General features: G+C 53.5%; 3 protein-coding genes and 1 pseudogene across 7 annotated transcripts; 3 read left to right on the forward strand and 1 right to left on the reverse strand.

The window, feature by feature from the left end:
- The first annotated feature begins 42,595 nt into the window (after positions 1-42,595).
- Positions 42,596-43,087, forward strand: LOC309819982 (annotated as a pseudogene). Its single transcript has one exon. The product of its transcript is annotated as an uncharacterized misc_RNA (transcript).
- DPP9 (dipeptidyl peptidase 9) lies at positions 42,948-84,031 on the forward strand. Of its 3 annotated transcripts, XM_082650036.1 has the most exons (22): positions 42,948-43,083; positions 44,072-44,124; positions 46,720-46,807; positions 50,448-50,701; positions 56,520-56,632; positions 57,827-58,000; positions 58,084-58,252; positions 59,001-59,114; positions 62,379-62,507; positions 63,779-63,840; positions 65,419-65,519; positions 66,182-66,359; positions 66,589-66,751; positions 70,131-70,210; positions 73,223-73,375; positions 73,781-73,916; positions 75,879-76,024; positions 76,974-77,120; positions 78,005-78,157; positions 78,784-78,926; positions 80,260-80,371; positions 83,041-84,031. In XM_082650036.1, the coding sequence occupies exons 3-22, from the start codon at positions 46,752-46,754 to the stop codon at positions 83,131-83,133; spliced, it is 2,676 nt and encodes an 891-aa protein (XP_082506162.1). In that variant the 5' UTR covers positions 42,948-43,083; positions 44,072-44,124; positions 46,720-46,751; the 3' UTR covers positions 83,134-84,031. The 3 variants fall into 3 exon arrangements, with proteins under 3 accessions (XP_082506162.1, XP_082506164.1, XP_082506163.1); XM_082650038.1 differs by lacking the exons at positions 80,260-80,371; positions 83,041-84,031 and adding an exon at positions 78,280-78,414 and having other exon boundaries at positions 78,784-78,912; XM_082650037.1 differs by lacking the exons at positions 42,948-43,083; positions 44,072-44,124 and adding an exon at positions 45,958-46,012.
- A 4,900-nt stretch (positions 84,032-88,931) lies between these two features.
- On the forward strand, positions 88,932-102,039 carry MYDGF (myeloid derived growth factor). Its single transcript, XM_082651805.1, has 6 exons — positions 88,932-89,166; positions 90,523-90,573; positions 97,353-97,414; positions 98,773-98,854; positions 100,028-100,100; positions 101,485-102,039. The coding sequence occupies exons 1-6, from the start codon at positions 88,987-88,989 to the stop codon at positions 101,562-101,564; spliced, it is 528 nt and encodes a 175-aa protein (XP_082507931.1). The 5' UTR covers positions 88,932-88,986; the 3' UTR covers positions 101,565-102,039.
- A 127-nt stretch (positions 102,040-102,166) lies between these two features.
- TNFAIP8L1 (TNF alpha induced protein 8 like 1) lies at positions 102,167-120,819 on the reverse strand. Of its 2 annotated transcripts, XR_014296507.1 has the most exons (3): positions 120,717-120,819; positions 104,510-105,990; positions 102,167-102,347 (listed from the first exon to the last, which is right to left on the reverse strand). XR_014296507.1 is itself a non-coding variant. In XM_082651049.1 (2 exons), the coding sequence occupies exon 2, from the start codon at positions 105,983-105,985 to the stop codon at positions 105,425-105,427; it is 561 nt and encodes a 186-aa protein (XP_082507175.1). In that variant the 5' UTR covers positions 105,986-105,990; positions 120,717-120,819; the 3' UTR covers positions 102,905-105,424. The 2 variants fall into 2 exon arrangements, 1 of the variants encoding a protein (XP_082507175.1); XM_082651049.1 differs by lacking the exon at positions 102,167-102,347 and having other exon boundaries at positions 102,905-105,990.
- Between the last annotated feature and the right edge of the window lie 15,907 nt (positions 120,820-136,726).

A 136,726-nucleotide genomic window follows, 5' to 3' on the forward strand; every position in this document is an offset into this window, starting at 1 on the left:
GCGTGGCCAAAATAATAATAAAAAAAATAAAAATAACTTTAAAATAAAGCATATTAGCCCAGGAGACAACAGTCTCCTAGCAAGATGGAGGTCACAGTCTTTTATAACCTAATCATGGAGATGACATCCCATTACTTAGTGTGTGTGCACTTACTTATTGTGGTAAAATATGTATAACACAAAATCTGCCATTTTAACCCCTGTAAGTGTACATTTCAGTGGCATTGAGTACGTTCAAAATGCTGGGCAGCCATCACCACTATTTCCAAAACTTTTTCATCACCCCAGACAGAAACTCCATGTCCATTAAAGCAAAAGCTCCCCATTCTCCCTTCCCCTCAGTCCCTGGTAACCCCTAATCTACGTTGTCTCTATGAATTTGACTATTATAGGTACCTCATGTAAGTGGAATCTTACAATATTCTTTTGTGTCTGGTTTATTTTCTAGGCTAATATTTTCAAGGTTCATCCATGTTGTAGTGTGTGTCAGAATTTCCTTCCTTTTAAAAGGCTGAATAATATTCCATTTTATGGATGGCTCACATTTTGTTTATCCATTTATCTGTCAATGAACATTTGGGTTGCTGTCACCTCTTGACTACTGTGAATAATGCCGCTATGAACATGGGTGTAATAATATCTCTTTGAGGCTCCGCTTGCAATTCTTTCGGATAAAGACCCAGAAGTAGGATGACTGAATCATATGGTAATTATATGTTTAGCTTTCTGGAGAACCTACATACTGTTCATACAGTTTTCCACAGTGGCTGTACCATTTTATATTCCCACCAAGAGTTTGCAAGGGGTGCAACTTCTCCACATCCTCAACATCACTTGCTATTTTCTTTTTTCTAAATTCTAACAGGGTGTGACAGTTGGGTGCATTTTGTAACAAGGTCTTGCCAGGTGAGTTTGAGAGGCTTGAAGGACAAAGAGCGATTAAGGACTGAGGGACTCAATCAATCAATGTGTTGGTTATGAAATGAGAGTTACAGGCTTACCCCAAAGCTTTGGGGTCATGGGGCAGGATAGCAAGAGGATTATAGGAGTGAAAAGCAGAGAGGAAAGTGGTTGGAAGAGCTTGGAGTGGTGTGATATTGTGATTTCTAATAGGATAGATATAGATACAGATATAGATATATTTGGACTTTTTCTCTGTTCCTGACACAGAGCTCCTAAAACCCTTGGAATTTCCTAAGTGATAAGAGCAGTAAAGATGAAATGGGTGTTGTTTGTTATCCAATAGCCAATGATTTAATCAGTTTTGCCTACATAATGAAACCTCCATAAAAATCCCTTAAAGTATGGGTTTGGAGAACTTCCAGGTTGATGACCGCATGGAGGTGCTGGCAGGGTGGCGCACTCAGAGAGGGCATAGAATCTCCGTCCCTTTCCCCATACCTTGCCTTTTTTTTTTTTTTTTTTGCGGTCCGCGGACCTCTCACTGTTGTGGCCTCTCCCGTTGCGGAGCACAGGCTCCGGACGCGCAGGCTCAGCGGCCATGGCTCACGGGCCCAGCCGCTCCGTGGCATGTGGGATCTTCCCGGACTGGGGCACGAACCCGTGTCCCCTGCATCCCCAGGCGGACTCTCAACCACGGCGCCACCAGGGAAGACCTGAGTTGTATTCTTCTATAATAAATGTGTAATCTAGTAAACTGTTTTCCTGAGTTCTGTGAGCCATTCCAGCAAATTTTCCAACCCGAGGAAGGTATCAAGGGAGCCTCCCATTTACAGCTGGTCAGTCAGAGGCACAGGTGATGGCCTGGGCTTGTGATTGGCATATGAAGTGGGAGCAGTCTTGTGGGACTGGGTCCTTAACCTATGGGATCTGATGCTATCTCAGGGTTTGTAGTGTCAGAATTGAGTTGAATTCAGGGTACCCAGCTGGTGTCTGAGAACTGTTTTGTGTGTGGGAATAGCCTACACCTTTTGGTGTCAGAATTGAAGTATTAAGAGCAATCATAGAGAGGAAACACAGGAGTGTTTTTTTCCTCCAGTTGGAGTTTCAATGGAGGAACTCTGGTTGCCAGCAACAGAAGCCATACCAATGAGCCTTACAGAAGAATTGGGTTGTTCACAGGATTAGCTGAATATAGGACACGGGGCAGTTCTGGGGATCTGGAGAGCAAGACCCAATGGATGTCCCCTTGAGGGAGCTTCAGTTACCACGGTTGAGCCTGTAGCAAAGGCATTATTCATCTTGACCTCCTCCCACTCAGGTGGAACATTCTGAGAAAGTTCCACCAATTGTCTCAAAGTCATGAAACTGTCCCCTGACTGAGTGGGATGTGTGAATTGACAGCCCATCCAAGACCCAAGACCTAGGGAAGGAGGTGTTCCCCAGCAGTAAATCGGGGTGCTACCAACCCTCAAACCTCACCAGTTCACTATAAACAGTGCCTCAGGAACCCAGGCATTGGGACAAAGAAGAATGAGCTGACCCTCACGTGCAGGAGAAAAGTCTCTGTGGTAAGAGTCACCGAACGCATGCAGCCTGGCAGCAAGTTTGACCATGTACTTCCCCTGCTCTAACCTCTTCCGTGGCTCCCTATTTCCCTCAAGATAAATTCCATGCCTCAGTTTGCTCATCTGCAAAACAGAGCTGCTAATAGCATCAACCCCCTTAGGATGTAGTGAGAATAAAAGAGTTAACAACAGGGAGGGCACGTAAACGGTGTCAGGCATATAGTTACCACTCAAGAAATGACAGTGACCATGATGATAATTATCTTTTGTAAGCCTTCGCCTCTCCCCTCGCATGCCCCCAGAGATTCTGATATGCTTTCCTTCTGCTCAAAAAACTCTCATTATGCCTCAGAAATGGTTTCTGCATATGTAAAATGGAGGCAGTGACAGGATCCCCCTGACAGGTTGTGGCGAGTATCTTTCTTTAAACCCACATGTCACGTGCTTAACCAGCGCTGGGGGCATGATAAGTGCCCAGAAAATTTTAGACAATATTATATATCTTTTACGAAAGTTTTGAGATAATTGTAGATTCATATGCATTTCTAAGAACACGGGAGGATCCGGTGTATCCTCTACCCAATGATGACATCTTGCAAAACTATTGATGCACGTCCGGAATATTGACACTGAACATTTCTGTCACTGCGGGGGTCCCTCCTGTTCACCTTTTAAAGCCACACCCGGTGTCCTCCTACTCCACCCTGTTAACCCCGGGCAACCACTAATCCATCCTCCATTTCTCAAGTTGTTGGTGTTATCAGTAATTTGTTTCTTTTAACTGCTGAGTAGTTCCATATATTGGTTTTTCACTTTTTATTTTGAAATGAATATCAAAGTTTACAAGACTAGGGACTTCGCTGGTGGTGCAGTGGTTAAGAATCCACCTGCCAATGCAGGGGACACGGTTCGAGCCCTGGTCCGGGAAGATCCCACATGCCGTGGAGCAACTAAACCCGAGCGCCACAACTACTGAGCCTGCGCTCTAGAGCCCGTGAGCCACAACTACTGAAGCCCGCACGCCTAGAGCCCGTGCTCCGCAACAAGAGAAGCCACCGCAGTGAGAAACCCACGCACAGCAATGAAGAGTAGCCCGTGCTTGACGCAACCAGAGAAAAGTCCCCGCACAGCAGAGAAGACCCAACGCAGCCAAAGAAAAAAAAGTTTCCAAAACTAGTACCATGACCTCTTGGGTACCCATCACTTCACTTCACATTTTGTTATTCACGTTTTAATATATATATCCTGTCATTGTCACCGAGCCCGTTAAGGGGTTTGGCACCTCTAAGAAAAAGGCTGTCCTCTTACATAATCATACAATGAATTCATGAAATTTAATATTGAGTCAATGTTATTATCCAATATGTAATCCATATTCAGATTTCTCCAACAGTCAGCATGGTGTTCATTAGAGCTCTTTTCTTTTCCGATCTGCGATGTAGTCAGAATCACACATTGCATTTGGTGTTCCTGTCTCAACAAGCTGTTGTTGCCTTCCATGACATTTGAAGAGAGCAGAAAAGTTGTTCTGTAGATGGTTTTGCTTTGAATTTGTCTGATGGTCTCTCTAATTCATTTCATTCATCCAACAAGCATTTATTGAGTGTCTACTGCATGCCAGGTGCTGGCATCATACAGCAAATGGGACTTCCTAGTTGTGTAGTGAAACCATCAAGCAGATGGCCTGTAGCGTTGCTTTGAGATTTCCAGCCCTTCCCGGCCAAACATCCGACTCTGCCGTTCACTCGCTGTGTGCCCTTGCACTGGATACTTTCCCTCTCTGGGCTTCACTTTCCTCACGTGGAAAACATGGCCAATGTTAGTCTTTACCACTGATGGGGGTTCGGAGGATTCAGTGGGACTTCCCATGGCGAGACTGGTAGATACCGAATGCATGATAAACAAAGTTAACTTGTGATTTTCATTATTGTGTGACTCTAGGTCAGGGTCTCCCAACTCCGTACTTGGGGCCGGATCCTTCTCTGTGGTGGGTCCATCCAGTGCACTGTAGGGTGCTGAGCAACGTCCCTGGCTCCCACCCCCTTGATGCCAGGAGCCCCTCCCGTCATTACAACCACAGATGTCTCCAGACATTGCCCAGTGTCCTCTGGGAAGGAAGGACCCCGCTGCCCCACTGGAGTGAGGACCGCTGATCTGTGATAAGTGATTCTGAAGAATGATGATGATTGAAGCAATCCATGATTAAGTGACCAAGCCCTCCACATCTACTCAGCCAAGGGTTGAGCGACGCCGAGGAATATAAAGTCACATTCTAAGAATCTAAGGGGCTCTGGTTTCACAAGGGTAAGGTTTCCCGAGGTGTGGTCAGACACTGCTTGCTGCTCAGCCCGCTGGGCCCCCAGAGCTCCACCCCTGGCTCATCAGCTGTGTCTCCATGGGTCCGGGGCGCGCCTGCCCACCCAGCCTCTGTCGCCAGCCTCAGCCGTGAGAAGAGGGGCTCAGGTTTCAGCTCAGGGCAGCTGCTGGGAGGCCCCGGTCAGGTGAGGGACTTGGGAGCAAGGCCTCGCAGATGAGGACGGAGCCCGATAATCCCCGTGTCTCTCTTGTCCCTTGCAGTGTCCCAGCTCACCTGTGAGAGCCAGCTCAGGGGCCCAAGAAACAGGGAGAGTGTGTGGGTGGGCGAGCATACAGTCAGTCGGTGGCAGTCATCTGGGTTGGGATGTTTGCTCCCCCAGGGGACATTTGGCAATGTCTGGAGACATCTTTAGATGGAGGTGCTGCTGGCATATAATGGGTAGAGGCCAGGGATGCTGCCGAACATCCTGCAATGTGCAGGACCGCCCCCGAAAGCAAGACTGATCCGGCCTCAAATGTCATTAGTACTGAGGGGGAGGAACCCAGATCTGTGTCGATGGAAAGGGGTTCATTTCATCTTTTCAGAAATTGTCTTACTTGTTGTCTTTTTCTTATTATGTGAGTGCATATTACCTGCCGATAAAGGTTAGAGAAAAACAAAAAAGTAAATAAAAGTCACCCACGACTACCCCATGCAGAGGGAATTGCTGCTAGCAGTTTTTAATATCCTCCCCCCTGATATATCTGTGTTCTCATTTGTATATTTACAAAAATGGAATAATTCAGCACAGTATTTCACATAACAGATAGGAAAATCTTTTTGTATCTTGAAATTCCTCCGTTATATTTTCTGATACAGCTGCCCCACCGTTTAAGTAAGAGCCTCATCATTGCACATACTTACTGGTTGCTCACAGTTTAGGGCTAAAGCACGTTTGTGACAGAGCTCTTCGGGACTCATTCTTTGTACAGGTTCACATTTATTTCCTCAAGATAAGTGGTTGGAAGCAGAACTGCCATATTAGCAAACACGCTCATTTTAAAGTTTTTTTTTTTTTTTTTTGTGGTACGCGGGCCTCTCACTGTTGTGGCCTCTCCCGTTGCGGAGCACAGACTCCAGACGCGCAGGCTTAGCAGCCATGGCTCACGGGCCCAGCCGCTCCGCGGCATGTGGGATCCTCCCAGACCGGGGCACGATCCCGTGTCCCCTGCATTGGCAGGCGGACTCTCAACCACTGCGCCACCAGGGAAGCCCTAAAGTATTTTTTAAATGACAACTTATCTATTACCTACAACTACAAGGCAGTTGATAACTGCATTATTCACTACAGTGCAATTTGAAAATGCAGTCTGTAAAAAAGGTTGAAGAAGGATGTGAAGAGGGAAAGTACACTTCTCAGTTAGCCCCACCACTCAGTACCAACTCTCTTGACAGTTTGGAGCACACCCTGCCAGAGCTTTTTCTATGTGGACACAAACCTATGTTCATGAATTGCACTTCTACAAAATGCAAGCTGCTCTGTTCCTAAATGTAAAATTCCTTTTAAAATGAGTAAGACCATCTCCATCCCCCCGGCTTCTCCTGTCCTAATCAGTTCAAAATCACGTAGACCCATCTGATTCTCATTTTTCTCAGGTGGTGTGGCCTGGGGGTTGGAAATTTCCTCACTCATTTGTTTATTCACCACGTATTTATTGAGCATCTGCCATGTGCCCGACATTGTTCTAGATGAGCAATGAACAAGACAGACAAATATCCGTGCCCTCACAGAGTTTATAACAGACAGACAGACAGACAGTAAACGAGGAAGCATTCTAACACAGGGCATTGGAGAAAAATACAGAGTGATATGAGGTGACCAGGGCAGGCTTCTCTATGGAGGGGTTGTGTGGGCTGAGACAGAAAGGTACATTGGCACAACTAAGAGACCCAGAGAGGAAAGAATGTTACTGGAGGTGAGTACAGCATGTGCAAAGGCCCTGAGGTGTGAAGGAACATGACCCGTTCTAGGCACTGCAACCAGGTCGGTGTGGAGCAGAGTGAGTGAGGGGGATCCTCGTTCGGGATGTCGCTGGAAGGGTCCTACTTTTGAATATGGCTGAGACTAAGCTGGGTGTGGGGAGGTGGGAATTGGGTAGGGAGCACAGGAAGTGTCGAGGGGACTCCCAAGACCCTGGCAGGATGGATGGTGGTGAGTCTTGATGAGGACCGGGTCTGTAGGGGACAGATTACGGGGTGGGGTCTGTGAAGGTTAAAATTGCAGGTCTCGGTACAGCCTCCTTTCTCCCCTTCTAGAACTTTGAATATATGTCTATGTCTGTTAAATCCAAAGCCAGTAAAACTTATACCGAGGTAGCAAATGTTTTCTTTAAATAGGGGTGGGGAGGAAGAGAGAGAGAGAGAGAGAGAGAGAGAGAGAGAGGGAAACTGGCGAATGCAGACAATGTCCTCCTGAAACCATGGTGACTAGAATGACTTAGGAGGGGGGCTGCTGAGGATATTAATAATAATTTGCTGTGTGGATTTTTCCAGCATGGGTTATTGTGTAGGCAAGGCAGTGTGTTTGCCTCTGTGTGCATACGTGTGTGTGTGTATGTGTGTGTGCGTATGCATGCATGGGTGTGGCTGTGTGTGTGCACTTTTGCATAGGTGCCTGAATGTGTGTGTGTGAGTGACTTGCAGATGTGTGGCTGTGCATGTGTTGCGCATGGGTGTGACTGTGTGAGGTGCACTTTTACACAGGTGTGCAGACTCCCATGTGTGTTCAAGTGTCCCTTTCCAAGCACTTGTGTGATTGATCAGCTGTGTGTATGTGTGCATCTGTGAAGGCATCTGAACTGGCTTGCACATATGTGTGCATGCAATGCTGTGCGAGCGACTCATGCCCATGGATGCAGGTGTGTCCCCATGTGCATGTGTATGTCACGTGTGTGCAACTCTAGAAGTACGTCTGCACACGCTTAGCTGTGTGCACCCGAGGGGAGCTTAAAGTGAAAATCGGAAAAATGAAGACTCACAGTCTACCTAGCAGTTGGTGCCGATGTCAATTTCCTGATTTTGAGAATGTACTAGAGTTATGTAAGATGATACTACTGGGGAGGAAGCTGGCAGGAGGGTACAAGAGACCGTCTGTGCTATTTTTGCAACTTCCTGTAGAGCCTATAATTATTTAAAAAATAAAAAGTTTTTAAAAATCTGAGGATGAGAAACACGAATTTCATACATTTTCGTGTCTCCTCAAAACAAGGAAGAGAAAAATGGAAAAACAATCTAAGCAGCCGACCAATGATTTCTTTTAAGTGAGCTTTTTATCTGAGAACATGGTTGATGTCCCCAAGTCTCCTGGGTGAGAGATGACGATCCAGGCATGTGTGTTGGGAGCTGGGGAGGGGGAGGTGGGGAGGCTCAGGCTGGACCCAGGCAGGTGCTGTTGGTGTTAGTATGCATGTGGCTGTCTGGTGACCTGGGAGGACCCGGGAGGGGACTGGGAACCTGCAGAGTGAAGGGCAGGATCGGCCGCATCAGCTAATGCAGGGAACTTCACAGGTGAAGAGGAGGAAATTTAATCAAGGTGGAGAGGACAAGTCAGTGATATCAAATCTCTTGGGTTGGCAGGGGAGGGAGGGGCAGAGCAACTAATCCCTGGGTTTCAGGTTGTCTGACCACCTGCTGCTGTGGAGTTCCTCCTGAGACCCCAGGGTCCCAGGTTGAATGGGTGTGGGGGGAGGGAGGGAGGCAGAGACATGGAGATGTGGAGGGAGAATGAGGAAGAGAGGGAGAGAGACAGAGGCCAGGCAGAGCAGAGAGACAGACAGAGAGGCAGAGACATAAAGAGAGACAGAGAGGTGGAGACAGAGAACGAGAAAGAGACAGACACAGACACCTAGAGGTAGAGAGGGAGAGAAAGACGGAAACTAAGCCTTTGCTGCCTCTGTTGAGCCTTTGTCTGCTTGCCTAAAAGGATGGATCAATTAATTGGTCCACTAATGGCATTCTCTCAACAGGCCAGTAATGTATCAGTTATCTATTGCTGCATAACAAACAACCCAAAAACTTAAAGGCTTAAACAACAACAATTTATTATTTCTAAAGATTCTGTGGTCTGGCCAGGTGGTTCTCGCCTGGGCTCATTCACGTAACTGGGTTCAAAGGGCAACTGAGCTGGGCTGGAAAGTCTAATATGGTCACATCCACATGTCTGTATCATGGGGGATCTGGAAGGCTAGGATCTGTCTCCTTCTACATGCTGTACTGCTGGGGCTGGAAGCCTAGAAACTACATTTTTCAGAATCTCTTGAAGCTAAACTTCGGGTGCAATTAAATTCTGTTAAGGGAATATAGTCATGCAGTGTTTGATTCAAAGGCTATGTTTCTGCCCCATCTGTGCTGTGTTTCTTGGCAAGCAGGGTGGTGATGTGATATGAACAGAGGCGTGAAGGTCCAGGTACCATTTTTTGTGGGCATAGAAAGGCAGGGAATGGGGGATCAATTTCTGTTGCTGTTTTCATTGACAGTTGTTGTTGACCAATAACAACGTGTTTGAGATGGGTTTTCTGTTAACTTGCAACCCAAAGAATCCTAACTGATGTGGTCAGGAAGGTGAAGTCTTCATGGATGAATGTTTTATCCAGAAGGAAGCAGAGGATTTAGTTTAAGGAAAATGATTTCCATGAGGTCATGTTCCCAGCTCAGTCAAAGCAAAGAGCAAACATGCTGGAGCCAGATAGAATAGCAGAGCCAGAATAGCCCACAGAAAAATGTTACTTGAACCGTAGCAAGGTAAACTGAGTCCAACAGGGACAGAAGGGCTTGCCCAGGATCACACAGTGATGCCAGATGAAGCTCTTTTCCTGCTGGTGGCTGGGTGGGTGGGTGGGTGGGGGTGGTGTGGAGGAAAGGTGTGGGGAGGGAATGGGAGAAGATTTCTCTGTGTGCAGAATTGCTTCTAGAACAGGAATAAAAAATGAGTCATCAGCAAGATGGTTGAGAGATAGAGCCTTAAAATGTCACTGGTCTGGGAAGGGCCAGCTCTGAGAAAGGATGGAGAGATGTACAGACATCAGGGGAGATGGTGGCATAGATAACAATTTTTTCAAGCCCTCAATTTGGTCTCAATTTCTGGATGAAGAAGTGCACAGTAGCTGATGCTGCCAGGGTCCTGGGGTGCAATATTACCTCTATTGTCCTAGGTATGGGCATACCAACAGTTACGGCATGGCATATTGAATCAGGTACTACAAAATCTCTGCTTGTCTCTGTGGTGGAAACAATGAGATTTCAGAAACCAAGGGTGTACCAGTTAGGGAAGACTAAGTTTATGCTGCAGTAACAAACATCCCCCAAATCTCAGTGGTTCAAAACCCCAAGATGTATTTCTTGCTTGTGCTAGCCCCTCTGCTGGGATTTGGCAGAGGGCTGTATGTGTACTCCTCCAGGATACAGGTTGATGGAGTCACAACCATCTCAAACTTTACTGGTCACTGTAGCTGAAGGAAAGAGACAAAGTGATGAGTAGTGCCCTGGCTATTAAAGTTTCCACCTAGAAAGGGCACATGTCACTTAAGCTCACATTTAATTGGTCCAGGGCAAATCTCATGTCTCCCAGCTGACTTCATGGGCCGCAGGGGAGTGCAATTCTGCCTAGGAGAACACTGGACATTTTAGGAGGACAGCATTAATGGATAACTTGGGAGATGGGGGAGGGGGAATGTTCTCTAGAAATGAGATACTCATACCAGTTTTTTTTTTAAATTAATTAATTAATTTTTGGCTGCATTGGGTCTTTGCTGCTGCATGCGGGCTTTCTCTAGTTGCAGCGAGCAGGGGCTACTCTTCATTGCTGTGCGTGGGCTTCTCATTGCGGTGGCTTCTCTTGCTGCGGAGCATGGGCTCTAGACGTGCAGGCTTTAGTAGTTGCGTCTCGTGGGCTCTAGAGCACAGGCTCAGTAGTTGTGGCACATGGGCTTAGTTGCTCCACGGCATGTGGGATCTTCCCGGACCAGGGCTCGAACCCGTGTCCCCTGCATTGGCGGGCGGATTCTCAACCACTGTGCCACCAGGGAAGACCCACCAATTTTTTTAAAAAGAAAATAATGGCATACTAGCAAAGTCAAACTATGTCTAATGCTAATGGATACTGGCACTATTCTAAGCATTTGATATGACTTAACTAATTTAGTCCTCACAACAACTCCATTTGACAGATAGGGAAACTGAGCCCAGAGAGGTTAGATAGTTTTTCCAAGAACCCAAGCTCTGAAGTAGCAGAGGTAGGGATTTGAACCAGGCAGTGTGACTCTAAAGCTGGTGCTTTTAAACACTACACTATAATGCCTCAAATCCAGAGAAGGTTTTATTATTATTATTATTATTATTTTATGGTACGTGGGCCTCTCACTGCTGCGGCCTCTCCCGTTGCGGAGCACGGGCTCCAGACGCGCAGGCTCAGCGGCCATGGCTCACGGGCCCAGCTGCTTTGCGGCACGTGGGATCCTCCCAGACCGGGGCACGAACCCGTATCCCCTGCATCGGCAGGCGGACCCTCAACCACTGCGCCACCAGGGAAGCCCCCAGAGAAGCTTTTAGGAAAAAAAAAAAAGAGGCCAAGAAATGTCAGTGGCTGCTGGACCACATGGGAGCCCCTAAGGACTCTCAAAGTGACAACCACTCCAATGACAAGGGAATCACACTTGAGAATGTTAGAACAAGCTTTGGGAACACTGAAGCATTTCCGAGCAGTGCAGCCACAGGAAAGCTGTGAAAAGGTGTCTGTGTTCACCTAATATGTGGAAGACATTTGTGTAGAGGCCATGGACCAAGAGAGCTTTGAATATGGGACTGTGGTTAGATGCAGGGGCTCTGGACCATGCAGCCTAGACTCAAAACCTGACTTGTCTGCCTCCTAGCTGTGTGACCTCGGGTCAGCAACTTACCCTTTCTGTGCCTCAGCTTTCTCACCTGTAAAATGGGGGTGATAAAACACATTTCATTGATTCTAAGCCATGCATTTTTTAACATCTGTGAAGGTAGGGCATGCCTTATGATCAGTAGCAGTTCAAGGCTTGACTGGGGTATATATTTTTTTTTTAAATGGCACATGGTTGGGTGGGCATCATTGGAGATGCTCCTCCCTCTCAGGACCACAGGGTGGGATATGTGACCCAGTCTGGCCAATATCCTATCCACTTGGCTGCAGTGATTGGTTCAGGGATGAGCAGATGATCCAGGCTGAGCCAATCAGATCCTTCCCTGGGACTTTCATGCTAGATCTAATGTTAAAGATTCTCTTTGTCCACTGGAGTTGCTAGGAGAGACGAGTGTGTGTCTGGGGAGTGGATGATAGCGTGGAGAGTTCAAAGACAGAGATGTTGGTGTTTGAGCCCCTGGATCTATCCATGTCTGAGGTGAGTTAATCTTGTTCTTCCTAGTTCCACAAACCAGCAAGTTCCCTTTATTATATATTTTTTTCCTCAAGACAGTTTGAGTTGAGTTCCTTTTACTTATAACCAAAGGATTCCTAAAGAGGACAGGTATCCTTTTGCAGACCCCCAGGAAAATGGCTCAAAATGAGGAGACCCTAGCACCCTGGAAAATGAGTTTATCTCTAATATGTCATAGATGTTGATGAGCCTATGCTTCAGAAGAGGGAAGTCAAGCCCTCCAATTTGGTAGGTGTGGTAGCCAATCTCCAATATGATCCCCAGTGACCCCCACCCTTTGGTATTTACACCTTTGGGTGGGCTTCTCCCTCACTATACCAATGTTGGTCTGTGTGACCAATAGATCTCTCTCTCTCTCTATCTCTCTCTCTCTCTGATCAAGCATTCTGGGGAAAGCCAGCTTTCGTGTCATGAGGACACTCAGGCAGCCCCTTGGAGAGGCCCATGTGATGAGGAACTGAGGCATCCTACCAACAGCCATGCAAGGGAACCATTCTCCAACCCCAGTCAACTCTTTAGCTCTCTCTGACAATCTGACTGCAACCTCACGAGAAACTCTTAGCCAGAATCATCCCATGAATCTGTCCTGGACTCACCCTCAGAAACAACAAGATCATAAACATTTTTTGAAGCTTCTACGTTTGGGGGTAATTTTTTTTTTTTTTTTTTTTTTTTTTTTTTTTTTGCGGTATGCGGGCCTCTCACTGTTGTGGCCTCTCCCGTTGCGGAGCACAGGCTCCGGACGCGCAGGCTCAGCGGCCATGGCTCACGGGCCCAGCTGCTCCACGGCATGTGGGATCTTCCCGGACCGGGGCACGAACCTGTGTCCCCTGCATCGGCAGGCGGACTCTCAACCACTGCGCCACCAGGGAAGGCCTAGGGGTAATTTGTTACACAGCCATGGATAACTAATATACTGGGGAAGGAATGGGTTCCACATGGGCTGAATTGCAGGACTGGCAAGTGAGTTTGGGTCTAGCTGGTGCAGGGGAGATGGGAGTCAGGAAGGTCGAGCTGGACTTGTGGGGTACCATCTTTGAATCTCAGGGAAGGCCAGTCAAACCTGCCTGTGCCATCCAAAATGTTCCACCTTGAAATGATGGTGGCTGCACATAGGGTAGTCCTTGAAGGGATGGCCTGCTGCTCAGCTACCCAGCCCAGCTGCTCCAACTGCCCCTAAGAGCCTGGGAAGGACCTGGCTCCCCTCTTCTCATCCACCTCCTTCCAGGGTACCTAAGGGGGTCAAGGAGTCCCCCACATCTCTGCTGTAGACCTTCAGCACAACCCTGAGTCACATTTCTTATCAGTTGCCAGGGGTTCTCCTTCCCCCTCCCAATGCTTCTCCATCCTCCCACCACGGCTGTCGTTCAGGCTGACATCATCACTTGTTTGGATGGTGCCTCCGTCTCCTCTTGGTTCCCTGTGACACTTCCACCTCCCCACTCCCACGCCCCCAGGGAGCTCTTGGAAACATCAGCCTGAGAAAGTCACTCTCCTGTATAAAACCTTCCCGTGAGAACAGAAAATGGTACAATCTCTCAGAAAAACCATTTGGCAGCTTTTAGAAATGTTAAACATATATCTCCCCTAGGAGCCATTCTGCTCCTTGATATTTACCCAAGAGAAATAAAAACATATGTCCATGTGAAGATGTGTCCATACACGTTTATAACAGCTTTATTTTTAATCGCCAGTTGAAAGAAAGCTGTTTAAAAATGACGACAACGTCCCCTGAGGGCAATCTGATGACATCTACCAAAATTACAAATAAGCATGTCCTTGGACTGTATAACGCCACTGCTGAGAATTTACACTCCATCTGGAACCACACATGTGCTACATGACACACGTAGAAGACTTTCTCCCGGCACTGTGTGTTTATAGAAAAAAAGAGTGAAAACCACATAAATGCCCATCAACTGGGAGCTGGTTAAATCAATTATGAGAAATCCACGCAATGAAATATTATACAGTGAGTAAAAGCAACAAGAAAGCTCTTTATTTACAGAGAGAGAAATACCTCAGAATGTTATTATTAAATGAATAAAGCAAAGTGCATAATGGTTTGTTACCAATTGATCATGTGTGTATGTGCATGTGTGTGAAATATGTTTCTGTTTAGAGTCTTTACACTGGCTATTTGCTCTGCTTAAAATGCCTCATTCCCTCACTTCTTTAAGCCTCTGCTCAAATGTTGGCTTCTCAGTGAGGCCTTCTTTGGGCACCTTATCTAAGATTTTTCACACAACCCCATCTTATATTCCCCATCCCTTTCCCCTGATTCATTTTTCTCCTTAGCATTTAACACCATCTAATATGATATAGTTTATGTACTGATACTGTTTCTTAACTATCTCCTCCAGGACAGTGTGAACTCCACCAGGGCAGTGATTTTTTTACTTGCTTTGTGCATGCTGTGTCCCTGTTCCTATAACGGTGCCTGGTACACAGTAGGCACTCAACAAATGTTGGTTAAATGAGTGAGTGGATCTCTCTCTGAGATCTGAAGCTGCCCATAGGCATGTTCTAGATGGACCACCACAAACAAATGGATTTTTTTTTTTTTTTTTTTGCGGTATGCGGGCCTCTCACCGTTGTGGCCTCTCCCATCGCGGAACACAGGCTCCGGACGCGCAGGCCCAGCGGCCATGGCTCACGGGCCCAGCCGCCCCGTGGCATGTGGTGTCATCCCGGACCGGGGCACGAACCCGTGTCTCCTGCATCAGCAGGTGGACTCTCAACCACTGCGCCACCAGGGAAGCCCCTACAAATGGATATTTAAGTGTCCCCAAACTCTTAGAGGCTGCCTTTGAAACACTTCCTATGTATTGGTCCATTTCTTACTGTATCAGTCAGCTATTGCTGCATAACAAATTATCCCAAAGTGTAGACATTTAAAACAATGAACATGTATTATTTCACAGCTTCTGTGGACCAGGAGTCCAGAGCCTCTTAGCTGGGTGGTTCTGGCTCAGTGTCCCTCGTGATGTTACAGTCAGATTCTTGGCCAGAGCTGCGTCATCTGAAGGCTTGACTAAGGCTAGAGGAGCTGCTTCTGAAATTACTCACACAGCTGTTGGCAGGAGACTGGAGTCTAGTCAGATTTTGTTTCCTTTTAGTTTATTTTACTTGGAAATAATTTTAGACTTATAAAATGTTGCAAAAATAATACACAGAAGTCCCATCTACCTTTGACCCATCTTCTTTTATTTATTTATTTATTTAAAATTTTGGCTGCATTGGGTCTTCATTACTGCACGTGGGCTTTCTCTAGTTGCAGCGAGTGGGGGCTACTCTTTGTTGAGGTGCGTGGGCTTCTCATTGCAGTGGCTTCTCTTGTTGCGGTGCATGGGCTTTAGGCGCATGGGCTTCAGTAGTTGTGACACACAGGCTCAGCAGTGTGGCTCACGGGTTCTAGAGCTCAGGCTCAGTAGTTGTGGCGCACGGGCTTAGTTGCTCTGCAGCATGTGGGATCTTCCCGGACCAGGGCTCCAACCTGTGTCCCCTGCATTGGCAGGCAGATTCTTAACCACTGAGCCACCAGGGAAGTCCTGACCCATCTTCTTTTAATTTAACGTTGTTGATAACTGCAGGAAATGAACATTGATGCAACACAATGAACTAATTTAAGATCTTATTCAAGTTTCCCTGATTGTCCTATTGAATACTATTTAACTGAACTATAGATCTTATTCAAATTTCACCATTTTTTCCTCTTAATGGAATGAATATCATTGGATTATTCATCCTATTATAATTATTAACTTAATCTTATTAAATATTAATAGGATGCTGGTCCAGGCTCCCACATGGCATTTCATCTCCTCCAGTCTTGTCTTCCACGACCTTGACAATTTTGAAGAGCACTGGTCACCTTTTTTTTTTTTTTTTTTTTTGCGGTACGTGGGCCTCTCACTGTTGTGGCGGAGCACAGGCTCCAGATGCGCAGGCTCAGCGGCCATGGCTCACGGGCCCAGCCGCTCCGCAGCATGTGGGATCTTCCCGGACCGGGGCACGAACCCGTGTCCCCTGCATTGGCAGGCGGACTCTCAACCACTGCGCCGCCAGTGAAGCCCGGTCATATATTTTGGTAGAATGTTCCTCAGTTTGGGTTTGTCTGATGTTTGCTCATGATAAGATTGAAGTTAGGCATTTGGGAGAAGGATGCCATAGAAATGATGTGTTCTCAGGGCAACTGATAGAGGGAGGTACATGATGTCAATGTGTGTCATCACTGATGATGTTAACCTTGATCACCTGGTTACAGTGGTGCCAGCCAGGAGTCTCCACTGGAAGGTTACCATTTTTCCCTTTGTAATTCACAAGTATCTTGGGGGAGATTCAGTGAGATGATGCACATACCCTGCTTCTCCTCAAACTTTTGCCCACTGACTTTAGCATGTGGATAGATGTGGAAGATCAAACCAACAGGACAATTCCCAATTTTCTAACTTAGGCACAGTTGATGCCCCATCCACATCCCCTCAGCGCACCTCAGACATCACCTATTGTCAGTTCCTGAATCTTGTAAGTTTTGGGTGTTCTCTGGGTGGGCACTGAACTTGGTCAGCACGTGGGGGAGCCATTGCCCCAGGAACGGACCGTCAGGTATTGATGGATAAAGGGAGAGACAATTCCGAGGTATGTCCTATAGGAACACCTTCTGCGTTGCCCCCTCCCTGCTCTGTCTCACTTCCCTCCCCTGTCTCACTTCCCTCCCACCCCTTCTGGGGCTTCCTCTGCTCCTACATGAACTATCAGTCCCTAGACCTTGTCTCCGGGGCTGTGAAAAACTGGTGTTCAAGGCATTCTCATGAACTTCAGCTTGGATGCAAGGATGCTTTTTTTTTTTTTAACAGCTTTATTAAGATATAATTCACACACCATACAATTCACCCCTTTAAAGTGTACAATTCATACTGTTTTGTTTTGTTTTGATTTTTGCGGTACGCGGGCCTCTCACTGTTGTGGCCTCTCCCGTTGCAGAGCACAGGCTCCGGACGCGCAGGCTCAGCGGCCATGGCTCACGGGCCCAGCTGCTCCGCGGCATGTGGGATCTTCCCGGACCGGGGCACGAACCCATGTCCCCTGCATAGGCAGGCGGACTCTCAACCACTGTGCCACCAGGGAAGCCCAATTCGTACTGTTTTTATTCTGTCCGTTTTTAGTATATTCACAGAGTTGTGCAACCATCACCACAATCTAATTCAGAACACTTTCACTCCCCTAGAAGAAAAACCCGTCCTCATCAGCAGACCCTCCCCATTCCCCCTCCACCAGCCCCTGGCAACGACTAATTCACTTGTGGTCCCTGTGGATTTGCCTGTTCAGGATGTTTCATATAAATGGAATCATACACCTTCTGTTTGTGTGTGATTCTGTGTCCTTCTGTGTCTGGCCTTCTGTGTCTGGCTTCCTTCACTGAACGTCATGTTTTCAAGGTTCTTCCACGTGTCACATGCATCAGTGCTTCATTCCTTTTTAAGGCTGAATAATATTCTATTGTACGGGTGCACCACAGTTTGTGTGGATTGCTTGCACTTTTTGGCTATTAGGAATAATGCTGTTATGAACCCTGCTGTATACATTTTCACACAGATGTATGTTGTAATTTGTCTTGGGTATACACAGGAGTGGAATTGCCAGATCATGGGGCAACTTATGGAGGAAGGGGATGCTCCAAGCCCCCAGGCTGGCCAACTGTAACTGCTGTCTCTGATTATCTGTTTCTTATGGAATTATTGGTTTGCCTCTTCCACTGGAAGATCGGCTCCACCAGGACAGATTTCCCTCTGTTTTTTCGCTGCCAAGGTGTCCCTAGGGTCTAGCACAGCGCCTGGAATGTAGCAGGTGCTGGGTAAATAAGTTAAAGATCAAAATGAGTCCCATCCGGAGCTTAGCGCAGGGCCTGGCACACAGTGAACACAGGGTACCTGTAGCTACCGGTTTTACTGCCAAAATAACTTGGGGGCAGGGCAGGGGGGTCCTAGGCCGGTTCTGTCAGTTGTGTGCCTGCCTGAGTCTGTTTTTGGTCTCCTCCCCAATCACCACTCCTGCCTCCTTTCCTGGGAGGATCCCCCAGGCTTTCTCTCTTGTCCTCCCCATCTCCCTTCTGATGGCTCTTCACGGGCCTGGACCACTTTCTCTTTTTATGTCTGGTCGTTTGCATCTTTCTCCTCTCTGTCACTCTCTCTGTTTCCCTCTCTTTTTCCCCCTGTATCTCTCTCCTCCCCCGCCCCCTCCCTCTCTCTGCCCTTTCTCTCCTGGTCCTCTGGGATTCTCCCCCTTGGAGACTCTGTGTGTCTGTCTTTGTCTGTCGGTTTCTTCCCCCTTTTTCTCATTTCCCTCTCTCCCTGCCTGCCGGACTTTTGGTCTGTCTTTATCTCCATCTCTTCCCCTCTGTCTCCTTCTCTCTCTCTGTCTCTGACCTTCTGTGTCTCTGGTTCTCCTTCTCTCTTCCTCTCCACCTCTGTCTCTGCCTTTCTGCTCCATCTGACCCTGTGTGCATCTTTGTCCGCTGTCTCTGCCTCTCTCTGGGGTTCTCCCTCCCACCTCCCTGCCCCCATCCCCTTTAAGTGCACAAGGCAGGGAACAGCAGCCCCGTGGATCTGGGGACACTCCCTCCTTGGTTGCCTGGGTGCTGGGGCCGGGGAGGGGCTGTGGGCTCATTACTCTAATGGTATCTGCAGTGGGCGCACAGCTGGCCCAGGAAATGGGCCACTTAAGCCTATTGGAGCTGATGGCAGCCTGTGGCCACTTCTCCCCTGCTGCTTTCAAGCAGAGCTGGGAGAGGGGAGTGAGCGGGGAGAGGTGGGGAGAGGGAAGGGGAGGGGAGGGAAAGAAAGGGGAAGGAAGTGAGAGGGGGAGGGAGGAGAGGGGAGGGAGGAAAGGTGGGAGGAGGATGCCTCTCCGTTTCAGGCCTGGGATGTCCTGGAAAAATGCACTGGGCTGGCTGGGAGGGGCAGGAGGCTGGACCCCGGGCCCCAGGAGCAGGGCCCCCCTTGTACACACAGTTGCACACCCCAGAGAGCACCACCCAAGGCTTTCTACTCAGGGACACCCCACGGCCCGTCTCCCCAACCCCCATGATCACAGATGTCATTAGCACAAACACGCACCAGGACACAGGCACAGACCCTCACCAATGGACACAGATGAACAGGTCACGCGCACACTCACACACTCACGCTCACACACAGCATTGAGACGCACGGAGAACTGAAAAGGACACGCACTCAAGTAGGTGTCTCGCACACAGCCAGGCACACGCTTACAGGCTGGAGATGCACAGATGGGACAGAGCGACCACATCAAATACACACGGGCCACGAATTCCCCTTCACACACCCTCACGCCATGGTCAGGCGCGATCCGTGCCACAAAGATCCACGGATTCACAAACACACGAGCACACGCAGAAACAGCGACATCGGTAACAAAGGACACACACAACCACAGCCAGCCACGTTGGTCCACCCCAGCCTCTGCTCACGGCCACGTGTCACCAGGCGGAAAAGCAAGCCCAACCTGGCCTGATCCGCCCATTTTTTTTCCTCAGAGAAGCTGGAGATCCGGATTTTTATGTGAAACCACTTAAAAAGAAGATAAAGAGTGTGCAGCCCAAACCAGGAGAACGGATGGTCTAGACCTCAGCCTCCAGTTTGCAAAAGGGCCCCTAGTCGCACCATGAATAGCTGAGCAACCCCTAGGCCGCTCTGAGCCTCTACCTTGTCTTCTGGAAAATTCCATCATAACGGTCCTCCTCTCCAGAGCCTGTTGTGAGGACTGCGGCATGATGCCAAGTCAGCCAGGGGACAGAAGGAGGGCCTCCTGCCCCCTTCATCTCCCCGTGTCTGTCTGCCTCTGCTCCTCTGGTGGATCTTACCCCTTCTCCGTCTTTCCGTCACACGCACACACATATTCACACGAGTGGCCTGGACCCCAGCCAGGAAGAGGCAGGGAGGCCATTGGGCTGAGTTAGGTTCTCACAGGGGCTTTGATTTTGAAGAATCTGAAGAGGAATGTGTGTGTGTGTGTGTGTGTGTGTGTGTGTGTGTGTGTGTGTGTGCGCGCGCGCGCGCACGCACACACGCACATGCATGCACGCACACGCTCGTGCGTGGGTGCCTGGTGTGCCTGCATTTGCCTGTGTACCTTTGCCCACAAGCCAGTGTGAGCCATGAGCTGACACATGGGTGTGTGGCTCTGTGCACCCAGGATGCATGTTAGGGATGGGCGGTGAGAAGGGACCGCTCTGAGACCCACCTCTGCCTAAACTGGGTCTTCATTTCATCTTCTTGAATGGAGGCCCCTCTATCCCTCTTCTTTGGGTGGGGTCCCCATACCAGAGCCCCACCCCCACCCCGGCTCCCATCTCTGGCTGCTACTGGTTCTTGTTCTGTGACTGTGGGCAAGTCACTGCCCCTCTCCGAGCCTCAGTTTCCTCATCTGTAAAGTGGGGAGGAGAACAGTTCCCTAACAGGCAGGTGGATGGGGAACATTAAAAGAATGAAAATTACCAGGAGGGAAAGGGGTGGCAGGATAAATTGGGAGACTGGGATTGACATAGACATACTACTATATATAAAATAGAAAACTAGTAGGGACCTACTCTATAGCACAGGGAACTCTACTCAATACTCTGTAAAGACCTATATGGGAAAAGAATCTAAGAAAGAGGGGATATTTGTATATGTATATAGGGATGTATGTATAGGATTCACTTTTCTGTACAGCAGAAACTAACACAACAGTGTAAATCAACCATACTCCAATAAAAATTTTAAAAAATAAAAATAAATAAAAGAATGAAAAAAGGAACAATGAAAAGAATAAAGAATTTAAAAAGCAAGGGATTTGAATAGCCATGTCTCCAAAGAAGGTATACAGATGGCCAAGGATTACAAGAAAAGATGCTGGACATCAATGAAGGGAATGCAAGTTGAAACCTGCAGCAACTCCACCAGGACGGCTCAAGGTCACAAACAGACAATAACAAGTCTGCGAGGCTGTGGAGAAATTGGAACCCTCGTGTATGTCTGGCTGGCGGGAAGAGAAAATGATGGGAAACAATCTGGAGGTTCTTCCAAAAGTTGACATAGAATCACCATATGACCCAGCAGTTCAACTCCTAGTTATTTACTCAGGAAAAATGAAAACATATGTCCACACAGAAACCCGTACATGTATGTTCATAGCAGCATGATGCATGCAACCCAGTGATACTTGCAGGGGACTCTACGGACCCTACAAACCCTACCAACCTTGCTTGCAGAAGCAACGTGTTTATTAGCAAAAGTTTTCAAGGTATAGAAACACATGGGGAGAGGGTGGTAAAACTACTCAAAAGGTTAACATATTCTCTTATTTGTTTAAAGCATTTAAATTAAGGGACGGGAGTTTGCTCCATCCCCACCAGTAACTTTTCAGAAAGAATGAAGAGTGTCATGGGCATTTTCTGATGGGACTCAGATCTATCTCTCTCCCTGTCTCTCTCTCCCCAGTCTCTTCCCCTCCCACAGATTTGCTTTACAAAGCCTCATTTCGTTGATTTTTATTTTTTTATTTTTTGGCTGCTCCGCGCGGCATGAGGGGTCTTAGTTCCCCAACCAGGGATCGAACCCTCGCTCTCTGCATTGAAAGCGTGGAGTCTTAACCATTGGACCACCAGGGAAGTCCCTCGTTGATTTTTAAATATAACTTATCTCATATATCACGCCAAATCAGGGCACATAGATCTACCACTCTCTTTTTAAAAATAGGATCTATTTTTGCATAAGCAATCCATGCACCGTGGGACAAAATTCCAGAGTGTATGTTGGCAAATCTTTCCCTGTCACCCAAATGCCTCTTCCAGAGGGACCATTGATACTGGTTTATTTTGTCTTCTGCGATTTTAGTTTTATTGGGACAAATATACATAGAAATTATCACTCTTGGCATGTGTATTATTCGATATATAATGTATATTCCTATATATTATGTAATATAGAGATAAAATAATATATACATATAGAATATAAATACATGTGGAATATATGTATATATTATATAAAATATAACAGAATTTTATATAAAATGTATAATTCATCTATACATAGAGAGATGGAGAGGGAGATATAATGAGTGACCAGGGTCCCAGCTCTGTCCGCGTTTGCCCAGTTCCCAGAAAGGAATTTTTTTAGCTTTGGGAAAAACCTATTCTTACTCCTTCCCTCTTTTTTTTTGGAGGGGGGCGGTATAATTCCCTTTGCTTTTTCTCCCAGTTTTATTAGGACATAGAACCTTGTATTAATGTAAGGCATGCAACATATGATTTGACACTTGAATCACCACAACCAATAAGTTTAGCTAACATCCGTCGTCACCTCACATAGTAACAAATAGTTTCCCCGTGATGAGAACTTTTAAGATGTCTCTCATAGCAACTTTCAAATATCTGATACAGTATTGTCAGCCTCTCTACACTCTACACACTAAAAGCCAGCACACTCTACACATTCTGTGCTCTGTTTTTTTGTTTTGTTTTTTTTAACTTAGCAATCCATCTTGGAGATTTTTCCAGATCTACTTAGTGAAAGCATCCTGCTTCCTATTTCACAGCGCCTTCATTTTTTTCAACATCCCAGCGTATAGACCTATCATAATTGACTTAGCCAGTTCCCTATGAGGGGGAATTTTGGTGGCTTTGGAATGTTGCTGTAACTATATCTTGGGTACCACCGCTTCCCACGTGAGTGGGACAACTCCTGCAGGTGTGTTTGTTTTAAAATATAGCATATTAGCTGGAGAAAGGGGGGAATGGGGAATTAGTGTTTCATGGGACCAGAGTTTCAGTCTGGGAAGATGAGGAAGTTCTGGAGGTGGATGGTGGTGGCGGTTGCACGACAGTGTGAATGTACTTAATGCCCCTGGGCCATACACTGAAAAATGGTTACAATGAGAAATAAATTTTATCTTATGTGTATTTGACCAAAATTTTGTAAAAATAATTTTAAAAAATATAGTCTTTATATTTTTAAAAATATTTTTATATATATTTAAAAATATAGCATTGGGGAGTTCCCTGGTGTTCTGCTGGTTAGGATTCAGCCCTTTCACTGCCGTGGCCTGGATTCAATCCCTGGCTGGGGAACTGAGATCCTGCAAGATGCATGGCGTGGCCAAAAGACATTATATATATGGCATTAATAGAAAATTTGAGGCATATTAAGGCCAAGAGATCAGGAGACAACTGCCATTGAAAAGAGTTTGTTACGGTTCCCAAGAGGAGGGGTCACTCCATGCCAATCAGGGCCAAATGGGGATGCACCAGTGTCAGTCAGGAAGCAGAGGGAGGGGGAGAGAGTATGGGCCAGAACCTTTATTGTGGTTTACTAGAGAATGAACAGGCAAGGCAGGGTATGCAGGCTTAGGATGGGCTACTTTGAATAATTTCAATGGACTTTGGCTGTCCCTGGTTGTCTGGTTCCTGGCCCTGGGGTCATTAGGGCAGGGGGATAGTGACCCAGAGTATAAGAGCCCCATAGAGGAGGGGGTTGAGGGTGTGGGCCCTGGACTGGTTGGTTGGTTTTTGAAAAGTACACTCATGGTCAAGTTAACTGTCTCTGGGAATTAGCTAGCCCTGGGAGGGGCCATTTTCCAGGGTCTGTGAGGCCCCAGATGTCAAAGCATCAGAAATAAAAAGGCATGGTTAATACAGTGTCCCTAGAGGGGACATCTGGGTCCTGGGGAGAATGGCTTTCCAATTGGGAAGAATGTTTCCAGGTTTCCTCCCAAACCACTGTTCTTTTAGGCCACTCCAGGTCTCTCTTGTGTGCCAATTAAGTCCCTGTGGGAAGGGGCAGGTAAGGCCTGGGAAACACAGTTCTTTTTAAGAACTTAACTCTTTCTGGGCCAAATTTAAAACCAGCCACTCCGCTCAATATTATGTAACAACCTAAATGGGAAAAGAACTTGAAAAAGAATAGATACAGGTACATGTATCGCTGAATCACTTTGCTGTATACCTGAAACTACCACAACATTTTTAATCAACTACACTCCAAGATAAAATTAAAAGTTTACAAAATAAAATAAAATAAAACCAGCCACTGATATGACTGCCCAAGTTCAGGGGCCATTAGGGGAACCAGGAGCTCTGCTGAGATGAGACCAACAGCCACCATTTTATCATCCAACCTCCTGTGAGTGGAATCATACAATATTTGTCCTCTGTGTCTGGCTTATTTCACTCAGCATCATGTCCTCAAGGTTCATCAGTGTTGTAGCAGGTGTCAGGATTTCCTTCCTTTTTAAGCTGAATAACATTCCATTCTTGTGTATATACTGTGTTTTGTTTATCCATTCATCTGTCAGTGGCCACTTGGGTTGATTCCACCTCTTGGCTCTTGTGAATCATACTGCTATGAATATGGGTGTGCAAATATCTGTTTGAGCCCTTCTTTCCAATTCCTTGGGGGTACATACTCAGGAGTGGGATTACTGCATCATACAGTTTAATCTTTTGAGGAACTGCCATACTGTTGTCTACAGTGGCTTAGCACGAGAGATGTTTGGTGTGAGAAATCTTCCTTTGACAAATAGCTAAATTTGAAAACAAATCTCGGTGGCCCTGTATTGACATGAGAGTATGTTTCTCCTACATTAAGCGAAGAAGCAGATTCCAAAAGAGTGTGTACGGTGATTCTTTTGATGTGCGTTTGAAATACACATACATCCCTCAGGGTCTTGGCCTTTCCCCAGAGACCCACACGATTCACTCATCCCCTCTACTCAGGTCTCCGCACAAATGTATCTTCCCTGAAACCTTCTAAAAAGAACGTCCCCCCTTGCCCCACTTAATTTTTCTTCCTTCACTTACTCCTTCCTGTTGTATTATAGTTGATTCTACTTATTCATAGGGGTTCTGTTTCACAAAGTTGCCACAAACACGGACCTAGCCAATGCTGGACCACTGCTCCTGGGGGAAGTACGAGGTTAGGTTCCTGTGAGCCTCTGGGTCACAAGATTTTCATCAACCAGTCAATACATAGCCTTGTTTTACGTGTGTTTCTGTTTAGGGACACCTCATTGAATATATATTGTTGATTCAATAGCATTGAACTCCCAACCAGTAGCACTATAATTCATGCCTGAATGAAGCTCATCTAACACACGTGTTTTCCCCATAGGCTTAGGACACACTGGGCGGTACTTCAGCACGGCGCTTGGGGCCACTTTAGAGAGCCAAATCACCACCACCACTGCCACCAACACAAAAAAGACAACACAACACTCACATCACCCAGAAAAGGACACTTGTCCACAATCTGAGCTGAAATCGGAAGACGGGCTTTGCCTGGTTCAGCCTCAGCAGGGAAAATATGTGGTGGGTGACATATTTTTTCACCATTCTGCACATGTCCACGAATGACTGTGAAAGTCAGACGTATTCATTTTGGAGTTACAAATAAATGTTAGCAACGAGGTGATTTTGCATATACCAAACCTGAAAATAATGAGGATTGACTATATAAAGAATGTGTATTTAGGGAATTCCCCGGCGGTCCAGTGGTTGGGACTCCATGCTTCCACCGCAGGGGGCACAAGTTTGATCCCTGGTCAGAGAACTGGGATCCTGCATGCCATGTGGCGAGGCCAAAAAAAAAAAGAATGTGTATTTAAATTTCATTATTGTTGTCTGTATTCCCCGGCTAAACTATCACATGGGCAGGGATCTTGATCTCTCTTGTTCAGAGCTGTGTCCCCTAGCTCCAAAAAGAGAGACTGGCACACAGTAGGTGCTCAATAAATATTTACTGGTGGACAAAAAAGAACAGATAGATACATTTAAAAACAGCTATCTTGGGACTTCCCTGGTGGCGCAGTGGTTGAGAGTCCACCTGCCGATGCAGGGGACGTGGGTTCGTGCCCTGGTCCGGGAGGATCCCACATGCCGCGGAGCGGCTGGGCCCATGAGCCATGGCCGCTGAGCCTGCGTGTCCGGAGCCTGTGCTCCACGACGGGAGAGGCTACAACAGTGAGAGGCCCGTGTACCGCAAAACAAACAAACAAACAAACAAAAACAGCTATCTTGTGGTATAATTGACATCGAATGAGCTGCATTTAAAGTGTACAATTTGCTAGGTATCGACATCCATGAAGCCATCACCACCATAAAGATAATGAACACATCTGTCACTCCCAAAACTTTCCTCCTGTCCCTTTGTCATCCCTCCCTCCTACCCCTCCCCATCCCCAGGCAAGCACTGACCTGTTATCTGTCACTATAGATGAGTTAGCACTTTCTGGAGTCTTCTATAAATGGAATCTATAACTGTATGTACTCTTCTGTCTGGCTTATTTCCCTAAGCATAATTGTATGTGATTCATCCATACTGTTGTGTGGATGTATAGTCTGTTCCTTTTTCTTGCTGAGTAGTATTCCATTGTGTGGATGTACCACAGTCTATCCATTCACCTGGAATGACATCTGGCTTTTCCAGGCTTCTTGTGATACGATACAATGAAATTCTGACATAACCACCTGGAGTTAAGGAAGACCCCACAAGTTAAGGGCATAGTCACCAACAAGACTGTCTTCACTTCAGATGCATTCACGGACCAACAAGCTCTGCTGAGCCTTGGTGGTCAGAGTTTTTACTGGAGTTTCATTATATAGGTATGATTGATCCAATCATTGGCTATGAGATTGAACTTAATCTGCAGCCACCCTCCCCCCCCCATCCCTTAAGGTCAGGTTGACATCTTAAGGTTGGTGTTTCCTGCATGACCAATCCCCATCCTGAGTCATCTCATTTGCATAAACTCAGGTGTGGTCACGCCCCACCACGAGCAACCAATACTACTATTGCTCAAGGAAAATCCAAGGATTTAGAAGTTATCTTTCAGGAACCTGGGACAAAGTCCAGATACTTTATAATACAACAGTTGATTACAAGTAAGGCTGCTGTGAACATGCAGGTACAACAAGTCTGCATATGAATATAAATTCCCTTTTCTCTTCGGTAGGAGTAGAAAGAGTGGGTCATGGCATCGTAAAAGCATTTGATTATGGACACTTTCAAACACACACACAGGGAAGAAGACAGAATAGTGAGTTCCCATCCCCGTCTCAATTTTGTAGCCATTCCCAGACATTAGGTAAGCATTCACAAATGTTTTAATGATCTCTCAAAGATATGGACTCTTTATAAAAAGTATAATTCCAATATCATCACCACTCTTTTAAAAACTAGCCATAATCTTTAATAAGCTTAATATCATGGACTAGTAAGTAGCCTGTCAGGACGCATAACGTTTTTGCACAATTGGTTTCTTCAAATAGCCCACATGTGGTGCTGGCGTACATTTTTTTTTTTCATCTAAAAGAATATTCACCAAAAAGTTACCAGTGGGGAAAGGAATTAGGAGTGGCTGCTATTTTCTCCTGTTTGTAGATGGTAATAATGATTGTTAAAATTTATTTTTAAAATGTGCTTACCTCAGTGTCTGTCACCTGTGGACTTTCAGCTTTTACTGTCTGAGCGTTTGCTGTGTCCTCAGCACCGAGTCCTTCAGAACATGTTTTATCTTATTTAATCTGGACAGCTGCCCTCTGCATCAGGCTTGGTTATTCCCTTTTGCAGATGAGGAAACTGAGGCTCAGAGAGGTGGAATGACTTGCCCTTGGGAGCACCCAGCTAGTTAGAGAGGGGGGGGTCAGCCTGGAAGCCCAGGTGTGCCCAACTATAATTTCTAAATCGAATCTATATTTTCTAAAGATTCTACAACAAATATCTACCACTTTGGGGAAAACAGGGTGTATTCATCTCCTGTGGCTTCTGTAACAAATTATCCCAAATTCGGTGTCTTTACAACAATAGAAATTTCTCCTGTCACAGTTCTGGAGACCAGAAGTCCTAAACCAAGGTGTCGGCAGGGTTGGTTCCTTCTGGAGGGTGTCGGGGAGAAACTGTCCCATGCCTTTCTCCTAGCTTCTGGTGCTTGCCCGAAATCCTTGGTGTTCCTTGGTGTGTGGATGTATCTCTCAAATCTCTGTCTCCATCTTACCATCATCTTCTCCTCTGTGTCTCCCTGGAGGTCCCCCTCCTCTTATAAGGACACCATTCATTGGATCTAGGGGCCACCCCAAATCCAACATGACCTCATCTTAACTAATTACATCTGCAAAGACCCTATTCCCAAATAAGGTCACACGTGGAGGTTCCAGGTGGCTGTGAATTTTGGGGGGGACACACTGAAGCCAGTACATAAGGTTAGCTTTTTAGGCACAAAAAGGCAGGAAGGAGGACCCTTCACCTGCTCTCCATAGCCTGGTGCCCCAAGAGCTCTGTGCCTGGGTCCCCTGGCCGGGATGGGGCCGAGTGCAGAGCCAGCAGCGACATGGGGAGTGTGAACCGATCGCCCCAAATCATCAGTGACACAGCCAGGGAAGGAGCCAGTCTTCGAGGCTCCAGGCTTCCAGGCCCCTGCACTGTGGGTTTCTGACACTTCCAGCCCTCAGCCAAGCTCAGGATGGGGACACAAATGTGGCCAAGCAGGGCAGGGACATTGGGGTTCTAGAGACACTTGTCCCATCTCCTCCCTGCTGCCCCCCCGCCACCTGTCGTTGTATGAAGTCGCCAGAAGGACCTTTGATGGTATTTCTCCTACTTTTGATGGAGACATCACCTGCACACGTGAAGCAGACAAATCTTGTGTGTTCAGCACCCTGAGATCATACATGTGTGTAGACAGTGTAACCACCATCCAGCTGCTTGTATGGAACACTCTGGGCTCCCCAGAGGGGGCTCCAAGGAAGTGTTTCAAACGGTAAATCTGGTCCTGTTCTCCCTCACCTAAAATCTTTCCATGAGTCCCATCACCGTGAGGATGACACTCACAATAATCATAACGATGACAGCAGTGTGGTGGGTGCTCAGGGTACACCAGGCACTCAGTCTACACCATAGAGCTTGTCTGCATGGACTGCCTTTCCCTCCCGACATCCTTTAGACGCAGGTACTCTTATTATGCCCATTTTATAGATGGGGAAGATAAGGCATGGAGTGTTGAATTCGTTTGGGCTAAATTTGAAGCCACATGTCTGGCTCCATCCCCACCTCCAGATGGTCATGCGGCTGCTCCTTGTTACACAGGTGTATGCTTGAATGTCACCTCCTGTGACCCCTAGCACCTAGCAGTCCGGGGTTAGGGGCTCAAGCCAGAGATGGGGAGAGACAGAGGTAGGGTAGGAGTAAAAAGACAGAGAGAAAGAGGGACTTCCCTGGTGGTCCAGTGGTTAGGACTCTGCGCTTTCACTGCAGGGGGCGAGGGCTCGATCCCTGGTCCAGGAGGGATCCCTGGTCCAGGGGGTTCGATCCCTGGTCAGGGAACTAAGATCCTTCATGCCGCGCGGTGCACAGCCAAAAACAAACAAACGAAGGCAGAGAGAGAGACAAAAAGAAGCAGAGACGGAGAGAGAGTGCAGAGAAAGAGAGAGAAATAGGCATAAAGGTAAAGCGATCATTGGAGACAAACAGAAGAGCTGATGTTCCTAGCAGGAGCTTCCTATATGTGCATGGCTGGGGACCACTGATGAGATCGACAGGCACCGATGCCAGTGGGGGCAGGGGAGAAAGCGGCAAGACCCCAAACCCAGGCACCTGAGCGTGGAGCATGGTGAGAGGGGGCTGCGACGCACCAGCGTGTGTGCACATGAGCTGAGCGTGAGGGAGAGCCCTGCGTGGATGCAGCTCTTTGGCCTTATGGCCAGGCTAGCATCCTCTCTCCCTCTCTCTCTCCCCCATCCCGGGTCTCCCAGCTTTTTCCCATGACTCTCTGTCTCTTGTCATTGAGTCTCTGTCTCTGTGTCTCCCTGGCAGCCAGTGCTGTGGGTGAAGGGGCGTGTGTTGGTATAGAAGGCAGCTCCTGGGGGCGGGGTCACCATGGCAGCGGCTGACGCCTTGCACGCCATCATTCACGTAGAAGTGGACCCACCCACGGCTGACAGTCACCCTGTGGTCCCAAATGACAGCCTCCACCCCATCTCACCCACCCAGTGTGGACTGCAGAACCACAAGCAGCCTGCTCTGACACTGAGAAGGGGAAATGGATGGGAGCCCCCTTCCCCCCAAACCCCAAAAACCTGGCCAAGGAAGAATCATGGGGCCTCTCAAGCCAGACCCAGCTGAGGACTTCCATCCCCAGGTCCCCAGGGAGGCAGGCTGGGGGTGGGGGGTGCTCAAGAGGAGGAGGAAGGGGGGAAGGGGCTCAGGGAGGAGAGGGGGCTCCGAGTGGGGAAGGGGGCTCACAGAGAGGGAGCAAAGTCAGAGAGTGGCTCAGCGAAGGGGAGGGGGCTCCAAAGGTGAGGGGGTCTCAGAGGTGGGCTCCAAGAGGGGGAAAGCTCCAAGAGGGGTGGGGCACCTGGGATTGAGGACTCCCCAGAGAGGGCCTGCGGCAATCCTGGAAGGCTTCCAGGAGGCCTGGCCTGCTTCCCCCTGGGAGAGTCCTTCCCACCGCCACCCCCCAACCTGGAGGAGTGGACCCTGGACCCCACGAGTAGATGGCCAAAGGGACTGACCAGCTGACCCTGGTTTACCAAGGAAAGCTGGCCACCAGTCAGGTTCTGAGTGGCACAGGGGTGGGGGTGTGTGTGTGTGTGTGTGTGTGTGTGTGTGTGTGTGTGTGTGTGTGTGTGTGTGTGTGTGTGTGTGTGAATCTCTGTCTTCCTAATCAGGTCTGGGGGAAACAGACATGGCGATGGACAGAACTCAGCCCCTTCTGTGCTTTGGGGGGTTTCAGCTGCCCCCACTGGTACAGGTCCCCATGGGCCTGGGAGCCCCAGCCTAGGTGCCCCGACCCTGGATCACGTGGTCCCCTCCCCTCCCCCACTTCTTCCCTCCTCCTTCCTCAGCCCACTGGGCCCCCTGCCGACTTTAATTGGCTTTCGTGGAGCTGAATTCATTGGGACTCTGCACAGCCCTGTGAGGTGGGGCCGGGCTGCAGCTCTCCCGCCTCCCTGCCTGGCTAATTGGGGGGCTTCATTGTCGAGAGGAGGCCCCCCCCAGCGCTCCCCACCGCCGCCTGCTCGCTCCCGCAGACAATGCTGGGAGCCCGCTGTCCTTAAGGGCGGGCTGCTGTAATTTGGTCTAATTCATCCAGGGAGACAGCGATTAGAGCTAATAAATGGCCCCCAACCCTGCTTTGTCTCACCCGCACCCCCCGGCCCCGCTTCCATCCTCCCCCAGCGGCCCAGCTCCTCTCCCCTCCCCCAGCCAGGAGGGGGCCGGAAAACAGAAAGGCCCTCCAAGCCTCAGTTTTGCCATCTAGGAAATGGTTATAGCGTTGGTCCCCAGGAACTGGTGCCCACCTGTCTCCGCCGCAACTTGGAGGCGGGGGCAGCAGCCTGCTCAGATCGGCGACCCTCCCCCATGTCCTGGAGACACCAGTGGGCCCCATTCCTTAATGGAATCTCCACTCCACCCCCCAAATTCAAGGTCATGTTTTGTGAATCTAGCAAAGGGCTCTGGGCCCACCAGACTGGGCACACCTCCCCTCACATAGATTAACCCTGACATAAAGCCACTCTTTTTTTTTGGCTGTGTTGGATCTTCGTTGCTGCGCGCGGGCTTTCTCTAGTTGTGGCGAGCAGGGGCTACTCTTCGTTGTCTTGCGCGGGCTTCTCGTTGCGGTGGATTCTCTTGTTGCCGAGCACAGGCTGTAGACATGCGGGCTTCAGTAGTTGTGGTACGTGGGCTCAGTAGTTGTGGCTCGCGGGCTCTAGAGCGCAGGCTCAGTAGTTGTGGCGCACGGACTTAGTTGCTCCGCGGCATGTGGGATCTTCCCGGACCAGGGCTTGAAGCTGTGACCCATGCATTAGCAGGTGGATTCTTAACCACTGCGCCGCCATGGAAGTCCCATAAAACCACTCTTGATGGTGGCTTGAAGCACCGAGAGGGTCAGTAGCATATCTGATGTCACACAGAAATTAAGGGGCAAGGTTGAGGGAATTCCCTGGTGGTCCAGTGTCCAGTGGTTAGGATTCCACACTCCCACTGCAAGGGGCATGGATTCGATCCCTGGTCGGGAGCTAAGATCCTGCAAGCCATGCAGCACGGCCAAAAAAAAAAAAAAAAAGAAGGCTGGGGCAAGGTTGAGATTTGAACCAAGGCTTCAGGAGTCCAGTGCCTGTGTTCCTAACCACTAAGATATAGTAGCTTAGGGGATGAACTTAGCTTAGAGGATGAATTAATTTAGGGGAAGAACTTTGAATGTAGTCAACTCATGGGCAAGTTGGCCTTACTTCCTCAAACAAAGGAAAGAGACTTCTAGAAGGAAGACAGGAAACATTCATTCATTCATTCACACAATTAATGTATTTCCTGAACACAACAGGCTGTGTACTGTGGACAGAACAGTGGCTAAGACAGGTGGGCATGGCTTGGGGAAAAGCAGAAACAACAAGGAGACATCTGAAGGGACAATCTGGAGATGGCGGTGTTTCCCTGCCTGAGTGGGGACAGGTCAGGGCACAACTGGGGAGGGGGCTGGGCTGAGCAACAGGGGAAAGGGCACCAATGACACCCTGGGGACCGGGGGCCTGCGGTGGGAAACCCTTCCTGCGTGTCATCGCCGTGAGCCATTCAGTGCTTGCAACAACTCCAGGGGCAGGTGCTATGGTCACCCCCATTTTTCAGATGACAACACTGAGGTCGTCACAGGGCCCTCCTTGCCCAGCATCAGAGGCGGAGCCCGGTAAGCATCAGCTGCGCTCGTTGGCACATCCGTCTTTAGCCTCTGCAGCCGTGTCAGGGGTGGGGGTGAGGAGTAGGCCTGGTGCACACAGAGAGGACAGTAAAGGAGCTGGAAAATTCAGCTGAAGATTCACGGTGGGAGTTGTCACATGGTGGTCCAGCCCGGTCGACGGATGGGGTGGCGGATTCTTTCTCACGGTGGGCTCCAGACGGCGTCAGGGATGAGGATCCCTATGTTGGATCTGAGGCACTGACAAGTGTCCGTGTGATGACACTCCCAGTCAACAGCAGGATTCATACCAGTTCCCCCACCCGGAGGGGCCCTGGGGCCAAATAAAAATCACCACGGATGCTCTGTATCAAGGACCTTCTTTGTGCCAACCCCATAGTTAGCCTTTATTTTATTTAATCCTCCCATCACCCTCCACGAGAGAGCGTTATTATTATCACCCCCATTTCACAGATGAAGAAGTTGAGGCTCAGAGAGGGAAAGCCACCTGCCCAGTGTCACACAGTGAGGCTGAGTTTACCAGGATAGCCAAGAGTGAGTGAGACAGAAACGCAGTCCTGGGGAAATTCCAGTGGTGTGTGTGTGTGTGTGTGTGTGTGTCGGGGTGGGGGAGACAGATATGGCGGATGAGAAAAGCTTTCTCACGTCCCTCCATCACCGCACCCCCTCCCCCCCCCCGCCACTTCCCATCTCCCCCCACATTTAGCCTTCAGACAGTGACGGTTTGATTGTGCGGAGCTAAGAATAACCCTCAACGGCAAAGTGCCCTGGAGATGCAGGGAGGTGAGAGGCAGAGATGGGGGGAAGGAAGTAGGCAGGGAGGCAAGTCTCATCCATGCATGCCCCCCACCAGCGCGCCCAGACTCCCTGATCTGTAGCTTCTGTCAACAGCCCAGGGCTGCTTCTTCTCTTATCTACCATTCCTGCAGCCCCATAAAAAAAATAACAAGCCGACTTTGTCATCATCTCTTGATTAGGAGGGCCCTTTCTATATTTATAGGTACTGGGCTAGCTGCGGACAGGTTTCGAGACTTGTGTTCCGGAGTCAGAATGCCAGGGTTAGAATCGTCACTCCCCGGCTGGCTGACAGGTGACTTCAGCTCTTTCAGCCTCAGTTTCCCTATGTATAAAATGGTATTAATGATCACACTTCACAGCGTCGCCAGAGGATGAAATACGTTAGAAGGGCACCCACGAGGTCTCTGATTAATGTTATCTGCAGTTATGGTTGTGGTGATGGTGGTGTGTGAGATAGAATTTAAGGACCCCCAAACACCAGGGATTGTGTGTTGGCGGGGGGACTCCACATGGGCTACGGAGGAAAAGGCCTCATTTCATAAATCGATCAAAATTGCGAAGATAAGGTGAGCAGGTGAGTTCCCAGCTACTGCAAACCTCCCCAGATAATCAGTCAAAGAACTGATTCATTCAAACATGATCATTGTGGTTCCAACACCCAGGGAACAAATAGTTTAAAAGTATTTCTCAACAGCAAAAAAGGAGTGAGCGAGGTTGTTTATGAAATTAATCTCTCTCCCTCTCTCTCTCCCCCTCTCCCTCCCTCCCTTCCTCCCCTCCCCCCCATACACTGCTTTTTGTGTAACTTAAATTGCCAAGACTCAGTTTCCCCATCTGTAAAATGGGCATAATGAGAGTCCCGACCCCCATAACTGTGGGTTCTGATAAGGAAGTGATTAAAACAACTAGTTCAGGACCTGGCACCTTAACTATCATTATTTAACTACTAGTTAACCAGTTCATTAGCTAGGAGTTAACTATCATGATTTTCTTAATTAATTTTTAATTAAAAAGGTGGTCCCAGCTCACAGAGGACATCAACTGTATCAGAAATGACTTATTTATTGTTTTTAAAAGACTCAAAGCAAATATCCTATATTCTTACCATTTTAATGGGTTTTAATTATGACGCGTGGCTCACCAAAATTCAACAGTGCATAAGGGTGTGCCGTGAACAACGAGGCTCTCTCCCACCTTGTGAAAAAGATTCGATGGCCTTTTATTTTATTTTTCGTTATCTTGATGTCCTTGAATTTTATCTATATAGAAGGCCGTCTAGTCTAGTTACTGCCAGAAATTACTTTCCTCGGTGTCTCCTATTCGATTCTAGCAATTTCCAAAGCACGTCTATTTTCACGCGTCTGCCCATGCAAAGGGGAGACCCATCTGTTGTTTGCTCTTTTTAACTGTAAATGTCTCGAGGTTGCTGGGGGAGGGGGGGTGTCTTTCTACATCAGCACATCCCCTCTCCTCCTTCCCTAACTCCACTGAAATCGGGGGCGCCGGGGGCGGGGCGGGGTACCACTCTTTATTTTATTTTATTTATTTATTTGGCCGCGCTGCGCGGCTTGCGGGATGCTAGTTCCGGACCAGGGATCCAACTCATGCCCTGGGCAGTGAAAGCGCGGAGTCCCAAGCACTGGACCGCCTGGGAATTCCCCGGGACGGGGTAGGGTGGTTCCATTCTTTAAATGAGCTGTTGAAGAAAAGAGGTTTTTGCATGAGAGCCGTGATTCCACTGTCCCACAAGCTTTTCTGTATGTTTGGAATGGTTTCCCCAACGGAATCTCAATTTGTATGCAAGTTGAGGAGTAGAAAGTCAGTCTTGCCCAAGCTCGCAGCCCCCAGCCTCCAGGAGCCTCACCCAAAGGTCATGGCCAGCCACCCCTGCTGCCCATTTCCTGGATTCCTTCCAGGGGTATTCCGTGGATACACCCGACTGTGTTCATATACATTTGTATCCTTTCTGGATCGTGATTATTCTGATAAATGGTGGTGTAGGACATACACCTCCCCAAACTGTCCCAGCTCAGAGCACAAAGGGCCTCCTAATTCATTTTATGGCTGTGAGTGGACAATTGGGCTGTTTCTGTTCTTTAGCCCAGAAAGCTCTTGGGCTACACTCTCTTAATATACTCGTGAATGACCCTGGTACGGCCCAGGCTGAATGTTCCGATGGCTGGTTCTGATTCAATGACTTTTATTTTATTTTTAGTTATCTTGATTACCTTGAATTTCAACTATGTAGTACACAATCTAGTCTTGTGCCATGGACTTTGGAGCAAGACCATCTGGCTTCGAATCTCTAGTCTGCTACTTATAAGCTGTGTGACCTTGGGTAAGTTATTTAACCTCTCTGTGTTTCCTTGAGTGTGTTACTAACTTCTCCATGCCTGAGTCTCTTCACCCATTAAAAGGAGGCTGCTGCTGATGATAGCGCCAGTATCACGGGATTGTTGGGAGGACTAAAGGAGTTTAAAATGTGACATTGTCTCGCATTTCCATTATTTTATGCATGCTATTCCCAGACATACAAAGGGATCTGTTGCAGCCAGCATTTGCAAGAAATGTTTCCCAGACTGAAAACATTAAATCCTTACCCCCTTCCCTTCTTTCTTTCCTCTTCCTTTTCTTCCCCCCAACCTTCCTGAAGGCTCCTGGAAAGCTAGACACTTTGGTAGGACAGGCCAGCAACCCTGCCTGCTGAGGCCACCTGCTTCGGGACAAGCGGGTGCTTCTGCAAATACTGGGGCGAGGGAGGGGATATTAGGGGTGTCTGACTCTGAGATGCTGAGGTCTGGGGCTCAGAGTGGCGCTGGAAGGGAAGATGGGGTGGATGGCAGTCAGGGGATAATGTTGGGTGGGTGGCGGAGATACTGTGCGATGCCCGGGGTCTGGGCTCCTGCTGCCACCTAGTGGAATGACAGAATTATCTTCTTTTTTATCCAGGGAACCTGAGTTTGTAGTCTCCCCAGGAAGATGTACCAGACCTCACACAGGCAAACACAGGCTCAGAGAAGGGGAGCGACTTTCTGGGAATCACACAGCGCACTGGATGCCTTGAGTATGTTTGAAGGACACAAGAGATAATTTTAAAGGAAGTTTTTTTTGTTTTGTTTTGCAGGTAAGTGAGCTCTCAGGCCTCGATGGGGCTCATGGGGGAGAGAACATGTTTTCAGAGGTTCTCCCCCTCCACCAGGAAGCCCACCTGTATTACTCCATCCCCACTCCCAGGCGTTTTCTCTCCACTGGCCAGCTCTTCATTTGTTCATAATTTCAACAAATGTTTACCGAGCCCGTAATGACACGTAGAGAACAAAATAGATTCAAACAAACAACAAAAAACCCTGAGCTGGTGGAGCTCACAGCCCAGTGGGGTAGGCAAAGGAGAAACAAGTAAACAAATCTACAAATGGGATTATTTCAGAGACTGATAAGTCATTGAAAGAACAATGAACTGATAGGGACTGAATTTATCGGTGCCAAGGTTGGGGGAGAAGATTAAAGTTAGCAGGGCTCAGGGAAGTCACCTCTGAGGAGGTAACATTCAAACCAAGACTTGGAGGAGAGGGAGTGAGCCCTGGAAATAACTTGGAAAACCAGCAGGCACGGCCTGTGCAAAGGCCCTGGGGCAGGACTGTGCCTGGTGTGTTGGAGGAACAGCCAGGAGGCCTGTGTGTCTGGAGTAGAGTGAGTGAGGGGGAGAGAGGGAGGAGGGGAGGGCAGGGAGGGGATGGGGCAGGTCGTGCAGAGCCTTGTGGGCTTTGGGGAGGACTTGGGCTTTTACCTCGAAGGAGGTGGGAGTCCTGGAGGGCTGTGGGCAGAGGAGGGGAGGGAACCTGAGTCCGGTGCTCACAGGTGCAGTGGCTGCTGCGGGAAACAACAGGCTGTGGGCGGGAAACAACAGGTGACTGCATTTGTCCAGGTGGGCCATGATGGGGAGGATCAGGGAGATGGCCATCAAAGAGGGAAGAAGTGGGACTTCCCTGGTGGCGCAGTGATTGAGAGTCCGCCTACCGATGCAGGGGACACGGGTTCATGCCCCGGTCCGGGAGGATCCCACATGCCACGGAGCGGCTGGGCCTGTGAGCCATGGCGGCTTAGCCTGCGCGTCCAGAGCCTGTGCTCTGAGAGGCCCGTGTACCGCAAAAAAAAAAAAAAAAAAAAAAGAGGGAAGAAGTGATCAGATTCTGGGTATATTTTGAAAGCAGCGCCAATTGGATTTGCTAAGGGATTGGGTGGGGGTGGGAGAGCAGGTTCTGGCTGAGTGCCTGGAAGGAAGGAGCTGTCCTCTACTGGGGCAGGAGATGGAGGGAGAAGCAGTTTCATAGTTCATCTGGGCTACTGTTACAAACCACCATAGACTGGGTGGCTTATACACAGGAGACATTTATTTCTCACAATTCTGGATTGCTGGAAGTCCAAGATCAAGGTGACAGCAGATTCAGTGTCTGGTGAGGGTGTTCTTCCTGGTTCACACATGATGTCTTCTTGCTGTGTCCTCATTGGAGGAAGGGGTGAGGGAGCTCCCTGGGGTCTCTTTTATAAGGGCACTAATCCCATTCACGAGAACTCCACCCTCATGAGCAAATCACCTCCCAAAGGCCCCACCTCCTCAGACATCACATAGGGGGTTAGGTTTAACATATGAACTTTAGGGGGACACAAACATTAAGTCCTTAGCAAGCAGGTTGGGGAAGATAGGAGCTCAGTTAGGGCCATGGTAAGTGTGAGTCCCCCACAAGCCCTCCAAGCGCAGACATCCAGGGGCAGTCGGATCCCGAGTCTGGAGCTCAGGGGAGGCCTCGGTGTCATCGGGGTATAGAAGGGGTTAACGTCCTAGGAGTGGAGGAGGAGAAGGCTGCCAGAGAGGAGGGGAAAGACCTGAGGACCCAGCCCTGGACCAACGAGGGAGAGAGAAGGAAATCAATGGGGCCACTGAGGAGAGGAGGGTACCTGAGTATTTCCCAGGAGGAGGGGGCGGTTGGGTCAGGTGCTGAACTTAACATGAAGTCACCAATACGTTTCCCCTTTTTATGGCTGAATAATATTCCATTGTGTGATGGACCACATTTTGGGTATCCATTCATCCATTGATGGACCCTTGGGTTGTTTCCACGTTTTGGCTATTGTCAATCATGATGCTATGAAAATGTGTGTACAGGTTTTTACAGGGATGTGTTTTCACTTTTCTTGGGTAGATACCTAGGAGTGGGATTGCTGGCTCAGATGATAATTGTTTAACCTTTTGAGGAACTGCCAGACCATTTCCCACAGCAGCTGCCCCATTTTTCACTCCCACCAGCAAAGTCCAAAGGGTCCAGTTTCTCCACATCCTCAGCAACACTTATTATTGTTTTTCTTTTTCCTGTATGTACATATGTATGTATGTATGTATTTCTGGCCAGGGAATTGAACCCGCGCCCTCGCAGTGAAAGCCCAGAGTCCTAACCAGTGGACCGCCACGGAATTCCCTGTTATTGTTTTTCTTGATTACAGCCCTCTTAGTAGGGGTGAATTGGTAAGTCTGGTCAACATTAGCTTCCAGATATCCCTCAGGAAAAAAAAAAAAAGAAGGAATTCGCTGGCAGTCCAGTGGTTAGGACTCCGCAGTTCCACTGCAGGGGACTGCGTTTGATTCCTGGTCAGGGAACTAAGATCCCGCATGCCCCACAGCGCAGCCAAAAAATAAAAAAAATAAAAAATCCATCAGATCAGCCCACTCATCACCAGCTCTGGGTCAGCTTGACTTCTGCCTTACCCACTCCACTTTCCCCAGTTCACATAGTACGTGTCAGTAATACTTGTTGAATGAATGAATGAATAGATGGAATACTATGCAGCCGTCAAAAAGGATGTCACAGAAGAATGTTTAATGACGGGGGGAAGGTGTGGTCGCTAGAATAATGCCCACCACAATGTCCACATCCTACTCCCCAGAACCTGTGAAGATGCTCCCTTCCATAGCACAAGGGACTTTGCAGGTGGGATTAAGTTAAAGATTTTGAGATGGGTAGATTATTTTGCATTATCTGGGTGGGTCTGATGTAACAAAGGGGTCTTTGTAAGAAGGAGACAAGAGAGTCAAAATCAAAGAAAGAAATGTGACAACAGAACCAGAAGTTGGAGTGATGTGGGACCATGAACCCAGAAGTGTGGGCAGCCTCTAGAAGCTGGAAAAGGCAAGGAATGGATTCTCCTGGATCCTCAAGGAACAGCACCTCCAGAAGGAATGCAGCCCTGTGGACACCTTGATTTTAGCCCCATTTGGACCACTTTTTGGACTTCTGACTTCCAGAACTGTCAGATGATACATTTGTGTTGTTTTCAGCCAGTGTTTATGGTAATTTGTCGCAGCAGCAGTAGAAAACTAAAACAGAAGATCTTCAAGATATATTACTGGGTCACAGTGCCCTGCTGAGCCATATTGGGATCTGAGGCAAAAGGAAAACTGTGTGCTTCTTGGTATGTTTTACGTGATTTTTAGTAGTTAATTCCTCCCCCCAAAAGCATATGTTGAGAATATTATCGATATGTTTGCTTCCATTAAACACAGAAAAGTAAAATTATAAAAAAGAGAAAAGTAAAATTATAAGTTCTTAATGTTGTGAGTTCTAATATACCTTTTTTTTTTCTTTCTTTTTCTTTTTTTTTTTTTGCGGTACGCGGGCCTCTCACTGTTGTGGCCTCTCCCATTGTGGAGCTCAGGCTCCGGACGCGCAGGCTCAGCGGCCATGGCTCATGGTCCTAGGCGCTCAGGGGCATGCGGGATCCTCCCGGACCGGGGCATGAACCCGTGTCCCCTGCATCGGCAGGCGGACTCTCAACCACTGTGCCACCAGGGAAGCCCTCTAACATACCTATTTTTAAGTTTCAATATTTTCAACCATGTCCTGGGGGAAAATAACCATTAAAAATGCATAAAAACAGACATATGGGACTTCCCTTGTGTCCCAGTGGTTAAGACCCCCACCTTCCGGCCTTCCCTGGTGATGCAATGGTTAAGAATCCGCCTGCCAATAGAGGGAACAAGGGTTTGATACCTGGTTAGGGAACTAAGATGCTGCCTTCTGTGGGGCGGGACCTGTCCTGTGTCTGTATGTCTGTCCTTCCGCAATGATTCCTGCTCTGTGGTCAGACACCTCCCCGCAAAAAGATCCTACTTTCTTTAAATAGTCATGGACTTTTAAGGTTTCCTTTAAAATGTTTACCATTGTTATTTCACATCTAACTGTAGAAAAGTTTCACTATTGTATCAGAACTTCTCCAGAAAAGTGTCACAGACCTTTTCTCCTTTGGGGAATTACGCCTAAATCATGGTCTCCATTAAAAGGCAGATCTTAGTTGCTGCAGGGCAACTAAGCCCAGTGCAACGCAACTAAGACCGTATGCAGCCAAGTAAATAAATTTAAAAAAAACAAAACAAAACAAAAAACAGATGTAGAGGGGCACACGTTTTTGCTCTTGCCTCAGACTCCAATATGGCTTGGTAAGACACTGTCAGAACCTGTCTTGCTTTAAGATTTTGATATTTTGTTCACCATGGGGTTGCTTTTTGCCATTATTTTGATATTTTAGAATAATGCAGGCTTCCCTGGTGGCGCAGTGGTTGAAAGTCCGCCTGCCAATGCAGGGGACGCGGGTTCGTGCCCCGGGCCGGGAAAATCCCACATGCCGCGGAGCGGCTGGGCTCGTGAGCCATGGCCATTGAGCCTGCGCGTCCGGAGCCTGAGCTCCGCAACCGGGAGAGGCCACAACAGTGAGAGGCCCGCGTACCACAAAAAAAAAAAAAAAAAAAGAATGCATTAAAATATTATTTAGTTTTTTTAGAGCCACCTTAATTTTTGCACTTGAGGTCATTGCCTCACTCTCCTTCTAATCCTGGCCCTGTAAGGGGGAAAAACAAACAAAACAGATTTTACAGCAATCTGATCCTAACTCCTTGCCATTACCTCCCTTCCTTCTACTATCTCTCTTAAAAAAAAAGAAAGAAAAAAAAAGATTGGTCCCAAATGAGTTAACTCTGGGTTATAAGATGAGAAGTCATTTAAATTATCTTCTTTCCATGTCCGGCTTGTTTTGGTTTTTTTCTTTTCACTTCGCAATTTGCTGCACCTGGCGTCCTTCAGCGGTCTTGCAGAAAGTTCTTGTAGAAAGTGGTATGGGCTGAAGCAACAATGTCAACATTTGTAGACAGGCAAGAGTTTAAAATCTATCTATGAGACGAACTAATGAAACATTGTTGGGCTTCAGGGTGGGTTTGAGAGCAGTTTCTCTCTTGGATTGTTTTAATAGTGTGTTTGTGCGTGTTGCGAAGGGGGTTATTGGATTTTTTTTATTCTGTATCTTCCTCCTTCCAGCTTCCATTGCATCAAGCAGAGTGATGGATATTCAGTAAGAGCGGATATTCAGGAAGTTGCTGCCCAGACCACCGTGAAGGAAGGAAACAAATAATGTTCATTTTAGGAGCTACAATGTAACAATCTCCGTAACATTGTTTATGATAAGCTTAAGAAGGGCGACCCTAACATGTTTCCCTAGTGCTGCGGGTATCACGTTCTCCTCACAATAGAAAGGTCCCCGGTTCGATCCCCAGCAGAAACATTTCTACATCTTTACTGTAGAATTTTTAAATTTGCTTCAAAGTAATTTCAGTAGAAATTCAGCGTCGGTGCCTTTTTCTTTTTTCTTATTTCTCTAGTCTTTTTTAGATATTATGGAATTTAAAAAGTTATTGCAAAGTAACACAAACTCTAGGTCGATGTTTGACGAGAAAGTTTTAAGTGGACGGTAAAACTAAGAAAAAGCTGTAAAACACACCTGCGTTGGCCGGGAATCGAACCCGGGTCAACTGCTTGGAAGGCAGCTATGCTAACCACTATACCACCAACGCTTGGACGAACACGTTTTTCTCTAGGAGCCTTTAGTAGAAGTATTATCGGTTAGGCCGGGCAATACCAAGTTACTGGGGGTGTCTCTCCCAACGTCCCTGCTCGCACAGGAAGACGCCACGTTTAGGACGTTTCACCCCACTTGCCGCGGGGCCGTGCTGGCGCGTTCCCCTCCCCAGCGCCCCGGACTCCTTGGTGCCGGCCGAGAGGTGGCCAATCCCAGGCCGCCGCCTGGGCCGCTCGACTTCCGGGTCAAAGGGGCCTGAGCTGCCGGGCGTCCCGCGTCCGCTGCCGCCGCTGTACCCTGCGCCCGCCACTTCCTGGGCTGCAGTCCCGGGCATGGAGCCGCGAGCTTGAGACGCCGCTGGCCCCGGGACGCCCTGCCCAGCCCGGCCCTCGCCCCGCGCCGGCCTCGAGCCCCGGTGAGCAGAGCCCGCGCGCCCCGTCCGGCCTCGGCCGCGACCCTGAACCCGCCATTGACCGGCCCCACCTCAGTCCCGACTCTGGATCCTCCACTGACCGGCCTCCCCGGTACTCTCCGTCCCGGCCTCCGCGCACCCCGGCCCCGCCATTGCCCAGACTCGCGGTTGCTCCAGTCCCCGCCTCCGTTTCCCCTCCGCCCCGGCCTCTCCTCACTCCTTCCCCGCCCGTTCCCTCCATCGGCAGGGCCACCTCTCAGCCTTTCCAACGCCCGGCCTCTCCCGACCTCCTCTCCCATCCCGTTGCTACCCAGACCACCTGGCTCTGACCCCTTCCGGGGGTGGCCTCACCCAGTAACGCCTTCCCTTCCTTGTCGGCTCTGGAGGTCCCCACCTTCTCCCCGTCCCCATCCAAACCCACGCTATCTATATGAGACCAGAGACCACTTCCTTGACCTGCTCCACCCCTTCACCCCTCCCCAGCGCTCGGCTTCCCCGCCACCCACATCCCCACAGGTCCAGCCCCTTCCCTCAGCTTCGCTCCCAGGCCAGTCCAGCCACCCACCTTCTTCGCACAGAGGCTCCGACCAGCCTTGACACTTCCCCATCCATGCGGCAGCTGAGCCTTCAGGAGTAGCCCGTTCTCTTTGAGCCCATCCCTGACCCCCTCCCCCCCACCGCGAGGAAGTCACTTGCCTCAGCGGCAAGAACAAACCTTTCCAGGAGCTGGGACTAGAGCCCAGGAGGGGTGCCCTGTGGCCACCAATCCCTGTCGTCCCTTGCTGGATCCTGGGCGAATTGGGCCCCGTGGCAGGACTTTCCTCCCTGGTGTGGTTCATACAGCGCTTCAGGGCTGTGAGGCATCCTTAGGAACTAGTGGGTACAGAAAATCAGGCCCAACCATCAGGGACTCTCCGAGTGGCAGGAAAATGAGTAGTTAGCCGGTCCCTCCATTAAATCACAGCGTTAATAAGACATTTACTCTGTCAAGGTCTGTGTCCCACGTCTGCAGCTGGAATGGAGGCTCTCTGGACCCTTTAGAAGGTCAGTGGTGCTGGGCTGGGGTGGCCGGGAAGGCTGGGTGTGTGCTGGTGGGATTCATTTGCCTGCTCCTGGATACAGAATTTGGCAGGAAGTGGTTTTCTGCAGCCCTGGGGTCACTGGTCTTGGGGACAGTTAGCCAGGCCCCAGGCCAGGGGCTGCAGCTTCGTGTGCTCTTGCTGGAGACTTTTCTTTCTATCTAGCATCGTATGCTAGATGTCCACGGACAGAAGCCCTGGAAGGACTGGGGGAGAAAAAGGAGGGAGCACTAATTCCAGCTGGATTTGGTGGATGTGTGGCTGCATCTCCCCCTCCCCCGCCACACACACACCTTATACAGTGCCTGGCGCTCAGTCTGTGAATGGTGTGGATTCTGGCTCTGAAAGGAACTTGAGTCCAATTCTCCCCTTGGTGTAATTTTAAGTAACTTGGTTAGATGGCAATATTAGCTGGCCCGTAGTTTCTGCTATGTCAGCTGCTTTACCCGTGCCATCTCACTTAATCCTCACAGTAGTCCTAGGTGTAGGCACTGCAGTCCCACTTTTTTTTTTAATAAATTTATTTATTAATTTGTTTATTTTTGGCTGAGTTGGCTCTTTGTTGCTGCACGCGAGCTTTCTCTAGTTGCGGCGAGCAGGGACTGCTTCTTGTTGCAGTGGCTTCTCTTGTTGAGGAGCACGGGCTCTAGGCATGCGGGCTCAGCAGTTGTGGCTCACGGGCTCCAGAGTGCAGGCTCAGTAGTTGTGGCACACGGGCTTAGTTGCTCTGCGGCATGTGGGATCTTCCCGGACCAGGACTCGAACCCGTGTCCCCTGCGTTGACAGGCGGATTCTTAACCATTGTGCCACAGGGGAAGCCCTGCAATCCCACTTAGTAGCTGGGAAAATGGAAGCACAGAGAAGTTAGGCGGCTTCTCCAAGGTCACATAACCCAGTAGTGGCAGAGTCAGGATTTGAACCCAAACCTCTCTGACACCAGAGCCCACAGTTTTCACCACTGGACTGAGGTGAAATCAGTGCTTCTTTATGGTGACATTTTGCTTCACTTCTTCCATCGGATCTCTGTCCTGGGACCAGGCGCTGCTTTCTTTTCCTTTAACCATCAGGACACCTGTCTCGTCAAGAAGGGGGTGGGGTGCCCACCAAACCAGGGGTCCCTACCAAACCAGGGGTCCCTTTGACTTTGTTCAGTGTTCAAGTGAGTACAGGGACTCGTTCATTCAACCTGAGACGTTTGCTGTATTGAGTGCTTCCTGTGTGCCGGGGCCACAGCAGGAACAGGACAGATCGGGGCCTGCCTCCGTGGAGCTGACTTCCTGGTGCGGGGTGCTCACACACCCAGAGAGGGCTTCTCAGCCTCAGCACTAGCGAGATTTGGGGCCAGGTTATTCTTTCTGGTGGGGGAAGGGCATCCTGCTAATTGTGGGGGACTTAGCAGCATCCCTGGTCTCCACCACCCAGATGCCAGCAGCATGCCTCCCAGTCGTGACAACCAAAAACGTCTCCTGGGAACACCAGGCCTCGTCAAGACCCCCTGGCTTAGGGGATTCACTGACCGCCCCCAAGAGACTCTGCGCTCCATGACCACCTGACCCTCAGAGGTCCTAGGATGCTGCACACATTTAAACACACAAACCAAGAGGGAGGGACAGGAGGCGACTCACAGACGCCGGGGGCCACCCTGATTTATACCATCTGAACCATTGGGGATTTATTTTGGTGTCTAGTGTGAGCTAAGGATCTAACTCCATTTCTTTCCCCCAGACAATGAATACAGAGTTTCCCCCCCTGGGCACTGTGGACACTGGGACCAGATCATTCTCTGGGGTGGGCCATCGTGGCCACAGTAGGGTGATGAGCGGCATCCCTGGCCCCACCCACCGGATGCCATGGTACCACTCCCCAGGCAGTGGGAACAGCCAAAACTGTCTACAGACACCACCAAGGGTCCCCTGGACGGGGGGTGGGGAGAGAGGGAAAATCACCCCCATTGAGAACTACCATTTTAGAATGAGTGCTTGCAGAAAGGCCCAGGTGTTGAGATGGGGATAACAAGGTAGCAACTTCAGACTTCATGCCAGGAAAGACCCCTGAAGAGGTGATACTGGGACCCAAAGGATAAGAGGAAGCACATCATACAAAAAGCAGGGCAAGGGTGTTCTAGGCAGAGGGAATGGTAAGTGCAAAGGCCCTGAGGTAGGACTGAGTCAGCGTGTTTAGGGGAGATTAAGGCCAGCGTGTCTGGAGATCATGGTCAAGGAGGTGGGGTCAGGAAGGCCATCAGGGAGCAACCACAGTGGGGAATTTGGGTTTATTTGATTTCCAGCAAGTGCCGTGGGTGGTGGCCCCCGAATCGTTTGAAACTCTCATCTCAGGGACTCTCACCTTGGGAGAACCACCCGGTTTCTGGCAAACGCCTGGACAGGTGTTCGAACTTCGAGTTTCAGGACAGGGCCTGCACCGTCTGCCTCATGAGGAGGCCCTTGGCATCGGGTGTTCCCCGCAGACAGGAGGGTGGCCTCGAGGAATGGGAGCGGGGAGGGGGGCCCACAACCCCACACTGCCAGAGCTGCAGCCCTTCGGTCTGCCCCCCTCGCAGGCTCACCCACCCAGAGGTCAGCCGAGTGGTTAATGCGGAAGGTTAAGAAGGTGCGGCTGGACAACACAAACACAGGACGTTGGAGAAGGTAAGGGGCATGCCGTGGGAGCGTGGTCGGTGGAGACGCGGTAGAGGTTCCCGAGTTTCCAGCAGAGTCTTAGGTCTGGGAAGGCACCTTGGCCACCTCGACGTTTCGGCATTTCCCCAGGGTGCGCGTCTGGCGGTTCTGCGTGGGCGGCAGCGTGGGCTAGGGAGGGGTTGTTCAGCCTTGGCATTTTTGACACTGGGGCTGGGTCATTCAGTGCCCGCACTGGCATTGTCGGGTGTGGAGCGTCACCCACCCGTCACGACAACCACAGATGTCCCCAGACATCACCCCGTGTCCCCTGGGAACGGGATCAGCTCCAGGTGAGAACCCCTGGCCAGATGGTCAGGATGTGGGTTTTGGGGTCCAACAAACTGGGGCTCCTGTCCTTCCTCGTGGGTGACTTTGGGCGAACCACATGACCTCTGAGCCTACTTTCCAGTCCAAATGAGGACGAACCCAGCACTCACTAACCAGGGTTGCAGTGAGGATTAAACGTAATCACCCACACAAGGCCCAGGCGCTTGTAAGTTCCACGTGTGGGGCCCGGCGCGGGCTGAAGGGACCGCAGGAAGTCCGCACCCTAGCCGACCTCTCTCACTATCAGTTTTCTGATCCTCAGGCTCATCTGCTTTTAGGGAGCGCAAGGATCGGGGAGGCAGGAAGGGAACGGAAGATGGTTCTGGGAGACAGGGCTGACGTTAAGCACAGTCACTCGTTTCCCGGATGTGGGCTCTGAAAACGGGTGGTGTGCGTGCATTCGGGTGTCAGGACCCCGAGTCTCATCTCTCCTGTGCGCTAGGTACCACGTGGGCACGGGCTGGGCTGCACACTGACTTGAAGAAGCTGAAGGCCCAGGCAGTGCCAGGGCATATGGCCTTCATAGGGCAGAGGATGGCCTGCTGCTTCCAGGGAACCGCACCCGCAGGCATGCGCGAGTTCCCTGAGGGCCACTCTGAGGCATTTCCGGAGTGTGGCGGGCCCCGCCCCTCCCCTCCCCTCGTGCCTTATGAGAATCTGCTTCCCTCATCACTGGCCCCGCCTGGGTCTCCACCAGGTGCCCCTGTGGGCGGGTGGTCCCAGCCCGTGAAGCACTGGCTCAGACAGATCACAGAATGCCATCGGGCCTCGACTGTGACCGCACCAGCGGGTCCCGAGCTGTGCACTGGCGGCATCGTGGGCTGTGAGGCGTCCTACCGATTGGCAGAAGGAGAGCGTGGGTGGACCTGGCCTAAGTGGCTTAGAATCCACTTTGATTTCCCCAGCTGTGTAAACTCTTGAGGCAAGAAGCCGAGCCCCAGCTGGCACTGAATGAGACGGGCCGGCACCCTACGGGCTGCATTGCATTCACCTGTTCCCCCTCCGAGGCTCCCTCTGCGTCTGGGGAGGAGAGGGGCGAGCGGAGGGCCGGGGTGTAGCAGCAAGCCTTAGCCTGGGAGCTCGGGCTGCCTGGCCACATCTAGAAGATTCCTAGGACTTTCTCCCGATGTTTCATCTCGTTTCTCATCTCCTGGATCGTGTTTTTGCTTCCTGGGCTCTCTGCGCGGATCGGAGGCAAGATCATTTTTATCGTTCTTTGCTGTGGAAAGAAGTCATGAGATTCCGGGAGTGCTTCCGCCAGCCTCTCCGCTTCTGGGGTTCCCCGTGGGAGCCCTGGAGGCCACGGTCTGTTCTTTTGCCGTGAGCAGGGCTTGAATTGTGGCAGCCGAGTCGGTGGGGGGCTCGGCGGGTTAGAGGACATCCCCTGCCTTGGTTTTCTGGGCTTGGTGCCAGCAGCGCTTGGGGCCGTGTGGGCTCTGCAGCGCTCAGCCGGTCCTGGCCCGACCCCTGCCCAGCACCACCCGTGGCCCCTGCCGCCCTCGAGGTGAACCGCAGCTCTGCGGCAGGCCGGGACGGGCCACACGTGCCCCTCGGCAAGGCTTCCGTCCTTCCAGGGTTTGCTTTATTTGACCCGAGGGCCCCGCAGGCTCTGATGGCCTGTGGTCTGTGTCTTCAAAGCCGCCGTGGGAGGAGCTGAAGTGTCTGGGGGACAGGACACGCCAGCTTGTTGCCCCGCCACCGCTCTTCCCCAGCCCGGCTGGGTCAGGGAGGACTGAGCAGGGGGCGTGGTTGGAAAGGGCACTCTGATAATCAGCCCGCAGTGGGTGCTCAGGAACCATGGGAACCGCCTCGTGTCTCTTTCTCCCCTTGCCTCTCAGAGCGGGCAGGGGTCCTTTGTCCTGTGGTGGTCACTTCAGGGTCTCGTATTGGCAAGGGGCAAAGCCTTCTGGGAGTCTTAAGCCTCCCACTGGAAGGGGGGGCACCAGCTCTGTCCATGACTTCTCTAAAGCCGTCCCCTCCTGGAAGGGAACTCAGACTTGTGCCTGCAAAGCCGCTAATCCCAGAGGATGAGGAATCCCAGCGTCTGGCGAGGCCTCCAGCCATTCGGTGCCCTCGCAGGAACTCGAGCCCGGCCCACTCACATTGGCTGGCCTCGCTAGACGACCCTGGCTCTTCCAGAACCGGGTCACCGTGGCCATGTTTAGATTTCCCTAAAACAAATATTTGTCTGGCCAGCCCTGTTCAGTCAAGAAGTGTGCTGAGCAGCGGGGGTGGGGGTAGGGGGGAGCCGTTGCACAGCAGCCGCTGCCCCTGGAGGGGGAGGAGAGAGTGGGATGGCCTCTGGGGGAGGGTTGCACATCCATCCTCTCACATGGAGCTCCCCCGATGTCCAGCGAATATCTGCCTGGGCCTCTGAGCACCTCTGGTGAGGCACGAGAGGTTCCCCCGCTGGCCAGCGAGCTGACAGCACTGGTGAGGAGGTTTGCAGACCCACTGCTTAACGCTCAGTTCTTGGTGCGGGAGTGACTGTGTCTCCCAGCGGGCTGTAGGGGAGACCATGATTGCTGTGGCTCTCCGAGGAATGCCTCCTGTGTGCCGGTGCCGTGTGAGGTGCTGAGACGCTGCTGTGAACGGGACAGACGCGGGGGAGACAGAAAGGGGACCCGTGAACAGCCACTGTGACGAACGCTCGGAGGGCAGGGCAACCAGGTGGCAGGTGAAAGGTGAACGGAGAGACAGGTTTTGGTACAGATGTTCACCTGAGGACCCGACAGATACTTAAGCTGAGATCTGATTAGAAGTTAGTCCAGTAGAAAGAGGAAAAAAAGGGTTCAGGCAGAAAGGATAGCACATGCAAAGGCCCTGGGGCAGGAAGCAGTCTGGCCTGTTTGGGCAGCTGAGAGAAGGCCAGTTTGCCCGAGGCCTAGTAATGAAGGTGGGTGAGATGTGAGGGCCTGGCAGAGGTCAGAGGGCAGAAACCATCGAAGGCCGTGGGGAGCGCTGGTTTTTAACCCTGGAGGGTGTGGAAAAACAAGGAACGGTTTTAGGTCAGGGGATCCGAGTTGCAGTGCATGTGCAGTCAAGCTGAGAGATGGTTGCGGTCATTCAGCTGAGAGGTGATGGTGGCCTGGATCTCAGGATTCGTGGATGGAGAGAAGAGGAACGATTTGAGAAATACTTAGGCGGGGCAGGGAAGGTTGCACGGGGCTGGGGCCCTGCCAAGGGAGTTGGAGAGTCTGATGGGAGGCAGCTTGTAAGTGGAACCTAGGTACCGCCCTCCCACCTTCTCATTGTCTTCCCACCCGTCCCTCCCTCCTCGTAGCTTCTCGCTGAATTCCGAGGGGGCGGAGAGGATGGCCACTGGGGCGCCGACATCCGACCGGGGCGACGCAGTCGAGATGGAGGACCCAGCCTCCCGCTTCCAGGTGCAGAAGCACTCGTGGGACGGGCTCCGGAGCATCATCCACGGCAGCCGCAAGAACTCGGGCCTCATCGTCAACAAAGCTCCACATGACTTCCAGTTTGTGCAGAAGACGGACGAGTCGGGCCCCCACTCCCACCGCCTCTACTACCTGGGTAAGCCCCCGGGCTCCCCTCGGACCCCCACGGCTGCCCTCGAGCCAGGCAGCATTTCTGGGACAGCTGTTACTAAGTCCTCTAGTCTCCAGATGTTGGCCAGTCCAATTAGTTAGAAGGTCCCAGTAGAGGGCCTGGCCCTGGGCAAACTGTCCCATGAATGACGTAGTGCTGCCCACGTTGTGATGCCACCCATGGATGACATCTGTTTACAGTGAAAGTCTGGGGCAAGGGTCCCCCACGGGGCTCAGATGTGTATGTGACCAGAGCAGAGGGCAGTCCTACTCCATCTGTGTTACAGCAGCACCATGGTTCGGGCCTGGCCTGTGGGTCTGAGGCCCTGAGATTGTTTCCAGCCCTCGTCAGCGGGGCCCGCCCCCTGAGTCACTTCCCCGCCACCTGGGCTGGGCTGGGCCTGGCTAGTGAGCAACTTGACTTCCCCTCAGTGGGAGTTGAAAGTAACTCAAGTAGATGCTTGCCGGCTAGCAACGCGTTAAGAAGGAACCTGAGGCTCAAGGAAAGGCGCCACGGTGGCACCTTTGCCTCGTGGGCTGACAGTTGGGGTTTGCTCTCCCTGCCCGAGATCCCTGGCGGCTAAGCACGTGAATGGCTAATCACGTCTGCCTCCCGGTATGTGCCTTGAGAGCAGCACTTTCTACGTCATTGGCAATTATTTATGTGTTTGTGTTCCCTGCCGGCCTTTGGGGCACAGATGAGGCCTCGTGTACACCTGTGGCCTCAGCAGCTGGGCCAGGGCCTGGCTCTTGGTGGGGGGACAGCAAATACCTGTTGAGCAAATGAATTTCGCTTAAAGGTCTTCCAGGGCAGAAAGGAACAGTGCCAAGCATGTCCCTTTGTAAGTAGCCTGACACGTTATTGTTGGTTCAGAGCAGGTTTTTAACCTCAGCACTGGACATTGGAGGCCAGCGCTTTCTCTGTGTATCCTCAGCCTGCCCCCAGTCAGCCCGCCGTCAGTATTGGAAGCGAGTGATGGAGTGAATGAATGAGTGAAGGTCATCCCCTGCCTGAGGCTGACCCCACGCCGAGGACCGTGAGAGTGACTGAGATGGACGCCAGATGGCTCTCCCTTTCCCACAGTCCATGAGTCCATGCCATCTCTCCTCCTAAAGGCCCATGTGGAAACCATATGGCAGTTTGGCAAGCAGAGGCAGACAGAAGAATGGTCTAGAAGGGTCGGCAAGCGACGGCTGTCTGTTTTTAGAAATCTAGTTTGGCCGGTGCACAGCCATGCCCACTGGTTTACAGACCGTCTATGGCTGCTTTTGAGCATAATTGCAGCAGAGGTCATATGGTCCGCAAAGCCAAAAATACTTGCTGTCTCTGGCCCCTTGCAGAAAAATGTTTGCCAACTCTAGCCTAGGAGAGATTAGGGCATGCTTCAAGTTTCATTTACCCAAGGGAGAGTTGGCTGTTAGGACCGAAAGTGGCCAAGGCTCTGGGACAGTGGTGAGCTGTTGCCTCTCTCTTTTTTTTTCCTGTGGTTCCGTGGCCCCCAATCCCTTTCTCCCAACGCAGTCTCTGTTGGACCTCTCACTCTCTCAAGTTCAAGGTGCCGTCCTGGTCACGGTACTTATATGAGCTTCCTGGGGCTGCTACTGAAACAAATGCCCACCGACTCAGTGGTTTAAAACAACAGAAACGTATTCTCTCTCAGTTCCGGAAGCCAGAAGTCTGAAATCAGTTTCTCTGGGCCAGTCAAGGTGTCCGCAGGGCCAGTCTTCTTCCGGAGGCTCTAGGGGAGAATCCGTTCTTTGCCTCTTGAGGCTTCTGGCGGCCACCGGCATTCCTTGGCTTGTGGCTGCGTCACTGCAGTCTTTGCGTCTGTGGTCTCATCGCCTCCTCCTCTCCTGTGTGTCTGTAATCTCTCTGTCTCCCTCTGATAAGGCAGGAGATTACATTTAGGGCCCACTGAGATAATCCAGACTAATCTTCCCAGCTAGAGGTCTTTAACGTTATCCCGTCTGCAAAGGCCCTTTTGCCAGGAAGGTAACGTACAGTTTCCAGGGATTAGGACATGAGTGCGTCGCCATTGCTAAGCCAACCACAGAGCTGCCGAAAGGGACAGAAATGCTCCGAGCTACTTTGAGCCACCAAGGGCCCCTCATAGTAAGGACACGGGTGTGTCAGGGAACCCCCCAGCCTCATGACCAGCACTGAGAAGCCCAACCATATGGAGTCCAGGCATCTGCCCTCGTATGTTTCTCTCCGTGGCTCCACCCTCACTGCCCACTTACCTTCCACTGCCACACTCCCGGGATTGCACGTCTGGTTCCAGCCACCAGCAGAAATGGACCAGCTTTTTCTGAATTTCTGGGACAGCGAGTATGATTGGCTTAGACATCCACTCATCCAGTCATCCTTGGCCTGGGGCGGGCGGTCCCTGCTGTCTATAGCAGGAGCTAAGGGCCCTCTCTTGTAGGGGGCAGCTCCAGACAAGGACTGTGGACCCACTGCGGCTCCAAAAAGTGCCTAGAACAGCCCAAAGCCATCCTACTTCTCTTGGGGTGACGTTGCTCACCCTTGAGCTGATCCAGTCTGCATCACTCAACACCCTCGGAGTACCCTTGACCTCACTCCATGTCCAAGTTCCTGGGGCAGGTCTCCCCAGAACCCCCATGTATTTATAACCTGTCTGCACTAGCCTGGTGCCAGGGGAATGCTGGCAGCCAGAAGCATTTATGGATTGAACAGAAAGGACCTCTAGGGGCGATGCCCAGCCCGCCCCCTGCTCCCCTGGGACCCCTGCCTCCTGGGCGGGCCCCAGGCTTGCCAGTCACCGTCCTCTGGGAAGGCTCATTGGGAGCCCAGTGCACGTGGGATGGAACAGAAAAGGGAACGTGCCTGCTGCTCGGGCACGTCCCCGGAAGATGATTCCAGGGCTCAACTGCTCCTAGTGGGTCGGCTCCTCCCCCCTGCAAACGGGTGTCCTGCATTCGGTGGAGGAGGGCACGGGGCCCCAGACAGCACTGGGGGTCCCTTAGGGGGTCCCTCGTGTCCTGTGTTCAGGTCCAGGGTCACACGCCCCATGTGGCCCCTCATCCAGGCCACGCGGTGTTTGCCCAGGCCTGGGCCACCTGCTGTGCTGGTGGGCTTTGGGGTGGGGTGCTGTCCCCAGAGATGGAGTGGAGCTGGTAAGAGGAGGCGCAGGGGGGACCGTGACAGCAGAAGTCAGCGGCTGTGGTCAGCCGTCCCAGACCCTTGCCGTGCACACCGGCATAGGTGCCTGCCGAGGGCAGCTCCTCCAGGGAATGTGCCGGGATGGGCTGTTTCATGTCACTGCTTATGAATTGTTGGCGGGGGGAGGCAGCTCTGATGTCCTTGGCAAGGCTGCACCGTTGATTTCCTGTTTGGAAGGCTCTGGCTCCCAGAGAGCTTGCGGACAGGGGCTGTCCAGAGCCCACAGCGCTTGGCCGAAAGTGGCCACCTGCTCCCTCCCAGCTTTCCACGCTGGCCCTCCCAGCCACCACGCTGCGTGGTGTTTGCTTTTTTTTAAATTGAGATGTAATTCACATCCCATAAAATTCTCTCTTAAAGGTGGAGAGCTTGGTGGTTTTGGGTACAGTCACAGTATTGTGCAACCATCACCACAGTCAAATTCCAGAACATTCCATCACCCCAGAAAGCAACCCTGTGCCCATTAGCAGTCACTCCCTATCCCCCTCCCCCAGCCCGTAGCGACCCACTGACTTGCTTCCTGTCTCTGGATTTGCCTGTTCTGGACGTTTCACAGAAATGGAATCACAGGGACTTCCCCTGGCGGTCCAGTGGTTAAGACTCCGCGCTTCCACTGCAGGGGGCGCGGTTCCATCCCTGGTCTGGGAACTAAGATCCCACAAGCCGTGTGGCCAAAAAAAAAAAAAAAAAAGAAATGGAATCATGCACTGCACGATTCTCGTCCCAACTTGTCTTGTGAACTTCGGAAGATAGCCCCATCGGCAACTCAGACGGGCGGCGTCACATCCGTGCCTCTAGCTGGGAATGATTCCAGCTGTGGCAGCTTAGAGAGTCCTTAGAAGTCGAATTGTGAATGCTTCCCACTTGTAGCTTGCATTTTCACTCTTTTTTTACTAACTATGCTTCATGAGGAAACTGTCATGAGTGGAAGACGCGAGTCACTTGCCATATTGAGAAGCTACCCATAAGAGTTACTGTGGTGGAATAGGTATTATTTATGAAGCTCTATCTAGCTCTGGAGGTGCCAAGCTTGGGGGGCGGCCCGCCTGTTCTCCCACTCTTAGAAGTGAGAGCGCTGGGGCTTCCCTGGTGGCGCAGTGGTTGAGAGTCTGCCTGCCGATGCAGGGGACATGGGTTCGTGCCCCGGTCCGGGAGGATCCCACATGCCGCGGAGCGGCTGGGCCCGTGAGCCATGGCTGCTGAGCCTGCGTGTCCGGAGCCTGTGCTCCACAACGGGAGAAGCCACAACAGTGAAAGGCCCGTGTACCGCAAAAAAAAAAAAAAAAAGTGAGAGCGCTTACGAGGAAGAGAGGCCAGCACCAGACCGAGCCTTCCTCCTGGAGAAATTTGGGATTGAGAGGGGTCAAAGCGGGACGCCTGCTTTCTGTGACCCGCTGTTGGCCACAGCGCATTCCTGGGCCACCGCAGAGCATCCCGCCTGCTGCCTGGGGGCTCTGCCCCAGTCCCTCACCTTGTTGCCCAGAGAGTGGGGAACCCAAAGCTTCCCGAGAACCATTCTGCTCCCGCCATTAACTTTGTTAACAGCCATGGTATCGTCATCTATCAAGGCAGAGGCACTTCCAGTTGGGACTTCCCTGGCAGTCCAGTGGTTAGGACTTCGTGCTTCCACTGCAGGGGGCATGGGTTTGATCCCTGGTCGGGAAACTAGGATCCCACACAGGGTGTGGCGTGGCCGAAAGAAACCTGGTTAGAAGATACGTCCTTGTTTTGTTTTAGTTGCCGCTGTTTGTGCTGAGTGCTTGTATCTCTTACCTCACTTCATCCACACAGGGGTCTCGCTAGGCAGCTCCTGTATTTTACAGATAAGGTCACGTTAGCTCAGCGGTTCTCAGTCGGGGTGCTCCTGCCCCAGGGGATGATGCTCAGCAGTGTCTGGGGACGTCTGTGGTTGTCACACTGGGGGTGCTCTTGGCATCCAGTGGATGGGGCCAGGGAGGCTGCTCCACACGCCCCAGTGCCTGGGATTGCCCCCCAGAGGATGACCGGCCCCGGTGTCCGCAGCACCGAATGGGAGAGGCTGGACTGGATACACATTTCCCAGTCCTTCTGGACCTTTGCCCGTTCTCTGATCCTCGATTAATTCCTGGACCAGAGCCCAACCTGTGGAGAGCTGGGAATCACTGACCAACCCCCCGTTTTTCATCCTCTTGTGTGCTGTTTCTTTTTATTTATTTATTTATTCATTTATTTATTTTGGCTGCGCCAGGTCTTAGTTGCGGCATGCGGACTTCTTAGTAGTGGCATGCATATAGGATCTAGTTCCCCAAGCAGGGATCCAACCCGGGCCCCCTGCATTGGGAGCACGGAGTCTTACCCACTGGGCCACCAGGGAAGCCCCATTGTGCGCTATTTCTTCAGTAACTGAGGCTAAGATATTCAGCACTAACATCTCAGGTGGAATTGCCTGCTGCTCCTGCTGGCAGGTGTAACCCAGGGTCCGTGGCTTTTCTGGGGAGGGGTGTGCCGTCAGGGTGCTGGAGAAGCAGGAGGAACCAGCCGGGCCCAGCCATGGGGAGTCAGGGCCCGAGGCCCGTCCCGCCCGTGTCCCTCGCCCCAACCCTGGCGAGGGCGCCCATTCTGGTTTTCCTCTCTTCCTCCCAAGGGATGCCCTATGGCAGCCGAGAGAACTCCCTCCTCTACTCCGAGATCCCCAGGAAGGTCCGGAAGGAAGCACTGCTGCTCCTGTCCTGGAAGCAGATGCTGGATCACTTTCAGGTGAGCCGTGGGAGTCGGGCCCTCCCGGTGGGCAAGGCAGGTGGGCGCACGGCAGCCCCTTCTTCGGCCTCACTCAGCTTCCTTGGGCCCTGCACCCACCCCACCCCTCCTGAGGGGGTCCCAGCCCATCCCCCGCTTAACGGCAGCCCCTCAGAGAGGAGCGCCTGGCCCTGGACACCTGTGCCACACCCACCCCCTCCCTTTGGTGCACACCCGAGCCCCAGCGTGTAGCTTGCGGTGACAGCTCCCGTCAGAAGCACGTCTTCCTCTTAAATGCCTCACCAACGGCGTGCAAGCAACTTGGGCCGAGACCCTTTTATAGAAATTTAGCTAATAATGGATGCCGCCCAAAGTCACCTCGCTTCCAGAGGGGCAGACGGCCGGTGAGCGGCGAGAGTGCTTTGTGCACTGGTGTATGTTGATTTATTTTTGATCAAAAATAAAATATGACAGTACGCAGGGAAGGGAACCCGTGCAGCCCCTCTCTTCTGCCTGTCCCCTGTCCCGGGCTGACCAACTCCTATTCACACGGCTTTCCTCGCAGCGTGGGGCTCATTGTGCTTTGGATTCTGCTCTTTAAAAATGCATTTCTGGGAATTCCCTGGCGGTCCAGTGGTTAGGACTCCGCGCTTCTGCTGCAGGGGGCGCAGGTTCGATCCCTGGTCGGAGGACTAAGACCATGCATGCCACGCAGCACAGCCAAAAAAAAAAAAAAAAAAAAAATTAATAAATTAAGAAAATAAAAATGTATTTCTTCCCTTTAACGTTCCTCTGAATTTCCACATCATCTTCAGAATTCTTCTTGGGGCAGCTGCATGGTGTCCACCGTAGTTTACCTGCCCGCCCTGCCCAAGGTCAGGCGTTAGGGTGGTCAGGCGTGGAATCTGCCCCACCCCTACCCATGCCAAGAGCATGAACGGCTGGTGGTGGGTGGCTTCAGCTCGAATGCTCTCGCAGGAAGAGGCTGTGACCAGGGAGGGAGGGCGGGGGTCTGTAGGGTGTAGGGTGGCCCTGGGGGTGGAGGAGGGCCTCATGTGTCCTAGAGCGATTTGGTGGGGGGTGAGGAGGTTGCAACTACAGGTGAGCCCCGCAGCCCTGCCCATCTGTGCCGCTCTGTGGCCAGGGTGCTGGAGCCTCCAGCTGCTGATGCCAGTGTTCCGCCCCGCCCCCCGGCCCCGCCCAATGTGTCCCCAGGCCACGCCGCACCACGGGGTCTACTCCCGGGAAGAGGAACTCCTGCGGGAGCGGAAGCGCCTGGGCGTCTTCGGCATCACCTCCTACGACTTCCACAGCGAGAGCGGCCTCTTCCTCTTCCAGGCCAGCAACAGTCTCTTTCACTGCCGGGACGGCGGCAAGAACGGCTTCATGGTGAGCCCCCGCTCTCTGGTGGGGGGAGGCGGGGCAGGTGGCGGCCTCCTGACCCCCTGAGCTGGGTCTCTGTGTGTCCCCAGGTGTCCCCCATGAAGCCCCTGGAAATCAAGACCCAGTGTTCCGGGCCCCGGATGGACCCCAAGATCTGCCCCGCCGACCCCGCCTTCTTCTCCTTCATCAACAACAGCGACCTGTGGGTGGCCAACATCGAGACGGGCGAGGAGCAGCGGCTGACCTTCTGCCACAAGGGTGAGGCCGGGTGGAGGGCGCCGGGAGGAGGGCGGGGCGGACGGGAACCAGCACCCCTGGTGTGGTCTGTCATCACAGCCACCAGTCCAGCTTCTAGAAAGACTCCCACCCCTGTCACTGTGCTCCCTGCCGGACCACCAGGCGCCTTCCCAGAACGTGATCCCACGGCCCCTCTCCCGTGGCTCCCCCTCTGGCCCCACAGAGAGTCCAGCTGCCTGGCTCAGGGTCTGCCTCTGCGTGAATCGCCCCGGCCACTGGGGCCTGGCCTCCACGCCGGACACTTGTGCGCCTCTGCTCCCCTCACCCCCTCCTGCCTCCGCTCTCCTGTCCCCATGCCATTCTTCCAGCCCAGAACTCACCAGACCCGGCCTTCCCCTCAGGCCCCTGCTTGCCGACAGTGACATCAATCCTGTGCAGATATATCTGCGGGACTGCATGGGTTGTGGCCTCTGACCCTGATCCCTGCCTCCTGTCCTGCCCAAGGCCCTGGTGCCCTCTCACTAAACCTGAGCTTCTCAGCCAGGGGCGACTGGGGTACTGGCCATGTGCTGAGACATTTTCAGCTGTCACAGCGAGGTGAGGATGCTCCTGGTATCGAGTGGGTGCGGCCAGGGAGACTGCTGCACACCCCACAGCGCCCAGGATGCCCCCACAGAGAACGGTCCGGCCCTGATGTCAGCCGTGCCAGGGGAGAAGCCCTGCTCTAAACCAGACTCCTCATCTCTCGCCCGGCCCCCTCCCCATCCAGGCTTGTCCAGTGTCCTTGACGACCCCAGATCCGCGGGTGTAGCCACCTTCGTCATCCAGGAAGAATTTGACCGCTTCACTGGCTACTGGTGGTGTCCCACAGCCTCCTGGGAGGGTAAGCGCCTTTCCATTTTTAGAAACACTTCTGCAAACACTTCTGTTAGCAGAAGCACAGTGTACATGCTGGTCTGCTCTTTGCTCTTTTCATTTAAGATAAACCTCAGCAACCTTCCCATCAGCATCCGTGTCTCAGTCCTTTGAGGCCGCTGTGACAATACCACAGCCAGGGCGGCTTATAAACAGCTGGCATTTATTCCTCACTGTTGCAAGGGCTGGGAGTCCAAGTCCAAGGCAGATTCGGTGTCTGGTGAGGGCCTCTTCCTTGTTCACGGATGCTGTCATATCACCCTGTCCTCACATGGTGAAGGGTCAGGGAGCTCTCTGGGGTTCCTTTTTGTGTGTGTGTGTGGTATGCGGGCCTCTCACTGCTGTGGCCTCTCCCGTTGCGGAGCACAGGCTCCGGACGCGCAGGCTCAGCGGCCATGGCTCACGGGCCCAGCCGTTCCGCGGCATGTGGGATCTTCCCGGACCGGGGCACGAACCCGTGTCCCCTGCATCAGCAGGCAGACTCTCAACCACTGCGCCACCAGGGAAGCCCTGGGGTTCCTTTTTATAGGGGCACTGATCCCCTTCATGAGGGCTCCACCCTCGTGACCTAATCACCTCCCAATACATCACACTGGGGGGTAGGGTCTAACATTTGAATTCTGTGGGAACACAGACATTTAGTCCATTGCAGTCAGCACCCAGAGAATCCTTTAACTGTGGATGTCCCGGGGGCGTGGACGTACCACAGTTTAGTTAAGAAGTCCATACTGATGGGCACTTTGGCTGTTGCCAGTTTCCGGTTTGGGTTTTGCTTTGGTGTTGTAAACAATACTGCAGCAAAATCTTCCTACATTTATCCTCGTGACCTCCTGGGAGTATGTTAATGGTCCTCAGACAGGGGTGGTCTGCCCCGCCCCCCACGCCCAGGGGACACTGGGCCGTGTCTGGGGACATCTGTGGTTGTCACGACTGGGGGTGCTCCCAGTATCGAGGGGGTGGGGGCAGGGGTGCTTCTCCACACCCCACCCCAGGGTGGCCCCCCGCAGAGAATGGCCCGACCCTAATGTCTGCAGCGCCAAGTATCGAAAATCCTGCCTTAGAGAAAATTCCCAGCTGTAAGAGAGATGAATTGAAGCTACATGCATCTTAAATCTTGACGGATTTTGCCAACAAGTTAGAAAGAAGCCAGATCAGCAGGCCACTTTGTATCTGTTTTTCTGTGCTGTGCGTGAGGCGAGGGTGTCTTATCTCCCCTGTTCAGTGGACCAAAGTCTGTTTCCTGAGCACGGGGAGAGTCGTTTCTTGCGGTGCGTGAGTACCATCACACCCTCTGCTGCACGAGCAGGAGTGGGCCAGGCCTCCGCTGCGCATAGAGTCCTCCCTGGCCTTAGCGCCTCTGTGTGCGTCCGTGGGCGAGCGGCCACGCAAGCCAGGATGCGGGGGCCCAGGCACTGGCCATCCGCCGCCTCAGCCGAGTGCCACCTCGTCTGCTAGTCACCCCTGCCTTGACTTCAGCGTGTCTTCTCCTTAAATCAATTTGAAAAGAAAACATCATGGTCCTACCATGAATAGAAGCTAGGCATGAAAACCGTGCAGCGGAGAGAAACCAGCGCCGAACATGCTAGCCAGCGCCCAGGTAAAGGACGACTTGCCAGCGTCAGGCGCCTAAGGGCTGCTGGTGCTGCCGAGACGGGGCCGGGATCGGCACGTTCCTGGGGAGGACGCCGCACGCGCTCCCCCTTCATCTGGGCCGGGATCTTTCACCACCGCAGTGCTGTGTGTGCCCCTGGTCCGTGTCTCTGGGGAAAAGGGCTCCAGGTCAGGAGTCAGGGTCCTGGGTCAGGTCACTCAGCTTGTGACTCTGCGTGCCTGAAGCAGGTGACCATCCACCCTTCGACTTCCGGCCTATAAAGTGAGGTCTCTCCCCCTCGGCCCTGTGGCCACGGAGGCTGGGTCATTCTCTGTGGGGGGCCTTGGTGACTCAGCGTGTCACCTGTCACCTGAGTTGTGACAGCCACAAATGTCCCCAGACATTGCCACATGGCCCCTGGGGACACAGAATGGCCCCTGGTTGCCATTCACTGGTCTCGATGACATCAAGATACTCACTCTACTATTCTTAACAGCTCAGAACCCCTCAGGGGCTCAGATAGAGCCCCTGAATGCTGAGGCCAAGGGACGTCTACCCCGTTTGCTGTAGCCCCACTCATGGCATGCACCCGTGGAGCTACATGACCACAGCAACCCAAGAGGGTCTTTCCTGGCCAGGAAACTCAGGGCCCCGGAACGACCCATGCCCAGTGGACGGACACAGGAGCCCTTATCACTGAGTCAGAGCTGCGGCACTTCCACTGCCTCAGCCCTGTGGCTGCCAGCGCCCCATAGAGCAGGTGTGGAGACCCGAAGGCAGGGTGGGCTTGGCCGAGGGCAGCGGATGTCATTGGTTCATCCTAGTGAGTCAGGCGAGGGTACAGGAAGCAGATGGGGACCCTTCTCGGCAGCCGAGAAAGGAACAGCCGTGGGCTCCGTCCCCTTGATGTTGGCATTGCCCGTGCTCACGCCCCTTGCTAGGCTGTCAGCTCCCAGTGATTCGCTTACTTCTCATGACAACTTCCACTGTACCCCTTCTTGAGCCCTGCCCCAAGTGTTAGTCTGCTCGGGCGGCCGTGACCACGTCCCACAGATGGGGCAGCTCAGACGTCACAGCCTGGAGGCTGGACGTCTGAGATGGGGTGTCGGCAGGTTTGGCTTCTTCCGAGGCCTCTCTCCTCAGCTTACAGACGGCTGCCGTCTCCCCCTGTCCTCACGTGGTCTCCCCTCTGCGTGTCTGTGTCCTAACCTCTTTCTATAGCAACAGCAGTCATACCGTATCAGGGCCACCCTCAGGGCTGCATTTTAACCGAATCACCTCTTTAAAGACCCCGATCTCCAAATACAGTCCCGATCTGAGGTCCAGGGGTTGAGACTTGAATGTAGGAGTTGGGTGGGCGTGTGGTTCAGCCCGTAAGTCCCCACGTGGCCATCTCCCTTGCCTCCCCGTGCTGGGAAGAGCGCCGTTCTTGCTCTGGTTTTACAGGGAAGGAAATCGAGGCCCCAGGAGGATATGTGACTGGCTTCAGGCCTAGTACACGGCAGAGCTGGGTTTCCGGCCCCAGGGACCATTCTTGTCTGGGCCCTGCCATGGTAGAGCAGAGTCCCCGTGTGGGCAGGGGCGTGCGGGGCGGCAGAGGGGACACCCGGCACCCTCAGCAGCGGCCCTGCCCCCTCCCAGGTTCAGAAGGCTGCAAGACGCTGCGGATCCTGTACGAGGAAGTGGACGAGTCCGAGGTGGAGATCATTCACGTGCCCTCTCCTGCGCTAGAGGAGAGGAAGACGGACTCCTACCGGTACCCCAGGACAGGTGAGGGCCCAGGACACATGAGGGCGGCTCGGCTCTGAAGCCTCATAGAACACAGTGAGGCACCAGCCAGGATGGGCCCACAGGACCCAGACAGGGATGGACCCGGAGAAGCAGGCTGCACTTGGGAACAACAGCCAGGCCAGCGCCACCGTCAGTGGTGACTGGTGTCCTGCCTCGGGGCCCAGGAGACAGTAGGAGCCCTGGGGAGGCAGTGGGAGGTGTGGGCCCCCTCCGGGGGTGCATCAGACACTCACTGCCTTGTGAGAATACAGGGTTTGCCCAGAAATACATGGAAGTCCCAGAAATCTACCAATTCTTAAATGTGGCTCGAATCATTTAAAAATACTTAGCAGGACTTCCCTAGCGGTCCAGTGGTTAAGACTTCACGCTTCCACTGCAGGGGGCACGGGTTCGATCTCTGGTTGGGGAACTAAGATCCTGCATGCCGCACGTGGCACGGCCAATTTAAAAAAAAAAAAAAAAGACTTAGCCACACAAAATACATGTGCAGGCCAGGTTCAGCATCTTTGGGACCTCCGTGGAAGCCTACGACAGACTCGTTCTTGCTAACTGTGGGCCGTGCTAGGCAGAGCCTTCCTACGGAAACTTCCAGTCCCTGGTGTGAATGGGGAAGTCGGTCCTTCCCTTCCCCTGTTGGAGAGACGAGGAAACAGAGGCACCGAGACATTACCTGCTGGGGTGCGAGAGCCACGGGGGCCAGAGTTGAGATCCGTCATAGGAATAACAGGGGCCTGAACCAAATCCCACCCTGGAGGGCATGTCTCGGTCACCCCAGCCTATAGGCCACCTGCCTCCCGACAGCTGAAGACTGGCTGTGTCACTGGGACGTGGGCCACCTTTCTGCATCATTGGTGCTTTTGTTACGGGCGTGTGCTGTCTTTGCAGCCAGCATTCAAGCTCTCCAGAGGCAGAGAGGCATCCTCCTCGTGTTTGTGTCCCCCTCACGGCCCTCCCACCAGCCCAGGCCTGACCTATGTTCTTAAACAGCAGAGACGTTGCCACGTCACTGTCGGGACTAAGGTCCAGGCCCAAAGTCAGACAGTCCTGCCTGGGGGACTTTGTGCCTGGGCCAGAGAGGGTGACGCACCTACAGAGAGACCTTTGGCCACCTGGCGCCTTCCTCCCCTCCCCCCACGCCGGCCATGTCCCTGCCTGTGAGGATCACCCCCCACCCCAGCCACCGCCCCCAACACCTGCTCTGAGCCCTCTTGGCGACACCTGCCAGATCCACCTCGCTTTCGTTTCTGCAGGCAGCAAGAATCCCAAGATCGCCTTGAAACTGGCTGAGTTTCAGACCGACAGTCAGGGCAAGGTAAGAGGGGTCTGGGCGCCTGGGAGAAGCTTCTGGATGAGGAGAGGAGGGCCGGGGTGTGCACTGGGAGACGGGTCCAGAGGCTGCTCGCCCCCATTGCATGGCAGGTGCTTCTCTTGGCCAACTGAACCTGAAGAGGTTCTGCCCGGAGCCCCGGCTTCCAGGCTGGGCCCTGCCGCCCGTCACTCTGAACCTGGACTCCGAGACGGGGAGTGGTGAGCCCAGCCCCACCTGCCTCCAGGTGGCCCCGAGGCGTGGGGAGGGGACGCCCGGGCATGCGAGGACGGTGGCTCGCAGAGCTTCCAGAACAGGGAGCTCAGAGGGGTGGGGAGCAGTTGCCTGGAGCACCCCGACCTCAGGCCAGGGGTGCCCCACCCCAGCCTCTGAGCAGCTCCTCACATATCACTTCACCGGCCCCATCTGTTCTGCATCCTTCCCTCTGTCAGCTGGTCGTCGTCGCACACAAGGGTCCTCATTGCCCAGGGAGTCGTTCCTCAGGACCCCACAGCCAGGAGGGCAGAGGAGGCTAAGGGGAGAAGGGCTGTAGGGATGCCCAGCCCCACGTGGGAATGTCAGAGGGCGACGCCCCTCGCAGCAGAGGTTGGAGCAGGCGGACGAGCCGGGAAGCCCCTGCATATTTTTGCCAAAATGGCTTCTCATGTAATGTTTCATAAAAGAGGCGTGAGATTAAATACACCTATTTTCATGATTGGGGGGGTGGTTTTGGGTTTGGGCATGATTAGGCCCTAACCAAACCCCTTCTGCACTCTTGACCGGAACATTACGGCAGGTTCTACAGGGATCTGTCCTAAGTGGCTTTGCTGAGCCCCCACCAGCTGTTGTAAATGGTTCCTGGCCGTGTCGGATGGGCAAGGTCCCGAGGCGGGCGTGGGTTTTGCCCACTGAACAGGCAGGTGGGGCAGGCAGGGGTTGGTGGCGAGCCTGGGTGTGGGCCGTGCTGAGGCCCTGCCCGCCTCTCCTGTCACCCCTCCCGGGGAGATGCCCTGCCAGCCCCGTGTCACCTCCAGGAAGCTGCAGCGGCCAGAGGCTGTGTCTTACCCAAGGCCACCCGGCTCTTCAGTGACAGCCCAGGCCAGAGCCCTTGGTTTCCAGGCAACAGGCTTTCATAGCAAAGTACCACTGGGAGGTTTAAGCCACTGAAGTTCATCATCTCCCGGTTCTGGAGGCTAAAGGTCCAAAATCAAGGTGTTGACAGGGCTGGCTCCTTCCGAGGCCTTGAGGGAAGATCTGTTCCAGGCAGCCCCCCTTGGCTTGGAGACAGCCGCCTGCTCCCTGTGTCTCGTCACAAGACGTTCTCTGCCTGAGTGGTGCCTCTGTCCCTTTTTATAAGGACACCCGTCCTGTTAGGTTGGGCCCCCCCACCCCAGTACGACCTCATCTGAACTAGTCACACCTGCGACCACCCCGTTTCCAAATAAGGCCCCCTTCTGAGGTACCAGGAGTTAGGGCTCCAACATGTGGAGCCGGGGGGGACACAGTGCCCCCCAACAGTGGCTGTCTCCTCCTGGGCAGCACATGGGCAGGCCAGACTGTAACCCGAGTCTGCTTTGCCTTTAGATTGTGTCGACGCAAGAGAAGGAGCTGGTACAACCCTTCAGCACGCTCTTCCCGAAGGTGGAGTACATCGCCAGGGCCGGCTGGACACGCGACGGCAAATAGTGAGTGTCTCCCTCACTAGGTAGAAGGTGTCCTTTTGCAGTCATTTTCTACCTCTTCTGCCCAAGTTGGGGCAGACACCTCTAAACCAGGGCCCCAAACCACCACCCGGGGGCCAAATCCAGCCCGCTGCCTGTTACCATACAGCCCACAAGCCAAGAATGGCTTGTCCGTTTTTCAGTGATGCAGGGGGAGATCCAAAGAAGAGTATTTTGGGGGCTTCCCTGGTGGTGCAGTGGTGAGGTCTCTGTGCTTCCACTGCAGGGAGTGCGGGTTCGATCCCTGGTCAGGGAACTAAGGTCCCACAGGCCACGCAGCACGACTGGGGGGAAAAAAAAAGAAACTGTCCACTTAGAGTAGAATATGAAACAAAGGATAAATAAAGGCTGAGGATTTGGCAGAAGTCGGCCAAGTTTACGAATGATGTGAGGTGTTTTCAGAACAAACTGGATTGCACGGTTCTGTCAGCACCCCCGTCTCCCCTTGAGCGGGCGTGCCGGCTACGGACCCTTTGCGTGCTGCAGGGTCACCTACTCAGGTGTCAGTGAGGTCGGCAAAGGAGGCGCCGTTCTGATCAAACACAAGTGTGGAAGGGGGGCCATTGGGCCCTGGCTGGCCTCCGCTGGCCCCTGAGGTGCCGGTCCTCTCTTGCCTCACCCCCCAGTGCCTGGGCCATGTTCCTGGACCGGCCGCAGCAGCGGCTTCAGCTCGTCCTCCTGCCCCCGGCCCTGTTCATCCCCACCGCCGAGAACGAGGAGCAGCGGGCAGCCTTCGCCAGAGCCGTGCCCAGGAGCACCCAGCCGCACGTGGTGTACGAGGAGGTCACCGACGTGTGGATCAATGTAAGGGCAGGGGTGTGTGCCCCACCCGGGCCGGGGTCCCGCGTCCCCGCCCCCAGCTCCCCAGCTGGACGGGGGCTGGCGATGTGGAGAAGCCAGCTCCGGAGGGAGAGTCGGTGGGGTCTGACCTCTAGCCAGGCAGTCGGAGCCTCCCCTTTCTCAAAGGGATGTGTCCCCCCACCACCCCAGCCCCCGCCTCTGACACATCCTCTCTCTCTCTCTGCCCGGACAGGTTCACGACATCTTCTATCCCTTCCCCCAACCAGAGGGAGAGGACGAACTCTGCTTCATCCGTGCCAACGAGTGCAAGACCGGCTTCTGCCACTTGTACAAAGTCACCGCTGTTTTGAAGCCCCGTGGCTACGACTGGACCCAGCCCTTCAGCCCCGGGGAAGGTGAGCGACCCTGACTAACACCTTGCTCATCGCCTGTGGTTTGTTCCCTGGTCCCGCCCCAGAGGGAGTGGGTGCCAGTGACTAAGAGGCCGGCCTTTCCCAGTGCCAGTCCTGGTCTGGCAGGGTTATCACAGCCGGCTCCCGGCTTATTCAGGCGGCAGTATTTATTGAGCGCCGACTACATGCTAGGCCCTTTGCACACCAAGTCTGTGCTGTCTGGCTCTTTATAGGAAAAGCTGCCCCGCCCTAGGTGCGGGGTGGGGGTGGTGGGGGGCGGGTATCACTGTAGGAAGAGAAAAGCGAAGACCTCTGCTCTGGTGGAGGAGGCAGGCATCATCCACATACAGTGAGAGGCCAGGAGGCCAGGGGCACAGCAGTGGATAACGTGCCACAGAGCAGAGACCGGGTGGAGGCAGAAGCAGCCACAACACGGCGCTCCAGGCCGAGGGTCAGCCCGTGCAAAGGCCCTGCGGCAGGGCGGGGCTGGGCCTGGCGTGTTGGAGGGACAGCCAGGAGGCCTGTGTGGCTGGAGCAGAGTGAGCGAGGGGGAGACAGGGAGGAGGGGAGGGCAGGGAGGGGACGGGGCAGGTGGCACAGGACCTCGTGGGCCGCGGGGAGGACTAGGGCTTTTACCATTGACCTTCGGCCGGTTTAGAATGATTCTTGTGGCTGTTCATGGAGCAGAGCCTGAGGGAGGGGGGAGGTGACAAAGTTGGGGTCAGGCAGTGGGGCTGAGCTGACTCTGCTCTAGATCCAGGTGGGCCCGATTCTGGATGTACTTGACTGCTGAGCTGACACGGTGGATTGCACTGGGGTCTGAGAGAGAGAGAGGGACGGCGTGGACGTCTGAAAGGGTTTTGGAGTTCCAGTCTGAGATGGAAAGACTCTGAGGGGACAGTTTAGGAGAGAACTGTTGAGTTGGGTTTTGGACATGTTCAAGTTGAAGCTCCGTGCAGGTTCTGGGGACCAGGGTGGATCCACGGTGGGAATGTGGGTGTCCTCACACACGGATGGCATCTCAGCCTGGGCACAGGCTGGGGCACCAAGGGCGGAGCCTGGGTAGGTAGGGTGTGGTCTGAGTGCCAAGCAGGGCTCTCAGAGCTTGGAGCAGGGTCTCCCCGGCACTGCGGACATCAGGGCCGAATCACTCTCTGGGGGGTGTCGGGGTCCTGTGGGGTGTGGAGCAGCATCCCTCCCGCCACCCACTCGATGCCAGGAGCACCCCTGTTGTGACAACCACCGATGAACCCAGACACCACCCAGTGTCCCCTGGGGGTGGGACTGTCCTGGATGAGCCACAGGGCTTCAAGGCCATGCCCGCTAAGGAGACTGAGGCCGCCACGGTGTGAAGACGGTCACCCAAGGGAGGGGGTATCCGGGGGGCTCGGGCGCCGCAGGAGCCCGAGGGTCAGGAACAGACTAAGCCACAAGCTGCCGGGGCGTCAGGTGAGATGGGGACCAAGGAGTGACCACCGTCTGGGCGTTGTTGTCCTTCAGGGTTGAGCGCGGCTGTCACAGGCCAGCTGAGCCGTCTCAGAGACACTCGTCAGCATTTGCTTTCCTGTTTGGAAACCCCCTCGCCTTGGAGATCTCACTGGAGAAACCCTCATCCTCCCTCTTGAAATGGGCAGCCAAGAGCTCTCATTCTGCCTGGTGGTTGTTGAGTGGGGCTCATGGCAGGTGCCCCCGGGGGACCCTTGCCTTTGAGGTGGGCCCTGCTGGTTTCTCCTCCGCCCTTTGGTGCCCCGACTGCATCCTCCCCACCGCCCTGCCTCAAGGCCTCCGCCTGCTGCAGGCAACTGAACGGTCCAGAAGGCAAGGCCAAAGGAGTGGGTTCCTTAAGGGCGTCCCGGCCGAGTGGGAGGGCAGTCAGGAGGCTGGGGACCCGGTCAGGAGGAGTGTGTCCAGGTGACACAGGTGGCTCCCCAGCAAGGGGCCGGGAAGGGAGGAGGGAGGAGCCTGGCATGGTCTGCGGGACCCTCTGGGCCGTGAGCAGTGTGGGCTTGAGCCCAGAAGACGACTGAGGGCAGTCAGAGCGAGTGGGAGCAAGGCAGGGGGGCCAGCAGGTTGAACCATCGCCCAGGCCTCCTGGGGGCCTCCTGGGGGCAGCAGGAGAATTGAGGGCACAGCGACTGTGGACTGGGAGAGGTATGTCGGCAGGGCCGGCCCCAGAGGAGGCCTGTGCGACTGGGCTCCCTGCCTGGGCCCAGCAGAGTGGGTGTCCAGCAAAGGCGTGAGTGGGCAGGAAGTGGCGCATCCGGCCCCTGGTGAGTGAGGGGCGGAGGAACAGCCCTCCCTCCCGGGTCTTCTTGTGACAAGTCACCCGGCCCAGGTCTCTGCACTGGAAGTTCCTGACTGTGCAGCCCTGTGGATCTGTGCGGGGACATCTGTCCCTCCCTAGGTGACGTGGTCAGTAGTGTGCTTCAGATCCAAGAGGATAGAAAACAATTTTAGGGACTTCCCTGGTGGCACAGTGGTTAAGGATCTGTCTGCCAATGCAGGGGACATGGGTTCGAGCCCTGGTCCGGGAAGGTCCCACGTGCCACGGAGCAGCTAAGTCTGTGCGCCACAACTACTGAGCCCGCGCACCTACAGCGCGTGCTCCACAACAAAGAGAAGCCACCACAATGAGAAGCCTGCGCACCGCAACGAAGAGTAGCCCCTGCTTGCCGCAAGTAGAGAAAGCCCATGTGCAGCAACGAAGACCCAGTGTGGCCAATAAATAAATAAATATTTAAAAAAAAAAAGAAAAGGAAAGAAAACAATTTTAACCAGTGCTCATAAACTGTCTTAATAATTTCTAACATGTGGCAAGACACATTCCGTATTGTTATGTACCTGGTAAAAATTCAAAAGCGAGGCCTACCCACCAAAAAACCTCCTGTAACTCCACTGAGCCTTTGCTCAGCCCCAGAGTTTAATCAAGATCTGGTTACGTGGCCTAAGCAGTCACAGGTCCAGGCATGGAAGGTGGCAGTTTGACCTGCAGGATTCTAAAATTGGGTGCTTTTTTTTTTTTTTGGCCACATGGCCTATGAGACCTTAGTTCCCCAACCAGCCATTGAACCCGCGCCCCCTGCAGAGGAAGTGCAGAGTCTTTACCACTGGACCACCAGGGAAGTCCTGAAAATTGGGTGCTTTTGATAAAAATGCAGATCCCTGGTTTTTCTGGGGAAATGCTGGCGCCCCATCCACATGGTGGGAACCTCGCACCTCGCTCCCTGGGCTGTGGTGTGGCAGGTCCTTGTACCATCCCTGGGGCCCAGCCGGTGTACCTGCCCATCACCTGGCTGCCTGGGCTCCGTGGAGAATTCATTGTGTGCTTTGAGTCCCCATCATAGCTTCCCGGGCTCCCTTCACCTCTTTTCCTTTCTTCCAGATGAATTTAAATGCCCCATCAAGGAGGAGATCACACTGACCAGCGGCGAATGGGAGGTTTTGGCAAGGCACGGCTCCAAGGTACCCGAGTCTCCATGCATGCTTGTACACGCATATGTGCACAGACACAATGCACACGTGCTCCCGCCCCCTCCAGACCCCCGGGCCTGTGGCTTCTCTCTCCGCCCCCCCACCCGGCCACTCCCTCCTGCTCTGCACGCCAAGGGCCACGGGGGCTGTGCTTCCCACCAGCTGGAGACCCTGGGTCCAGGAAGCAGGCTGTCCTGAGCATCCTTTGTTGGATCCTAGTGGGTGAGGCCCAGCCCATTCTCAGTGCCATCTGGAGCATTCACTTAGCCTCCATCCACTCCCTGAAGCCACCTGTCCCCAGGACAGCAGTCTGTGAGTCTGTGGGACACTGGTGGTGCCCACCGTAGAACTGTCCTGCAGCTTCCAACGGGGGCCCACCCCCATGCCTGCCCGGGGAGGTTTGGGAACAAAAGATGCAGCTGCAGGGCTGAGAGGTGCACCTTCCACTCCCCGACCCAGATGCTCCATCATAAAGATGTGACCAGGGCTTCCCTGGTGGCGCAGTGGTTGAGAGTCCACCTGCCGATGCAGGGGACACGGGTTCGTGCCCCTGTCTGGGAAGATCCCACATGCCGCGGAGCGGCTAGCCTGTGAGCCATGGCCGCTGAGCCTGCGCGTCCGGAGTCTGTGCTCCGCAACGGGAGAGGCCACAACAGTGAGGGGCCCGCGTACCGCAAAAAAAAAAAAAAAAAAAATGTGACCAGAGTATCTTCACCGGGGTCCGGGTCTACAGAATTCCAGATTTTCCAAAGAGACCCCTTAATCAGACCTCCTGGATCCCTGCCTCACACCAGCATAAAGGCCTCCTGGACCAAAGACTTAGATGGAAAAAACTAAACCATACAAATAACCAGGAGGAGAGGTGGCCAACCCTTTTAAAGTTGAGAGGTGGGCTGCCTGTGTGCTGCCCAGGGCTGCCAAGAGAAGGGGGCCAGGCACCCCTGGGCAGCGCAGCCAGGGGGCGTGGCTCGGCCTTTCTGGGGTGCAGAGGCGGCATCTATTACAGCGTCAACCTATGTCTCACCTGACCCGGCAGCCCCAGGTCTAGGCGTGGACCTTACGAGGCCACCCCAGGGCACCCTCGAGAGGTTAACGTGCAAGTGTGCATTGCTGTGCTCTTCATACAGTGGGAAATAGTGGTTAGAAAACACTCGAGCAAGAGAAAAGTTATTGCTGAGTTCCGGTTCTGTAGGTAACTGTGTCCGTTCCCATATGACCACACCTGGCCCTACTCAGTCGCCCTGCTGTGGTTGAAGCTCACTGGAGGCCCCTGTGCTCATAGCCTCGCTCGGCCCCTCGCTAGCTGGGTGCTAAGACTCAGTTTCCTCACCTGTGAGATGGGACCATCAGATAGCACTGGTCCTGTCCACAGCAGTTTCCCCCTTGGCGCCATGGACACTCGGGGCCAGAGATGGGCACTGTGGGTGTGGAACAGCCTCCCTGGCCCCACCCTGGGGGTGACAACCACAGATGTGTCCAGAGGCTGCCAAACGTCCCTGGGGGGGCAGAACAGCCCTGGGTGAGGACCCTGCTTTAAAATATTTGGACGCCCTCAGCGCAGCATCTGGCAGACACACAAGACAGTCCTTTCTCTAAGGACTTCCCTGGCGGTCAAGTAGTTAGGACTCGGCGCTTTCACTGCCGAGGGCCTGGGTTCAGTCCCTGCTCAGGGAACTAAGATCCCACAAGCCGTGTAGTGCAGCCAAAAAAAAAAAAAAACCCAAAACCTTTCTTTAACGTGAAAGTTTTACCTTCTGCATGCCTTATCTTTTTACCCAGAAATTTTCTTTAAAAAAAAAGCATTTTAAGAATTAAAAAGGGAAAGAGAGCCCTCTGCCACCTCCATGGCCGCGTGCTCCATGTGGCCTGTGCCATGGCCCCGGGCCTCGGTGGGTCCCCCGCCTGGAGATCCTTCCTGCCTGCATATCTTCTCACACGGTCCTTGTGACGACAGCAGCACACGACTTAACTACCTGTGGTGTGGGGTTTTCCCACGACATCCTCCATTTCTAGAAAACCAGCATTTATTTTTCAAGTACAGTGACAGCGAACACATCAGTGTTTGTTGTAAAAATTGAATCGTTCTAAATAATCCCCTTCCATCCTCACCCCAGACCCCTGTGACCTCCCCACTCCGCCTCAGAGGTGACCACGGGGGGAAATCACTGCAAATCTTTCCTATTTTCACACATCTCCACAGGAGCATCATAATTTTAGAGGATTTGTAGGGTTTTTTTAGACAGTATAGCTTTATGTGGCCACAGAGAACTGTGCCGTAATTACGGAGCCAGTCCGTCTTTTGGGCATTCGGGGTGTCACCTCTCTTTAGTCTGAAGAGCACTTGGAGCATCTTTGTGCCTTCGTTTTGAACTCACCTCTCTGGTGGAGTCCTCAGGAGCAGTTCCCAGGGGTGTAATTGCCGGTTCAGAGGATGTGCCTTTTTGAAGTGTCTCTTTAAGCGTCTGTGCTGCGTGGTCAGCCCCAGCAAGGCAGTGCTTGTTCCCGGCCCCAGAGCAAGGTTCCTTCCTGCACCTCCTGAGGACAGTGCCTAAGAACCATGCCAGGGGTCTGATGGGCGTTACCCCAGGAAACCGGTGGGGCAGGGAATTACCACTTCTTAACCCTGAGCACCTGGGTCAGAGAGGTGGGCTGTCCCCACTGGGGACCAGGGCCGGGGACTGGCAGGCCCAGGACAGGCCCTCCCTCAGCCTCTGTCCCAGCACTGGGGCCTCAGCCCCCCTCAGCGGCTGATCTGGATCTGCCTGGAAGGAGCTGTCCGGACCCAGAGTTCTGACTGCAAGTCAGACCGGAGAACACGCAGTTAGCCCAGCCCTAGTGGGGTCTGCTCCTGCCCCACGGGGTCTGTGAAGTCTCCCAGACAGCTGTCCAGCCTGTGGGCTCAAGCCAGCTCGGAGAGAACGGGTCCCCTGTCCACAGAACGCTGGGCCCTCCCTGGGGGTGGGGAGGGCGGCCCTGTCACCAAGAGCCCCCGTGCCCCCGCAGATCTGGGTCAACGAGGAGACGAAGCTGGTGTACTTTCAAGGCACGAAGGACACGCCCCTGGAGCATCACCTCTACGTGGTCAGCTACGAGTCAGCCGGCGAGATCGTGCGCCTCACCACGCCCGGCTTCTCCCACAGCTGCTCCATGAGCCAGGTGGGCACCTCCCTGATGCTCCCTCCCTTGGAACATTCTGGAAGATCAGGCAGCATTCTGGAACATGAGCACAGGGCTACCCCCATCCCGGGCAAGCAGCCAGTGGCTGTTTGCTGGCTGCAGAACCAGCAAGATAGGCACACTCTGGCATCGGGCAGGTCTGGCTCTGACCCCCACCCCCGCTGGGTCCAGCGGCCTCCGCCTGGGGTCCCCTGGCCAGGGGACAGGCTCCTCTCACCTCAGTCTGCTTATCTGCAAGGCAGGGCTGGTGGTAACAGCAGCAGAGTTAGGTAGGGGAACACACCACACGGGGTGAAGATGGCATGTGGTTGATGCAGGTGGCGGGCGAGCAGGGAGGGGGAGGGGGAGGCGCCCCGCGGTCTCAGCACCCCGTCCCGCCTGCAGAACTTCGACATGTTCATCAGCCACTACAGCAGCGTGGGCACGCCACCCTGCGTGCATGTCTACAAGCTGAGCGGCCCCGATGACGACCCCCTGCACAAGCAGCCCCGGTTCTGGGCCAGCATGATGGAGGCGGCCAGTGAGTAGCCCCAGGCCCCCGGGCTCCTGAGCGAGTCCTTCCCCTGGGGAGCCCCAGCTTGCTCGTCGCAGGCCTGGTAAATAAGGCCGGTGAGAGGGGGCCATCTGGGCGAGCACAAGGCATTGAGCGGCGCGGCCCCGAGAGCGGGTCGAGCATAACCACAGGCCCCGACCTGTCCTGTGGGCCCCCCGAGACAGTCTCTGGTTTCTGCACTGCTGTTATGGATGGAGCACATACTCAGTGCAGGAGCCGACTCTGCCAGATGGATGGGGTCCCTACACGGGCCATCCTCGTCCTCAGGGGCGGCCGTCTCCCAGGGCGCCTGTGCAGAGCAGACGCTCCAAAGCCTTCATTTGTGGAAGGAGCCGGGAGTAGGTCGTGAGGGGCCTCGGGGAGCACGAGGCAGCTTGTCAGTTTGCCCAGGAGCCTCCAGGGTGCCAGGACTCTGCCCGGTTGACCCCATGTTCCAATTCTGGCTGCGGAAGCGAAGGCAAGTCAGCTCATCTCGCTGAAATGTTTGCTTATCTACAGAACGGTCCAGTGGCCCCCCATGGGATGTAAACCAAGCGCTCACGTAGCGCCCAGCTCATAGGAAGCGCTCACTAAAGAGGACGCCCTTTCCTGAGCCCAGCCCTGCCACTTGCAGATTTCTAGAACATTGTAGGAAATAGGAACCCCTGGAGTTTGGGGTGGGTTTTATGGGCTGGAAAACAGTTTGTCACATCACCGCCCCCGAAAGCTGAATAAGCAAGGAGCCCCCTCCATCTGACAGCTCAGGCCCTGACTCTCCCCATGTCGCCATGGACGTGACAGCGTGGGAACTCTGGCCCTGGTTCACAGAAGAGGAAACAGGGAAGGGAGGGGCCTGCCAAGGCACCCAGCACAGCCAGTGGGGCAGCACTGGGGGCGCGGGTGTCCCGATCCCCAGCCCCCGGCGTGCAGGCAGGCAGACGGGGGCACCGCTGCCCCAAAAGTCCAGTCTCGCCACATCTGTGAGAAGCTGGCAAGCTGGCCCGTGGGCCAACTCCGGCCACGTCCAGTCATTTTGGCATCACCCGTGGTGACTTTGGGGCTGCAGCAGCAGCAGAGTCAAGTATAGTCAGCCCCTCCCTAGCCACAGGTTCCGCATGCACGGACGCAGCCAGCCGCAGAGCATTCCAAAGAGAAAAGCTTGAGCTGTGTGTGGCAGCTGTTTACGTAGCGCTTGCATCGTATTTACTTAACGTTTGGTATCAGGTACTATAAGTAACCTAGAGGTGACTTAAAGCTAAAGCACGGGGGAAGGTGTGCATAGGTTATATGCAGATACTGTGCTATTTCACATGAGGGGCTTGAGCATTGGCAGGTTTGGGTATCTGAGGAGCGCCCTAGAGCCAATCCCCTGAGGATACAGAGCGACGAGTGTGGTTACAACCCAGAGACACCGACGGCTCTTCTGCGTGTAAAGCCAAAAATACTTACTACTTAGCCTTTTACAGTAAATATTTGCAGACCCCTGACCCACATCACTATTTACTTATTTTCCTCTTAAATTGACACTCTGTTTAACCTAAATGAACTTAAAGGAAGAGTTGTCTTCACCACTGGATTGGAAAACCAGTGTTGCTTTGCAAAGATACAGGTAACCATGAAAATCAGAGAGAGCCCCCTCCCCGCCATAAAACTGTCCATTAATCAGATCCCAGCGTTGTCATCACCTCCGTACTAGGTGAGCCAGTGTCGGGGCTCTGGAGTTGGTCCCGGCCAGACTGTGGCCTGGCCCGAGCTGGCTCACAGGGTGCAGGGTCACTTCCGCCCTCAGCCTCTGATTTTAACTGTCGGGCAGCACAGGAGATGGGGTGCCTCCGGTCCACCCTCCGGGGCTGGGGGAGTGTGGGTGTCGGCCAGACATAGGCCCTGCTTCGAGGTGGGCTTCCCGGGCCCAGCCCGGCCCTCGGAGCCACAGCCACTCTGTCTCCGCAGGCTGTCCCCCGGATTACGTGCCCCCGGAAATCTTCCATTTCCACACGCGCTCGGATGTGCAGCTCTATGGCATGATCTACAAGCCGCACGCCGTGCAGCCAGGGAAGAAGCACCCCACTGTCCTCTTTGTGTACGGAGGCCCGCAGGTGGGCGCTGCCCTGCTCCCCACACCCTCCCCCTCCCCCAGTGCCCCTCCCTATCCCCACTGACCACGCAGGGTCCTTGGGGGCCCCTGGCTCTCCGCACACCACACTTTCTAGCACAGCCACCCTTTCACCTGCTGATACTCCTGTGTCCCTCTGGGAAGCCCCCCTAAACCCGGCGTGTGTGTCTGGGCCACCTGCCCAGCAGTAACCCACTCTCACCCCTGGTCACCAGCTTGGGGACAGAGGTGGCCAAGGGCCCTGGGCCCAGCTCTCTGTGAAGGGGACAGGCCAGGCAGGCAGGTTGGCAAGCAGGTCCATCTAAGAGAGCGGTTCTCTGCTGGAGGTGATCTGTCCCCCAGGTGGTACTTGGCGATGTCTGGGGACATTTGTAGTTGTCGCAGCTGGGGTGGGGGATGCTCCTGGCATCTAGTGGGTAGAGGCCTCGGATGCTGTCAACACCCTACAGTCAGCGGGATGCCCCTACCCGCAGAGGACGATAAGGCCCCAAACATTCATCGTGCCAAATAAGGGACTAGCGTAAGTGACGTCACTTGGGGAACACAGCGCCCGCCACCCGCAGCAGTTTTTGTGTCTGTTTTTAGAGATAACTGAAGGGTAGAAAAGAAAGAGGCTGAAGAAATAAGGGAGTAATTCCATGGAGGGCCTGGGGCAGAGTCCCTGGCCGAGAAGGGAGCCTGGCCGGGACCTTCCTCTCTGTAGCACATCCCAAGCACAAGGCCTGGTGCACAGTGGGCCCCCGTCTGACCTTGCCCTCCCCACCACTTCCACAACCTGCCCAGGGCCATCCATAGCCTTCACGATAGAGCACAGGCCCTGTCTTCAGGCTGTAAGCCCCCGTCCCATCCCGCTGGCGTCTCGCCCGTCTAGCCCATCCTGCCGGTGTTTTACTTGTATTTCTCACACTCGCCTCATCTCGCCTTCCCCACAGGTGCAGCTGGTCAATAACTCCTTCAAAGGAATCAAGTATTTGCGGCTTAACACTCTGGCGTCTCTGGGCTACGCCGTGGTCGTGATTGACGGCAGGGGCTCCTGTCAGCGAGGGCTCCGATTTGAAGGGGCCCTGAAAAACCAAATGGTAACATCTCTTCTCAGTCCCTTCCTGTGTGGTGAGGGGGGACCTGGGGCTTGGGGGTGGCCCTGGGGCACCTTCATCAAAGATGGTCCTGGCCAGGATGTCAGTCATAAGTGGGGCGGCCTTTGGAACCAGAGGGAACATCCACTCTGTTGCTCAGCTCTGAGTTGAGCCTGTGGGGAGACAGGTAGACACACGCCCCACCTGGTGCCTAAAACCCAGATGCAGCCAGACACGTCAGTATAGGCCTGATCAGCAGGAAGTCCCAAGGGTTGGGCAAGACAGGCACTGGTGGCTGTGGAAGTGGTGCTGATGGTGGTGATGGTGGTGGTGGTGATAATAACGATGGTGATCGTGATGCGGATGGTGATGGTGATGGTGGTGGTGATGCTGAGGATAATGGTGATGAAGGTGGAGATGGTGATGAGGATGAGGACGGTGATGAGGATGATGATGATGGTGGTGGTGGTGATGAGGATGGTGCTGGCGGTGGTGAGGACGGTGATGACACCAGCTGTTCATCAAGCCTCAGCATACGCCAGGCCTCAGAGTACAGGACACTCGGCATCTCATTTCATCCTCACACCCACTGTAGACTCGATCCTATTCATGTTGACGTCCTCGTTTTGGGGATGAGGAAACTGAGGCCCAGAGAAGGGACATGACTTTCTCAGAGTCAGCCAGGGGATGGCGGGGCAGGGTTGGTGCCAGGCCTGTCTGACCGCCACCCCAGACAGCAGATTTGCATGGGGCCTGGAGAGAGGGGTAGCTTCCAGAGAGCTGCTTTTGATCCAAGAGGAAGAGGGCTCCCTGCAAGGGAAGAGGTGGGACAGCAGGGCGCGTGCCTGGGAGGAGGCCACTGAGAGGTGCCTGGCCTCATCCCCCAGGGCCAGGTGGAGATCGAGGACCAGGTGGAGGGCTTGCACTTCGTGGCCGAGAAGTACGGCTTCATTGACCTGAGCCGGGTTGCCATCCACGGCTGGTCCTATGGAGGCTTCCTCTCGCTCATGGGGCTGATCCACAAGCCCCAGGTGTTCAAGGTGGGTCCTGTCCCCACCTCCTCCCTCCTGTCTGCCAGCGCCCACCCGTGCCCCTTGGAGCCCGCCCCCCCGGGGGAGGCATCTTGGCAGGGGCCTTGCCACGTGGCTGTTTCTCCCCGCAGCAGCCCCATGGGGCCGAGCCCCCCTCCTCATTGCCCGCCACTGCTGACCCCAGGATGGCGTCCGGCTGCACAAAACCCCGCCAGCAGCTCTCTGTGGGAGGCTGAGCCCGGGACCCCGGCCTCGGATGGGCAGAGGTGGGGCATGGTGTGAAGAGCGTCGGGGGAGGGGCCCCCAGGCCGGCGGCACTGTCAGGGCACCGCGGGGCGGCGATGAGGAGGCGGAGGCGGCAGGAAGGCAGTGGGCCCAGGGAGGGGCCGATCCCGGCCCCGGCGTGCTCATTCAGCTCACCCACCCTCCCGAGACAATGCACGGTCCACGGGGGAGACACGTCTGAGGGCCCCTCCCCTGCCAGCCCCCGTGTGCATGCCCGCTCCTCACGTCCTCCGGGGGAGGCCCCGGGACAGCCGGCCAAGCGCAGGCTCCCAGGACCTGACCTTTGTGTGTATGTGTCTCTCTCTTTCTTTCTCTCTCTCTCCCCCCGCTCCACCCACTGTGGCCCTCAGGTGGCCATCGCAGGTGCTCCGGTCACAGTCTGGATGGCCTACGACACAGGGTACACAGAACGCTACATGGATGTCCCAGAAAACAACCAGCTTGGCTATGAGGCGGGTTCCGTGGCCCTGCACGTGGAGAAGCTGCCCAATGAGTAAGACCCCCACCCGCCCTGACTTCAGGGTCGCCAGGGCTGGCCCGCCTGTGGCCGGCTGGGCGTGGCTTCCGCACCTCCCACTGTGCCTGCCCCTTGGTCCCCTCTGCTCCCGCAGCCCTCCCTCCTCACCGCTCCTCACTGAAAGCAGGTGCCTGGGTTCTCTTGGAGCGAGGAGGGAGGGAAGCCCCCCAGCCCTGCCCCCAGAAAGATAGAAGGGAAGGTCTAGAGCACACCTTGCACGTGCTGGCTCCCCTCATCCCCCAAACACGCGGCCCACCATGGACCCCCTGAGTCAGTTTTGAACCTGAACGGCCTCTGTCTTGTGGGTTTTGACACCGTGGTTCAGAACACAGGTCCACAGTGTTTCTAACATGTAGGTGTGTTGGAACAGCTCTGATGTCCCACGTCAATGCTTTGGGCATTGGCTTCTGATTCGCCGATCGAAAAGAAACTGGCGTGGCCAGTTTCTGGTGTGGCTCTGTCTAGTGAACCTGGGCCCCACCTTTAGTGCCAGGGTTCTCGTCACAGGCTGACCCCGCCAGGGCCCCTCTCCCCACAAGGCTGCTCTCTAGTCTGGAGGGTGGCCTGGGCTCCACAGTGGCGTGCTATCATGCAGCCAAGCTCAGAACCCACTGCTCCATGGCCACTCCGATTTACGTTCACATTCATCCCCATTCACTAGAACAGTAAAACCGTGGAGACAGATGACCAGTCGTTGCCCAGGGTGGGGAGTGCCTGCTCATGGGCACAGGGGTTTGCTCCAGAGTGATGGAAGTGCTCTGGAACTCAGGATAGACGTGATGGTTGCACGACACTGTGAATGCACCAAATGCCCCAAAATCCCTTTAAAATTAGTAATTTTAGGTTGTGTGAGTGTCACTTCAATAAGTTATTTTTATTTATAAATCAAAATTTTAAAAAGTAAGGTTCCTCGACCACCCTTGCCACATGTCAGGCACTCAGTAGCCACCTGGCGGCGATGGGTGGCGCAGGTCTAGAACGTTCCATCGTCTCAGAGTGCCCGTGGGCAGCACTGCTCCAGAAGCTTCCCCGAGCTCAGGGCATTCCAGGCACAGCCTCTGCGCCCACCCCTCCCCTCCTCGCCTGGAAGGAAGTGAGGGGTCTCCCAGACCCGCCAGTTGTGCACTGTGCACGGGATTTGAGTTCCGCCACGTTCTGCTGATGAGCTGCTGCTTCCGCCCTCGCTGTCCTGGGGCTGGGACGGGACCCTGGGCCCCCAGCCCTGGCTGAGCGTGGACTGTGGTGCGAGTGCCTATGGGCGGGAGAAGGGGGTCTCGCCCCAGACCCTCACGCCCACCTTGTCTTCCAGGCCCAACCGCCTGCTCATCCTGCACGGCTTCCTGGATGAGAATGTGCACTTTTTCCACACAAACTTCCTCGTCTCTCAGCTGATCCGAGCAGGAAAGCCTTACCAGCTCCAGGTGGGTGGCTCCTCCCAGGAGCCCGCTGCGTGGGCAGCAGTGGGTTGGGGCACCCGTGGCCGCGCCCTCATCCTCACACCTGACTGCCTGGCTCCACACTTAGCCGGCTCCCTGGGTCCCGACCACCATTCAGCAGTCGCGCGCTGATCTCTCCGGGTCTGCGCCACCTGCTGCTGGCGACACCTGGGAACTGGGCCCGGTGGAGGGAGGCTGATGTTACCGAAATGATTGCGCATGCGCGCCAGGAACCTTGCTTTGAAGGAACTGTACAGAATACTGACAGCATCTGGGGGCGGGGCGGGGGGGGGTGTCCCTTGACGGGGGTCAGAAAATAATTCCCCGAAGAGGTGACATTTAAGGGTGCTAAAGAGTAAGTGAGAACTCATCTAGGCCTGGGGGGGCGGCTGTGGAAGACACCAGACAGGAAATTAGTAGGCGGGAGCAGCTCCAGGACGGGAGACCAGGGTAGCTGGAGCCAGCAGAACAGCTGGGGAGCAGGATGTGGTGACCGGCATGGCAAGCCGCCCTACGCCTCCGCTGATGGGCGGGACTTCAGCAGTAAGGGGCGGGACCTTGTGAGAGGGCGGGGCTTCAGCGGTAAGGGGTGGGCCTCAGGGGAGGGCTGTGTTTTGTTCCGAAGGGTGAGGCGAGGTGTCAGGCCTCCCTCTGGCAGCCCTGTAGACAGAGGCCCATGGGGGCCAGTGGGACATGAGCCACAGTCAGTTGTCCCGGCAGGAAAGGGGGCGGGAGTGGGGAGCGAGAGGCCTGGTGGATTCGGAGGAGTGGGGGGTGGGTGTGCTGGAGGCGAGAGGGACAGATTTTATTACCTGCTGCTGCCCTGCAGTCTTTCCGCTTCCTGGACGCCTCCATGCGTTCTGAGCTGTCAGGGGAAGACATGTTGCCATTCAACAAATGGGGAAACTGAGGGTCATCGGGCAGGAGGGACAGGCCGCAGGGACCTGTGGCTGGGCATGCGCTTGCCAGACAGGGCAGGAGGGAGGCGGGGCTCCCTGTGGGTGAAGAGCTGGGTTGGGCGTTGCTTGGCAGTCCCCCCCCAGCTGCACATGCTCTCCAAACACAGGCCAGAGGCAGCTGCACATCAGAGCAAAGGAGTCAGGCGGGGCCAGGGTGGATCCTCACCTGTCCCTTCTGAGCCTGAAGCCCTGAGCCTCGCTGCTGGGATAGCCACTCCCTTCCCATGTGGCCATTGGCGGCAGGTCCTTTAACCTTGGGCCTTGTCTCCTCATCTGTGAAATGGGCGTGATAACCCCTGCCTCCCAGAGCTTGTGAGGGTCAAATGAGTTCTCTCAGGAGAAGCATTTGGCACACAAGGGGGTCCCAGAGGCTTGTGCCCCTGCCTGCCCAGGGGAAATTGAAGGTGAGACAAGACACTCCCTTGGGGGCTGCGAGTGGGGGAGATGGAGCACGCCCACCTTCCTCTTCAGACACCGGGCAGCAGTTGGCCTGGAGGCTGACAGCCCCAGCTTGTTGGTGCATCACGTTTGTTGTCAGATGTCAGGCCTGGGACTGGGGGCTGGGAGCACAGTGGGGAGCCAGATGGACCCTCTCCCTGCCCTCACAGCCCAGAAGGAGGAAGAAGTAACCAGACCCAGGGTGGCATGAAGGGGTGGGTGCAGCGGGGTCTGTCCCAGGCAGTGCCGCTGCCCCGGGCCCGGAAGGAGTGGGGCCCGTGAGGCTGTAGGGGCAGCGGGACCCAGGAGTCCAGGTCTTGATCTCAAGCTGGCAAGTCCTTGCGGACCTCTGAGCTGGGGACCATGTGATCAGACTTGTGATTCATCCAGGTTGGATTCATCAAGGCAAGGGTGGAGGAGGGGAGATCTCTGGGCAGTTCGGTGCATTCCTAGGGTCTGGAGCAGGTTTCACGCCTACCCCATGAGCCCTTAGGGCTCCTCTGAGAACTGCTGGGGTGCAGGAGCCCTCATTTCATAGCCAGAGGCAAGACCTGCGTCCCTGTCACCATCTACCCAAGAGCCTGGACATGCGCTCAGCCAGGCTTCAGGGACTGGGTGATTCCTTGAGCATGGCCCTTGGCACCAGCGTGCTGCCGTTTCTCTCTGGGGATGACCCCCCCTCAGGTGGTGAGCAGACCCAGGAAAACACCTGGCACAGCCTAGGGTGGGAGGCTGTCCTGGGGCCTTAGCATGTATAATCCCCAGTGGGGCCTGTTGGCGAAATGAACGTGGCTCAGTTGGAGGCACCAAACGTCTGTGAGACATGAAGCCCCAGCCACTCACGGAGCTGGGTTCCTTGCAGCTCTCTGGGTTTGGGGGATAGAGCAGCAGCACAGTTTCTTAAGGCTTTCATATGTGCAAGTCCTCTGTGTTTGAGACCATAGCTTGCCCAGGCCACAAAGACCCTACAGGGTCTGAATTCTTCGCTCAGCTTTCATGGGGGGCTGCCGTCAGGCAGGCTGTCACTTGCCCAGAATTAACACAGCAAGCTGGCCGTGGAGGGGGGATTCGAACCTGGGTCCCTCAGTGCCGGAGCAAGACCTCTTCCCTTCCTGCACCCTCCCCAGGGGTTGGGGGGCGGGGGCAGGACCGAGGCCCTGAGGAGAGACACTCTGAGCCCGGGGGTGGAGGGGTTCGGGGGTAGCAGGGTGCAGGGGTGCCTCGGTGCCACCAGCCTTGCCTTCTCTGTCCACCCAGATATACCCCAACGAGAGACACAGCATCCGCTGCCCCGAGTCCGGCGAGCACTATGAAGTCACACTGCTGCACTTTCTACAGGAATACCTCTGAGCCCGCGGGCCGCCGCGTGCGGGCCTGCACAGTCAGAGCACAAGTGGCTTCGCCGCCGCCGTTGCCGGAGGGACCGAGCGGCCCCGCAGGCCCTGTGCAGCGCCTCCTCCCACCGGCCCCGCCAGACCGCCCGCCCCAGGAGCTGCCGCCTTCGCCCCAACGCCTTTTACTGTTTTCGTTAACGCTCCTGGGGTTTCAGCCTGCTGCTTCTTCGTGGCCAGGATGGAGAGATGAGACCAGCGTCCACGAGGCACTTCCTCAAGCCATCCCTCCTCTCCCTGTCATCCAGGAGCGGGAGCCTCAACTCCGCTGGGCACTGGAGGCCAGAAGAGACTCGGAGGAGCCAGCCTTTGCCCCGGGGACCCCCAGGCCAGCCCGGCCACCGGCGCAGAAGCATGCGGTTGCCTTTCCTCCCCACCCGCCCACTTCATATTTGTGTTTCGTTTTGGTTTTCTTTTGGGGGTGGGCATTTTTATGAATTATTTAAAAGAAAGATAGCAAGGGGTGCCTAAATCTAGGTTCAGGGTCTGCCGCTGGGCCACAGGGTTCACCCCAGCCAGCACCCGAAGCCCACAGCAGGAGTCGTGCCCGGCAGGCTGTGAGCGGTGCGCAGGGAAGCGGGGCAGCCTTCCGGCCCGGCTTTCAGGCAGGCTCTGAAGCGCACCCGGCCCCGTTCTCCCCAGCCCAGCCCTCCGCCACACGTTTCTGCCTGGCCCGCTGGCCCAGACCGGGGTTCCAGGGCTGGGAGTGGAACCCTCCCCGCCTCAGGGTTATCCTTACTCCTTCCTTTCCCTCCCGCCAAGAGTTCTGCCAGGGGCGGGTAGGAAAAAAACAAAAAAACAAAACAAAAAAAAACCCCACCAGAGACGAACCACCTCTACACATTATGAAAAGAAAATATTTTTGTCGATTCTTATTCTTTTATAATTATGCGTGTAAGAAGTAGACTCATTAAACGATTCCAGATGGAAGCGTCGCGGCCTGCCTGAGGTTCCTTCTGAACCCCTGGGGCTGGTGATGGGGGCTCCTCGAGTGGGCGGGGGTCCCGGGAGGAGGCTGAGCCAAGGGCACGGCAGTCCTTGCAGTCGAAGGATGGGGGCGCTGCTTGCTCAGCGGTGCTGCCCTGGCATGAAGTGGGGGGGTGGGGCGCCAACTGGCCCAGTAAGGACAGTCCCAGAGTCCTGAGGCAGCCCGTGGGTGCCTCCGAGGTGCCTGGCCCTTACTTCCTTTTGCACCTCTCCTTGTCCAGAGACTTGACTCAGCGGTTGGGGGTCAGGACACACCGATAAGGGACGGCAGGCCGTGCCCCTCTTCACGTCCTAACAGCTGAGAGACTAGGAGACCAGAGACCATGCCTGCGCAGAGGGCACTCTTGGTACTTGAGTTTCTAACAGCACGGTGGCCTCTCCCTGTGCCATCAGCCACTCCATCCTTTCGGAAAGTCCAGTTTTTTTTTAATGGCTTAAAGAATAAAACAAACTAGTACAAAAGAATATAGAGGAAAAATACGCCCTCCCTCCCGAGAGGTAACCCCTCCCCAGTCTCTCTTTTTAATACCTGCCCTCTGTTCTGCCCTGTGAATGTGCCACAATTTATTTTGCCAGGCGCCTATCAAGGGGTAACATAGATTATTCTGGACTTTTCGTATAAATCAACACTTTGTCAAGGGCCAGATAGTAAATATTTCAGGCTTTGTAGGCCAGGCAGTCTCTGTTACAACCGCTCAACTCTAGCCCTTGCAGTTCAAAAGCAGCCACGGGTGATGTGTGAATGAGTGGGCGTGGCTGTGTGCCAATAAAACTTTATTTACAAAGCCACACAGCCGGCCAGATTTGGCCCACAGGCTGTAACTGACCAAACCCCTGGGTATAAAGGATCCTACAACAAACAGCCTTGTACATGGTTGGGGCATATGTCTGAGTGTATAGGGTAAATTCCTAGAATTATAAAAAGGCATATGCATTTTTAATTTTGAAGAATATTGCAAATTACCTTCTAAAGAATGCCTCAGTGTACACACTTCTTTTTTTTTTTTTTTTTTGCGGTACGTGGGCCTTTCACTGTTGCGGCCTCTCCCGTTGCGGAGCACAGGCTCCGGACGCGCAGGTTCAGCAGCCATGGCTCACAGGCCCAGCCGCTCCGCGGCATGTGGGATCTTCCCGGACCGGGGCACGAACCCGTGTCCCCTGCATTGGCAGGCGGGCTCTCAACCACTGCGCCACGAGGGAAGCCCTGCCCACCTTTCTTTTGATCTATTGACCTCAGTGATTTGTAGACACTCTTTATATATGAAAGCAATCAGTCCATGGTCATACACGTTGCAAATTGAACTGTGTTGTTTTTCTCAAACAGTTTTATGGGTAGGAATCTCAGCCAGTGAATGTTTAAAATCATCTCAGGAACAAGAAGATGTCTTGCCCTTAATCCGCTGTGAAAGAAAGTGGAGAGGCAGCTAGTCACAAGTCACAGAATGACAGAAGCTGGTGAGAAAGGGGGCACTGGGGTTGCCCCCTGAGGCTTGGCAGCCCATGCCCTGCAGTTGTCTCAAGCAGGAACTTTTGGGGGGTGGGGGGGTGGGGGTGGGGCGGGGTGTGCCTCACAGCATTCGGGATTTTAGTTCCCCAACCAGGGATCGAACCCACACTCCCTGCACTGGAAGTGTGGAGTCTTAACCACTGGACCGCCAGGAAGCCCCTCAAGCAGGAGCTCTTCATCGGAACTTACTACCCCTACCTCCCTCGGTCAGTACTCAGCATCCATCAGTCAAACTTCAGTCAGTTGTATTCCTGCCCGGACAACAAGGCCTGGGGAGGGACATGGGAGGATGGGTGACGGGCAGCTACAAAAGGACAAGTGTCTGCTGGCAGAAGGTCTTGGTCTTGGAGGTGGCAGTTTAAGAGACCTTTGTTTTCTTCATGGTTGATACAGGGCCACTTGTTTTCTCCACCACTGGTGGGATTTCCATCTGAGGGAGGGTTCCCACTCTGTTTCAGGTCGCCCGTGTACGTGCTCGAGTCCTTTCTTGGTGGAAGTGCTCAGCTCTTCCCTAACTGGCAAGAACCCATAAGCGATGGACATAAAAACCCGTTTCATATCGTTTGCAGATACTTTCCCAGTTTGTCATTTGCTTTTCAAACATATTTATGGTATTTTTTAAATTCTCTATTTTTTTAAATTGAAGTATAGTTGATTTATAATGCTGTATAGTGTTTTGTTTTGTGTTTTTGGCCGCACCTCGAGGCATGCTGGATCCTAGGTCCCCAACCAGGGACCGAACCCATGCACCCCTCAGCGGAAGCGTGGAGTCCCAACCACTGGACCACCAGGGAAGCCTCTTTCTTTTTTTTTTTTTTGTTTTTTTAAAATCAACTATAGACACATGAGAAGTTGCAAAAACAGTGCAGAGTCCCGTGTACCCTTCATTCACGCAGCTTACATCTTACTTAACCCCAGCACACTGTCACACCAAGAAACTGATGTGAATACGACGCAATTAACTAGACTCTAGACCTTATTCAGATTTTATCAGCTTTCACATGCACTCATTTGTGTGTGTGTAGGTCTGTTCCACGCTGTCACCTGTACAGATTCCTAGAACCACCACCACAGTCAAAATACAGAGCTGTTGGGGACTTCCCCGGTGGGTCAGGTGGTTAAGACTCCGTGCTTCCACTTCAGGGGGCCCAGGTTTGATCCCTGGTCGTAGAACTAGGATCTCAAATGCCCTGCGGCCAAAAAAAAGAAAAAAAAAAAGCTGTTTATTCACCACAAAGGAGCTCCTTCATGCATCCTCTTCATTATGTCCTCACCCACCCTGTTTATGGCGTCCTGACCATGGAGAGAAAAGTCGTGATACCTGTGTTATCAAATCTTTTCTTCCTTTATGACTGCTAGATTTCATGTCATGATCAAAAAGCAGGATCTTGGGAATGATGGGTTTTTTTTCTTTTAATCCCTTCAGTTTTTTGTTTGTTTTTTGGAGGCAAAAAGGAAAACGGAGAAACAAGAGGCTTGGGGCTCAGTCTTTCTGAAAACACAGACACACACCTACCCCTCTTTGAGTAGGAAACTCAAGACCACTCACAACTGAAATACCTTGTTAGCAAAAGCGCTTGGCCACTAACTGGATCCTTCATAGTGACAGGCTGGTCAAACACAGCGCTGAGGATATGGAGATATAATGGAATCCTGCTGTGTTTAACACAGAATAGGTCTGCCGGCCTCCAATTTATGCAGCCAATTCCTAACGGGTCCACAGCAGCCAGCTGCAAAGAGGGAGCTATTTCTGCAGAAATAGTGGAGTTCCCTAATGCCCTTCACCCAGCTTCCCCTAATGTGAACATCTTATATCACTATGGTACAAGCCAGGTTATTCAAGCCAGGAAATTAACATCAGTACAATCCTTTTACCTAATATACAGAACTTATTTGGATTTCACCATTTCTCCCTCTAATGTCATTTTTCTGGTCCCGGATTGTTTGTGTCCTCTGCCCCCAAATTCATGTTGAACCCTAACACCCAGTGTGATGGTATGAGGAGGTGGGGGTCTTTGGGAAATGATTAGGTCATGAGGGTGGAGCCCTCATGAATGGGATTAGTGTCTTCATAAAGGGACCCTAGAGAGCTCCCTCTCTCCCTCCATAATGTAAGGACATAGCAAGATGGAGTGTGTGAACCAGGAAATGGGCTCTCACCAGACACCAATTCTGCCAGAGCCTTGATCTTGAATTTCTAGCCTCCAGATCTGTGAGAAATAAACGTGTGTTGTTTAAGCCAGCCAGTCTGTGGGACTTTGTTATAACAGCCCAGACTAAGGCAAGGATCCAATCCAGGATCCCACATTTCCTTTCCATGTCTTGGTCTCCTCACTCTGTGATGGTTCCACAGTCTTTGTCTTTCCTGACACTTTTCTTTTTTTTGCGGTACGCGGGCCTCTCACTGTCGTGGCCTCTCCCGTTGCAGAGCACAGGCTCCGGACGCGCAGGCTCAGCGGCCATGGCTCACGGGCCCAGCCGCTCCGCGGCATGTGGGATCTTCCGGGACCGGGGCACGAACCCGTGTCCCCTGCATCGGCAGGCGGACTCTCAACCACTGCGCCACCACGGAAGCCCTTTCCTGACACTTTTAAAGAGTACTGCCAGTTATCCTGGTAGAATGTCTCTCAACTTGGGTTCATTTGGTATTTGCTTTGATTAAACTGAGGTCGTCCATTTTGGACAGGAATTCCACAGAGGTGCCACTGAGAATGTCCTTCTCTGCATCCCGTTGGCGGCTCCATGGTGTCACTGTCTCATTTTTAGCGACGTTGATTTGATCACTAGGCTAAAGATGGTGTCACTACTGTAAAATTACTACTTTCCCTTTGTAACTAATATGTATCTTGGGGGGGAAATACTTTGTGACAACGCAAATATCCTGTTTCTCACAATACGTTTCCCCCACCAGTTTTCAGCAGCGATCCACGGATCTTGGCTGTAACAATCAGGAGGTGTTTGCTCAACGGTGATCTGTCATTTCCCTCATTCTGCCTACATGTGTTAATCTGAATATTATTGGTGGTCTTTTATTTACTTCACTCCTTGTACATGTACGAACTGTTGGAACTGAAGGGTCAATCCCTTGCCTAGTGAGGGACGAACGGACCCTAAACCAAGGAACCTGTTCCAATTTCACACACCCCAGTACCCTCTCTGTACTTCCAAGCCCCGCCCCAAGATGGCGGCCCGGGCCGGAGGGGCGGGGCGCTCCGGATCACGTGGTCTTGTCGACGCTGACGGGGCCTCCGGCGGACGCCCCACTTGTCCCTCGCCGCGCTCCGTCCGTCGCCCCTGCCCAGCGAACCTGATCCCAAGATGGCGGCGCCCAGCAGTAGAAGGAACGGCGGCGGCGGCGCCGTGAGCTTGTGGGCCGCGCTGCTCCTGGTGGCCGTGGCGCTGAGGCCGGCACGGGCGGTGTCTGAGCCCACGACGGTGGCCTTTGACGTGCGGCCCGGCGGCGTGGTGCACTCCTTCTCCCAGAACGTGGGCCCTGGGGTATGTGCCTCAGCCACCCCGGGGGCTTGAGCAATGGTGCAGGCGTAGGCAGGGCCTGGGGAGGGGGCGCGGACCGGCGGGGCGGGGTCTGGGGGGATGGGGGGAAACGGACCGGAGGGGGCGGGGCCTGAGGGGTCGCGGACCGGCGGGGGTAGGGCCTGAGGATGGAGGGCGGGACTTGGTAGCGAGGCCTGACAGAACTAAGAAGGGAGGCGGGGCTCCTGGGGGCTGGCGGCTTTGCGAAGGCTGGGTCGCTAGCCTCGTCTCTAATTCCTGTCTCATGCCCAGCGTGCCCAAGCAGCCTTATCCCCCAGACCCAGGTAACTCCCTCGCTGTTGGAGGGCAGGACGGGCCCAGAGATGGGGAGAGGGGAGCTGGAGGCTGATGGGCATATGCCTCCAGGGCCTGCAGAAGGTCGTCCCGCTGTAGCTCTGACCAGGGAGGAAGTGGACAGGCGTTGCTCTTTCCTTCCATTGCACAAGGTCCCCCCGTCTTTTTCATTGAAATGTGGGGCCAGGCCCTCCTTACCTGGAGGTAACAGGCCTGGGTCTAGTCTAGCCCGTCCCTAGCTTATTGGAGAAGTCACGTCCTCTCCCAGTCTCCTTTTCCCTGCCTGTAACAACGATATCAATCATCACTATTTGTTGAATACTTCCTTATAACCAAAGGATATTGTGCCAAATTCTTTTTTTTTTTTTTTTTTGCGGTACGCGGGCCTCTCACTGTTGTGGCCTCTCCCGTTGCGGAGCACAGGCTCCAGATGCGCAGGCTCAGCGGCCATGGCTCACGGGCCCAGCCGCTCCGCGGCATGTGGGATCTTCCCAGGCCAGGGCACGAACCTGTGTCCCCTGCATCGGCAGGCGGACTCTCAACCACTGCGCCACCAGGGAAGCCCGCCAAATTCTTTATGTGAGGCCTATGTTACAGATGAAGAAACAGAGGCTCAGAAAGTTTTGCACTTGTCCAAGGTCCACAGCGGAGCAGAGATGGGCCCCTAGGTGCCCCTCCTTCCAAAGTTCGTGTTCCTAGATGGGTGGGTGCTGGAGGTGGGTGTGACCTCCCCCTTCCTGCTCTTCATCCCCCAGAAGCCATCTGGGTTGTTTGTCCTTACCCAGGATCTCCCAAGTAGGGAGACAGGTGTGGGAATTCCAGATCTGCAGACACTGGAAGACCTTGCAGAGCTGGCCTCCAGGGACATCGGCCAGAGGGATCTGCCTCCACCTCCTTTCTCTGAGTGCAGATACTCAAAAGCAGGATCTTCTTGTTTCTGGATCTCAGAAGGACATCCTGAGACCCTGTACTTCAAGCACTAACGATTATCTCCTACCGAGACTCTTTTTTCCTTTCATTCTCTAGGACAAATATACCTGTGTGTTCACCTACGCATCTCAAGGAGGGACCAATGAGGTGAGTTGTTCAAAATTCTACGTGGTTTAGTACGACAATATCCATTGTCATACAGAGATGCTCTCTAGGGGACACTGGACATCAGACTATTCTTACCTAACCAATAAAAGACAGTGCTTAAGTTACATAATGACGGCAGATTCCATTCATAATTCCACGGAGTGAACAAACGTCTGGACAGAAGGAGGGATGTGAGACGTGACTCTGCCATTCCCATGAGTCTCTATTAGGATATTTTGTTCATTTTCTGTGCTGAGTAACAAATTATCACAGACTGAGCAGCTTAAAACAACACCCATTTATTATCCCACGGTTCTGGAGGTCAGAAGTCCCGGTCGGCTCAGCTGGATGCTTTACAAAGCGACAATCAAGGTGTCAGCTGGGCTGTGTGTTCACCAGCAGGCTCTGGGGAGAACCCTCGTCCAGACACATTCCAGTTGTTAGCAGAATTCGGTCCCTTTCGGTGTGAAACTGAGGTCCCTAGTTCCTTGCTGGCTGTTTTCTCCAGCTGGAGGCAGAAGAGGAGGTAAGAGAGATTCAAAGCACGAGAAGGATGTAGTGCACCACAGCTGGCTTTGAGAGACCACATGGGAGGGAGGACGTGACCTCCAGGAGCTGACAGCGGCCCTCAGCTGGCAGCAAGGAAATGAGGGCTTCAGTCCTCCAACTGCAAGGAATGAATTCTGCTGCAACCACATGAGATGGAAGAGGACCCAGAGCTCCAGGTGGGAACACAATCTGGCTGACACTTTGATGTTAGCTTATGAGACTGAGCAAAGAACCCAGCCCCACCACGTCCGGACTTCTAACCTACAGAATTGTGAGCTAATGAATGGGTATTGCTTTTTATTTATTTATTTTTTAATTTATATTTATTTTTGGCCGCGTCAGGTCTTTGTTGCTGCGCGTGGGCTTTCTCTAGTTGCGGTGGGCGGGGGCTACTCTTCGTTGCGGTACATGGGTTTCTCATTGCGGTGGCTTCTCTTGTTGAGGAGCACGGGCTCTAGGCGCGCAGGCTTCAGTAGTTGTGGCACGTGGGCTCAGTAGTTGTGGCTCACGGGCTCTAGAGCGCAGGCTCAGTAGTTGTGACGCACAGGCTGAGTTGCTTCGCGGCATGTTGGATCTTCCCAGACCAGGGCTCAAACCCTTGTCCCCTGCATTGGCAGGCGGGTTCTTAACCACTGTGCCACCAGGGAAGTCCGGCACAGCTTTTAATGCTACTGAATTTGTGGTAATTTGTCACACAGTATAGTGAGTTGAATGAGGCCCCCCCCCATAAAGATACGTCCACATCCTAATGCCTTGAACCTGTGACACTTAAGAAAAAGTCTTTGTAGATATAATTAAGTTAAAGATCTTGAGATGAACACATTATCCTGGATTACCCGGGTGAGCCCTAAATCCAGTGGCACACATCCTTATAAGAGACACACATGGGAGATTTGATAAAAAGAAGACACACAGAGGAAAAGGCCATGTGAAGATGGAGGCAGAGGTGGAGTGATGTGGCCACAAGCCAAAGGACACCTGGAGCCACCAGAAACTGGAAGATGTAGGAAGGATTCTCCCCTGGGGCCTCCAGAGGGAACACGGCCCTGCCCACACCTTTTTTTTGGACTGCTGGCCTCTAGACTGTGAGAGAACAGATTTCAGCTGTAAGCTACCAAATTTGTGGTGATTTGTTCCAGCAGCCCCAGGAAACGAATACACACAGCAATAGTTTACTGTTACAGCCAGTAATGCACCATTACAGATAAATACTCTGAGGATAAAATACTGTTGTTAAATTCTGGCTAGACACCGCCGCTTTGTTCTGTCTGAAGGGAGGGCAGCACACGTGTTTGAGAAGAGACACAAAACAGACTTTCTCCTCGTGATTGTTAGAAAGAATGAAAGATAATTGAAAAGGAAGAATTAATTGTCACTGCGAAAGTCAGTGTAAAGCATCTTTTGTACCCGTAAATTGTGCTTTCCTCCCCAACCCTCAGACTGTAGGGAACACTACTGTCCTTTCAGAATAGTCTATGGCACTGTGTCCCCTAATAATGGAGAGTCCCAGAGATGGAGGCTGCCTGGGGACTGCTCCATGTTTGCCTGCCACGTGCCTGCCCCTCCCAGCATCCTGGTTCTGAGTACATCTCTTCCCCCCAACTCCCGGACTTAGGGCAGCACATTAAAATGGGCAAGAGCGGGAATTCCCTGGGTCCAGTGGTTAGGACTCGGTGCTCTCACTGCCGTGGCCCCAGTTTCGATCCCTGGTCAGGGAACTAAGATCCTGCAAGCCGGGCAGTGCGGCCAAAACCAAAAAAAAAAAAAAAGGGTGAGAGCGAGTCCGCCTGCTCCACCGGGCACTGCTGACTTTAGAGGCGGGGTCGCTCTCTGTGGGGGGCTGTCCTGGGCAGCCTCCCTGGCCCCCACCCACTCGATACCAGCAGCCGCCCCACCCAGTGTGCGCTGGGGGACAAAAGTGAAAACCACTGGGCAAGAGTGACATGAAATGCACTCCTTATTTTGCATATTTCCAGTTTGTAAGTAAAAGTAAATGATTCCGAGCAACAGTATTTTATGTCATTTATTTATTTTTTTGGCCACACCACGTAGCATGTGGGACCTTAGTTCCCCGACCAGGGATTGAACCGGCGCCCCCAGCATTGGAAGCGCCGAGTCCTAACCACTGGACCGCCAGGGAAGTCCCCCAGCAACAGTATTTTAACAAAATGTAGCAAACGCCTGGTGACACCCTTCCCAGCGGTGTCACCAGGGGGTGGCAGCTCTGCTGGGGAGCATCGCCGCCCTTCCGCCTGCCTCCAGGACAGCAGGCATCCTGCGATCATCCGCCCCTTCCTTGGCCACCTCCAGGCCTTGCTGCTTCTCCAGGTGGTCCACTCCATTATGGGATGGTGACAAGTGGTGGAACATTCTCCCTTGGTCCAGGCCCCTTGGTCCAGCCATGCCCTGCCACGAGCTCCAGATCCTTCCCAAAGCGCCTTCCTCCCCCAGTCAGCCCTTTCCATGCCTCCTTTGTTGTGTAGATGATCAGTTTGTTATACAATAAAATTGTGATAGCACCATCGCCTTGGTGTTTGTCGGGCGGCCCGCAATGTGCTGAGACAGATACACGTCTCGTTTCCTCTTCAGAACCCCAGGAGGCTGTCCTTATCCCCGCCTCACACACGAGGACACGGTGGCTCAGAGACTGAAGACTGCCCTGGCTCCCCCAGCTGGGACATGACCAAGGTCCCCAAGGCGCAGGCCCCTGACCGCCGCCCTGAGCCAGGACATGCCCCGCGTCACCAGCAGCTCGGAAAAGAACGCCCCCGCCTCCCTAACGGGACCCTTGGGATGGACAGTCCACTGCAGCGTAGGGGGAGAGAGCTAGGCTCACTCTTGGAAAGGTGGCTGGGTCACAAATTCTAAAACGAGCATCAGGCTTGATTCTGCCGTTTCGGGCATCCTCAAGGAAACACCTAAGAGCCCAGCAGACACGTCTAGCACCCACTTGTTCCAGCAGCACCAGCCTAGAACTGTGATCATCAGACACCACGGGCCGACTGCAGAGCTGCGTGCGTGCGGTGCGACCCACGGGCTCTCTGGCTGCTGGCCTGCCGCCCGCTTAGGAGCAAACAGCCGGCCGGATTCTCAGCAAACATTCAGGGGCCGTCCAAGATGTTCTCCGGGATCCGCTTGGCCACACTTGGGGGCCCTGCCAAGATGCCCCTCGGAGCAGCTGGAACGGAAGCCCCAGAGGCCCAAGTGGCACTTCTCTAGAGCCATCGTCAACAGAGGGGAAATGGGTCTGTGGTCTGGGCTCCCAGGGGGCCCGGGATGCAGGCTGGGCCTGGGGAGAGTGGGAGGCCAGGCTGCTTTGACAGTGGTTCGTTTCTCCAGAGGGTCACCTGAGAGGCCGGCTGGTGCCGGGTGACAGCAGGCACAGCGTTATTCATGATCTCAGTGCCGGCCAGCATCCTGAGCGGCCAGAGAGCTCGTCCAAGGTTGCCGGGAATGCGGCCACTTGGGAAGACTGGCCCTTTCTTATCAAGTTAAACATACGACCCCATGCTTCCACTCCTCGGTATCACCCCGTTAGAAATGAAAACTTATGTCCACACAAAGCTTGTACGTGAATGTTCGTAGCAGCCTGATTCATAATAGCCAACAAGTGGAAACAACCCAAGTGTCCCCCAGCTGATGATGGATAAACACAGTGTGGTCCCTTCACACATGGGAACATCAGTCAGCCGTGAAAAGGGGTGAAGCCCTGACCTTGCTGCCACGTGGATGGACCCTGAGAACACGATGCTCAGTGAGAGAAGCCAGACACAGAAAGACCCAGAGTGTGTGATTCCATTGATGGGAAACGTCCAGAACAGGCAGATCCACAGACACAGAGGGTGGGTTCGTGGTTGTTGGGCTGGGGGAGGAGATGGGGGTGTGCCTGCTCATGGGGATGGGAATTCTTTGGGGGGTGATGAGAATTAGATACAGGTGATGGTTGCACAGCTCTGAATATACTAGGTAGCATTGAAGCACGCACTTTAAAAGAGCATATCGTTTATACATGTTTTATTTTTTAATGTAAATTTATTTATGTATTTTTGGCTGCATTGGGTCTTCGTTGCTGCGTGCGGACTTTCTCGTTGCGGCAGGTGGGGCCTACTCTTCATTGCGGTGTGCAGGCTTCTCATTGTTGTGGAGCACAGGCTCTAGGCGCGCGGGCTCAGTAGTTGTGGCACGCGGGCTTAGTTGCTCCGCGGCACGTGGGATCTTCCCAGACCAGGGTTCGAACCCACGTCCCCTGCATTGGCAGGAGGATTCTCAAACACTGTGCCACCAGGGAAGCCCCATATTGTATGTTATGTAAACTGTATCTCAATAAAGCTGTTAAAGGCAAGTGAATTATTGATATACGTGTAGCCACATGGGTGAATCTGATATGCGTTAGGCTGAGTGAGACTGACCGGCGCAGGAGACCATGTCCTGTGTGATTCCACTCAGGTGGCATTTTGCAAAGGCACAACTATGGGGACAGAGCAGATCAGTGGTTACCGGGAATTTGCAGGAAGGTGTTGACTCCAGAGGGATGGAGGAGAGATAACTGGGAAGATGGAACTGATCTGTATCTTGATTGGGCGGTGGATACACAGTGTGTGCATTTGTCAAAACTCATAGAACAGACACTGAAATGGGTCCATTTCACCATCTGTTACTTGTCTCCAAATAAAAAATAATAGCGGTTACCAATTACCTGTCCTCGATTACACCCAGCCACTTAGATCGTGAGCCCCCTAGCCTCCCAGAGAAGGTCACAGAGGCTCGGGCTGAACAGGCTGCCCCAAAACACACCGTCGTGTGAGTGTCTGATGCCAAAACCTGAGCCTTACCAAGGGCACCTACTGCCCACCCCGGCCTGCGGCCTCGAGACCAAGGTCAAGTTCATATAACAAGACCACTCAGAGGGATGTTGACCCTATTGCTAAGAAGCTCTTGGTTTAAATTTTGTTTGCTTTCATAATTTAAAAATAAAATGTTTAAATGTTTGCCTCGGGACTTCCCTGGTGGACCAGTGGTTAAGACTTCAAGCTCCCAATGCCGGGGGGCCCAGGTCCGATCCCTGGTCGGGGAACTAGATCCTGCATGCATGCCAACTAAGACCCGGCACAGCCAAATAAATAAAGAAATAAATATTAAAAAAAAAAAAAAAAGAAGCCTCATTTTCATGAATCTTTTAAGAGCTATGGAAAACCATCCCAGATATATTTCACAGCGTAAAACTGTTTCCGGGCGCTCAGAGGCCTGGAGCCGTGGGCAGGAGTTTTTAAATAGAAAATAAATGTGTTGGGCAGGTCCCCTTGCCCTGCCTGCCCTACCTGAGTAATTGGCTTCTACCTTCCTGCTGCAGGCAAAAGACTTCCAAGTCACCGTTTACTCCCATTGTAATTAACATACAAATGGCCTTGTTTCTATTAATGGAAAAGCTCTGGCATTTAACCAGATGATCAGCAATTGGATTCCACCTTTACTCTCAGGAGAGGATGGGACACTCTCATTTTCCTAGCAAAATGCAAAAACGCTGCAGGTCACCAGACCTTGCGTTTGGCCGGATTTTCAGAGGCCCTGAAAATGAGAATAAACTGGTAGCGGTGTGTTTTGGAACCATTTAAAATTTTTTTTTAAATTTAATTTTTTTAAAAAGCTAACACAGGGACTTCCCTGGCGGTCCAGTGGTTAGGACTCCACGTTTCCACTGCAGGGGGCATGGGTTCGATCCCTGGTTGGGGAGCTAAGATCCCGCATGCCGTGTGGCCAAAAAAATAAAAATAAAAAAGCTAACACACGTCATTCAAAAAGAAAAAAACATAAAAAGCTCTCCAGCGCCTTCTGTCGGCCCAGTTCCCACCCACGTCCTACATGTAACCGGGGTTATTAAAATCTTGCATCTTCTCTGAGGACTGCTCTGTGCTTATGCAAGCAAGCATGGGTGTATTGTCTTTCCTTCTTTTATTTTTGTTTTTATCTTTCCCAGTAGACTTTATTTTTTACAGCAAAATGGAGCGGAAGGCACAGAGATTTCCTGTATACCCCTGCCCCCCAACCATCGCCCACCAGAGTGGGACGTTTGTGACAGTCGTTGATGAACCTACACGGACACGTCATCACCCCAAGTCCAGAGTTGCCATCAGGGTTCACTCCTGGTGTGCTGTGTGCCGTGGGCTTGGACAGACATATAATGATGGCGAGGCTGTGTGTCCCGGACTGACCTGCCTGTCCTCTCTCCCCAGAAGTGGCAGATGAGTCTGGGGACCAGCGAAGACCAGCAGCACTTCACCTGCACCATCTGGAGGTGAGCGAGGGTCCGGTGTTGGGAGCTCCTCCCGGACGAGACACCTTCGTTCTGGGTGGTACCCATACTGACGGTGTCCTGCGCCCCTGGAGGGTCGCAGGCGGGAGAGGGGGTGCCGTCCAGTGTGGGACTTGAGGGCAAGGAGGGCCTCCCGGGGAAGCACGTTGACACTGAGGCCCAAGGGGGGCGGGGGGGACTGAGAGGTGGCGTCTAGGCAGCGGCTGCAGCCCCGGGAGCGGGGCCGGGCTCCCCAGATGCCACCCCCTTCATGGTCACCTCAGTTACATTCCTTGCTCAAGGGCTTCATCTCCCGCTGTGCCCACCCTTTTCATAATCCCACTTCCTGGAGCCCAGCTCCATGAGCCCGAGAATGGGGTGTTGGGTCCTCTGACGGGGCGGAGGGTGATGGAGCTTCACCAATTCCTGGCCCTTCTCCCCTGGGCCTCACGGCCTGGAATGTGTCGCCCAAGCAGAACAGATTTCTCAAGCATTTGCCACGCGTCTGACGTAGAAGTCCCAGCCGCGTTCTCACCCTCATGGGACCGGGGTCAACATAGGGGACGGATCAAGAAGTGGGACACAGAGAGCAGCGACAGTGACATTTAGTTAAAGAAGACGCTTGCAGGCGTTGGCGCAGAATCCCCGTCTCCTGCTCGATGCGTTACAAGCCGCAGGCGTTTTAGTACCAAGTATTGTTGGGGAGCTTCTCGTGGGGGCAGAAGCCCTGCGTCCTCAACACGCTACAATCATCCCCGCTGAGAGGGGAGACCCTGTCTGTGCCCCTTCCCAGCCTCAGAGAGAAGCATCCCAGAGGCAAGGAGCCGGGGTGGGGGACTCCCTAATTACAGGTTAGTAATCAGGGCTGCATCCCCCCGCCAGTAGACCACCGTCTCACACAGGCTTGTGAGCACCAGCCCTCCACCTGGGCACAGACCCAGGCCGCACTGGCCCAAAGCAGGGTCCTCAGCCTGCAGCCTCTTAGCTGACCACCCAGTGGCCCCCCAAGGACACGCTCAGCCCCAGACACCCTGCCGTTCCTAGTTAACCCCCATACTTCTCACCCCCGGGATGTGGCCCGGCCTCACCCCTAGTGCACACGTGGGATGTTGTCCACTGGATGGGAAGTGTTCTGTGAGTGGATGCGAGAGGCCCCGTTCTAGAACAGCTCCTACCCAGAAGGGGAAAGAGGCTTGTCCATCAACGAGTCGGAAGAGCATCCTGGCAAAGAGGAAAGAGTGGATCACATTGAGGGCGCCCCATCCGTCCTTCCCAGAAACGCCTGGCAGCAGATCCCATCTTGGAGAGCAGGTGGGGGCACCAGCCCTGGGCTGACGCTGTCGCCCGACCTTTCTTCGCAGGCCCCAGGGCAAGTCCTACCTGTACTTTACGCAGTTCAAGGTGGAGGTGCGGGGTGCTGAGATCGAGTACGGCATGGCCTACGTGAGTGTCACCTGCACACGGGGTGGCCGCCTGGCTGGGCCACCATGGACTGCAACTTGGAGACCCCGGGGGGTTGGGGGGGGAATGAGGAGAGGGACACCAAGCCCTTAGAGGGAGGCCTGGTGGCGCGGGGGGCCGGGGTTACGGTGCCTAGAGGGGAACCTGGCTGACCCCCAGAGACACCTGGCCTCCCTCCTGTAAGGCCCGCCGGCCTCCCACCAGTGCCCCCTGCTGGCAAAGCCAACAGGAAGTCGGGGGCAAGGGGGCTCAGCCCTGGGACAGGGGCAGCGAGGGCGGAAGTTGGCCCAGGGGGCAGGTGGGCAGCTCATTGGTGTCGGGAGGGCCCCACGCCCCTTGGCTCCAGTGACCTGTGGTTCACAGGCCAGCCAGCACCTTCTGCTGCACTCCTGACCCCCATGGCCCCTCCAGAGCCCAGCCACTCTGCAGAGCCCACCCCTGCTTCTTCATCTGGGTCAGAAACAGTTTGAAAATCACCTTATCAGTCCCAGAAGCAGAACCAGTAGGAGACAGGCATTAAGAGATTCACTGCCAGGAATCGGCCTCCACTGTGGGAGCCTGGCTTTGGGGGTTTCCTCCAGGGAAGCCTCAGCTCTGCCCTGAAGGCCCTCCCCCGATTGAATCAGGCCCGCCCAGGCCCCCGAGGATAATCTCTTTTACTTAAAGTCAGCTCAGGATGAGCCTCTGTCACATCTACAAAATTCCCTCCCAGCAACCCCAGCAAGGGTCTGATTGTATAACGGGGACTGTGGCCGCTCCAATGACACATCAGACTGCCCATCACACCGTTAACTAATCGCTCTCTGGGGTCCCTTCTTACTTTGAAACTCTATTATTTTTACTGATTTGAAAAAGACACAATTCTGCTGTTTAAAAATTACATGCAAGAAGAGACTGCCATGCTAGTATCATTTCCATAAATTAACTAAAAAAAAAATTCCCTTCGATTTGCAGGGAAGGCATGAAGTTTTAAGCTAGTTGACAATCTCTTAAGTGGATTAACCCACTGCTTCTGCCGGATTCTCTTTTATGTGCTTAAAAAAGCATCTCGCGGCCCTTCAGCAGAAGCATGCAGCTTTAGTCTCTGCTGCTCTGCAAAGCAAAGCGAGCCGTGTTCCTTCCCCATTAGAAAAGTTTCCACTTGTTCCCTTTCAGTCGAAAGCTGCTTTTGAAAGAGAGAGCGATGTGCCCCTGAAAAACGAGGAATTTGAAGTGACCAAAACAGCAGGTACGTAGAGGGGTTTGTGGAGCTGGAATCTAGGTTCTCAAGCAGGGAGGGGGTGAGAGAGGGGACAAGACCCCCGCTAGAGGGCGATCCAGGGGCCCTGTGGTGAGAGGAGGCTGCCATCCCTAAACGGCTTCCGCAGAGGGCCACCTAGTAAATATTTTCGGCTTTGGGGCCCCCTTTGAAACAACTCGACCCAGACCCCGTAAGGCAAAGTCAGCCATAAGCCACTAGTCTGTGAATGGGGGTGGCTGCCTTCTAATAAAACTTTATTTCGTGAACACTGAACTGTGAATGTCATATCGCAGGACGCCATTTTTCCTTTGATTTTCCTTAAACTATTTGAAAGTGTAGAAACCACCCTTCGCCCACGGGCGGCAGGCACACTTGCCCAATCCCTAGCAGAGAACGGAGAGCATGAGAGTCTGTCCTCAGAGAGCTGCGTCCTGGGACACTCAGCGACACTCAGCTCCATAGGAGGCCAGGGAGCAGGGGGCCGCGGGGTCTGACGCCTACACAGCCTGGCCGTCCTGGGCTCCGTGACAGCTTCCAGCAGCGCAGTCGGGACCTTGTGCATGCATGACACGGGAGGCGGGGGTCACCTCCTGGGGCCCCGAGACCCCCGTGGCCTCTGACCCCATTCAGCTGTAGCCATGCAGGCCAGATGCCGAGCAGAAAGAGGGGCGGTAGGCGCCTGAGTTGGGGCTCAGGGTGCGAGAGCAAGGGGGGATGAGTGGGTGAGACAGTGAACACGGGGCTGAGCCGAGTCGGGGGGCCCCGAGGGTCCTGAAGGACGGGGGAGAGATGAGATGAGCAACCCATGTGGCCGTGGACGTCACCAGGCACCAGAGGGGAGGGGAGGGGAGTGGGCGGCACGAGCGGGGCTTTTAGGAGGGCCTGGAAGGCGGCCCAACCTGCCCGCAGGTCCTCCGGGTGGGGGCAGGGGCCCGTTTAGAGTGGAGATCAAGGACAGAGGGGATTGGGTTGCTGCAGACCCTGAGCTCCAGGGAGCATAGATGGTGAGGATGGACAGGGAGTGGGGGGCAGGCTGGGTGTGCAGAGCAGGGGGCGGCCAGGTTCCCTGACCCTGCCCGAAGAGCATCAGACACGTTTGCCAGTGCAAACCTCCAAACCCCAGCCATTCTCAGTGTGGCAAAAATGACCACGGCTCTTCCCACGACGACATCTCCCATGGCCTCCCACTGCCCTCAGGACAGGCCCACAGCCTCCCCGCCTTTCTCCTATCCCTCACCCGTAAGACATACAGGGCCAGGGGCCTTTCCCTGTGGAGTCCACTCGGAGACTGCTCCCATCGTTGCCCGCACCCGGCTCAGGACCCGGAGGATTTGCAGAGGCGAGGGCTGACCGAGGGTTTCTTCTTTTGCAGTGTCTCACAGGCCCGGGGCCTTCAAGGCTGAGCTGTCCAAGCTGGTGATCGTGGCCAAGGCGACACGCAGTGAGCTGTGACCAGGAGTCCCTTTGAGGGTGGCTTTTCCTCACCTCCGCTGCAGGAGCTGGGCCCCATGAGGGCCCAGTACTGGTTTTCTTGGGGGGTGGGGGCTGTTAATTTTCTGCCCAGGCTGATGTCGCCCCGTTCCGAGGGCTTTGCAGGGCAGCTGAGGCGCCACGGCAGAGTCCGGAGGACCAGGACTCTCCTGGCTCCCACCTTCCCCTCCCCACGAGGAGTGTGGCTCTGAGACCCACTGCTCTTCTTATCAGAAGAGGCGTCAGGGCACAAGGTGGGGCTCACGGGGGTCACAGCTTTTCTGAAGCCAGCAACGTCTCCCCTGGATCAGGGCAGGCTCCAGGATGCTCCTGGGGGGAGCCGTCCTGCTGCTCTCTGACCCTAAGCCAGCTGTTTTCTTGTCATCCCCCAGGGGACCAACTTTCAGACTAACTGGGCAGAAGTGAAATGTTCTTTCATATTTAAATAAAGACAATTAAAAAGCAACCACACAGTCTTGGCATCTGGCACTGGTGCCCACCTGGCTGGGCACGTGGGGCTGGGGGCCCCTACTTCCCTTCGCTGCTGGAGACGTAAAGCTGCATCACCCTGGGCACAGGGACTTTTCTGCAGGCGCAGACGTGCGGGTCCCGCGGCAGCTGGACCTTGCCGAGCCCACAGGGCCACGCCCAGCAGAGGGTGAGCGCTCCAGGGCAGACCTGCTCTTCTGCATCCTGTGGTTGGCTCTGCTTACTTTTTTTTGAGGTCGGATTGCAGCTCGGTGACTTTAAAAAAGAAACAAAAACCTGCAAGCAAACCAAAATAAATAAACGACATCCCCAAAGGCCTCAGCCACTCAGGGGAGCCTGGTCTCCCAACAGCAGGGCCTGGGAGTCTGACCCCCACTGGACTGTCACCCTGACCTCTGACTGTGAGGAAAGAAACCATGTGGCCATGGAGCGGGTCCTTGATGATCAGAATCACCACGTTGGGGCGACTGAGGCCTCTCTGTTCCTGTCACTCACCTGGCCCTCCCTCATGCCACCCAGGAGCCCGGTGCTGCTGTGACCCCACCTGCCGGGGCCTCAGCGGTGCTGATGTAGGAATGGCTCCAGAGAGAGGCGCAAGCAAGATGAACAGCTGTTCCCAGAATCACTGAGGGGGACCTTGGGCCCACGGTACTCGGGGCAGGGGCGGGGCACCAGCAGCCTCAGTGGTCAAGCGCACACGATCTGCACCACACCTCGTGAGCAGCTCTGGAGGCACACACGTCCTCCGGGAGGCTCACTCCACCGAGCACGGCGACCTGCAGTTCTCAACAGGGCCCAGGAGATGATTGCCCAGGGCCTCCTGCCAAAACCAGGCAGCTGGACACAGGTGGAGACGATGGTGCACCCTGGGCCCCGAGGTGTGTGAGGGCCAGACCCTGGCTGAGAGGGATATTGATTCTTCTATGGTCAGCCTGGAGTCACTTACCACTTCCAAGTACTGGGCGCCAGCAGGGATGCAGAGCGGTAGGTGCAATGTGCTGGGACGCAGCAGGGCGCCTCTGGACACAGAGAAGCTTCCCCTTTACTCCATGTGATGTGCGCGTGTGCCTTTACGGAGCTTTCTGGTGAGCGAAGCCACCCGGCCCCAGGACCTTTGGTCATTATGAGGAGCTGGACTGAGCCCTGTTTGGGCTGCAGAAGCCAAGCTCTGCCACCTCTGCTAGTCTGTCCTCCAACGCAGCGGGAATCAAACCTGCCAACAGGCTGCGGGTGTGTGACGTTTATGTGCAACCTTGATTCAAAACGCAAAAACCCTAGGTGGGTGAGAGCAAACTGTCAGATGCTTTTATTTACATAGTTTTGTAGCGCTCTTTGGTTTTTTAAAATTAAATCTCAAGTGTATAAAAAGAGTCCAGACAGGTACAAAGCCTTATCACATGGATATATGCCTGCAGAGCAGAGGGCAAAGGATTTCATGTGGGGCTTCTCAGCGTAATCAAAATGCACGACTGTTCATTTGAAGATGTCTTTTGACCCAAGATAAGAGGGAAAGTTTGCCTTGGAAGTGGAGGGCAGAGGTAGGAACAGCTGGCTCCTGAGTGAAAGCCTTTGACTTTTTCAGAGCAGCAGAAACCAAACAGAGAAACGCTGCCCTGAATCTGGGGTCCTAATCTATCAGCCAGCCCCTCATGCCGTGGAGAGGCAAAAGGGAGTGGTGGGGACTGTGGCAAAACAAAGACGGGCAACCTCTATGCAGCTTCACCATTGGGCAGTGCGGGCGCGTTTTCTAGAGAACCGCCAAGATCAAGATCGGGACGTGCTATTTCCTTGGTTTTAAGTGTTGGCAACTAATTCCAAATGTCTCAAACACTGGATGGGGCTAAGCAAACCCATCTTCTTACCTAATAAGGCCTGCAGGCCTCCTGTTTGCAGTCTTTGCCCTAAACAGACCAGGTTCTGCAAAAATAGACATCGTTCCTCCGCTCCCCACTGAGTGCCCAAAATAACCTTCCCGGCCCCGACATGGCCAGACCTGCAGCCGGGTTTCGCATTTTTAAAACCCATGCCCACTTCTGACAAATCACAAATAATGCTCCCACACCCCAACGTGTCCATCCACGCCCCAAGTTAAGAATCGCCACACCAGCGTTGCCAAAGCCAAGAGTTGTTGAGCTTTGTTTCTGAGGCCCGTCTTATAAAAACAATTGTTTGTTTGTTTTCCAAATATGAAATCATCATTTAAAAACATGCACGCATCTCAGACAGCTTTCCCCTGACACCCTGCATGGGGGGCACGCTCCGTTCCTCTCCCATGTGGGAGTCTGGGCCACGCTGCCAACCAGAGGGAGGAGGCGTCCTCACTGACACACCTGCACCCACCGCGGCCCTCGCGTGGCTCCCAGGGCCCATTTCCTGGTCTGCGGAACAAAGTACCCCAGCCTGGGAGGCTGAAACAACAGAAGCTTGTTCGCTCTCACCTCTGGAGGCCTGAGATCAAGGGGTCAGCGGGGCTGGTTCCCTCCGAGGGCTGTTCCAGGCTCTCTCCCAGCTTCTGGGGGTGGCTGGCAGTCCTTGGTGTTCCTTGTCGTTCAGACACCTCCCCCCAGTCTCTACCACCACCGTCATATAGCATTGTCCTCTGAGTCTGTGTCCAAATGTCTCCTTCTCAAGCACGCCACTCAGAGTGGATTAGCCACCCTTGCTCCAGTATGAACTCAACTAATCACATCTGCAATCACCCTATTTCTAAATAAGGTCATATTCAGAGGCCCTGGGGCTTAGGACTTCGAGGAACTTGGGGCGGGCGAACAGCTCACTGTGTAACACTCCCTTTCTCCTGGTTCCCCATGATCCTCTCTGTGGGAATGCAAAAGCCCTGGCAACATTATGAAGTGGGAAGCCGCCAGCTGTCAGAGACACCAAGTGATCTGAGGGGTTCAGACCGGTGGCTCAAGGGTTATTGTGCAGACGGTGCGCCGGAGCAGGCAGTGGCCTCCAGGTGCCCCCGGGAGGCTGCTGGCGCAGGCAGGCCGTGCCAGGCTCCGCGCTGAGTTCCTCTCCCCACGGAGACTGGGCCGGAGGAGGAGAGGTGACCTGGGTCCTTAGAGCTGCAGAGGCGGGCGCGCGCGCGAGTGTGTGTGTGTGTGTGTGTGTGTGTGTGTGTGTGTGTGTGTGTGTGTGTGTGTGTGTGTGTGTGTGTGTGTGTGTGTGTGTGTGTGTGTGTGTGTGTGTGTGTGTGTGTGTGTGTGTGTGTGTGTGTGTGTGTGTGTGTGTGTGTTGGGCGGGGTGGTTTTGGCCAGAGTCAGACTGGGAGAAAAGAGGTTAAAAACCCCCCCGCAAGCCCCGCCCCCAGCGGGAAGCCGGAACGAGGAGGTCGGAGGTCAGGTCGGAGGTCATATGCTCTCCTCGTCCAGCAGCCGGGTGAGACCCTCGCAGATCCTGCGCAGGTGGGAGCGGTAGGGCTCAGCCGGGCCGTAGAGCGCGGCGAGGAAGTCGCAGTCAGCCAGGTGGCCGAACACGTGGTTGATGCGGCCGTGGGACTTGGCGGTCAGGTGCGCGCCCGCCGCCTGGTGCAGCAGGTCCCGGCACTCAAGCAGGGCGGCGGCCAGGACGCGCCGGTCGAAGGTGAAGTCCACCTGGTGGAAGCTGACGGCGGTCATGGCCAGGCGGCGGGCCTGCTGCCGGAAGCGCTGCAGCCGCGCCAGCTCCTCGCCGCCCAGCTGCCCGCTGCGCAGCAGGACACCCAGCTTCACGGCCACCTTGACCAGGTTCTTGACCACCTTCTGGGCCTCCTTGCGGCTGCGGGTGAACTCCTTGGTGGCGCGGTACAGCTCGTCCAGCACCTCGCTGCTGGTGTCGTCGATGAACGCGGCCGCTACCGCCCTGGATGCCATCTTGCTCAGGAGCTTCTTCTGGGCCTGGAGGGCCAGGCTCTTGGTGCTGAAGGTGTCCATCCGCCCTGCGCGGGGGTGGGAACACAGATCCGCCGTCAGCCCGCACAGCCCGGCTGCCAGGGGCTTGCCTGGGCGGACCGCTAACGTTGGCGACCACCGTCTTCCCAATCCGGGAAATGGGCACACGCCACCAGCCTATCTCCAGGGGAGCCTGCGTGCCCATTCCACAGACCTACTGTGTGTGCCAGGACTGGGTGTACAGAGCCGACCAGCGAGCCCCCGGGAACACAGCAAGTGCTACCATCCGGGAAGCTGCAAGAGCCCATATAGCACCAGAACCCCAGCAGATCAAGAGGGCCGAGGCTGACCTCCTGGAGGAAGAGACAGGTGAGAAAATGGGGAGGGCATCCCAGGCGGGAAGATCCCCATGCTCCAAGACCTAGAGGAGGGAAATTCCAAGTAGCAGGAGCACAGAACGGCAGAAACTTGTGGAAAAAAAATAGCAAAAGCTATTTTTAGGAAAAGCTCGTTTAAAAAATAGCATTCACACTGAAGAGATGATGACCCAAGGGACCCTAAGGGAATTTGTTTCTAAAAAAAGTCAAAGGAATTAATGTGTAATGTTGAAATCTGGGCAGGGCCTTCTGTTATGGTTTATTACAGGATACTGAATCTAGTTCCCTGTGCTATACCATAGGACCTCCTCGTTGTTTGTCCATTCTGTATATACTCATTTGCATCTGCTAATCCCAAACTCCCAATCCTTCCTTCCCCTACCCACCCTCCCCCTTGGCAAACACAAGTCTGTTCTCTATGTCTGTGAGTCTGTTTCTGTTTGGTAGATAACTTCATTTGTGTCCTATTTTAGATTCCACATATAGGTTTTATCATATGGTATTTGTCTTTCTTTTTGACTTACTCCCCTTAGTATGAGAATCTCTAGGTCCATCCATGTTGCCGCAAATGGCATTATTTCATTCTTTTTCATGGCTGAGTAATATTCCACTGTGTATGTGTACCACATCTTATTTATCCATTCATCTGTCGATGGACATTTAGGTTGTTTCTATATCTTGGCTATTGTGAATAGTGCTGCTGTGAACATTGGGGTGCATGTATCTTTTCGAATTAGAGTTTTGTCTGGATATATGCCCAGGAGTGGGATTGCTAGATCATATGGCAACACTATTTTTAGTTTTTGAGGAAGCTCTATACTGTTCTCCATAGTGGCTGCAACAATTTACATTCCCACTAATAGTGTAGGAGGGTTCTCTTTTCTCCACACCCTCTCCAGCATTTGTTACTTGTAGACTTTTTAATGATGGCCATTCTGACCAGTGTGAGGTGATACCTCATTGTAGTTTTGATTTGCGTTTCTCTAATAATTAGCAATGATGAGCATCTTTTCATGTTACCTGTTGGCCATCTCTGTGTTTTCTTTGGAGAAATGTCTATTTAGTCTTCTGCCCATTTTTTGATTGGATTGTTTTTTGGTTATTGAGTTGTATGAGCTGTTTGTATATTTTGGAAATTAATGGGCAGGGCCTTCTGAATCCCACTGCTTGTGGTCCCTGGTACCAGCCCTGCAAACCCACTGTATCCTTGCTCTGAGTTGAGAAGGGGCTCAAGGTGAGTTATCACAGGGGGGGTCCAGCTTATCATTCCCCTCATCCTGCAGCTCCATGAGACAGGGTCCCAGCCCAGCCCCTGGGCTGTTCAGGGTGGAGAAGCCTAGGTACCAATCCTCCTGGCCTCCTCACCCCCTTGAGTTTACAACGGACATCCTGAGACCTTAGTCAGGCCCTGAATGAGTCAGGGGGGCAGTGACCTGGGTGGGGGTTCCCCAGGACCATTTGTGGGGTTTCTGGAAACGCATCACTCTGCTGATTCCTCTGATACAGAAATATTGACTTGCATCAGCTTCCACCCAGGAAAGGGCCAGGGAGGTGGCCAAGGTGAATGGCAGGCTGGCTCTCTGGGAACAGCGACCAGGCCTCCAACCGCAGAAGCCTGGACCTCTGTCTGTCCCTTATGTCTGACTCCTTTTGTCCTTCCTGCATGGCAGTCTTCCAGATCCCCCAGGCTCTGGAGGCTCCCCTTCCAACCACCTCCTTCCTGCAGCGCCAGAATTCTTCCTACATTGCACATCTGGGCTTAGCCCTTTCCTTGTAAGAACCAGCTGGCAGCTTCTCATGGCTCTCAGGACCAAAGCCCACACCTCATTCCAGCCCCTGCATCTTCCCTGGTGAGCTCCTATACATCCCCCAACACCTTGGCCCCCAAACCCCTGCCTCTTCTCTGGTGGACACATATACATCCCCCAAAAGCCCTGGCCCCTAAGCCCCTGCCTCTCACCCTCGCAGGTTCATCCCTCAGCTCAGCCTGGACACCACCACTTCCTCTAGGAAGCCACCCCCGAACAGCCAAACTGACAGTGAGGCACCTTCTCTGAGCCACAGAGCACCCCAGGCATCCCTCATCACTGCTCTGCCCCGCTGGCTTTGCTTCTTCCGTGGTCTGCCTCACCGCAGGCCACGGGGGAGGTAATGGGCCTGATTCCTTAACCGCTGTGTTTTTGGAGGCTCCGGAAACATCTTCCAAATGAATGAGGGAGCCTGAGACCCACCCCCAGCCCTGACCCGCTGCTGCCCCAGGCTCTGGTGGGAATCCACCCCGACCCCAGCCTCAGGCCAGCCAGACCAGGAATGCCACATGGGTGCCCACTCAGCCACAGGAACCCCGACAAAGCCCATCTGTGTGTGAGCTCAGACCCCGGGAGAAGTCCCAAGCCTCGGCCGCCCTCTCCCTGCCCACAGAGGTCAGGACGGGCCTGGAGATGAATGACCCAGTCTTCCCTGCTCCCACAGCAGCCCCAGACCCTGTACAAAGGCTGGGCCAGAGCAGGGGTGCGGGTGACTCAGCACCGTGTGGCAGGCCCTGAGCAGCGGCGTGTGCCTATTTCATCACTTCAGCGTGGTGTTGTATTCGGCTGGTTGCCGGGTTGCAGAAGAAATTACACAGGCTCAGAGAGGCTGAGCCATTTCCCCAAGGCCACACAGCAACACAGGGACTGCCTGCCCCCACCACCTCTGCACCCCTACACTCTCTGCTTTCCCCAGCTGACTCCTGCGAGTTGCCCTGAGTCTTGTGGGGCTGTCCCCCATGACAAAACCAGCCCCAAAATTTAGGGCCTGCTCCTGGCTCTAAACTCTTGGTCAAGCAACATAACTGCCCCGTGCCTCAGTTTCCCCATCAGTAAAATGGAGGATGGTGGCTGTAAGGAGGAAGAACTACCTCCATCCTAGGGCAGAAGCTTGTGACCAACCTGAGTGTCCCGCGGGTTGTGAGCTTTCCCTGGGCAAGAGGCTGGACGCCACTGCCTGGACTTCTGACCTTCAAGCTCTATGCCATTCAGCTCCCTGAATGTAGAGACCTATTTCTCTGTGATGTTCTCTGGGAAAAAAAAGAGCAGCAGCAAGGAATAACTATGCTTCCAGGATGCCCTCTCACCTCTGTTTCTCTAGAACGTTCTATTCCATTCCCTCTACCTAGACCCCTCTCTCACCCATCACTTATCCCGTAAACTCATTCAAGTCTCAGAGTTACTGTCACCTCCTCTTGGAAGACTTCTGGATGCCCCAGGCTGGGCCAGGTGCCCCCTTGGCTCCCATGGTGCCCGGGGCATCCTCCATCACGGCCCCGAGTACCTTGGTTTCAGTGTCCATCTCCCCGGCCTGACAGCTTGGGTAGGGGCTGCATCTTTTTTTTTTTGGCCGTGTCACAGGTCATGCAGGATCTTAGTTCCCCAACCAGGGATCAAACCTCTGGCCCCTGCAGTGGAAGCACAGAGTGCTGACCACTGGACTGCCAGGGAATTCCCCTGCATCTTTCTTGTTCACGCCATGTCTCCTAACCCTAACCTAGGGCCTGGTACCCAGCAGACACCCAGTAAGTGTTTGTTGAATGTATGAGGGAAAGGATGTCTGCAAACATTGGAACCCGGGGGCGGGGGGGAACTCCCAACTCCCTGGGTCCAGCTCCCCAGTTTACAGATGGACAAATTGAGACTCAGAGAGGAGAAGGCCTTTCCCTGGATCTCAAGGACTCTGGTGCCCAGGTTTTTCTGCCTATTTGGTTGCTGTGTGACCCCAGGCAGGGTTCTGTCTCTCTCTGGGCCTTGACCTTCCCCTCTGCAAGTCCTGAGGTCGGGCGTGTTGGTTCACAGGGGAAGCCTGTCCTGTTTACCAGCTTCAGGAAGAGCCTGGGCCCTCAGCAGCAGTACTGCCCCACACCCACCCTGCCAAGCACAGAGGAAAAGGGGCGGAGGGCGGGGGCAGCTGCAGCCTTCCCTCTTGGCCTCCACACTCCTTGCCCCTACTCCCCTTGGGGCAGTCCCCAGACCTATGACACCTGGACCAGCCCAGCTGCAATGGGTCAGCGGTCCCCACTCCCACCCCCCCGCCGCTGACCCATTGTTCTACCAGAAACGCCTCCATCCAAGCAGCCAGACAGGGAGATGACTGCTCTCCCGGGGGAGCATGCTGGGGACCAAAATAAACCCCAGCCTTCCTTCCTGCCAGCTGCGCTCATCCAAGTCCAAGGGCAGACAAGCCAGGAGGGGCCTGGCTGCACCAGGGCAGGCTTTCTGGGGCAGGCCCTTCCCAGGGACAGCGGAGGGGCTCAGCGGCCAGACAGCCAGTGTCCCTGGCCCCTGCCCACCAAATGCCAGATCACCCCACTATCGTCACAGCCAGGAAAGCCCAATAAAGCTTCAAGGGCTCGGCTGGAACACTCATTCAGTGGCTCAGTGAGCACTTAGGGAGCACCAGTTGTGTCCCAGGCACTGGGGACATAGCAGTGACCAAGAGAGATCCCGTCCCTGCCTTCCAAGGGACCCCAGCCTTCTAGACACCATGCCACCTCCTTATTACAAAAGAATTTGGGTGCCCCCATTTCCCTGAAATGGAATCCACAGGCAGTACCGTCTGTCTCCACCCGCTGGTATAAAAATAAAATTAGGGCTTCCCTGGTGGCGCAGTGGTTGAGAGTCCGCCTGCCGATGCAGGGGACACGGGTTCGTGCCCCAGTCTGGGAAGATCCCACATGCCGCGGAGCGGCTGGGCCCGTGAGCCGTGGCCGCTGAGCCTGCGCGTCTGGAGCCTGTGCTCCGCGACGGGGGAGGCCACAGCAGTGAGAGGCCCGCGTACCGCAAAATAAATAAATAAATAAAATTAATATGTGGTGATAAAGGTGAGGGGGATTGTACAGGGAGGAGCTCTGGAATTTTTTTTTTTTTTTTAATTTTTAAATTTGTTTAAAGATTTTTTTTTTTTGATGTGGACCATTTTTAAAGTCTTTATTAAATTTGTTACAGTATTGCTTCTGTTTTGGTTTTTTGGCCGCGAGGCATGTGGGATCTTAGCTCCCTGACCAGGGATCGGCACTGGACCACCAGGGAAGTCCCTAATTTTTTAATTAAAAAAAAAATTGTTTTTCAAACCCACGCCCCCTGTCAGTGGAAGAGCAGATTCTTAACCACTGGACCACCAGGGAAGTCCCCGGAATGTTTCATGTTCTGTGTCTCCATCTGGGTCTACACAATGTAAAAAGTCATCGAGCTGGATGGTTACAAAGAAATGTGAATACACTAAAACCCAGAAAACTGTAAACTTTCAAAGGGTAACTTTTATGGTATGTGAGTTATATCTTGATTTTTTAAAAATCTAACATTTCTCCAAGGAAGATATATAAATGGCCAATAAGCAAGTGAAAAGATGCTCAACATCACTGGCTACTAGGAAAACAAGTCAAAATCATCATGATACATCACCTCACCCCCACTAGGATGGCCGTTTCAAAAAGACAGACAAAAGGGCTGGCAAGGATGGGAGAAACTGGAGCCCCTCATCCACGGCTGGTAGGAATAGAAAATGGTGCAGCCGCCGTGGAAAACAGTTTTTTGGCAGTTCCTCAAACACAGAGTTACCACATGACCCAGCAGTTATACTCCTAAGTACCTACCCCAAAGAGATGAAAACATACGTACACATAAAAACGTATACACACGTGGGCATAGCAGCATGATGCGTAATAACCAAAAAGTGGAAACAACCCAAATGCCCGCCAGCAGATAAATGGACAAACCAATTGTGGCCCATCCACACACTGGGATGTTATTCAATCATAAAAATGAGTGAAGCACCGACACTCACTATAACATGGATGGACCCTGAGAACACGATCCTCAGTGAGAGAAGCCAGACACAGAAGGACCCACTGTGTGTGATTCCATTGATGGGAACCGTCCAGAACAGGCAAATTCACACAGACAGAAAGTGAATTAGTGGTTTCCAGGGGCTGGGGAGCAGAGAATGGAGAGTGACTGCTAATGGGATGGGATTTCTTTTGGGGGTGGCAGAATGTTCTGGAATGTGAGCACTTTAAAATAGTGAATTTTACAGTATGTGAATTCTATGTCATCAAGCTGAACACTTACTGTATACATATCAAGCGTATATAGTTTATACCTTTGTGCCCCTTACTCTATTTTATGCCTCTTTTTTTTTTTTTTTTTTTTTTTTTTTTTGCGGTACGCTGGCCCTCACTGTTGTGACCTCTCCCGTTGCAGAGCACAGGCTCCAGATGCGCAGCCTCAGTGGCCATGGCTCATGGGCCCAGCTGCTCTTCGGCACGTGGGATATCCCCGGACCGGGGCACGAACCCGTGTCCCCTGCATCGGCAGGCGGACTGTCAACCACTGCGCCACCAGGGAAGCCCTATGCCTCATTTTAAAAACGTTAAATAAATTGGGACTTCCCTGACAGTCCACTGGTTAAGACTCCCCGCTTCCACTGCAGGGGGTGCGGGTTGGATCCCTGGTCGGGGAACTAAGATCCCACATGCTGCTCAGCACGGCCAAAAAAAAAAAAAAATTTAAAAATCACGATTTGGCCCAAGCAGTAATACAAACAGAAATAAAAGGATTACAGGGACTTCCCTGGTGGCGCAGCGGCTATGAATCTGCCTGCCGATGCAGGGGACACGGGTTCAGCCCTGGTCCGGGAAGATCCCACATGCTGCGGAGCAACTGAGCCCATGTGCCACAACTAGTGAGCCCGTGAGCCACTACTGAAGCCCATGGACCTAGAGCCCGTGCTCCGCAACAAGAGAAGCCCCCACTCGCCGAAACTAGAGAAAGCCCGCACGCAGCAACAAAGACACAATGCAGCCAAAAATAAATAAATTAATTAATTTTTTTTAAAAAAAGAAAAGTATTACACAAGTGGAGATTTGCAAATCACTTCCACCTAGCCAGGCACATGGTACATGCTCAATACATGTTTGATTAAAAAAGAATTTTCCTGGGACTTCCCCAGTGGTCCAGTGGTTGGGACTCTGCACTCCCAATGCAGGGGGCCCAGGTTCGATCCCTGGCCAGGGAACTAGATCCCACATACTGCAACTAAAGATCCCACATGCAGCAATGAAGATCCCGTGGGCCTCAACTAAGACCTGGTACAGCCAAATAAATACACAAAGAAGTATTAAAAATTTTTTTTCCTCCTTAAAAGCTCAGGCCCACTGCACTCAATGATGGAGTGCATCTGTCAGAGGTTTGCCCCATACAGGGCATCGCAGGGAACACGTAGCTACAAATTTCTATCAAAAAAGAGCTCCATCTTCCCTTGATTTACCCAGGAGTTGCATTTCAGGAAAATTCACTGAATATTGAAACCCCTAGTCATCGGTTTCTGGCAGGACATTAGGACGTTGTGAGGGCCAGGGGCTGCCCTGAGCATGGCCAGACGCCTAGTGCCTTGGTCCCTGCCCCCCAAATGCTAGCATATCCTGTTGTTATCATAAGTGGGAGGGGAAAAAAAAGCCCTCTGAATTTCCAAAACGGCCCCCTAAGAGGTGTTGCCCCTGATGGAAGGGGGAGGCACCAGGAAGCAGTGAATGTGGAATGTGGATGTGGAATGTGGAAATAAACAGGATAATTTCAGGGGGATGGGGGGAGTGACATCCCCCCGGGGATGGGGGGCAGTGACAGCCAGGGACCGCAGGTGACCTAGGCTGGGTGGTCAGGAGGGCCCCTCCAAGGTGGAGCCCCTGGAGCTGGGACTGGAAGGACAGGGTCTGGGGGAGGGTGAGCCAGGCAGAGGGAATGGCTGGTGCAAAGGCCCTGGGGCAGGACAGTGCCAGGGAGGAGACCGGAGGCTGGTCCACAGCCCCCGAGGAGGCCACTGTCCAGGCCCTCCCACAGCTCTGAGGTCTCCCCTCCATGACCTCAGACAAGCCCCAGCCCCTGGAGGCACTTTCCCATCTGTGAAATGGGTGTCTAGTCACTGAGTCCCTGTCTCTGCTGATTGCTGCCCTGCACCCCACATTCTTTCTGGAACCTCAGCCCTCTGTCCACGCTCAGACTTTCACCCTCTGCCAACCCCACTTTGTCTTTTTGACTCTGACCTTTGTTCCTGTCCCCATTTTGGACACTCCAGCTCCCAAACTGGCCACAGACGGTGGAGCCTCGGGTTGCTCTAGACTTGACAGCATCCTTTCCCCACACAGGCAAAGGTGGGCTTGGAGGGAGGGTGGGGTGGAAGCAGGACTGAATGTGAGCCTCCCCCAAGGGGAAGGGCACACGACAGTGGACGGCACTGGCCCCAGTGGACCTCGTTCCTCCCAATCCCTTCTGTCCCCAAACTCTGGAGCAGGGCCAACCTTCCCACTCCCCACATCAATGACCTCCCCTCCTTCATCTCCCCTCTTGCTGTCCCTGCAACATGCTAGGCATGGTCCAGTCTCAGGGCCTCTGCCAGGCCCTGCCAGCTGGGAGGCCCAGGTGGGGAGACTCCTCCCATGGCCCCCCATCCAACCCAGGTCACAGGTGCGCCGGGGTGGCCCCTCAACCCACAGATTCCCAGTCCTGGATGCTAGGTGTGGGGGTGATGGGGATTCCACAGGGCAGAAGATCCTGCTTCCCAGGGTCCCCAGTGCCCCCCGGGTGCACCGTGAATGCTGCGTCCCACCCCATTCACTAAGCGCTGGAGAATTCTTAGCCACCAGCTTTCCAGGAAAAATAAATGTAGGCATGTAGGTACATACATATGTTTACCATAAATGTTCCTGACATAAAGGATGTGCCCCATGCAACTTACAGACGTAAGAAAGGATTTTGCACGGGTGAATTTCACACCCAACCGAGGCTCACTATGTGTTCTTGGTGAGTTTTGCCAAACTGGTACCAGTAGCCAATCTATACTTGCTACGGAGAAAGGAGAGCAGTCTGACACTGATGTCGCTGGATGGTCTCTTTCATACGAACAAGGAGAATTCAGATTGTACTCACTTACCAGCCAAGTGAGCGACTTCTTTGCCGAATCCGATGGCAGTTTTCGAATGGTGAGAGAATATTCCCTCAGTGCTTTTGTGCTGTTCGCAAGGAAGCAGCTAGAGACATGCCACCCTTTAAAATTTAATTTTCATTATTGATATTTCCTGTAGTTAGACCAAGGGCGGCAAATTCTGGCCTGCTGCCTGTTTTTGTAAATAAATAAAGTTTTATTGGCACATGCCACGCCCATTCATGTCCTATTGGAACGCAGCCTTGAAGAGAGGCAACAGAGGCAGAAAAGCTGGCAAAGCCAAAAATATTTACTATCTGACCCTTTATGGAAAAAGCTTGGGTACTTCCCTGGTGGCGCAGTGGTTAAGAATCCACCTGCCAATGCAGGGGACACAGGTTCGAGCCCTGGTCCGGGAAGAACCCACATGCCACGGAGCAACTAAGCCTGTGCGCCACAACTACAGAGCCTGTGCTCTAGAGCCCGCGAGCCACAACTACTGATGCCTGCGTGCCACAACTACTGAAGCCCGGGCGCCTAGAGCCCGTGCTCCACAACAAGAGAAGCCACTGCAATAAGAAGCCCACGCACCGCAAGGAAGAGTAACCCCCACTCACCGCAAATAGAGAAAGCCCGCACACAGCAACGAAGACCCAACCCAGCCAAAAATAAATAAATAAATTTTAAAAAAAGGTTGGCCAACCTCCGGGTTACATGATGACAGAACAATATATCAAACCCTGATTTGTAGCATTTGCCAATTTCCATGGTGTAAATTCTCTCACCACAGCCAATTTCAAGCTTCCAACTTGAACATGGAGTTGGGAAGAACTGCTCACCGTCTCCACCAAACAGATACACTAGACGAAAATAACCTCAAGAGCACAGATCCTTGCAAAGTGCAGTAAAATAATTAGAAATTAGGATTTTTGACCTTTGCTTTTTTATAAGTTGTGCTGAAGTATATGTCACATACCATAAAATTCACCCTTTAAAGTGTACAATTCAGTGTTTTTATATATTCACAGAGCTGGGTAACCATCACAACTATTTAATTCCGGAACATTCTCACCACTCCGAAAGAAACCCCCTCCCCAATAGCAGTCACTCCCCATCCCCCTCCCCCAGCCCTCTGGCAGCCGCTAATTTACTTTCTGCCTCTATGGATTTGCCTGTTTTTCTTATAAAAAGAATCACCCACTATGTGGTCTTATGAGTCTGGCTTCTCTCACTGAGTGTCATGTTTTCAAGGCTCAGGGCTCCTGTTTTTTTTTTTAAAGGGTTTTTCTTTTTTTTTAATTAATTAATTTTATTTTTGGCTGTGTTGGGTCTTCGTTGCTGCGCGCAGGCTTTCTCTAGTTGCGGCAAGCGGGGGCTACTCTTCGTTGCGGTGCGCGGGCTTCTCGTTGCAGTGGCTTCTCTTTGTTGTGGAGCACGGGCTCTAGGCGCGCGGGCCTCAGTAGTTGTGGCTCATGGGGCTTGGTTGCCCCACGGCATGTGGGATCTTCCCCGACCAGGGCTTGAAGCCGTGTCCCCTGGATTGGCAGGCGGATTCTTAACCACTGTACCACCAGGGGAGTCCCAGGGCTTCACTCCTTTTTATGGCTGAATAATATTCCATATCTTTGAGATTTCTTTTTTTTTTTTTTTTTTTTGGCCCTGACAAGTGGCTTGTGGGATCTTAGTTCCCAGACCAGGGACTGAACCTGCACCCTCGGCAGTGAAAGCGCCGAGTCCTAACCACTGGACCGCCAGGGAATCCCCATACATACTTTTGTTTTAAATATAATGTATTTGACTGTAAGTTCATAGTATGTCATTTTTTTAAATTTATTTTTCTTCCAGTTTTATTGATAGTCTGTCCTTTTTAATAATGGTGATGTTAACAACAGGGTTGCGAAATTCCTGGCAATACAGCAAGTGGCCCTCGTGAGCGGGGGTGGGGAGGGTGGATGCTGGCTTCAGCATGCCACTGGTCCACGGAGCAGCCTGCCCTCCACATGAATTCTTTATGTCACAACAAAGGGCGTCAATAATTGATGGGCCCCCTCAGCGGGGCCTCCTCCCTCAGCCCCTGCTGCAGCATCCCAGGGTGGCCTCAGGGGCTCCAGATCTCCGCCCACCGTGGCAAATGCCCCCACACTATTACCCTCTGCCAGCATGAGGGCACCCACTGCTTCCAGCCCTTTATCAACCATCACTCAGACCTCACAGTCGGTGCCCATTTTGATATGGCAAAAGGGGGGACCTGCTTTTCTCAGGTGGGGGGGCAGATACCAGTGGTTTTCAAACCGGGTTCCCCAGAGCCCTCGGGGGCCACCCCAAGGATGGGCAGGGTCTGGCTCCCTGCCAGGCTGCGGTGGGAGTTGGGACACTTTCAACTGTGGTCAGATCTCCACTGAAGAAAGAGCTGGGATGGGGTGGGGGTGGGGGACACCAGTGGGCAAAAGTGAATGTTGGGAGACCATATCCCACCCCTCTACAGACAAAGACAGGACAGGCTGAGGCTCAAGCTGAGTAAAAGTTTTTTTTTTTTTTGGCCGTGCTGCGCGCCTTGCAGGATCTTCCCCAACCAGGGATCAAACCCAGGCCCACAGCAGTGAAAGCATGGAATCCTAACCACTGGACCGCCAGGGAATTCCCAAGTAAAAGATTTTTAACAGCAAGTGGAGGAGGCTGGAGGGTCACCTGGCAGGAATGTGGGTGCAGCCCCTACATGAGTCCGGGTTCCACCCACTTCGCACCGCCCACAGCCTCCATCTTGGTCCCCTGGCTCCTGCCCTCGCACCCTACAGTCTGTCCTCTCCGTAGCAGCCGCCAGAGGGCGCCAGTGAGCACCCGAGTCAGATCCTCCCCCTCTTCTGCCCACAGCCCTTCAGGGATCCCTCCTCCCTGGGGGTAAAAGCCCAAGTCTCCCCATGGCTCACAAGACCCTGCACGACCTGCCCCGTTCCTTCCCTGCCCTCCCCTCCTCCCTCTCTCCCCCTCGCTCACTCTGCTCCATCCACACGGGTCTCCTGGCTGTTCCTCCAACACACCAGGCATGGTGCTGCCCCAGGGCCTTTGCACGACCTGTGCCCTCTGCCTGGATTGCTCTTTCCCCCAGGTCTCCATGTGGCTATTTCTTTCTTGCCATTGAGCTTCAGCTCAAATGTCACCTCCTCAGGAGGCCCTACCAGATTCCCCCATCTAAACTAATTTCCCCATCAATCTGTCTCTCCACTCCTTCATGCAATTACAGCTAACGCTAATGACTTTTCTGGATGAATGTCCATCTCTCCCAACCCCAGTCTGTGAACTGAGTGGGGGGTGGGGACACCAGACGGGCCTTGGTCATTGCCAGGTCCTTGGCGCCCTGCACCAGGCTTGGCTTAGAGTAGGGGCTCAGAACCAGTTGTTGAATGAATAGATGACCTCCCAGCACTAGAGGGGCACAGAGTCAGATATCTCGTCCAAGGGCCCCATTGTCCAGCCAGGGAAACTGAGGCCCCGAGAAAAACAGATAGCCCAAGGTCACACAGCAGCACAGCACGAACCCTTCTGGAAGGGGCTCCCCCACTGTGGACACTCCCCAACCTCCACTGCCCCATTGGACAGAAGGGAAAAGTGAGGCCTGGAAGACGGGGCCTTAGAAGATCCCAAGTACTCTTGGGCCAGAGGTGCCTCTGTGAATCCCTCAGGTGGTGGGATTCCAGGGGAAGTTGTCTCATGGAGGGGTGTATGTGGGGGATTCTGGGGTAAAAGCCCAAGTTCTCTGTAACTGGGCCAAGTCCTGCCTGTCTCTAGGTCCCCATCTCAGTCTGTAACACCTGGGGCTGAACCTGAACAAGCATGTGTCGTTTCTTCAGCATCCGCCTCTGGGGCTGTTTCCATGACAACAGATGGAGTTTTGTCCTAGGCACCCTCTGGTGGCCCCATTTGACAGACAGGGACACTGAGACCTCCTGAACCCATCACATCAGATCACCAAGCAACCAAAAGGCCCCTCCCCTCCCCAGGCCTCAGATGAGGAAACTGAGGCTCAGGGGGCACCTGACCTGCCCAAGGCCACACAGCAGAAGGGGATACGACAGAGCCTCCAATCTGCACCTGCCTGACTGGTTTCTTCACTTAGGGACCCCTGCCCCCCATCAGAGTGGGGTGTGAGCGCCTGACTCGCCCCCCTCCAAGAGGTCTGGGCACTCACCCACCACCTGCGTCCCAGGCCACCAAGCCTGCCAAGTGGGAGAAGCTCAGCCCAGGTGTTCGCGTGGCTGGGGCGACAGTTCTTTGTTCCGGTTTCCATAGGTACAGCGTCGCTGGGCCGGCTCCTCCTCTGCCCCTCCCAGCCACCCAGCTGCCCAGCCCTGGCCTGGCAGTCCCTTGGCCCAGCCCATCTAGGCAACTTGTTATGTTTTAAAGTTGGCGCCTGTGCACCTGTCATGGAGGTACAGGGAATAGCCCGTGCAAAGGCCCTGAGGCAGGATGGTGCCTGGCGTGTTGGTGGAATGTGGAGGCTGTGTGGCTGGAGCAGAGTGAGTGAGGGGGAGAGAGGGAGGAGGTGGAGGCCAGGTAGAGACTTGCAGGGCCCACATTCCTGCATTTAATTCTGGAAGCTGCCCTCACCCCCAGGGAGTTATGACCCTCAGACAGGAAATTGAGGCTTGGAGAATTGAATCACTCGTTCAAGGTACCAGTGATGAGTGGCAGAGCGGGAACCCAGGTTTGTCTGATTCCAAGGTCTGAGCTTGGGCTGAACCAACCCAACCACTGGGCTGAACTGCCCTCACCCTGCTATGGCACCCCCCACCCAGGGCGTTCACCTCCCCCAGCTGGGCTCAGACCTGCTCAGGAAGTAACCTCAGAGGCCTGTTTACAGCTGGGGCTGCTCCTCCTCCAGGAGAGCCCCCCAGGAGAGAGGAGGTAGTGATGCATGCAGATCTGGGTCAGGTCAACTGCCAGTCACCTCAGCGACGAAGGTCCCAATTCACAGCTGGCAAAACTGAGGCCAAGGCTTCAGAACACTGGGGAGCTCCCAGGTGGCCAGTCTGGGTGGGCCTGGCTCTGACTGTCTCTGCTGCCTGGACCAGCCAGAAGTCTCACTCATTCCCACCTCCACGCCTTTGGCCTGGCTGCCCACCACCTAGAATGCCCTCCTAGCTCTGGAATCTGGCCCTGGCACCTGGTGCCCTGCACTGTGAAAGGGGGCAGAGTCCATCAGAGTTCTCTTGTTGGGGGGAGGGGGGTGCTGGTCCCAGAGCACCACCCCAAGCCAGGGTGGGCAGTTCAGACCCAGGATGCCTCCCCGTAACCCACACATCAAGAGAGTGACAGGAAGACAGTGAAAGGGAGAAACGGAGAGGGAGAGGGAAACAGACATAAGGGGGGTCAGGGACATAGGGGGCGAGAGAAACAGAGAGGCCAGGTGGCCCCCGAGATTGGGGGGCGCCCCGGCACCGCTAGCTCACCTGCTCTCTGGGACTCCGTCGTCGGTCCGACGGTCAGGGCTCTGTCCGGCCGCCTCCGAGGGGGCTTTGCTGTGGCCGCGAGACTCGTGTCTGAGGACTGGGACCCAGCGGGGCGGGGCAGGAAGCTCGACCCCGCCCCCAACTGCCCCGCCCCTCTGAGCGGCCCCGCCTCCCGCCCCCGCCCGCGCGCAAAGGACCTTCAGGGACCGAGGGGGGGGTAGGGGCGGGCGAGGACGTAGGCTCAGCCAATGGCAGCGCGGGCGGTGTACGAAGAGTCCAATGGGAGCTGGTCTCCGCGGAGGGGTGGGGGGGAACCTGGGGCGGGGCCAGGCAGCTCTGGGAGATTCCTCCGGAATCGCGAAAGGGGCCGGATGCTGGGGGAGAGCCCAACCCCGGGCCCCGTACAAGAAATGAGAGGAAGGAGAATTAGAGTCAAAAAACAGAGAGAGATGGGGGCCGGGGAGAGAAAGAGAGCCAAAAAGAAAAACAGAACAACCGCGTGGCTCTGGGAAGGCCCCTTTCTACCCCTGGGACTCCGTTTAAAGTACGGCCCCAGAGAACACTTTACAGCAGAAGGACCTGGGAGCCCCTTAAACATGTAGATTGCTATACCTCCCAGACGGGCTGAATCTGACCCAAGGTTGAAGATAAATCTTTCTGGGTTGCGGGTGAGGTTTGTGGCAGTTGCTACGTGGACGGACCCTGGAGACCCCACTAGGGGACTTCCCAGATCCAGCCTCGGTGTCCGTGGGAATAAGCCAGCGAGATACGCAAGAGCCTCCAGGCCGCTAGCGGGTGGGGCAGTGGGGACAGCTGGGGCTCCCGGAGGATGCAGCTGTGAGTCCTGGGAACCGGGCCCAGTAGCAGCTCCCAGCTCCCCTGCTGCTCCATTTCCTCCCTGCATCCCCAACCCTGGGTCCCAGTTGCGGCTGTAGGACCAGGGGGGCCAGAGCAGTCTGGACAACCAATGTATGTCGAGTCCTGCCCTGCATGTGGGGGATACAGAACCCTGGCACAGACCTCGTGAGGCAAAAATAAATGAAATGTCTCTTTATCTCATCCCCCCCTTTTTCTTTTTGGACAGGGTACTGAGGCCCAGAGAGTGGAAGTGACTTGCCTTGAGGACATGCAGGCACAAGTGGCAGGGCCAGGATTCAAACCCAGGAATGTTTGTCCCACCTCCTCCCATCCACAGCCAGGTACTACCCTCTCCTGAGTTCAGGGTTTCTCATCCGGGGCATTATGTATTGGCATTTGGGGTCTATAATTTCTATGCACTGTGACATGGGAATAATAAAACCTACAGGTCCACAAATAATAATGGATAAGGGGAGTTCCCTGGTGGTCCAGTGGTTAGAACTCTACACTTTCACTGCCGAGGGTGCAGGTTCAATCCCTGGTTGAGGAACTAAGATCCCACAAGCCAAAAAAAGTAAAAATAAAAATGAGAAAAATAAAAGAACTAATAAGAAGTGTCCAGGAGGATGTGAAGAAATTAGAACCTTCGTACTTTGTTGGTGGGAATGCAAAATGGTGCCGCTTCTGTGGAAAATAGCTTGGTTGTTCCTCAAAAAAACTAAACGTAGAATTACCATATGATCCAGCAATTCCACTCCTAGATGTATACCCAAAAGGGTTGAAAGCAGGGACTCAGAGAGGTATTTGTACAACAGTGTTGATAGCAGCCTGATTCACAATAGCCAAAAGATGGAAACAATCCAAATATCCATCAACAGAGGAATGGGTAAACAAAATGTGATCCATCCATACAGTGGAATATAATTCAGCCATAAAAAGGAAGGAAGTGATTCATGCTATAACATGGATGAACCTTGAAAATATAGGTTTAAGATGCCAATCATAAGATGATAAATATTGTGTGATATACTTATATGAGGGACCTCGAATGCACGAATCCACAGACAGAAAGTACAATAGAGGTGACCAGAGGCTGGGGGAGGAGGCGACAGGAATGGAGAGTTAGTGTTTAATGGGGACAGAGTTTGTGTTGGGGTTGATGGAAAAGTTCTGGAGATGGATGGCGGTGATGGTTGTACAACATTGTGAATGCACTTAATGCCGCTGAACTGTACACTTAAAATGGTTACAATGATAAATTTTATTATATATTTACCATAATTTTAGAAAATGAATAATGTAGCATATCGAACCACTGAATTGTATGCTTTAAGTGGGTGAATTGTATGGTATATAAATTATGTCTTGATGAAGCTGTTTTTCTTTTATTTTCTTTTAGAACTTTTGTTTTTATAAATTTATTTTATTTATTTATTTTTGGCTGCGTTGGGTCTTCGTTGCTGCCCGCGGACATTCTCTACTTGCAGCGAGCGGGGGCTACTCTTTGTTGCTGTGCGCGGGCTTCTCATTGCGGTGGCTTCTCTTGTTCCACAGGCTCTAGGCTGCAGGCTTCAGTAGTTGTGGCTCGCCGGCTCTAGAGCGCAGGCTCAGTAGTTGTGGCGCACAGGGTTAGTTGCTCCGCGGCATGTGGGATCTTCCCAGACCAGGGCTTAAACCCGTGTCCCCTGCACTGGCAGGCGGATTCTTAACCACTGCGCCACCAGGGAAGCCCTTCTTTTATTTTTTAACTAATATTTATTTGGCTGCGTCGGGTCTTAGTTGCGGCATGCAGGATCTTTTGCTGTGGCTTGCGGGCTTCTCTCTAGTTGTGGCGCGTGGGCTCTAGAGCGCACGGGCTCAGTAGTTGTGGCGAGTGGGCTTAGTTGCCCCGCGGCATGTGGGATCTTAGTTCCCCGATCAGGGATCAAGTCCGAGTCCCCTGCATTGGAAGGCGGATTCTTAACCACTGGACCACCAGGGAAGTTCCAAAGCTGTTTTTCTTTTAAAGTGCCTAGCAGCACATCTGGTAATAATAATAACAATACTGTAGTTAAGATTTACTGGTCGCCTACTACGTGCCAGTGACTGTTAGCACTTTACGTACATTAACTCACCAAATTCTCACAGCAACCCTGCGATGGGGTACAAGCGTCCCATTTCACAGATGACGAAAGTGAGGCTCAGAGGAAGCAACTGACTAGTCTGAGGCCACTCAGCCAGGTCGTGGAAGAGATGGGATTAGAACCTGTAACATTCTGAGTCGGGAGCAATGTGTACAGCTCCTCTAGGTGGTTGGACATCCTTGGGGGTCTCGCTAGGGTGCAGGGGTCTGAAAAACAGACCAGGGGCTCTATCCAGGGTCGGAGGCTCAACTTGGAATTGGGTGCTTAGCCTGAGACCAGGGGCTCGGGGTCTGGAGCTTAGCTCAGAGCTGGGGCTGAGCGCAGCGTCGGGAGCTCTGTCAGGGGTCAGTTTCGGCCGGGCAGCGGGGAGCTGGGTGGGTGCTCTATTCGGAGTGGGGGGCTCCATCGAAGGTCTTGGGGTTCGTAGCTGCGTCGATTCCTGACGTGGCCGGCAGGGGGCGTGCTCTGCCCACAGCCGGGGCCCGCGGCGCCCTAGCTTTCCCGGGAATGGGTCGCCCGGGTGGGCGGGAGATGCAGTGCGGGACAGGGCCCCCAAGTCCAAGTCACCCCAGGCCCTAGACCCATCCAGCGTCACCTGCACCCCGAGATCAGACTTTGCACCGGCGGGGCTGTGTGACTCGGAGCGATCGACCCCCTTCTCTGCGCGTCTTCCTCGCGCCTGCGCAATGGGACCACAGTGGTGGAGGCGGCGGGGGAGATGGTAGGAAAGCCTGTTCTCCAGGAACCTCCGGGAGCCCCTTCTCCCCCGCCTGGCGGCTTCCCCGCAGCCGGAGCTCTTTGCGGACCGATGGTGGCGGTGGCCAGAGCACCACCCTTCCACGCCCCAGGCCCAGGCGTAACTCCCACGTGCCGCGATCCGTCTGTCCCCAGCCCATCTGTCTATCCCCGCAAGACCCTTCCCAAGGCCACTTAAGAAAGGGAGTGGGTGTTCGGGCCCAGACGGGGGACGGGAGAAGGGGGCGAACCTTGTTTGAGCCTCTACCGCGGGCCAGGCCACGAGGTCCCGTGGAACTTTTCCAAAGGCACTGAGCGTGAGGGGCTGTCTTCATTCCGGGATCACGGGCTCAGCCTGGAGTGGGGACCCAGGGCCCGGGCGACCCCCCTCTCCCCCATCATCAGGGAGGCAGAAGGAAAGTGAGGCCGGAAGGTCCTAAGAACAATTTCAGTCCTGTGCCTCCGTCGCCCCCATCCCCACCGTCTCCCTCCTGGTGGCAGCGAAGGAGCGGAGAAGCAAGCCGGCCCCAGCGGGAGGATGTATTTACAAGCGCCAGCCGCGCAGACGCCAGCCGGCCGCCTGCGTGTGGGAGGCGGGAGTCTGCGGGGATAAACGGCCAGGTGTGGGCCTGTGTGCACACGGGTGTATGTGCGGGCGCGTGTGGCTGGGGAGGGGATGGCTGGATCTGCTGCTGCTTCTGAGGGTAGTGAGCACACACACACACACACACACACACACCCGCATTCCCAGCAGGAGGAAACTTCACTTCTTGGAGTCTCAGTTGCTTCATCTGGAAGATGGGTGCAGGCAGTTAGAGCACCAGATTCAGAAATTTGTTAAGACTTCAGGGGCACAGCTCTGATGCTCAGCAGAGGCCTGGCACATAAGTCATGTAGTAATCACCTCCAGCTGTGGGAGCCCAGACTAGGCACCTGACCCCACCTGGGAGCCCAGGGTGAGATGACAGCTGAGCTGAGACTTAAAGAAAGAGCAGGAGTCAGCCATGGGAAGAAGCAGGAAGGAGGGTCCCTTTTATTCTTGGCTTACTGACTGATCTTGGGCAGATCATAGGTCCACTCTGAGCCTCTGTTTCCTCATCTGTTAATCAGACTCATGACACCCGCCTTGCAGGGCAGTTGCGAAGACTGACTGAGAGGATACAGGAAGTGCTTAACCCAGTACGAGGATACATTATTATTATTTGTGGGGTTGTGTTCCCTGCCCCCCGGAGCTCCCAAGCTATGGAGAAATAAGGACATTAGAAAGGGTTGACGTGCTGATGAAGGAAAGGCACCCCAGGTGTGAGCAAGGGTGCAGAGGTTGGGAAGTTCTGGGGGCTGACAGGGGACAGTGTGTGCCCCCCGATCAGACCACAGGGACCCTCAGGACATCAAACATTGTATATAAAAATCCAGAATTTATCCTGAGGGCAATGGGGAGTGTCAGAGGGTGTTAGAGCCTGGACGAGATTAGAGTATGTACTGGAATATCTCTCTAGTGGCCAGTGTGGGGTGGACAGCAGTGGGCAAGGCTGGAGGTGGGAGGCCAGGGAGGAGGAGGCTGTGGGGAAGGAGAGGAGGTGCCCTGCCATGCCCTGCCCCAGTTGCACCCCCAAGGGGCAGAGGAGAAGCTGTTGGAGATCTTGAGGAGGGTAGACGGTCAGGCAGAGCCAGACTGCAGAGGACCTGGCTGAGCTGTCTTTCCTGGGGGAGATAGTGGGGGTGAGGGCAGTTGGGGGGGTCATTGGCAAGATTCGGAATCCAGATGCTTGCGGACGTGGCTGGAGTTGAGGACAAGGTAAAGGCAAAGGGAGAGTCAAGGGCAGAGTTTCGTGCTGAGCCTGTTTCCTCTGTGACATCCCCACCCCCTCCTGGCCCCAGGCTCCAGGGATCCCAGATCCCACAGCCTCCAGTCTCTCCTGGGGGATGCATCTCCTCTGGATCCCCGCGGGCCACCTGCTTCCCTCTGGGGCTGTGTCAACCCCACATCCAAACAAGCCGCCTTCTGGGACTTCCCTGGTTGGGACTCTGTGCTTCCAGTGCAGGGATGCAATGGACGCAGGTTCCATCCCTGGTCAGGGAACTAAGATCCTGCATGCCTGCGGCGGGGCCAAAAAAAAAAAAGAAGCTGCCTTCCTTTACCCAGGGCCCAGAGAGACTGGCCCTGCTCAGTGAGAGGCTAAGAAACTCCCAAGGTCCCCCGCGCTTGCTCAGATCATCACCTGCTCCAAAACCTTTAGCGGCTCTAACAGGCTCTGCCAGACCTTATCCTGGAGCTCCCCGCGCATCACCTCCCCCTCCCCCCACCTGCCACCACCATCACCCTCCCTCCTGACAGTGTTCACCTAGTTTCTCGAGGACGCACTGCCACACCAGTGCTCATGCCATCCCTCCACCCTCAGAACCCTCCTAGCACCCCTCTACGCAGTCGGTGAGACAGCTCTACAAGGGAGTAGGTCTAGCTCCTTTATCACACAGACCCGGCTGTTTCCGGCTCAGGCCCAGGTAATTTCCTATCGGTGGATCAGCCTCAGTTTCCTTTTTTTTTTTTTTTTTTTGACTGCAGCACATGGCATGTGGGATCTTAGTTCCCCCACCAGGGATCGAACCCGTGCTCCCTGCAGTGGAAGTGCGGAGTCTTAACCACTGGACCTCCAGGGAAGTCCCCAGCCTCAGTTTCTTTTATCTGCTGCCTTCACGGAGCTAACTTCCAGAAAGGCGTGAAACAGGAATGATGCAAATAATTTTAAAATTGCAATCATGCAGTTCTAAAAGGCAGTGGACACTCAGTGCAATGTGGGATCCTAGATTGGACCGTGGAACAGAAAAAAGGTGCATTCGTGGAAAAACGGGAGACATCCAAAGGAAGTCTGGAGTGTCCCATCATCTTTTTTTTTTAATAAATTAATTTATTTTATTTATTTATTTTTGGCTGCGTTGGGTCCAGTTGCGGCCAGCGAGGGCTACTCTTCCTTGCGGTGCACAGGTTTCTCATTGCGGTGACTTCTCTTGTTGCGGAGCCCGGGCTCTAGGCGCAGGGGCTTCAGTAGTTGTGGCATTCGGGCTCACTAGTTATGGGATCTTCCGGGACCAGGGCTCGAACCCGTGTTCCCTACATTGGCAGGCAGATTCTTAACCACTGCGCCACCAGGGAAGCCCTGCGTCTGATCATCTTAATGTGCCCACGCTGGTTTGTTCATTTGGACGGATGTGCTGAGGTTATGTAAGTTTTTTTGTTTGTTTGTTTTTGCGGTACGCGGGCCTCTCACTGCTGTGGCCCCTCCTGCCGCGGAGCACAGGCTCCGGACGCGCAGGCCCAGTGACCATGGCTCACGGGCCCAGCCGCTCTGCGGCACGTGGGATCCTCCCGGACCGGGGCCCGAACCCGTGTCCCCTGCATCAGCAGGCGGACCCCCAACCACTGCGCCACCAGGGAAGCCCTATTTTTTTTTTAATAGATCTTTATTGGAGTATAATTGCTTCACAGTGCTGTGCTAGTTTCTGTTGTACAACAAAGTGAATCAGCTATACATATACATATATCCCCATATCTCTTCCCTCTTGCGTCTCCCTCCCTCCCACCCTCTAGGTGGTCACAAAGCACAGAGCTGATCTCCCTGTGCTATGCAGCTGCTTCCCACTAGCTAACTATATACATTCAGTAGTGTATATATGTCAATGCTACTCTCACTTCGCCCCAGCTTCCCCCTCCCACCCTGTGTCCTCAAGTCCACTCTCTATGTCTATGTCTTTATTCCTGCCCTGCAGCTAGGTTCATCAGTACCTTTTTTTTTTTTTTTAGATTCCATATATATGTGTTAGCATACGGTATTTGTTTTTCTCTTTCTGACTTACTTCACTCTGTATGACAGACTCTAGGTCCATCCACCTCACTACAAATAACTCAATTTCATTTCTTTTTATGGCTGAGTAATATTCCTTTGTATATATGTGCCACATCTTCTTTATCCATTCATCTGTCGATTGACATTTAGGTTGCTTCCATGTCCTGGCTATTGTAAATAGTACTACAATGAACATTGTGGTACATGTCTCTTTTTGTATTATGGTTTTCTCAGGATATATGCCCAGTAGTGGGATTGCTGGGTCATGTGGTAGTTCTATTTTTTAACATTAAGGGAAGCTGGGTGAAGAGTAGAAACTCTCTGTACTCTCTTTGCAACTTTTCAGTAAATCTAAACTTATGGGGACTTCCCTGGTGGTCCAGCAGTTAAGATTCCGAGCTCCCAGTGCAGGGGGCCTGGGTTCGATACCTGGTCAGGGAACTAAGATCCCACATACCGCAACTACTGAGCCCGCGTGCCCCAACGAAGACCCAGAGTAGCCACAATAAATACGTAAATAATAAATATTTTAAAATAAATAAATTAAATAAAATACCGCCAAAAGAGAAAAAGAAAGGCAAAGAGCAGGGGATTGTGAGTGTCCAGTGGAAGGAGGGAGGAAGTGGCAGGAGCCCGTGGCATGGCAGGTGGGGGCCTGCAGAGGGACAGTGGCCTGTGTGAGGAAGGCCAGAGAAGTGGTACCAGAGTGAGATAGAAAACTCTCTCTTGAAGCTCAGGGAGAGGATACTATGCTGTCCCCACTCCTGTCCCTGGCACACCTTCAGTTTCAATGCCAGCTGCTCCCCTGGGACCTCCAGACCTTCCCATACCCTCTGATCTGAGTAGTCAATGCCGGGGCCCCTTTGGTGGTTAAGTATCTGACACATGTCCGGCGTGGGGTGTATGTGAGGCAGCAAGTGGCCTGTGTGCACACACGAGGGCCCATGTCTGTGCTGTGCTTCCAAGCTGGCTCCAGCACATGGCTGTTGGCGGGAGGCCTCAGTTCTTTGCCACTTCGGCATCACCAGGGACTGCTTGAGTGTCCTCTCAACATGGCAGCTGGCTTTCCCCAGAATGGATGATCAGAGAGAGAGACAGAGAGAGACAGAGGGAGACAGAGACAGAGAGAGAGTGAGCAAAGAGAAAGCCACATGTCTCGTATGTATGACTTCATTTCAGAAGTCACACTGTCACTTCTGCCGTATTCTATTTTTTAGAAGTGAGTCACTCAATACAGCCTACACTCAAGGGGAGGGGAATTAGGCTTCACTTTTTGAAGGTAAGCATGTCAAAGAATGTATGGGCATATTTAAAAATCACCACAACCTCCCAGAGAAACTATCTGCAGCCAGAATCTTGTCTTGGGGTCTGCTTAGCACCAGTGAGAGAACAGAAGATTAGATAAGTAAGGGAAGGCAGCCGATATAGGGTGTGTCATGAGCCAGCTGAGGTTCAGTCATGCTGAGGACTTCTGGGAGACAACAGTGTAGACTATACCACACAGTTGTTCCTCCCCAAGAGTGAGGGAGCTGGGGTATCCATCCTCCAACTTTCAACCTGCATTGCCTGAGGGCTGCTCCCAGGAATATTGGCTCTGGGCAGAGAGAAAGCCCCAGGGCAGAGCGTTTTAAGTGTTTGTGAGTGCTGCAGGGATACAGGGCTCTGAGAGCATCTGCTACAGCACACAACTCAGTGAGCCAAGGGGAACCAGCCCTGGGAAATGATTGATAACTATAGGAAAGACATCTCTAAACTGGGGAGACATCAGCTGGGATCTGCCAAGGGTCAGTCTGCGAGGTCTGTCTGCTTGACACAGAAGTCAATGGAGGACAGTAGAGCCAAGTCAGAGAAGGAGGCTGAGTTCTTGATCAGGGAAGCCCTTGATCAAACTGTGCCTGAAGCCCCTGGACTTTCTAGCTTCTAAAACCTGTGGATCCAGGGCTTCCCTGATGGTGCAGGGATTAAGAATCCGCCTGCCAATGCAGGGGACATGGGTTCGAGCCCTGGTCCGGGAAGATCCCACATGCCACGGAGCAACTAAGCCCATGTGCCACAACTACTGAGCCTGTGCTCTAGAGCCCACGAGCCACAACTACTGAGCCCATGCACCGCATCTAGTGAAGCCCACGCACTTCAGAGCCCGTGCTCTGCAACTAGAGAAGCCACTGCAATGGGAAGCCCCCGCACTGCAACGAAGAGTAGCCCCTGCTCGCTGCAACTAGAGAAAGCCTGCATGCAGCGACAAAGACCCAACACAGTCAAAAATGATAAACAAATAAATATAAAATAAATTTATAGAACCTGTGGATCCAGCAAAGGACATCTCCTTTCTAGCACTTCATAGGATGTATGCAGGGGTTGTATATGTGGAGGGCAGGAGCTGTGAGTCAGGAAGAAAGTTTCATAGTGCCATAGACCTCTAGAATAAAAAACCTTAAAATTGTATTTATTCATTTCATGTTCACACGATAAACCCCCCATCCCTTTGTGTGTCCAGCCTTGTGCTGGGAGATCAGAGATCCAGAGTGACCTCATTCACCAGACCTGGGCCTCAAAGAGCTCCCAGTCCTGGGGAAAACAGAGCTCTACCTAGACCCTCCTAGCAAAGGGAGGTCTCAGAGCTCAGGCAGCAGAAGGGAGAAGGAGTTTGCCTGTGAAGGTCCTAGTGGGCTGCATGGAATATGGGGCATTGGCACTGGGGTTTTGATGGCTGAATAGGGGTTTTCCAGGAGAAAATAGAAGCAGAGGAGAGTGGTTCAGGAAGAGGGAACATCCCAGGCAAAGGCTTAGAGGTATGAAACCAGCAGTTAACTCACAATGATTGAGTCAGTTGGAGCTGGGTAGGCAGGGGAGGATGGGATTTGAGTTGAAGGATCCACAGGGACCATGAAAATCAGGACCTGAGACTTAATCCCAACACAAAAGGGAGCCACACAGGAGTTCCAGTGGAAGTAGAGCCCTACCGTGAACCCATGATCATTTATTCATTGAACAAACCTTCACCAGATGGGTTCAAATCCCTGCTCTGCCAGCTACCTGCTGTGTGACTCCAGACAAATGATTTGCACTCTCTGAGCCTCAACTGTGTCATCTGTACAGTGAGCAACTATTGTGTGTTAGGCCGGGTATTGGCTGGAGGTACAGTCTCTGGGGACAGAGCTGGGGACAGTCTCTGCCCTTGACAAGGTCACAGCCTAGAAACTGGGGCTGCTGCTGTGAGCCAGGCATTTTATGATGATTTTCTTGTTTCATCTGCCCCATGACCGGGCACAATCACATCCAACGTTCTCCTCCAGGCAGGCCCTGCATTCACATCACCACATCACCCAGAACTTCTCTCATCTCCAGACCTTTGCCCATACTGAGCCTGCTGCCAGGCACCCTTCTTCCTCACCCCTTTACCTGGAGAACTATTCACTCCCCAGGGGTCATCTCAGAAGGAGCTTTCCCTGACCCCCCTCCCCAGGCTGAATCTGGTCCTCCTCTGGGGTTCACAAAGCCCTAGGTGCCCCCCACCACACCTATGGTCCCCCTGTATTTTAGCAGCCCAGCTAAACATCTGCCTTCCCCACAGGACTGAGAGCCCTGGGAGGGCAGAGCTGGGTCTTCCTTGTTCACTGCTGTGTCCCTGGTGCCCAAAACAGGGCTTGGCACACAGTAGGTGCTTACTAAATATTTGCTAAGCAACTTAAGGAGATCTTTCTTGGGACTTCCCTGGCGGTCCAGTGGTTAGGACTCCACACTTCCACTGCAGGGACCACGGCTTGCATCCCTGGTAAAAAAAAAAAAAAAAAAGTAGACTTTTCTCTCCACTTGGTGGCTGAGAAAGCAGAAAGGAGTCATCTAGAGAGAGTCAGAGAGAAAGTGAGTTTGAGACAGGATTCTAACCCACACCTGCCTGACTTCCCAGCCTGCTCAGCACTTTCCCACACGTTTTGGGCACTTCCGCGGTCCTCTCTGACTATCCTTCCCTCCATCTGACCAGCCTCTCTGGGGTCCCTTCTGTTTCCCTGAGATCTTCCCCCTCCCCCCCAACAGCTTCCTGCAGAACCCCAGAGAGTCAAGGCAATCTGGGAGGGCTTCCTGCAGGAGGGAGCTCCCAGGCAGTGAGGTGTGTTGCATCTTACAGCCTGTGAAGTGTGATGTTCCCGGTGGTTTGCTCATCCTCACCTCTCCCAGAGGCACAAAGCGCAGGTGGGAAATCTATTTCCATGGCTGTCCTCACACCCACCCGTCTGTCTTGCTGATTTCATCGGGGCCTGAGCATGGGGTGCTGCTGACCTCATCCTCCCACCTTAGGGAGAGTGTGTTAGCAGAACCCTGACACCCTAAAATAATAACTCAGTAGCAGCACACCCAGTCAGAATCTGGGGCAAAGGCACCATCTGTGTGTTATCGCAGAGTCCCTGCTGCAGCCCCAGGAAGAAGGAGTTGTTAAGGTCCATCTTTAGCAGGTAAGGAAACTGATCTCAGAGAGGGAATTCACTTGCCCAGGGACATACAGCGAGTGAGAGACAAGAGCTGGGACTGGTCTCCCCTCGGCCATTGCACTCCCTATTCAGTGCATTCTCCCTGTGGCAGCTAGAGGGCGTCAGTGAGCACCTGAGTCAGGTCTGGCCTCTCCCCAGCCCACAGCCCTCCAGGGTTCCTACCTCCCTGGGAATAAAAGCCCATGTCTTCCCCCTGCCCTCCCCTCCTCCCTCTCTCCCCCTCGCTCACTCTGCTTCAGACACAGGGGCCTCCTCGCTGTTCCTCCAACATGCCAGGCACAGTCCTGTGCCCCAGGGTCTTTGCACAGGCCTTTCCCTCTGCCTGGGATGCTGTTTCCTGAATATCTTCGTAGGGCTTCTTCTCATCAGCTGCCGGCAAGGAGGGTCGGGGAGGCTCCTGCTCACAAATGGGTGAAGGTATGGAAATGATGAAACACCTTCTGCTGCCTTCACCCCTCCCCTCCTGGGGAAAGACCTTCAGCCCACCAGTGGGTTGTGGTCATGGGAAGTCCTTCCTTTTTCCCGGGCCTCTGTTTCTCAGTCTGTAAAGTTAACAGGTGACATTTCACAAACTTGTGCCAATGATTTTTTACATGTTCCGTTTTCCCCACACCTGTAATTAATTAATATTTTCCTTTAAACCTGCTCACATCTGGAACATCAATGCCCATAGGGGTTTTTGAAAGTCCTTTTCTCTTGGTTTTTGTTTTTTTTTTAAATAAATTTATTTATTTTATTTTTGGCTGCATTGGGTCTTTGTTGCTCTGCATGGGATTTTCTCTAATTGCGGTGAGCGGGGGCTACTCTTCGTTGCGGTGCACGGGCTTCTTGTTGCGGTGGCTTCTCTTGTTGCGGAGCACGGGCTCTAGGCATGTGGGCTCAGTAGTTGTGTCTCGCGGGCTCTAGAGCGCAGGCTCAGGAGTTGTGGCGCACGGGCTTAGTTGCTCCGCGACATGTGGGATCTTCCCGGACCAGGGCTCGAACCCGTGTCCTCTGCACTGGCAGGCGGATTCTTAACCACTGCGCCACCAGGGAAGTTCTTTTCTCGTAATCACAAACGTGAAAGAAAAATCAGCATTTCTCATCATAGATAGAAGGTAACTGAAAAAACAATTTGATCTGAATCTCACTGGTTACTGCCGCCTGCAGAGGCACTGATCCTGTGATGGGATTCACGGGTAGAAAAGGCATTACAGACACCCTGTCCCCCAGGACCCAGCTGAGACTTGGGGAAGATGGAAATGACATTTAAGAAGAGTCTCTTTGCAACTGGAGTTCAAGGTTATTTCACACCCTGCCGAGCACCCTCCGAAGTCATGTTATTTGTGAACAAGGGGCATGCACCTTTTGGCAACACTGGCCACAAGATTCTAGGGCCAGGTGTCGAGATGTCACCCCCTCAGGCAGACCCTCCCCGGTAGCCAACACCAGGTATTCTGTCTGCTTCACTGAATGTGTTTCCTCTCTGTCTCTCTCACTAGAACTTATGTTTCATGAAGGCCAGAATGATTGTCTGCCTGCCACACCTAGGACAGCTTGGCATACAGTAGGCACTCAATAAGTGTTTGTGGAATGAACGAATTTATCCATGTCGGCATCTCTTTGTGGTTGGCAGAATTATAATTCCCCCTCAAAAAAGATATCCATGTCCTAATCCCCAGAACTTCTGCGTATGTCACCTTACGTGACAAAAGCGACTTTGCAGGTGCAATTAAGTTAAGAACCTTGAGATGGCGAGGTGATCCAGGATTAACCGGGTGGGCTCAATGTCATCCCAAGGGTAATTATAAGAGGGAGGCAGAAACGCCAGAGTCTGAGAACGAGATGTGACAACAGAAGCAAAAAGACGAAGTGAGAAAGATAATAACAGCTTGAGAAGGACTTGACCAGCCTTGGCTGGCTTTGAAGTTGGAGAAAGAGGCCGTGGACCAAGGAATGCAGGCAGCCTCTAGAAGCTGGAAAAGGCAGGAAATGCGTTCTTCCCTAGAGCCTCCAGAAGGAGTGAAATCCTCAACTTCAGCTCAGGAGCGTTCAGGATGGAACCCAAGGGGGAGAGAGGCTAAGTCAGGACCCCTAAGAGCTCCACCCAGATGGGATCAGCACTCAGCTGGTATCTGCTGGATGCCTACTGTGTGCCAGGCACCGTTCTGGATGCTGGGGATGCAGCAGTGGAAGAAACACATAAATCCCTGCCCTCATGGAGCTGACATTCCAGTGGGGAAGACATACAATAAACAATCCAATAAAATGCATAGTATAATGGCAAGTGGTAAGTTCTCTCACCAAACATGAAGCAGGTTGCTAGAGGGACAGGGTGTCCATGGAAGGATTCTCTGAGGAGGTGACATTTGAGCAGAGACCTAAAGGAAGTGAGGAGGGAGCTGTGTGGATATCTGCGGAAAGAGTGGTACAGGCAGAGGCAACAGCATGTGCAAAGGCCCTGAGGCATTAACTCTGGTGAGCTGTTGTTTTGGGGACAGATGGGAGACGATGGGAGAAGAATTGATTCATCCATCCAGTGACCCAGCGATTCCATTTTTTTTTTTTTTTTTTTTTTTTTTGCGGTACGCGGGCCTCTCACTGTTGTGGCCTCTCCCGTTGCGGAGCACAGGCTCCGGACGCGCAGGCTCAGCGGCCATGGCTCACGGGCCCAGCCGCTCCACGGCATGTGGGATCCTCCCGGACCGGGGCACGAACCCGTGTCCCCTGCATCGGCAGGCGGACACTCAACCACTGCGCCACCAGGGAAGCCCCAGCGATTCCATTTTTAATCATAGTCCTTAGAGAAATACTTTGCCTAGTGCATAAAGAGTTATGTAAAGACTGCTCACAGCAGCAGTGTTTGTAAAATTAAAAACCAGGAATTGACCTAAAAATCCCTTGAGAGAACAGGCGAGTAAATTAAGGCATATTCAAACAATGGAACAGTGTAGAACAGTCAAAAAGGACGTAGTTAGATCTATACAGTAATAATTTCTAACATTTATTGAGCACCTACAATGACCAGGTACTGTGCTAAGCACTCTGTGTGTGATAACAAATAGCATCCCTTAGAAAACGACCCTAAAACAACTACTGAAAAGTACCTGCTAGGGACTTCCCTGTTGGTGCAGTGGTTAAGAATCTGCCTGCCAATGCTGGGGACATGGGTTCAAGTCCTGGTCTGGGAAGATTCCACATGCAGCAGAGCAACTAAGCCTGTGCGCCATAATTACTGAGCCTGCGCTCTAGAGCCCTTGAGCCACAACTACTGAAGCCCGCGTGCCTGTGCTCCGCAACAAGAGAAGCCACCGTGATGAGAAGCCAGCGCACCGCAACGAAGAGCTCGCAGCAACTAGAGAAAGGCCATGCGCAGCAACAAAAGACCCAACACAACCAAAAATAAATAAGTTTTAAAAAAATAAGTAAAATTTTTAAAAAAATGTATCTGCTAAAAAGAGAGTATTAGTACCTGTATTTTCCAAATGTGGGAGTTTTAAAATATGTCCATGAATTCTTTGACAATTTCTTCAAGGAGATGGAGACTAATTCTCCTTTTCTGGAGGGTGGGCTGGACTTAGTGACTGGCTTTTTTTTTTTTTAATTATTTACTTTTTGGTGCTGCGTTGGGTCTTTTCTGCGTGAGGGCTTTCTCTAGTTGTGGCGAGCGGGGGCGATTCTTCGTTGCAGAGCGCAGGCTTCTCATTGCGGTGGCTTCTCTTGTTGTGGACCACAGGCGTGTGGGCTGCAGTAGTTGTGGCATGCGGGCTCAGTAGTTGTGGCTCACGGGCTCTAGAGCGCAGGCTCAGTAGTTGTGGCGCACAGGCTTGGTTGCTCCGTGGCATGTGGGATCTTCCCAGACCAGGGCTCGAACCCGTGTCCCCTGCATTGGCAGGCAGATTCTTAACCACTGCGCCACAAGGGAAATCCCCCAACCAATGTCTTGACTGCAACTTCATGAGAGACCCCAAGCCAGAACC

The sequence above is a fragment of the Grampus griseus genome (assembly GCF_964374135.1).
Source record: "Grampus griseus genome assembly, chromosome: 3".
Taxonomy (NCBI): Eukaryota; Metazoa; Chordata; class Mammalia; order Artiodactyla; family Delphinidae; genus Grampus; species Grampus griseus.

Excerpts from the sequence above, each read along its gene's own strand:
- DPP9 (XM_082650036.1), top strand. The coding sequence starts at position 46,752 with ATGCGGAAGGTTAAGAAGGTGCGGCTGGACAACACAAACACAGGACGT. Across the intron at positions 58,001-58,083 it reads GCGGCAAGAACGGCTTCATG|GTGTCCCCCATGAAGCCCCT; the intron begins GTGAGCCCCCGC and ends GTGTGTCCCCAG. Across the intron at positions 78,927-80,259 it reads GTGGAGAAGCTGCCCAATGA|GCCCAACCGCCTGCTCATCC; the intron begins GTAAGACCCCCA and ends CTTGTCTTCCAG.
- MYDGF (XM_082651805.1), top strand. The coding sequence starts at position 88,987 with ATGGCGGCGCCCAGCAGTAGAAGGAACGGCGGCGGCGGCGCCGTGAGC. Across the intron at positions 89,167-90,522 it reads CCCAGAACGTGGGCCCTGGG|GACAAATATACCTGTGTGTT; the intron begins GTATGTGCCTCA and ends TTCATTCTCTAG. Across the intron at positions 98,855-100,027 it reads TCGAGTACGGCATGGCCTAC|TCGAAAGCTGCTTTTGAAAG; the intron begins GTGAGTGTCACC and ends GTTCCCTTTCAG.
- TNFAIP8L1 (XM_082651049.1), bottom strand. The coding sequence starts at position 105,985 with ATGGACACCTTCAGCACCAAGAGCCTGGCCCTCCAGGCCCAGAAGAAG.